Source organism: Rhinolophus ferrumequinum, chromosome 3 (genome assembly GCF_004115265.2).
Source record: "Rhinolophus ferrumequinum isolate MPI-CBG mRhiFer1 chromosome 3, mRhiFer1_v1.p, whole genome shotgun sequence".
NCBI lineage: Eukaryota > Metazoa > Chordata > Mammalia > Chiroptera > Rhinolophidae > Rhinolophus > Rhinolophus ferrumequinum.
Genome location: NC_046286.1, coordinates 72,141,303 through 72,285,481, shown reverse-complemented (window position 1 = coordinate 72,285,481; position 144,179 = coordinate 72,141,303). Strand labels below are relative to the sequence as shown.

The 144,179-nt window shown below is 35.2% G+C and overlaps 1 protein-coding gene across 2 annotated transcripts; it reads right to left on the bottom strand.

The window, feature by feature from the left end:
- Positions 1–66,611: 66,611 nt before the first annotated feature.
- CLVS2 (clavesin 2) lies at positions 66,612–141,769 on the bottom strand. Of its 2 annotated transcripts, XM_033102106.1 has the most exons (7): positions 141,197–141,769; positions 139,818–140,748; positions 129,165–129,339; positions 94,339–94,449; positions 89,862–90,082; positions 80,918–81,042; positions 66,612–73,125 (listed from the first exon to the last, which is right to left on the bottom strand). In XM_033102106.1, exons 2-6 carry the CDS (start codon positions 140,204–140,206, stop codon positions 80,955–80,957), a joined length of 984 nt encoding a protein of 327 aa, XP_032957997.1. In that variant the 5' UTR covers positions 140,207–140,748; positions 141,197–141,769; the 3' UTR covers positions 66,612–73,125; positions 80,918–80,954. The 2 variants fall into 2 exon arrangements, with proteins under 2 accessions (XP_032957997.1, XP_032958004.1); XM_033102113.1 differs by lacking the exon at positions 66,612–73,125 and having other exon boundaries at positions 74,900–81,042; positions 141,145–141,768.
- Positions 141,770–144,179: the final 2,410 nt, after the last annotated feature.

Genomic DNA, 144,179 nt, shown 5'->3' with positions numbered 1-144,179 from the left:
TGTTGTTTTTGCATCATGCATCAAGCTGTATGCAGATCCTTGGTACATATACTAGAAAATATAGTGAAAATGAATGAAATTGTGGGTAAAGTTTTCAAAATTCAGGACAGATATTTCATGTTGCCTCTTATTGGTTAATTATGGAATTCCATCCAGAATAGTTCTGAAAAAGTCATTCTGTTTATTCATCTTCTTTTTTGTTAGTTTTAGAGAAATTCTCTTTCTATTCACATTGACCTCTGCCCCTTTTGTCATCTGTATTGCAATCCCTCTAACTCCAAATCAAAGGGATTTGAGGCTTAATAAAGAAGACACAGGAAGCTTTGTATCTCTCAGGAAAAGAAATAAAAGTCATGGCCTCAGTTCAGTAGTAACGTACACACATCACAAAAAAATGTAATATGCCCAATGAAAAATATTTTCTCTAAGAAACTTAAAGAAATGAAAGGGTGAGTGAAATGCAGATATCTCATTTGTATTCTTACTTTCTCCAGATTTATAGTTTTAAGACTCTTTTATGTAAGAGAAAATTACCATGAGTTTTAAAGATGTTACAAATATCACTTCATAAACGGCACCTTTATAACATCATAACAGCAGGCCGAATGGATTCTCTACACATCCTCCAAAAAAAAAAAAAAAATCAAACACAGAAACAAAGAGAACAAATAAAATCAAGCTTAATCTTTACACTGGAATAACCAGAAGACAGAAAATGGCACAAAGTCAAATTATGTGGAAGTTTAGCAGTAAATATCAAAAAGTAGTAGAGACATTTCACAATCACATCAAAGTAAAGAGTCAGGATACTATTGTGGAGAAAACAAGAAGAAAGAGCCAGAAGTGATGAAACACACATCAATCACCCAGTAAAAGAACCCCTCCCCAATGTCTTATCTATTGAGAACATATTTGACACTTGGTATAAAAGAGTACCAGCTGCTGGAGAAATGAAAGGAAGTAAAGAAAAATATGTAGGACTAGACAAGGCACTGCTTCAGAGGGCATTGCGTCTAAGGGAAAGAGTGTGACAGAAAGTAAAGGAATCCCTCTGCATCTTGACGGCGAAAGGCTAGAAGAAAACAAGAAATAGAACTTAAGACACAACACCAGACTCACAATATCAGAAAGCACACCAAGCCTTCACCTGAAAACAAACAAACAAAACAGAACAAAACAAACAAATGAACCCTGTCAATTAAAGAAATTGCACTGTATATACAGACCAAATGTGTACTCATGAACTATGGTACCTGGTAAGCCAATCAAACATTTCGATGTACATCATCTATGATAGCTAGTACAGGAAAATATACGACATTTAAAATTGACCAGAAAATGGTATATAGCACGTGCTTGTAATTACTATAAGAAGAAAACAAACATACTAAAAATGCAAACATTTCTTTTACTGAAAATCGCCTTCTCCAAAACAATCATAAAGTAAATGAAAACTATAATACCACACTCCAATTTGAATTAAATACCGTTAAGCAGGCATTGGAAGATACATAAAAAACAAACAAACAAACAAACAAATAAAAAAAACAGTTCAAATCAAAAATTCAAATATAAGAATAAAATGTTTTAAAAAGTGAAACATGAAATAAGACTAAACTCATAAAAGAAATTAAAGGACAAAAAATATTATTTTAGATATGAAGCCTAAATTATAAGATGTCCAAGAAAAATCATAAAATAATAATTTAAAAAATGTATTAAAGGTATTTGATAAAAAGAAAGTAGGAAAAAATACCTGTGGGGTGGTGGGGTGGGGATTGGGAGGGTTGGGAACATAAGGGCAAAATTTTCAGGGAGAGGGTACTATAGAAGCAGGCAAAGAATAATGTACCTTTAATTAGAGTTTTGAAAATTTAAAACGGAATAATGTAATACATCTATCGTAGCATTATAAACTAAGAACATTTTTTGAAAAAAAACCAAAAAACAGAATCTACATATTGAAAGGCTTGACACCTACCTTAGTTAATTGATTCAGAAAAATCAACTCCAAAACTTAATCCTAATAAAACTGTTCAACTTTAAAATGAAAATAATTATCTGGGCCACTTAAGCAAAAAAAAATGATATATAATGATAATAATAATAATAATAATAATAATACCTCAATTATAATAAAGAAAATCACGTTAGTTGGCATCAGGCTTAACAATTTGGCAAAAAATAATAGAATAACATTTAAAAGAAACTCAAGGAAAACAGTATGAGGCAAAATTTTATATCTAGTTAAACTGTTGTTGAGGAATAAAGACTACAGAAAAATAGTTAATTCAGGGAATACGGTATTCATCAGTGCTTTCTAAATATGTACTAAAGAATAAGCTTTATTTGACCAAGAGTTGACTGGGAAAAATTAAGGAAAAGAATCGTCATAAGTCTTGAATATATTTAAAGGTAGAAATATAACTAAAAAATAAAAAAGAACTAGAGAAAAGGTGAAAGGATAGTATTTAAATGTTATATGTTCTGACAAATAAAAATAATGCAACTCAAATAACAGTATAAAAATGGAAAAAGAAGAAAAAATAGAATAGCTACTTTGATTATTACACAAATAATAGGAGGATGTCTAACAATGCAATATAAGTTAACAGACCAAATAGTAAGAAAAAGGAAAATAAGTATATTGTGACCCTATTTAAAATAATGGTAACTATTAGAATAAAAATTACAAATGTTCCTAATTTACCAAAAGAAATTAATAAAATAGCAAATAATAAAAGACTATATGGAGAAAAAAAATAATGCAATGAGGTAAATATAATGAAAGATAATATGGTAATTGAAATCGACCTTTATTATATCAATAAATGTATATAGATATAAATCACTGTTCAAAGAAATATTTTCATATTGGCTCACAAAGTAAACACAAACTCAATTCTGTATATATGAGACACTGAAAACAAAATTATTCAGAAAGTTTGAAAATAGAGATGGGCAAGGGTATACTACTTAAACAATAAGAAAGTCAGAGTAGCAATCGTTTAAACTATTCCTAATAGAACAAAGATAGACTTCAGGATTAAAATCATTAAAGAAAGCAAGAAAGACATTTTACAATTCACAATAAAGATATATAGGCTATGGATACCTATGTATAAAGTAACAAAGTAACCATCCTCATAAAGTAGAAATTTAGGAAGCACAAAAACTAGCTGGTATTCATGAAGAACAGGAGATGTAAACACACAAGTCTAGTTTAAGACAGTTTCTATTAGAAAAGATGTTAATAATGATTGCAAAATGGGGAAAAAAACATACTAATTAGGTAACTCTTATGAGTCTCTCTCTCTCTCTCTATATATATATATACACATATATATGTGTATATATGTGTATATATATGTGTATATATGTGTATATATATACACATATATATGTATATATATGTATGTATATATATGTGTATATATACACATATATGTATATATGTGTGTATATATATGTGTATATATACACATATATATGTATATATAGGTATGTATATATGTGTATATATACACATATATGTATATATATGTGTATATATATGTGTATATATATGTGTATATATATACATATATATACACACATATATACATATATACATATATACATATATATGTATATATATAAAACTGTTACACTAAAAACAGAGGTTCACATGGGACATTTACAAGATTGGCCATATATTAAATTGACAAAGAAAACCTTCATAAGTTTCATAAAACAAAAATCATAACATGCTATTTCTGAATAGAAAGCTATTCAGACACATTTTTGTAAAATATTTAGAAAGGCTCTTTGTAAGTCAATTAATAAGAACTTTTTAAAAGTTTAGTTAAAGAGAAAATACAATATAAGTGGGAACACCGCCCCCCCAAAAAAATGATAATAAAAACAGTACTTGTGGGATACAGTAAAGCAATAATCAAAGGAAAATTGTTGGCCAAAAACATTTCTATCAATTAAAAAGAAGAGATTTAAAAAGTAATCTTTTAAATTTTGAATTCAAAACTCTAGAAAAGGAACAATAAAATAAACTGAAGGAGAGCAGAATAAAAGAAACACTAATAGTAAAGCTAAAAGCAGGAATCATTGACGTAAAAAACAGAAAACAGTAGAACTAGTAAATAAATCATCAAAGAAGACAAACCAATAGTTATTTATCAAGGGGGCGTGGGGGGGGAGACAGCATAGGCATAAAAACAAGAAATTACAATAAAGGAATAATTATTGACACGAGGGAAATTTTAAAAACTCGTTGGAGACTCTTGAAAAATTATGTGTAAATAAATTTGAATTCCTGTATAGAATGGAAAATGTCCTAGGAAAATACAACTTACCTTAATTGAACACAATAATAACAATAATCATAATAATAACAAATCTTAACCAGAAAGATAAGAGAGAGAGAGAGAGAGAGAGAGAGAGAGAGAGAGAGAGAGAGAGAAACATATCAAAGATTACCACATGTGAAAACACAAATATCAGATGGTTTCACAGAATTCAGTATACCGTTAAAGATTAGGAAATCCCAATGTTGTATATATTGTTTATATTGTTTCAGATCAGAGGAAGAAATTGGCATCTCCAATTTTTTAAATTATTCAAGTATAACTTTGGAACAAAATCTATTAAACATAGCATTATTGACACCGAGGAATTAATGGATGATTAAATATTAGGATATAATTAATAAAGTTCACTATATTAATGGAGTCAATAAGAAAAATAATGTTAAAATAAATAATCTGATAAAAACGCTGTTTAAAATAGGACTCAATTAATATCGTATATATGTATATAATACTACAGCTAGCATTCTGCTAAGTGGGGAAACACTAGAGTCGTTCTCACTAACAAGGCAAGAGTGCTCATTACCGCCACTGCTGTCAATAGTTACAGGTTATATAACTAGAAAACTAAAGATAATCTATTTAAAAATCAATGCAAACAATAAAGGAAGGGAGGGAGGGAGAGGAGAGGAGAGGAGAGGAGAGGAAAAGAGAAAGGATGACTAATAAGCAAAAAGAGCTGGAACCAGGCAGGCTGTTTAAAATACTCGACAGTCTGCTTCTTCATTTCATTCTCCTGTAAGGCAACAAAATAGTGAACGCTGCTGTGTTCAAAAAATTCTATTGAGTCTCTAAATTTAACACACTAGGTTCTGGCACCACTCAAGAGGGCTAAATAAAAGGCATCGCACCAGCAATGAGTGTCATTGTTATGAAATTTTATTTTCGTAATAAAATCTAGAGTCTGTGCTGGCATTGCTGCAGTCATCACAGAGCAGTGGTGACATCGAACTCAGCTGTGAAATTTCAGGGGTTTAAAGTCATTCACATGTTTCACGTGTTATACTTGCGTTCACGATTGGTTGGTGCAAAAGTAATTGCGGTTTAAAAAGTTGAAAATAATTGCAGAAACCACAATTACTTTTGCACCAACCTAATAAATATTTTAAGTGCCTTCTAGTATACTAAGTATCTTTGAAGCAGGCCAAGAAAAGGCTTTACTTAATAAGATTTCTACATTCTTTGACTTGAAATGTGTAGAGATTTCCTAACATAAATGTCACTTATAAAGATGATATTAAGGTTTTTATGTTAGTTTATAAAATACCTTTTCTATGAAGATTCCTGTAAGAAATTTCTCTGGACATTGTGACAGCTTTTCTTCTCATAAACAAGAGGGCCGTTTTTATATTTGGTCACCAATACTGCATACTGGATAGTATTTCTCTCCTCAGTTATAGTTAGAAAATTAGTAATTAAATTTAGGGACCATCCTTAACAAGAATACAGACTTCATGGCTTGAGTGTTATATATAACCATATTCTTATTTGCATACACATCATTCAGTCCTACTTTTGCATTTTCTTTCTTACCACTTTTCAATTCATTGATTTTTGTCTGTTCAAAAACTCAGGAAAAAAAAAATCCTTTGCAATTGGGTCAGTAGAACATAAGGCATGAGTGTATGTTTTCTTTTTTTTTTTTTTTTTTTACAATCATTCTTGTTCTGCATATTCAATGGTGAGTTAGAATGTTGTTACTGCACATAAAAAAAGTGATTTGAGGGACTAAAGTACTCACACTCTATCCACATGAAGTCAAGCACATTTTACGGTTATTTTTCATACTTGATCTTCTGTTTCTGGGTTTTTCTGGTATCATATTCATAAACCCAAGATAAATGCATCAGAATTTTCAAGAGTTCCTGATGGGTGATTGATTTATTCTAGTTAATTCCATTGTGGAGCAGAAATGATTAATGAGTATACTTTTCCATAGCATTTTCTTCTAAGACATGTTTAGCAATCATCTTATATTTTAGATATAGATATAGATAGATAGATAGATAGATAGATAGATAGATAGATAGATAGATAGATGCTGATAGATTTTTAATACTTTAATCCCTCAAATTACTTTCTTTACATGCAAAACTTCTATTCTAATTCAACATTCAATTATTATATATGGTGAAAGACAGAAAGACAGAAAAAGAGCCAGAGAGATTTGTGTGTATGTGTGTGAATGCTTGTGTGTGCTTTCACATTATTTAAGAGATTTTGGTTTATTAGGATACTTATGGAAATACTTGGTAGGGAGGAAACAATTAGAATAGAGAATGAAATGGAAAAAGCAATGTCTTTAAATGAGTGAGAGGGTTAGGCTCTAGAGTCAAGTGGAGGGATGGGTGTAGAAAGGCACAGGGAGAGTTTATCTCCTGAAATAGGGGAAAGACAGATAATATAGCTTAGACATATTTGGACTAGATATTTGGGGATAAAAAGATGACACCTGTCTCTTATTGTTGCTTCTGTTTTCCTTTGGAAATAAGATGAGAGCTTCAATTACTTATGAAGAGGGAGAAGAAAAGGTGAAATAGTTTTCTCAGAAAGTAAAAAAATAAATTAAGAAAATGTAGAATTTCACTGCCAAGGATTACTTGAAATCTGTTGTTATACATTAAAATTTGCAGTGGTTAATTAGTTTTGTGGCTTTTGTTATCGTTGCTGTTCTTTCCCATCATGGTCAGCTATAAATGGTCTAGCAAATAATTGGATAAAAACAGAGTTGGGATTTTGCCAGAAGGGTGTAATGGAGAGAGAAAGGAATAATGGAGGAAAGTGAATGGAGGAAAGTGGAAACTGATGACTGTTCTCACTAAAACAAGGACTTGATGATGTCATGAATTTTTACCTAGGTTAAGCACTGACGGGCAGTTTCGGATGCATATCAGGCACTCCATATGTATTTGTTAAAATGACTGAGTGAATAGAATCTAAGCCAAAGTAGAAAGAAATAATGATAAAGTGTGGTGATGGAGAGTTAGAAATTGGTAACAGCAATTAATGGAAGATCATGATGGCAGTGAAAGGTTGTCAAAGTGGGCACTAGTGTAAATTACTGGAAGTCTGAGCATGGGATGCTAAAATCATAAGTTTAGATGTGGTGTGGCAGTTATTGGGAATAACTGTGAGAAGTAGAAACAGAATTCCAGGATATTGTGTACACACATACATACACACACACACACAAACACACATAAATATATAATATTATATATATGTAATATATAATATGTAATATCCTCCATGTTTCTCACTTCATCAAGTATGATGACAGGAGAATAGAGAGACCCAAGATATTGGAGTAGATAAAGGCTATGCTTGGCAAATCCCATGAAAACATCAAAATTACAACCAAATTATAAAACAATCAACCTGGAGAATCATTTGAATTCTAGCTGAACAGAAGTTTTATAAGTAAGAATATAAAGAAGAAGCCATATTGAGACGGGTAGGAGGGGCAGAGATGTGAATACAGCATAGATAATATAGTCAATGATATTGTAATAGCATCGTATGGTATCAAATAGTTGCTGGACTTATCATAGTGACCACTTCATTAGGTATATAAATGTTGAATAACTATGGTGTACACCTGAAACAGTTAGCCAAGTTTATTTACTACTTGAAAGTGATGAAAAGGCCACATGAAAAAGTCAGATGACCTGAACTTTTTGCCAACAATTCATGGCTCTTGCATCACAACAATGTACCAGCTCACACAGCACTGTCTGTGAGGGAGTTTTTAGCCAGTAAACAAATAACTGTATTGGAACACCTTCCCTACTCACCAGATCTGGCACCCAATGACTTCTTTCTTTACCCAAAGATAAAGAAAATATTGAAAGGAAGAGATTTTGATGACATTCAGGACATCAAGGGTAATATGATAACAGCTCTGATGGCCATTTCAGAGAGTTCCAAAATTGCCTTGAAGAGTGGACTAGACACTAGTGTCAGTGCATAGCTTCCCAAGGGGAGTACTTTGAAGGTGACCATAATGATATTCAGCAATGAGGGATGTAGCACTTTTTCTAGGATGAGATCGTGAACTTAATTGTCAGATCTTTGTAACTGCACTTTATTCATAATGTGCAGGAAGGGAGAAGCTCACTCTCTGGGTTAGCAGGCAGGTGCCCTTTGTAGATTGTCTTAAGAGCAGAGCATTTTAAGCAGCCTGCCACATGGATCATTCTTTATTCCTCTTAATATGTCTCTGAAAAGAGCCAGGATCTGAAGAGTAGAAACGGAACATGAAACAAAAGTACTAACTGGGCATCTATAATATATTGAAAAGTGAGTAAATTAACCTAAAAATTGGCATATAGCCTCATTCAATGATTCAAGGAGCTTGAGTGTACTTTCTAATTGGCACAGGAGATATTTTGAAAGTAAGATATTTTCATAACATAATATGTTTAACATGTCAGCCTTCCACATAGATCATATTCTCATTGATAATCATATTTCAAGTAAATTACCTGGGTAGTTATCTAAGTCTGTTCTTCCAATACTGGTTTTTATTAATTTACTTCTTCCTATTCCTGGGAACATTTGGCCCCTCACTTTGAGTTTTACCATCTTTAAGTTTACTCTTTGAAGAATGATACTGCTCACATCAAGCTTGTTAAAATCAAAGTGTGAACTCACTGCTTCCTTGTCTTATCTCTTTTTCATTGCTCAATCCACCCCCAGAAAAGATCACAATGAACTCCTCACTACTGAATCCAATAGACAATCTCCAGCTTTTATGATCTCATTGGAGAATTTAAAAATATTAAGCATCATCTCTTATTGACTCCTGACTTATTTCCCTCAAAGTATTTTCCACCTAGCTTGAGCACTTGCTCGTTATCAGTACGAGTCTGTGTGGGCTCCTCATATCCACCTAGTCCCATAATCATTTCCCTGGGTTTCATCCTCTTTTTTTATTTCAACACTCCTTCTAGCTGAGCTCACTCACAGAGTTTCAATTTGGGATAAAATGTTTTCGTCCAGAAACTTTCAGCGCTTTCATAATCCTGGACTGAGCTAAGCAACGAATGTTTCCAATTATGCACAGAAGAGCCAAAGACATACTATTGAACTCACCATTGTTCCCCTAATATTGCTTCTCTGTCTATATATCCACATTTATAAGTATTACTGCCTTTACCCTGGTAACCCAGAAAATATTACTCTATAGGTAATCAACACATCGATACTTTGCTTATTATTTAATCATTTGTAGAGTTATAAAATAGTTTTACTTCTGAAGTTTAACAAATATTTAATTTTATATTCTTCAGTTTTGTGTGTGTGTGTGTGCATGTGTGTGTGTTTGCTAATCAATGTTTAGTTAATACATATCTGAACATGTGGCACAATTTAGACTGAGGTGTGAGTTAATTATGTCTTAATAGTGAGGTGTTTGAAAGAGTAGTCAAACCTCACCCACCTCAAACATTTTCAATAGCTATATTATCTAAAATAAGCAAATAAAAGCAAACACATACCAAAACTTCAGTGTTCTCAAGACCTTATTGCTTCCGTTTAGTTCTAAGCATTAGTCCCCACTTGGGGCTCTGAAATGCAAGCCAGAGTCCCAAGCTGTAATAATTTCCCTGGATCACCCCAAAATTTTATTCTCACTTTTTAGAGTAGAGTCTAAGACAGCAATTCAAGTTTGCATCATTTATTGAGGAACTGTGTGCTACAGGCTGCACCTGTAAGGAGTGAGATGGAAGAGTCATATAAAAATGTGGTCATCAGTACAGGCGGGCCTTGACCTGATGGTGGGCAGCACAGTGGCAAGGGAAAGGCTCTGGACTGTAAATTGTTCTTTACATTTGTCCCAAATTAGGGAAAGTGTTGCTGAGCTTTTGCACCATGTTACCAGGCAATCACCAGCTAGATGGAAGGGTGGTTAACCTCCAGGTTTCTCCAGTTAAGGTCAGGCCCATCCATCAGTCAAGGACAGGTCTTGGAGTAGTTGTCAGATATTAGCAACCACCAAAGAGGGGCACTTGCTGCAGTGAGTAATGGGTTAGCAGTCACGGTACTCATGGCATCTACTGCACTGATCCTCTGCACTGAGTGAGTATGAAATCTATAAATGGCATTAGGTAATCTATTCATTCAACAAGTATTAAGGGCATGAAGCAAATGCTAGGAAAGTTGTGAGGGGAAAAATAAGATGTGATTCCTATTTTCAAAGAGCCTGGAAACACCATCTTGCCGACTAAGGCAATCAACTTTTGAAATGAATTGGAGAGGTCAGTAAATCCATATGGAATGAATAAATACAATTATTAAAATAACAAATGCTGTGGTAGCTTTGTGACTGGAGACACAGATACAAGTGGAAATGTATGGGAATAACTTCATGATTTTCATCCTGGAGGGCTTGGAAACGCGAATTTGAGAAAGAAATTCCAGGCATAAGGATTACCATGAGTAAAAAGTTTAAGACCAGTGTGTTTGGGTGGAAATTAGATGAGTCTTTTCTTGTCAGGTGAAATGTAAGTGGCTTATGTTTGGGAATAGTTAGAAATAAATGTGAAAAGACAGATTGGAGCAAAATTCATATTGTGAAGGGCTTCGAATCCAGGCTGAAATGATGGATCTTTATCCATATCCCATGGGTAATAAGAGACATTTTTCAGGAAAGCAGATATGAAGTATTGTTTTAAAAGGATTACTCTATCATAGGCAAGTAGGAGTGAGTCCTGGAATTATTTACAGTTTAATAGTATTAGATACAGTATATTGTATTTTTACACAGCACTGAGGAATACTCTAAGAAGTTTAGCTTTCTACAATTTTAAAATAAATACAGTCAGTGTAGATGAATGTCCAGCAACTAAATTAACTTAAGTATCTCCCTCCCACTAACTCTTTTTAAAGGGAAAACTCCATTTGCTTTTAATGAAAATTCACAGTTGGATAATTTGGGGTCTCTTTTTCTGTCTCTTACACCTTACATCCAATTCAATAGCAAGTCCTGAAGAAATAGCTATATTTCCTTGTACATTTAATGTTTACAAAAGCTATTTAAAATTAAGATTCTAAAATGCAAAACCGAATCTCCTTGTTTTCAAATCATGCTCTAATGCAAGCCCAATAGGCATTTTTTATCTTATTTTTTTTATTGTGGTAAAACACACATAACATAAACTTTACTATCAATAATTTGTAAGTGTACATTTCAATGGTGTTAAGTACATTTATATTTGTTGTGCAACCATTACCACCATCTCCAGAAACATTTTCATCTTGCCAAATTGAAATTCTATAACTATTAAATAATTCTCCATCCCCCCTTCCGCAGGCTCGGCAAACAGTGTTCTACTTTTTGCTGTCTTTATAATTTTGACTACTCTAAGTTTAAGTGGAATCACACAGTATTTGCCTTTTTGTGATTTATTTACTTTACTTAACATAAAGTCCTCCAGGTTGATCCACGTTGTACATATATTAGAATTGTCTTCCTTTTTAAGTCTGAATAATATTTCATTGTATGTATATACCACAGCTTGCTTACCCATTCCTCTAGTGATGGACACTTGGGTTGTTTCAACATTTTTGCTATCGTGAATAGCTAAAATCATGAGTTGCTGCTATGAACATGAGTGAACAAATATCTCTTCAAGACCCTGATTTCAATTATTTTGTGTATATAACCAAAAGTGGAATTGCTGGATCACATAATAAATCTGTTTAATCTTTTGAGGAAATATCATTCCGGTTTCCACAGTAGCTATATCATTTTACATTTCCACCAACATTATACAAGGATTCCAATTTCTCCACATCCTCACCAACACTTGATATTTTAAGTTTTTTTGATTGTAGTCATCCTAGGGGGTCTGAGGTAGTATCTCACTATAGTTTTGATTTGCCTTTCCCTATTTACTAGTGATGCTGAGCTTATTGGCCATTTGTACATCTTCTTTAGAGAAACATACACATTCAAGTATTTTGCCCATCTTTTTTTTTTTAATTGGATTGTTTTGTTATTGAGTTTTAGAAATTCTCTATATGTTCAAAATATTAAAATATGCAGATATTTTCTCACATTCTGTGGATTATTTTTTTAATTTGGTAGTATCTTTTGATGAACAATTTAAAAAAAATATTGAAGCCTAATTTGTCTATTATTTTCTTCTATTGCCTGTGCCTTTGGTGTCATAGCTAAGAAATTGTTGCCAAATCTAATGTCATGAAGCTTTTGCCTTATGTTTTCTTGTAAGAGTTTTATAGTTTTAGGCCTTACATTTAGGTCATGGATCCATTTTGAATTAATTTTTGTTTATGGCGTTAAATAAGGGTCTAACGTTATCCTTTCATATGTGACTATTCCATTTTCCCAGTACCATTTGTTGTAAAGACTGTCCTTTACCCCATTGAATGGTCTTGGCACCCTTGACAAAAATCTTTTGATTATATATGATGACTTATTCTGGATTCTATTCTATCTTTGGTCCGTATGTCTGCATTTATGTCACCACCACACTGTTTTGGCTATTGTAGCTTTGTGGTAACTTTTGAAATCAGGAAGTGTGAATCCTGCAGTTTTGTTCTTCTTTTCAGGATTGCTTGGCTATTTGGGGTTCCTTGAAACTCCATATGAATTTTAGGATAAGTTTTTCTATATGTGCAAACAAACAAACAAAAACCATAACTGGAATTTTGATAGAGATTGCATTAAATCTATAGAATGTTTTGGGTGGTATTAACACATTAACATGATTAAGTCTTCCAATCCATGAACATGGGATATCTTTCCATTATTTGTCTTATTTAATTTCTTTCAGAAAGGTTCGTAGTTTTCAGTGTATAATCTTTTACTACCTTGGTTAATTCCAAAATATTTTATTCTTTTTGATGCTTTTGCAAGTAAAATTGTTCTTTTTTCCTTTTCAGATTATTCATTGTTAGAATAGAAAAAATGCAACTGGTGTTGACTTTGTCTTCTGCTACTCTGCTGATTTCCAACACATATTTTAAATTCAGAATTTGAATACAATATTTTGTACCACTATTTGCTAATTTATTTGTGAAAAATTGAATCAGCATCACTGAACGTGGTTATAAATTGGGAAGGAATCTAAAACAGTAATTTGAGTGTTATTACAGGACTGTGCTATGTAATTTTATCATTATTTCTCCTATTAGCAGACAATTAACACTATGTAATTGCACTGTTCAATCCGGATAGCAGTAGAATGGAATGGAAATGTGAATGCAGACAACTGTAATTTCTGTTAAAGACTCACAAATTAGTTCTTTGATTACTACTATTTGATGATACTATAGTGTCATAATGAACCACTAAAAGTCAGAAGAGATTAGTTTCTGGTTAACAATTCAATTGAGTTTAACAAATAAGATATTGAGAATGCTTTATATGCTTGCACTAGATTAGGAACTGGGTACACTAAAAATAAGACAAATGTATTAGGTTGGTGCAAAAGTAATTGCTGTCTAAAAGGTTAAAAACAATTGAAAAAGCCACAATTACTTATACACCAACCTAACAAAAACTTAGCTCAGAGGTCACGCAACATAATACCATTTATCAGATTATAGAAATGTGATGTGTGTTACAGAGGGCTAAGTAGTAACAAGTGTGGTACTAAAGCTTATGGAAATGATGTTTGTTCTCTCTGGAAGGTCAGGAAAGCCTCTGCAAGGAAATGACATTTAAACCGAGGTCAAAAATAAGTAGGATTTAGGATGGAGAGTAGTGCCAAGAAAAAAAAAAAATTAAAGATCCAAAGACAAAACGGAGCATTTAATAAGAGGGCAGAAATGGTCAGGAGAAATGATGCACGTATCGACATGTATATAACTTTAGTCCTTAGTGCTTTGACTTTTCTTTCTATATAGTAATTCTCTAGGGGCTAATCTTTTTGGGTCCCTAACGTGGGTATAATGATGATATTAGGAATTGTATCTACAGGCCAAATCTTTAAACCTTTAACTCCAACCGCATAGTCAACTCCTTACTCTACAGCTCTATTATGATGTTGAATAGGCATCTCAGACATAACCAGAAAGTAACCAAACTCCTATTTTCTCTGCACTTCCTATCACAATAAATGCAACCTCCATTAACTCAATTGCTCAGGAGGCTGGAGGGAAATTAGAGACACCATTGACCCTTTACTTCCTTTCACACTGCGTATGCGGTCCATTGTGTGGGTCCTATCCTAAAAATATTTTTTAAAATCTGACAATAATTTGTTAGCCCACCACAGCTACCTTACCTAAGCCACTCTCAGATATCTTCTGAAAGACTGTTTAGCCTTCTATAGTCTTCTTGCTCCACAATCATTTATTCTCCACAGCATTCAGAAAATCATTTTCATATGTTGAAGTCATATCACAGTAGTCTTCTGTTAAAAACTCTACAATTCTCAATGTTTCTCTGAATAAAAGATAAGAAACCTCTTCTCCCAGATGTCCTCATAGTCTGCCTCTTTACTTCAGGCTCTACTCAAACAGTTATCTTCTCTGAGATAGCTCCTCTTAACTTACAATCCAAAATATCATATTCTGTTATTTCCTACACTATCATCCTGATTTTCTGTTTTCAATATCACTTCTTGGACCTCAGATGACAGAGGTTTTCATCCGTTTTTTGATCATGCTTTCTTTGCCAAACACCTAAAACAGTTCCTGATACATGATAGGTACTCATTAAATAGTCTTTATTGTCACTGTACAATAGAAGTTATACCTTGAGATGTAAATGAATAAAATCATCCAGTGATAGTTTAAACTGGGCCCTAATTATACTTGAGGAGAAAAGAATTACCAGATGTACCATCTCCAGTAGCTTATTAATTAGCTGATTAATCACTACTTTCATTCCTTTATTCAACAAATATTTATAGAGGGCTACCATGTGTTTTGCACAGATACGTACTTGGATTTCATATATTCTGATGAAAAAAATACATGTTCCTTACCCTTATGGAGCATAAATCTAATAGGAAGGGGGATGAGTAAACAAACTATTAAAATATTTTACCAAAAGTACTATAACAAGAATTTATCCAGGAAGCCTTCAAGAATAATCCCCTACAGGAAAGGAAGCGTGGTGATCATTCACTGCAGGGAAAACTTAAAAAAGAATAGGCTTATCTGCTGCTTGTTCTCCATAGAAAACTTGGCTAAAACAGTCTCATCAACCCTCTTTGATTAGGCAAGTTGACATTCTAAGGACATCTCTTAAATGTGAGTTGGGGATGGCTGACCCTTTCCATGATTAGGGAATAATTCCAACCAGAGAAAAATAAGAAAACTTGTCAATCGGAACAGAGATGCCAAAGATGGGAGGGAAAACTAAGACAGAGAACACAAAAGCAAAATAGGCATCTACAATGATCACTCTTTGTACATATCACATAACATTTATTAAGAATTCCGAAATTATGAAGAGTACTTATTTCAGTCATTATTTTTACAATGTGCATCATTTAATTGCGTACTTCTATTTTAAAAATCCATCATTGAAAGCCAACCTTTAGTTATAAAATATATGCAGGTGAATCTCTTAGCTGGAAGAAGGGTAAAGCCTCCTTTTCACAGCTGTTCAGCAGAATCGAATGCTTTTCTCTCTTTTTTGCTAGCCCACATATTCTAAGATCCTTAACAGTATCAGTCCCTTATGTGGCTGAATTAAAAAATCATGGGAACTTGATTGCTCTGGCTTCTTGCTTTCCCATTTCTGTGTAATCTTTTAAAAACTAACTTATTTTGACAGCTCCACTGGGAGGCATAGAAACCTACATAAATGAATGGGACCAGAAAACTTACATAGAAAGCTTTGACAGTTTTGCAAAGATGTTGAAAATTTCAGCTGCACTATTCTAATGTGCAGCAAAATAGGTTTATTCCAGTTGGTGCTGGAAAGAGAATGAAGAAAGACCTTCACTATGGATATACAGTGAGCCCATTATAAGACTAAATTATATCGGTCTGCACCTTTATTGCTCTATGCCTGTGAGCTTCGGACACTGGTAGAAGTTAAATTGTGAATACTGACCTATCGATTCAGATTTTGTAAGAAATGGTTATTGACCATGACGACCTCTGTGATAATGTAATATTGTTCCAGCACCTATTATATTGTTATTATAATTGTTATTATTAACTACATAACACTTAAATTTGCTTTCCTGTTGAGAAGAAAGGAAGAAGAGAGAGAGAGAGAGAGAGAAGAGAGAGAGAGAGAGAGAGAGAGAAAGGAAAAAGGAAGGAAGGAAGAGGGAGAGAGAGAGAGAGAGAGAGAGAGAGAGAGAGAGAGAGAGAGAGAGAGAGAGAGAGAGAGAGAGAAAGAAAGAAAGAAAGAAAGAAAGAAAGAAAGAAAGAAAGAAGAAAGAAGAAAGAAGAAAGAAAGAAAGAAAGGGAAAGAGAAAAAGGGATCACCTATCTATTATCTATTTTCTGGACTTTTTTTTTTCTGGATGTAAAATATATCTGTCTACTGTTTATTCTGTTACCACCTAATTTCACAGGGATCTAATTTGTAGAATATTTAAAACCTCTGCTTGTCTTCATTTTTCTTTTGACTTTTTGGTATATTGTTATTCATCACCCTACCTATGAGAGTGTAAATTTGATAATAGAGAAGAAAGATCCTAACAGGACAAAGTTGTTTCAGAAAGGTGTTATTTGAAAGATAATGTTAGTGAATGAACTAATCAGAAACAGTTTGGGAGACAATGAGGAAAAACTGAGGGTTGCTAGATGGGCGGGAGGGGTGGGGGGTGGGGGGGAGGGTGAGGGGATTGGAGGGCAGTCGGTGACCACAGGATGGCCACGGGGTTTGAAAATTAATCTGGAGAACGTAATTTGGTGGTTACCAGAGCGTAAGGGGGTTGGGGGGTGGGGGATGAGGGTGAGGGGGATCAAATGTATGGTGATGGAAGGGGAGCTGACTCTGGGTGGTGAACACACAGTGTGATTTATGGATGATGTGATACAGAATTGCACAACTGAAATCTATGTAATTCTACTAACAATTGTCACCCCAATAAATTAAAAATAAATTAAAAAAAAAAGATAATGTTAAAAGTTTTTTTAAGATAATTTAAGAAATCTAGACATCTAACAGAACAATTATTAGTACAAAGTCCCTTCAAAGTACTTCCACAAATATGCATTCACTTTTCCACGTACAAAAGAAAACTGAAACTTGTACATAATTGTAATTTCTTAGCTAATAATGCACTTGGTACTGAGACACATCTCAGAAAAATGGCTTTATCTACCTGACCATTAACTTATTAGAAGCAGCAATGTATTTAAGAAAGCCAACTCGATAATGATTGGTAGGCAAGCTATCTTGGTTTGGCAGCACCTCCTTTAAGAGTTTATATTCCTAAGGTATGTTTAGGCAAGTTTTACAGCTTTCAGCAGATATTAATATGTAACCAGTAAACTCTCATTTTAAAAGGAAATCCTTGTTCAGTTGACATTTGGGCTCATACACCTACATCCTAATGAGCCATCTAATTTTCAAGATTTCTTTTTATGCAGGGATGTTATCACTTAAGCTTTGATGGTTCGGGGTGTTCTATAATTAATGAATTTCCCATGGCTTGCTGCAGATGATTTGTCACATTGTCTTTCTTAAACTTTATCCATTCAATAGAGATTTGGCCTCTAAAGTGGTCTAACATAATAGATATAATCTGATCTCTCTTTATAAGGCCATAGTGATGCACCTTCTTTGGGACATGCCTCTGATTGGAAATTTAAAAACAACAAAAAAAGCCCTTTGTGTCATCAGTTACACAGTACAGATTTGCTTTAAACCTAGGATGACTGTATAATTTCTTATTTAATCTGTAACATTTCGAGACTAATAGGAGGCATTATTAATAATTATACTGGGACAACAAGTACAAGCCAAGAATTTTCTTAAAAATGGGGGAAAAAAGTAGATTTGACTTGGGTGGTAAACACATAATGTACTATACAGAGAACTGCATGTTTGAAACCTGTATAATTTTATTAACCAATGTTGCCCCCAACAAATTTAATTAAAAAAAAAAGAATATTTTGTCCAATATTGACAGTTATATATATGGTTCACAATGAAAATTAGAGAAAGTACTCAATACTAAAATTCTGTAAATATCCCATAGAAATATGTGCTATGTAATATGTTTTGTTTTGCTCAATTTATGCTATCATATCCTATTCCACTTATAAATATTTTGTTATGATCATTAATCAATGAAAAAAATGAGTGGACTAAGTGTTGCTTAGTTGTTAACTCAGGCTCAATCTCCAACTGTACAGACACTCAATGTAAAGTGTGTCACCTTGAGCATTGCTTCTACCAATAATGCATTACCACAGTGTATAATAGTTATCATTTCCTGAGGGATTAAATGTCTAGAGCATAGTGCTAAGTATGCTACATATGTTATCTCTTTGTATCCAAAACTCTGAGAGGAATATATTATCCTTCCCATTTTAAAGATGGGAAAACTGAGGGCCAGAGCGTGTATAAACTTCTTGAAAGTCCCACAGTTAATGTTTCGAACTGATTCATGTACGAGTCTTCTGATTTTAAAGTCTCTGTGAATCATTTTTTTCTAGGCCTCAGCCTACCATTTATCAGATAAATAAAAATGGAGAGGAGTAAACATTCTCTAAGAATTTCAACATGGAGAATTTGATAATTTCCTTTTTTTTAACACATGCCAACACATCTTTGATCCATATATTTACAAATATGAAAAATAAATCTCAACCACGTCTTTTTTTCCCCATTTAAAAAATCTTTAATTGAATTGAAAATCACATTGAAAGTATTACAATGTTGAAATATTTGTTGTGTCACAGGTCCCCAAGACAATCCTCAGGCTTGATGATTTGCTAGGACTAACAAAACTCAAAATAGCTCTTATACTCATGGTTATGGTTTATTTCAGTAAGAGGATGCAGATCAGAATCGGGAAAATGCACATGGTTGAAGTCTAGGAGAAAGCAGGCATAAGCTTCCAGGTGTTGCCTCCCAGTGCAGTTGTATGGGGATGCTCTTAATTCTCCAGCAATGATGTGTGACATGTGTGAAGTACTGAATCAGGGAAGTTCTCTTGAGCCTTGGTATCCAGGATATTTATTGGGGATCAATCACATAGATATGTGGTACCCATAGGACGGACCTTAGCTGCTCAGTCTCCAGCACCCTGCAGACCAAACTGATGCAGGATGGCCCAAGGCCATCCAAGGCCAGTCCTTTCTTTGGAATGTGCAGAGTTTGAGCAATCCACGCCTGCCATATTACCTTTACTGCACACTGATGTAGAAGTATTTCAAAAAGCAGGATTTAAAAATCACAATATCATAATGTTTATAAGGCTTGGGAGATTAACTAGTCCGATTTTTACTTTTTTTTTTTTTTTTAAAGTTTATTGGGGTGACAATTGTTAGAAAAGTTACATAGATTTCAGGTGTACAATTCTGTAATACATTATATCTCACATTGTGTGTTCACCATCCAGAGTCAGTTCTCTTTCCATCACCATATATTAGACCCCATTTACCCTCTTCTAGAGTCCCGATCCCCCGTCCCCCTTACCCTCTGGTAACCCCTCAACAATTGTCTATGTCTATGAGTTTTTGTTCTTTCAGCAGTTTGTCTTGTTCTTTTGTTGTTTGCAGTTTATATACCACATATCAGTGAAATCATATGGTTCTCGACTTTTTCTGACTTATTTTGCTTAGCATTATAATCTCAAGATCCATCCATGTTGTCACAAATGGTCCTATTTCATCTTTTCTTACTGCCTAATAGTATTTCATTATGTATATATACCACAACTTCTTTATCCATTCATCTATCGAAGGATATTTTGGTTGTTTCCATGTCTTGGCCACTGTAAATAAAGCTACAATGAACATTGGAGCACACTTGTCTTTATGGATAAATGTTTTCAGATTTTTTTGGGTAGATACCCAGGAAAGGGATTGCTGGGTCATATGGTAAGTCTATTTGTAATTTTTTAAGGAACCTCCTTGGTGCAGCCTTCCATGGTGGCTGCACCAATCTGCATTCCCACCAACAGTGTATGAGGGTTCCTTTTTCTCAACAGCCTCTCCAACACTTGTTACTATTTGTCTTGTTGGTGATAACCATTCTAACTGGGGTGAGGTGATATCTTATTGTGGTTTTTATTTCCATTTCTCTAATGATTAGTGATGTTGAGGATTTTTTCATATGTCTATTTGCCATTTGTATGTCTTCTTTGGAGTAATGTCTCTTCAGGTCCTCTGCCCATTTTTCAATTGGGTTGTTTGTTTTTTCGTTGTTGAGTTGTATGTGTTCCTTTTATATTTAGGATATTAGCCCCTTATCGGAGGCACTGTTTGCAAAAATCTTCTCCCATTCAGTTGGTTGCCTCTTTATTTTGTTGATGGTTTCTTTTGCTGTGCAGAAGATTTAAAGTTTGATATAGTCCCGTTCATTTATTTTTAGCTTTTACTTCCCTTGCATTCGGAGTCAAATTCATAAAATGTCATTGAACCCAACGTCCATAAGTTTAATACCTATGTTTTCTTCTATTCAGTTTATTGTTTCAGGTCTTATGCTTAGTCTTTGATCCATTTTGAATAAATTTTGGTACATGGTGACAGATGTCCAGTTTCATTCTTTTGCAGTTGGCTTTCCAATTCTGCCAACACCATTTATTGAAGAGGCTATCTCTTCTCCATCGTATGTTTTTGGCTTCTTTGTCAAATATTATCTGTCCATATTTATGTTGGTTTATTTCTGAGTTCTCAATTATATTCCATTGGTCTATGTGTCTGTTTTTCTGCCAATACCATGCTGTTTTGATTATTGTTGTGCCGTAGTACAAGCTAAAGTCAAGGAAAGTGATACCTCCAGCATTGTTCTTTTTTCTTAGGATTGCTTTGGCTATTCAGGGTGTTTTGTAGTTCCAATCAAATCTGATGATTTTTTTGTTCTATTTCTTTAAAAAATGCCATTGGGATTTTGATAGGGATTGCATTAAATCTGTTTATTGCTTTGGGTAAGATGGCAATTTTAACTATGTTGATTCTTCCAATCCATGAGCACAGAATATCTTTCCATTTCTTTGTGTCTTCAGTTTCTTTTGAAAATGTCTTATAGTTTTCAGCATATAGGTCTTTCACATCCTTGGTTAAGTTTATTCCTAGGCATTTTATTCTTTTTGTTGCCATTGCAGAAGGAATTTTTTTTAAATTTCTTTTTCTGAGATTTCATTGTTCATATATAGGAATGCAATGGACTTTTGTACGTTGATTTTGTAGCCGGCAACTTGACTGTATTCATTTTTGTTTATAATAGCTTTTCAGTGGAGTCTTTAGGGTTTTCTTTATGTACAGCACCCTGTCATATGCAAAGAGTGACAATTTAACTTCTTCATTCCCAATTTGGATGCCTTTTATTTCTTTCTCTTGCCTGATTGCTCTGGCAAGGACTTCCAAAACTATGTTGAAAAACAGAGGTGATAGGGGAAAGCCCTGTCATGTTCCGGATGTAGAGCAAAGAGCTTCAGTTTTTCACTGTTAATTATGATATTAGCTGAGAGTTTGTCATATATAGCCTTTATTGTGTTCAGGTATTTTCCTTCTATACCTATTTTATTAAGTGTTTTAATCATAAATGGATGTTGTCTCTTGTCAAATGTTTTTTCTGCATCAATTGATATAATCGTGTGATTTTTGTCCTTTATTTTGTTTATGTGATGAATCACATCGACAGTTTGCCTATGTTGAACCATTCTTGTGCCCCTGTGATGAACCCCATTTGATCGTGATGAATAATCTTTTTAATGTTTTGTTGCATTCAATTTACTAGAATTTTGTTTAGGATTTTTGCATCTCTATTCATCAGACATATTGGTCTGTAGTTTTCCTTCGTTCTGTTATCCTTACCAGGTTTTAGTTTGAGGGTAATGTTGGCCACATAGAATGAGTTAAGGAGTACTGTCTCTTCTTCAATTTTTTGGAAGAGTTTGAGTAGGACAGGTATTAGATCCTCTTTGAAGGTTTGGTAGAATTCACTAGTAAAGCCATTTGGTCCCGGACTTTTGCTTTTGAGAAGGTTTTGGATGACTTATTCAATTTCCTTACTGGTGATCGGTCTGTTTAGATTTTCCAATTCTTCATGATTCAGCCTAAGAAGGTTATATGTTTCTAAGAACTTGTCCATTTCTTGTAGGTTATTGAATTTGGTGGCATATAGTCCTTCATAGTATTCTTGGATGATCCTATGTATTTCTGTGGCATAATCTGTGATAATTTCCCCTCTTTTGTTTCTGATTTTATTAGTGTCTTTTCTCTTTTTATCTTAGTGAGTCTAGCCAGGGGTTTGTCAATTTTGTTAATCTTTTCAAAGAACAAACTCATTGTCACAATTTTCTATAGTGTCTTTTTGTTCTCTATTTCATTCAGTTCTGCTCTGATTTTTATTATTTCCTTTCTTCTGCTTACCTTGATTTTCATTTTTTCTTTTTTTTTCTAGTTCTCTAAGATGTAACATGAGGTTATTTATTTGGGATTTTTCTTGTTTCTTGAGATAGGCCTGTAATGATATAAATTTCCCTCTTAAAACTGCTTCTGCTGCATCCCCAAAATTTTGGTAGAATGTATTTTCATTCTCATTTGTTTCTATGTTTCTTCTTTGACCCAGTCGTTCTTCTTTCACCGGGTCGTTCTTTAAAAGTATGTTGTTTAATCTCCATGTATTTGTGGTTTTTCCTTCTTTCTTTTTGCAGTCGATATTCATTTTCAAAGCCTTGTGATCAGAGAATATGCTTGGTATGATTTCAATCTTAAATTTGCTGAGGCTAGTTTTATGTCCCAATATATGGTCTATCTTGAGAATGTTCCATGTACACTAGAAAAAAATATATAGTCTGATGTTTTAGGATGAAGTGCTCTATAAATATCAATTATGTCCATTTCATCTAATGTGTCATTTAGGGCTGCTATTTATTTTCTGTTTGGATGATCTATCCATGGCTGTCAATGGTGTATTTACGTCCCTTACTATAATTGTGTTTTGGTCAATTTCTCCCTTTAGTTCTGTTAGTAGTTGCGTGGTCTATTTTGGTGCTCCCTGATTGGGGGTATAAATATTGATGACTGTTATGTCGTCTTGTTGTAAAGTCCCCTTTACCATTATGAAATGTCCATTTTTGTCTCTTGTTACATTTTTTTCCCTGAAGTCTGTTTCATCTGATATCAGTATGGCTATACTTGATTTTGTCTGGATGCCATTTGCTTGGAGTGTCAATTTCCACCTTTTCCCTTTGAGTCTATGCTTGTCCTTGTAGCTGAGCTGTGTCTCTTGGAGACAGCATATGGTTGGGTTTAGTTTTTTGATCCAATCTGCTACTCTGTGCCTTTTTATCAGTGAGTCTGTCCATTTACATTTAGGGTGATTATTGATATGTGAGGATTTCCTGTCATTCTATCTTTAGTTTTCTGGTCTAGAAAGACTGTGTCTCCATTATTTCTTTGCCTTTTTGTCGCCTATTATTTCTGTGTGGTGGTATTTTATGATTTTCCCCTCTTTTTCTTCTTCTAGTACTATATATATATATATATATATATATATATATATATATATATATATCAGTTCTGGATTTTTTTTGAGTGGTTACCCTTAAGTTTATGTAAAAGCAAGTTTGATATTTAGAGTATTCCATTTTCTTCAGCATGCATACTTGCAACCATGTCTTTTAATAGAGCAAAAATGGACTTCAAGTTTCCAGCAAAGTTTGATTTTGGATATAGTCAGAATGATGAAGTATTTCATTCAGTAAACTGACAACTTAGATGCTATTTGTGAAAAGAGCAAACAATTAATTTAGTTTAGAATGTGGAGGGATAAACATTATTTTAATGCACATAATTAGTGCCTGTAAGTCTTCTTCAATAATTGCTTTGAGTTGACTCTGTTTTTAAAATGATAAAATTATCTGTCATTTTAAATTATTTTAGGGACATATTTCATGCAGAATAAAACAAAATGTTGTACTGCTATTATTCTGCTGATATTTTTATCTTTGTCTGCCTGAAATTTCATGGGATTAATGAGGCTATGATTTTTGTTGTCTTTTATTTTTTTCCCAATGTCTATGGCCATTTTATTCTGCTTTATGTCTAGAAACACCCTTATTTGAGAGTTTCATTATTTTACATGGTTTTGTGTTATTTAATGTCTCTAATAAACATATACCCATTGACCACGCTATGTTAGTCACTGTTTTAGATGTTTGGAAACAGCAATAAATAAAACAACCAAAAAGATCTGCCTTTTATAGAACTTATGTTCTAATTAATAAATGCTTACTTTATTAATAATTAGATATGAGATATACAATTTATTAACTAGAAGTTTTAACTTCTCCAGAAAAATCTTTCATGAAGAATCTGGATCATACTTATTTCTTTCCTTCTAAACATTTATACATAATTTGAATTAGAACTTTTAAATATGCTGGTTTTACATTTTACTTAGCTACAAGTCTTAACTTCCCAGCCAAATAAACTCCATGAAATTGAGACTAGTATTAGAACTTTATAGCCTCTCTAGCAGTGAACATCATTATACCTTCTTTTTTATGTTCTCATGTATTTCTTTGAGATCAATAGCTCAAAGTTAAATGCTGAGTTGAAAAATCGATTCATTTCAATTTTAATATACTACCAGTCGACCTTAATAAAACTACAAGCTCCTACCAACAATTTATGTTAGTACTCATTTTCTCTCACCATAATCATCAGTAGAATTAACAAGCTCTTATTTTTCCAGATATTATAAGGAAAAAAAATCTCATTTTAATTTGCATTTCCCTGATTAGCTTTCATATTGTATTAGGCATTTGTATTCCTTGCATGAATTTCTATTTTTATCATTCCGTTTTAATTTTGGGGTGTCTGTGGTTTACCTGGTGATTTAAGGAAATCTTTATTCATTTTGGACATTAACTCTTGGAATTTTATGTTGTAAATATTACTCATTGTGTGTGATTTGTATATTTAGTGATTTGCATAAATATATTTAGCATATGCTACGTGTTAGTTCATATTCAAAGCATTACAGGATAGTGCAGTTTATTTTATACATCTATTCAGACAACGAACTTCTATGATGTGCTTTTCAGGACTATTGATCCCATTTTGGAATCACCTGAAATCGATTCTTTAAGGTCACCACCTCACATCACAGATGAGATAAAGAAGGAATTTCCACTAGCCTTAAAAATATTTAATTATAGATACATATCCCTAACAATTGCCCTTCAAACTGGGTAGCATCTTGCCCCAACTCCACTCAGTCCCAGTTGTCAATATAACATTTTAGGAATTCCATTATGCAATAGATTACCAAGGAATTACTATATTTTAGAAAACTTCAAAACTACTGGGTTCTTTAACAATGTATTTTCCAAATCAAATTGCTATACCTTTTACCCCTTCCAAAATCATCCTGCCCAAGTGATAATGAAATTATCTACTTCATGGATAGTTTTCTGTCCTTATGAGTTTACCTCCCTATTAATCCAACTCCATACCCTATTACAGTTAAAATCCACTTTAGTTTGTGTCCACACAATCTGGGGCAGTACTTCTACATCAAAGCTTACATTGCTTCAGATTCCATCTAGAGAATAACAAAAGTGGGCTAAGCCAGGCTCTGCCTCTATTACTTTGTTAAATACAGTATGGTTTGTGTTCAGTTTTCAAAAATTGTTTCCAGCTCAGGTTTCCTTTTTTTCTTTTTCCTTTCCTTTCTTTCTTTTTCTTTCTTATTTCTTTGCCTCCCTCCCTCCCTGTCTCCCTTCCTTCCCTCCTTTCACTTTCTTTCTCCTTCCTTCCTTCCTTCCTCCCTTCTTCCCTCCCTCTCATACACACACAGAATTCAGTCTATGATTCAATGACTTCCCATATAGCATTGACCAACCACTCAGTATAAAACTTTTACATTTGTCCACAAATAAGAGCCAAGCGGGGCCACTAGAGCTCCAGTAGACAGAATACATTGAAACCAGATACACTATACAACATTCCCCCTACATGCCTATCAAGATTTCTTCTTTTGCTCTATTAAAAAACTCACTTTTATATCTTACATATCTAGAAAGTTAACCACAACTCCACTCCACTCTTAGATCATATAATTTGTATCAATAACTTTATACACTTTTGGAGACAATATTTATACTCGTGGGCAAAATAACTGTCAGCACATATTTTTTATGAAAATTTGCATTTTTGTTTCAACAATACAACTTATTTTATATACTGAGAATGTTTCAATTGACACTAATCGTTATATTCTCTTAATGTTCAAATTGTCAAAATTTGTCCAGTAAAAGCTCTCTTTTCAGACTGTCCAAATTATCCATTTTAACTCTAACCCAGATATTACTGAGATTCTCCCTGTTTCTGTAAACAAAGTGTTCTCAGATGATCTTTATTTTTTATGTATCAAGAGGGGACAAACTGGCTATTATGAGAGTATTGGAGATCTCAAGTCTAGGCACTAGGGAACCATAAATCCTAATGTAAGGCAAGTGACCTTAGAAGAGAGAGTACCTAAATTTTATCAATGAAGTGAGAAGTCCTTTTTTATTGTAAAGGTCATGAGTTCATGTTGATATATGCATTTGACCTTTACTTTATTTTTTTCATTAGTTTCAGGTGTACAAAACAATGTAATAATTAGACCCCAATGTAATAATTTATACCCCTCACAAAATGATAACACCCCTCCCCAAATCTACCACCCCTCTGACATCATATACAGCTGTACAGTTCCACTGACTCTATTCACTATGCTGTACTCCATATTCTGTAACTGTATGTGTGTGTATATATATATATATATGTGTGTGTGTGTGTGTATATATATATATAGCCTTTGACTATATATATATGCATATATATACACACATATATATGCGTATATATACATATACAGTTACATATATGTGTGTGTATATATATACATATACGTACATATATGTATACATATATATGGTCACAGGATATATATATATATATATATATATATATATATATATATATATTTGACATTCACTGTTATTCAGCTTCAGCTTCAGGTGTACAGTGCAGTGATCAGGCACCCACATCATCCATGAAATCATCTCCCTAATAAGACAAGTGTCCATCAGATACCCCACAAAATCTCTACAACATTATTGATTATATTTCCCAAACTGTCTTTCGTGTCCCCGTGGCAATCTTGAAAATTCTCTTTTTACTTGATCTAATATGAACTTTTAAAGTAATTTTTCCTGTTTAGAACTAACATTTATGACTAAGCATGCTATATATTGTTACACTAAATCATGCTATTAAATTTCACTATTGAACCCTAATTTTCTCAGTTCAATTTTTAATTTCTTTTTCACTCCCTTTTCCAAGATTTCTGGAATTGATTCAAGATTGTACAAGTCTTGATGAACTTTGTCATCTGTATCACCTGAGAACATCAACTGTCTGAGGTCACACACACACTCTCTACTTTCCCCCTATAGAAACAACTCTAAGAAATTATAAGGCATGGAATATATAACACTACAAAAAAAATATTCCCCCTACACTGAACGTTAATAAAAATACTAATGAAAGGCAACGAAATGTAGACCAATATTGGATCCTAAGATTTTGTTTGAAATCCCAATGTATCTTTGTCTAATTCATTCACATTATTTAAGTTTTTTTTAAATAGTTTTTCTTTGTTTATATGCCATTAGTACCATTGTTTGATTTTTCTGGCTGACAATTTGGTTCAGAACTCCATTTAATATATTCCTTTCTTTGTTATTGCTTAAGAGACTCTAGTTATTCAAGAATATCACAAAATATACTTTAATTAATATCAAAAATTATAAATATATCCACACACATGTATACAGATATACTACATATTATAATTTGAAAACCCCCACCAAGTAAGTTACAGCCTGCAAAATTAAACTAAATAATCTTTAACAGATTTTCAGTCTCCTCTGGAGGTATTCAATTCCATCTATTGAAATCTTTCCTTCAGATTCTTCCAATCATGAAACGGGCCCCGACTTCCATTGCATCCTATTGCGAAAGCTGGGAAGCTCTATCCTGAGTCCCTACTAGTATTGCAGTATTGTCTGTACTGACACTGTCCCAGCACAACTGCATTCTCAGCTGGGCTGGCCAAGCTCCCTTAAGATCTAGAGCATGACATTAACTCTCCACTGCTTGTTAAACTGGGTTACTAACTTCCTATTTAATTCCCAGTAACAGTTCCTGGCAGATGCTAAACTGAATCACAGGTGTGCTACTAAAGCAAAAGGACTTTAAGAAACTTGCCCAGTTCACTTAGCTAGGAAGTAGCAACCTGCCTCCACCTCCTTTTGGCTTTGGGAGGAAAATGGAATTTGGAGATCATTTTAAAGGTGATGCTGACCTTTCTAGGGTCTTCTGGCTCCCAGCTCAGTAATATTTGATGCCATGTGGTAGGAGTAGCATGAGAAGAAGAGATTGCCTAAAGCATAATAATCAAAACTTTGAGCAGTTTAAAAGGTGTTAAAAATCAAGTCACAAACAAATACAAGGTGCTTATTCATAGTAAATTGAATTATCACAAACTACACTTTGACATGTTAAGAGGAAGTTCAAAGTTATTAGTTTTCTGTGAAACAGTTACCATAATTCTTCCACCAACAATAAGGCACACGTTTTGATGATGTTTGCAGCAAAAGGACATCTGTGTGTCCATGAACCATTTTTTTTCCTAAAAATTAAAATTTTAAAGCTCGAAAGTGGCCCTTTAAGGACCAATATGTGAATAACATTACTTGCCCTTTAAATAGATGATACCATCAAGATTAGAGTGCTTTAAATAGATGATACCATCAAGATTAGAGTGCTTTACATGCTTATCACTAAACAAATGCTAGTTGAACTGAACTAAAAATCAAGTTCATTACATTAATATACAGTCTGTATGGTATGGTCTCCAAGCTAGACAAATTTCAATAAACACTGTTTATTGAACAGCCAAATATAATTAAGGATAATTCCATTTTTACTAAATCTCATCACATTCCTTAAAGGAATACAAATGCACAGCATTACAGTTCCTGTTATCTATTGTTGTAAAACACACCACCTCAAGATCAATGGCATAAAAAACAGTCATTTTATTGTGTTCAGATTTGTAGGTTAGGAATTCAGACAGGGTGAAATAAGGATGGCTGTGTCTACTTTATAAAACCTTGACCTTCAGCTGGCTTTGCACTACAAGCTTCTTCATTTTCATATTTGACATCTGGGCTGGAATGACACGAAGTTTGGGTCCAGCTGAGGTTGTTGACTGAGGCACCCAGTTGCTACATCTCCATGTATTTGGGTTTCTCATAAGAGGAAAGCCAGGTTCTGAAAGACAGCAGCTGGGTTCTGAGCAAATGTTCCAAAAGAAACAGGTGGAAGCTACCTAGTCTTTCATGACCTAGACTCAGAAGTCACAGAAAATCCTTCCACTGTACTCTGCTGGTCAAATAGCCATCATAGCCTGTCCAGATTCCAGAGGAGTGGAAATGAATCCCCAACTTGATGGTGACATGTCAAATTCACATTGCAGAAAAGCATGTGAGATGTGAGACTCCGTAGCCATCTTTGGAAAACGCAATTTGTTGCAATTATATATTCTCTTTCTTGTCCCAACTATTTCCCACAGATTCTTTAGTTGCTCCTCCACTATATTCCTCATGTCATAATCTCCTGGGCTCCCCCAGTTAGTCTGACTTTCACTTTTTCTCCTAATTGCTTTGCTCTTTCTCAGCACTGTATTGTGTAAACTGTTTTAACTGCTAAGCCTAACTCATTCTCAGTTTTCTCTAGAGTTATGAATCTTTTCCCCATTTCTGTTTTAATTTGCAGCATTGAAAAACCAAAGAATCTAGCTAAAGTAGCAAACATTATCATCTTCAGTGGTGGAAAGGGAGGGAAGAAGATGAAGCTAAATAATCAAACATCAAATCTTCTGTGGCAAAAAGGGAAATGGAGAATTTTCCTGGGAACAAATATATCACAGTTGGCACTCCCACCCTATTCAACACTGCTCCTTTTCTGCCACCCAAAGCAAGATTTCAGTGGTATCAGTCACGACACCTTTGTTTGTTATACCAATAAAACACTGGGTCATCTCCATTTCCTTACTCAACCTTTTACGTTCTGTGGTAAAGTTACTTTATGCCACTACTCTGCACATTGGGAACAAATCTTTGAGGGCAGTCTCCAGTCACACTTTCAACCTGGGTCTCTTCCAACTAGGACTTCACCTGTCACTTACCTGGGTCCATTATTCAACCGGCAAACACGAGTCAAATCACGCTTCCTAAATCCATCTGAGGACTTTACGATGGGATCCTATTACCCAATGGCTCATAATATCATCTCTTTTTCCTAAGCTCTGATTATCTTCATTAACAACGAGAGTGTAAGGACCTACTAGTGCTACTGATGTACTCAGTGCTCATAATTTGATGACCAAAAAGTGTCCTGACATAATTTTAACTTAAATGCTTATGAATCTTCAAGTCTCCGTTTTCTGACCCTCAGCAGATGACTTGTTAAAACAGAGCATGGTCCCGTGGGCACTGACTATGGTTAGGGATTTAACACCAAAGTCACACTCACTGGCTAACCTGCCATATATTAATTCTAAAGTAGGCAGTGATGGCTAACTTTTTGCCTTTAATTCCAGTAATAACTTTGAGAGCAGATACTTGCTTGCAAAGTCACATATGCATATGAATATTTTTCTGAATCTGAGCTTATCCATCCTTACTCAAATCAATAGTGTGGCACGCCTTAGGCCCAATTCAATACCTTTGTGTATATAATTTGGTACAGTATTTTCTGAAAATATACTAGGATATTGGTAGTAATCAGCCATTTGCAGTGGTTCTAAAGCCAAATTAATTGTGAATCTCACAGCAGAGAAAAAATCCCTAGAGTTGGATTTGGTCTTTATGTATGAGTAACAACCTAAAATCCATCCAAGCAAATCAGACATAAACATAATCCTGTGTGTGAAAAAAAGACTAAAGTATCTCAAGGAATGTTGATATTGGGAAGTTGACTGAATGTAGGAAAGACAAAATTAATTTTCAGCTCATCATGTCAGGAGGAAGTGTTTTGATTTATTCAATTTAGTAAACTTACAGAGTGCTGCAGAGATTTGACCCTCCTGATATTATATCTAGCCCTCAACAGTGCCTTTTCCTGGAACTAACAATTTTTTGGCCTTAAAGTCATTTTCACAGTGTCTGTATAAGTCATCATACACATTTCAGTGTCCATTATTGATCAAATTTGATTAACCTCTGCCCCATTGTTCCCATATTTGAGTGATCATATGAAAATATGGTCTTATTAGGTTGGTGCAAACGTAATTACAATTTAAAAGTTTGAAAATAATTGCAGAAACCACAATTACTTTAATTGCACCAACCTAATACCAGGAAAGATGATTTTAATCTGAGGTAAACTGATTATATCAGGTCCCAAATTCCAGAAAATTCCCTTCAAATTTATAAGGTCCTCAAAATATAGCTCTTTTACACTAGAGAACTCTGTAGCTTTGCATCCAAGAATACTATATTCAAGATACATATTTCAACAAGCAAATATAATTTAAGGGAATTGAACTTATTATTCACATGGCTGAAAAGAATATGGATATACATAGTGATATCAGTGATATACTGATAATTTCATAAATTATAGAAATCACTTAGGCCTTAACTCTTAAAATGATTCTATGTAAAGAATTTGAATTAACTTAAAATAAAATTAGAGACTTCTGGGCCAGAGAAGATGGCATAGACTTGTTTCTCCCTGCTACTTCCCACAAAGTATAACTAGGTATAACACAAGAAACAAAATGAGGACTCTGAAAGGTGGAAAGAGAAAGATTTTTAATTAGGAACTCCAGAACTGAAGGTAAAGTATTTACTAATTAGGAACTCTAGAACTGGATTCCAGTAATGCAGGGTCTTCTGACTCCCAAAATACCGAGAAGGCATTTCAGGTATGCATGTTTCTCCCCAATTCAAACAGAAATTCTACCACTACCAACAAGTGGCACCAGTAAGGGGGAATTAATCAGGAGCACCCCTGACAATAAGCAGCCGGTGGAAGTGGTTTCCTTCCCTACTGATTCTGAGACGTCTCTCACCTACCTACCGTGTTTCCCCAAAAATAAGACCTAACCGGAAAATAAGCCCTAACATAATTTTTCAGGATGACATCCCCTGAATATAAGCCCTAATGTGTCTTTTGGAGCAAAAATTAATATAAGATCTGGTCTTATTTTCAGGGAAACATAGTACCCATCACACCAAGAACCAGGACAATCACAACTTGAATGACAATCAACTGATGCCAACACCAAGACAAACCCAATGTTGGAATTATTTGACAAATCAACCATCATAAATATACTTCCACAAGCATTTTCTTGAAACAAATGAAAAAAAATGAATCGCAGCAAAGAAATAGAAGCTATAAAAATAAAAGGAAATTATAGAACCGAAAAATACAATAACTAAAATAAGAAACTCTCTAAAGGATTTATCAGTAGACTGGAGACGGTAGATGATAAGATCAGAGAACTTAAGAAGAGATAATTAGAATTTACCCAATTTAAACAACAGAGAGAAAAACAGACTGGAAAAAAAAAATGTGAATAGAGCCTCAGGAACCTGTAGCACAATAACGAACAATGAAGTCCCAAAAAAAGAGAAAGAGAGTGAAGCTAATGAATAGTCAAAGAAATGAAGGCTGAAAACTTCCTAGATTCCAGGAAAAATTTGTCAGAAGACATAACCTATAGGGTCAAGAAGCTAAGTGAATCCAGATAAGACAAATTCAAACAAAGCTACACTAATACATGACATAATTAAACTTCTGAAAATGGAAGGCGAAGAAAAAATTATTAAAGCAGAGAAAACTAACACATTACATAAAGGAGAACACTAATTTGAATGACAGCAAATTCCTCATCTGAAGGGTTAGAGGCAAGTAGGAAGTGTCACAACATTTTTCAAGTGCTAAAAAATAACTATTGTCAACTATTAATTCTACATCTGACGATACTATCCTTCAAAGAAGAAAAGGAAATGAATGAATTCTCAGACAAAAGAAAATTAAGGAATTTGTCACTGGCAGATTTACCATTAAAGAATGTCTAAAACGTTTTCTTTAAATAGAAAAGAAATTATAAAAGAAAAAAGAAAAAAATACTTGGAACATCAGGAAGGAAGAATGAAGAATGGAAAGAGCAGATATGAGTATATACAATAAATTATTCTCTTTAAATTTCTAAATCGTAAGTGACAATATAAAAATTATAATACTTTCTAATACTAAAGACAACAATATGTTAACAATGATTAAGGCAATGGGGGGAAATGGCAATAGGGTTTCCACATTTCACTTGAAGTTATAAAACATTGACAGCAGATTATAATGAATCACATGCATGCATTATAATATCGAGAGCAACCACTAAGAAAATTATACCAAATGATACAATCAAAAACATTATAAATAAATTATAATGAAATCTTGAAAAATATTCAAGTATCTCATAAGAAGGCACATGTCCTTTAACAGGTGAATGGTTAAACAAACTATAATGTATCAAAATCATGGAATACAACTCAGCAATAAAGAAGAATGAAATACTGATATGAGCATCAACCTGGAAGGATCTCCACAGAATTAGGCTGAGTGAAGAAAAGCCCATCACAAAAAGTGACTGCAGTATGATTCCATTTATAGAGCATTTTTTTAAAAAAATAATGAAATTAAAGGGATGGAGAACAGATTAGTGATTGCCAGAGTTTAGAGACAGGGTAAAGGCAGGGGTGGTTATAAAATGGTAACACAAAGGATCCTCACGATAACGGGAATATTCTCTCTTTTGACTGTGGTGGTGGATATATAAATTCATATGTGTGAATTAAATTACATAGAACTAAATACACATACAAATGAATACAAATAAGACCTAAGACATCTGAGTAAGATTGATAGATTGTATGAGTGTCAATATCTTGGTTGTGATATTGCACTATTGTTTTGCAGTGCGTTACCATTGAGGAAAACTGGGTAAAGGATACATAAGATTTCTATACTATTTCTTACAAAAGTATGTGGATTTAAAATGATTTCAAAATAAAATTTTAGTTGACAAAATCAAATTAGAAAAAAGTACTACATAAGTAAATGACAGAACAGGCAGTATTTGGCTGTGGGAAATATCTTAAAGGTGGCACGTCACTAACTAAAATCTAGGACACTGGGGTACACAATGCTCAGAGATGTGAGCTCTGGCATCTTCCAAACATGGAATTCTCCACATGTGGGCTTGTCTGCCAGACATCTGTTTTCTAAGCCTTGGTCTATGCTCACCTCTCAACTGGAAGAGGTGGGAATAGAAACAAGTCCATTCTACCCAAATAATGTCAGGTTAATTAATATGATATTAGCTTAAGAGGAGTTACTGATGCTGGGCTGGCAAAGCACCAGAGATCCTCTACATGTGGGGAAGCTCAGATTAGGTAATATCCCCAAAAGAATACTGGGTACCAATCTCGATTTTATTCCAACATTGCATAAGAGGGGATGTTCCTATAATTTATCATTACAGTCTTTAGTCATGTTTCTATATGGAAAGAAGAAACCATTTGAAAACTGAACACCATCACATTGAGAGGGACTTGGGATGGGAGAGAATTAACCATATTTTAGTTTAGAAGCAGGAAGATGAAACTGAGATTTCTATAACCTCTAGGATTCTGATTTGGTCACAATTAATTTCAGCCATACTAAATGGAAATGTTGATGAAAGGCAGTGTAGTAGCTCCATCTGGGAGGAAACATTACATCAGAAAATTAACCTTTGCTTTGTGTGTCAATATAGCACATATGTTTGTAGTTGTGGTATATGCTTTCCAAAGCTTGAATACGATGAAGAAATAATTTCAAAAAAATTGTCTAAAATAATTTTACTATGTAAGAATATATGAAAATAAGCCTCATTACATTAAACTCCACATTGAAAAATCTATTAATTTGCAAAGAGAATTCTTAGCAACAAAAAGTGACCCATGAGCTATAAGATTCTGTTTGGTGAGTAGAAAATACATATACTATGATTCTTGATGACTACTACATATTTGTAGGGAATATAATTGTGTTTAATAAATAAAAAACTATGGATCATTTAAATAGGTGTCTAGCGTTACCTTCTGCTAGGATTGTAATCAGATATTTTAACTAATTTAAGAGTGTACACTTCAGTTTATACAGCAAATCAAGCAGAATACTTGCTTATTAATGGAAAACTAGCACCTTGAGAAAAATGTTGGCCATTAATTGTAGAGTTCTAAATTCATAAAATTACTTTCTTCAGTAAAATTAAGCATCAATAATTAAGTGTGCTGAAGAGAAGGAATCCACTCTTGCTGGTGAAAATATCACTTTACAAAGTTACTCACTACTTCATCCACTTTTATTTTCCTAAGTGAATAAAATTGACTATTATCTCATTTCGCCAAACAACAACAAAAAATCTGGTTAAGAAAATATATATGAATAATATATTTTCATCTCTTTATAGTGTGTAAGAAAACTTTTTGTATTATTTTGAAATTATTCTGTGTGATGAAATACAGACCCCTTGCAAATACAAACAACAAAGAAATTATTTCATACTCATTTAAGTAATGTAGTGTAAAAGATAATATTAAAGGGATGAGATTTGATGTTAGACAAATCTTCATTAGAAATTTAGATCTGCTTTAGATTATCTGTGTGGCCTTACGTAACTTACTTCAATTCTTTGGAACTCATCTTTCTCATCTTTAAAATCAGTGATATATGATCTATACCATAGGATTATTGGACAGATTAAATATGTCAGTAAAGTACTTTAAGTGTTTGGCACAGTGTCTAGCTCATTGTGCTAAAAAAATATGGAGAAAATGGCGGTGGAGATAGACTGTTGTTAAATCCAGAAACTTGGATTGCTTGGATGCACAGCTTCAACCACTAATTTAATTTTAGCATATAACCCATAAATGTCAGTCAAATGCAACACATATTTTAAAGAAAATGTTAATCTTCTAAAAGTTTAAGGTATGAAAAATATTTTAAATATATTTACATTGTGGCATAATATATGCCGAAGGACAATATGACATACTCTGTGGTTTCACAGAAAAACATTTCTTAGTTTACACATCTTATGTATTTAATTGTCTCTAGTTATACATTACTATAGATGGCTTATTTTGAAATCTTCCCTGGAATTTATAACAAATTGAACAACTATGACTCCACAAAGGACTCCCTGCAGAGCAGACAGGCAAAATTAAGAGACACACTACTGAAATCATCTAAAGGTGGGCAAATTGTACGAGCCGGGGAGGAGGGAAGGGAGAAGTGCGGAGACAGGGTCTTGTGGGTGCAGGACACAGAACTAGCTCGGTGCTCCAACCTCGCGGCATCCTGGAACTACCAGAGCTGTGGGACAGGGAAGAACTCTGAATGCTAAGACTCTGCTTTAGGCTCACAGGCCTGAGAGGACAGCAGGTAACATGGCTGAACCCAACGCTCACGGCAGAGATCTCGGAGCAAAGACTGAGAAAAGAAGGCTGAAAACAGTGGTTTAAACCCACACTGTCTAGCAGAGAATGGAAGCCTTAGGCACTGAGGCTAGCCTCCTCCTCCCTCACAGAGCTTGCTCCGCTCCCCCACCTGCCCAGTGCTAGAAGGAGAACAGTAGCAGTGTCAGATCATATGTTTATATCAATTGATGCAGAAAAAAGCTTTTGACTAGATACAACATCGATTTATGATTAAAACACTTAATAAAATAGGTATAGAAGGAAAATACCTGAACACAGTAAAGGCCATATATGACAAACCCCAAGCTAATCACATAATGAATGATGAAAAACTGAAGCTCTTTGCTCTACATTCAGGAACAGAACAGGGCTGTCCCCTATCACCTCTGCTTTTCAACACAGTGTTGGAAGTCCTCGCCAGAGCAACCATGAAAGAAACAAAAGGCATCCAAATTGGGAATGAAGAAGTTAAATTGTCACTCTTTGCAGATGACATGATGCTATATATAGAAAACCCTAAAGACACCACCAAAAAGCTATGAGAAACAATCGACAAATACAGTAAAGTTGCCAGTTACAAAATCAACATACAAAAGTCCATTGCATTCCCATATACTAACAATGAAATCTCAGAAAAATAATTTAAAAAGACACAATTCCTTTTGCAATTGCAACAAAAAGAATAAACTATCTAGGAATAAACTTAACCAAGGATGTGAAAGACCTATATGCTGAAAACTATAAGACATTTTTAAAAGAAATTGAAGACACCAAGAAATGGAAAGACATTCCGTGATCATGGATGGGAAGAATCAACATAGTTAAAATGGTCGTATTACCCAAAGCAATATTTAATACAATCCCCATCAAAATCCCACTGGCATTTTTTAAGAAATAAAACAAAAATCATCAGATTTGTATAGAACCACGAAAGACCCCGACTAGCAAAACAATCCGGGAAAAAAGAACAATGCTGGAGGTATCACACTCCCTGACTTTAGCTTATGCTACAGGACACCAATAATCAAAACAGCATGGCATTGGCAGAAAAACAGACACATAGACCAATGGAATAGAATTGAGAACCCAGAAATAAACTCACATAAGTATAGACAGATAATTATTCACAAAGAAGCAAAAAACATACATTTAGAAAAGACCCCCATAAGTATGGACAGATAATTTTTGACAAGAAGCAAAAAGCATACAATGGAGAAAAGACAGCCTCTTCCATAAATGGTGCTGGCAGAAGTGGAAAGTCACATGCAAAGAATGAAACTGAACTATCTGTCACCATGTACAAAAATAATACAAAATGGATCAAAGACTTAAACATAAGATCTGAAACAATAAACTGCATAGAAGAAAACACAGTTACTAAACTTATGGACCTTGGTTTCAAAGAGTATTTTATGAATTTGACTCCAAAGGCAAGAGTGGTAAAAGCTAAAATAAATGAATGGGACTATATCAAACTTAAAAGCTTCTGCAGAGTAAAAGAAAACATCAACAAACTAAAGAGGCAACCAACTGAATGGGAGAAGATTTTTGCAAACAGTGCCTCTGATAAGGAGCTAATATGCAAAATATAAAAGGAACGTATACAACTCAACAACAAAAAAACAAACAACCCAATTGAAAAATGGGCAGAGGACCTGAAGAGACATTTCTCCAAAGAGGACATACAAATGGCAAATAGACATATGAAAAAATCCTCAACATCACTGATCATTAGAGAAATGGAAATAAAAACCACAATGAGATATCACCTCACCCCAGTCAGAATGGCTATCATCAACAAGACAAATAGTAACAAGTGTTGGAGAGGCTGTGGAAAAAAAGGAATCCTCATACACTGTTGGTGGGATTGCAGATTGGTGCAGCCACTATGGAAGGCAGTGTGGAGGTTCCTCTAAACATTATGAATAGACTTACCATGTTACTCAGCAATCCCTTTTCTGGGTAGCTACCCAAAAAATCTGAAAACATTTACCTATAAAGACAAGTGTGCTCCAATGTTCATTGCAGCTTTATTTATGGTAGTCAAGACATGGAAACAACCAAAATGTCCTTTGATAGATGAATGGATAAAGAAGTTGTGGTATATATACACAAGGGAATGCTATTCGGCAGTAACAAAAGATGACATAGGACCATTTGTGACAACATGGATGGATCTTGAGATTATAATGCTAAGCGAAATAAGTCAGACAGAAAAAGTAAAGAACCATATGATTTCCCTGGTATGTGGTATATAAACCGAAAACAACAAAAGAACAAGGCAAAAAACTGAAAGAACAAAAAGTCATAGACAATAGTTTAGGGGTTACCAGTGGGTAAGAGGAGACAGGGAAGCGGGGCTCTAGAAGAGGGTAAACGGGGTCTAATATATGGGGATGGAAAGAGAACTGACTCTGGGTGGTAACGCATAATGTGAGATATAGATAATGTATTACAGAATTTTATACCTGAAATCTATATAACTTTACTAACAATTGTCGCCCCAATAATCTTTAATTTAAAGGAAAAAAAAGGAGTCAATTTAAGATCAAATCAGAGAAAAAATATTAAGTAAATTACAAGTTGTATTTACTGAATTCAGGCAGAGTGTTCACTGTCTCAGGCAGTTTAGTATTTATCCCCCTTTCTTATACAAAATATATAGAAATTATGGCAAGGTTCTTGGCAACCTAATCCTTTACCAGGTATCAATCGTTATTGTGAGAAGTGTGGGGAATATGAAAGTCAATGGTTTGGAGAAAATGGGCTCTAACCCATTGCAGAAGAAAGGACAGGACTTGCCTTGTATCTCTGCTGTGTAAACACAGGAGTGGTGCCTTCTTAGATGTATAATGGGTTTTCTCTTTAAAACTGTAGTTTAATATTGAAGAATTACATTGTGTCAATGACAGATCATTCTTCAGAGCCAGCTCTAAGCAAAATTGTGAAATAAATCAAGTTATCTTTGCCACTTTTTCCCTCCTTAAAAATTCCATGCTCTACTTGAGACATATTTCTTTCTAGTCCCCGTAGAGCAGGCTATTAACTGTCACTAATTAAGAAAACACAATAATTCCCCTTAAAATGTCAACTGTCCAATAATAACGTCTCCCAGGAGTATTATATGGATCCTTGCTGACCAAAATAATCTTCAATTCCTAAAGAAAAACATTTCTAGAAGTACAGGTTAGCATTATCATCAGTTCTTACATTTACATTTTGGGTCGAGAAACTTTCTTAGTATGACTGAAATTCTGCAACATAGATATTATACACTGATAAAGCCAAGTCTAATACTACCATTTTTCATACATTTAGCTTACTTTCCACCCTGAGCAGATCACCCCCTCCCCCGCTTCTCCCCCCCACACACACAATTTTGTGAAGAAAAACAGAGTAACAGCACATGTCTAGAGAAGAAATACCCTAAAAACAAATTGCCACTTGCTCGACAAGGCTCAGAGAGGTATGTCTGTACTGCTTCTGAAATCATTTAATGTAGGAGATTTGTTTTTCTGGGACTGTTCTGGTAATCAAAGGAAGAAAAGAACTCAGGTTTTCTTTTCTTGATATCCCAGAAAGATACAGTGATAGTCCAATTTTAGATATAAACATTATCATCTTCATCTGTAACTTGCACTTAAATTTTTCATCAAAGCTTCTCCTCTGAGTCTTTCCCCTTCTGTTAACGACACCCCATAATCTTACTTACCCACAGGAGAAAATAAAAATCTTTTGATTTAGTGTCTTTTCCTGATTCTTTAGCTAACACTACTCTTTGCACGCACTGTTGTCTTCTTCAAAGAAAGCATTCATAGTCATTACAACCCATCTCAACTTACTCTGAAAACCATCTTCTACTACCACTCTTCTAAGCTGTTAAAAAAAATTAATGAGTTTTTTCTAAGGGAAAAAATATAAAATTTGAACTATCAGTAGGGTCAGCTAAAAGGATGCACTAAAGAGCAAGAGAAAACTGAAAATAGATCAATCTACACAAAAACAAAAAACCTAAAATTTAATAATTTCAATCCAATTATTAATGGGATCTATCCTCAATTCTGCCAGTTTCTAGTCATCTGTACACCATCCAGAGATTTTAATTTTTCACAATCACAAGCAATCAATAAAATTGACAAAGAAACCCAAGTTAAGGTAAATAGAGGGACACAAGTACCACGAGAGCCACAAGTGATAAATATTTAGTTATTAGGCACAAACTTTGAAATAAATGCGATTGATATATTCAAGTAACTAGAGGATAAAATGGAAAATTTCATCAAAACCAGAAATCTATAAACAAGACGCAATAAAATTCTAAAACAAACAAATGTATACATATATACAAATTAAGGATTTAGTAGATGGGTTTAATAAGCTTATTAGTCATGGAATACTAAATTGGAAAATAAATAAATAGAAAATATTCAAATTAAAGCATGGAAAAGAACGAAAATATATACAAAAGAGCTTACGAGACACAGGGGAATTCATGAAAATGTCAAAGATACAGTTGATGGGTTATAGGAAGAGAAAGAGAATGGAGATTAATAAGTTAAAGAGGCATTGACCTAACATTTCCCAAAACAAACAGTGTTTTTTTGAAGTTCCTATACTTAAAGGAATCAGAGTGAAACTGTTTAAAATCAAAGGGAAAAAAGAAAATATCTTCAGAGTAGCCTAAGAATTACTGAATATTTTTAAAAGAAATAGTATGAATCAGTTGCCCTCTAAACAGAAGTAAGGGAAGCCAGAAAATAATGGAATGGTATCCTTTCCTTACAGTGAGAAAATAACTACAAATCTAGAATTCTAATAATACACACACCAACTAATAAAACTGAGTGAATTTAGTATGTTTGGAGATGGAAGTTAATGTAGAGTTGTAGATGTCTAACAGGTTTCCAAACTCAATTTTGGAGTGGATGATGAAAGCATTTCTTAAAGTAGAAAACACAAAAAGTAGAAGGAAATGAAGAGCTTAATTTTTGATACCAAAGCATATAAATAGATATATGTCTTTGAGGAAAGAGATCTAAGATGGATCTTAGAACTGTCTATATGTACGTGGCAACTGACGTCATGAACTTGATAACAAACATGTAAAGTCAAAGGATAACAGGGTCTAGAAAGAAATAAAGGGTAGAAGAAATTTAAATCATCTGAAAGGAATAGGTAGAGAGAATGTCACTGATGGCCATAGTGGAGCAATTTGAAGAGCAAGATAAGGACTGTACTAATCAGGGTTCTCCAGGGAAACAGACTCAATAGCAAGGCGTGTGTGTGCGTGTCTGTGTGTGTGTGTGTGTGTGTGTGTGTGTGTGTGTGTGTGTGTGTGATTTTAAGGAATTGGCTAATGTATTTGTGAAGGAAGGCAAAAGGGTAGGTTGCCAGGCTGGAGACCCAAGGGAGAGTTCCAGGTGAGTCTGAAGGCAGTCTGCTAGCAGAATTCCTTTTTTTTCCCTAGAGGTCAGTATTTTTATATTAAGGCCTTCAACTGATTAGATGAGGCCCACGCACATAATGAAGGGTAATTTGCTTTACTCAGAGTTTACTGATTTAAATGTTACTCTCATCTAAAAAAATACCTTCACAGCAAACATCTAGAATAATATTTGATCAAATATCTAGATACCATGGCCTAGCCAAATTGACAAATAAAATTAACCATTACAGGGACCAACGACATATGCTTTGGTTTGAGGAGTATCGGGGGAGTGGAACAGAAAGTTTTAACTATTCTTTCAGAAAGCTTGGCTATGAAAGGACGGGGAGAACAAGCTGGAATTAGATGAGTATAAGGCAATTGTATATAGGAGTGTGTGCTCTTTAGACTAAGGAAGAGTAAGCATATTTATATTCTTAAGGGAATATTTAGAAAGAAGAAAGATTGATGACATAGAAATAAGAATATGTGTATAGGAACCAGACCCCTCAGGTAAGGATGAGAAACTAAGCCTAGTGTGAGGATTAGTCCATTTTTGAACAGGAAATCCACACACATTTTCATAGCTTGTAGTTTTAATTTTTTTAAAACAAACACAATATATTTAAGCAGTGACTTGATGCAGGTTTTATAAATGTTAACTTTGTTAGCTAAAAATGAAAAAATTAGTAAAAAAAAATTAGTAAAATTGACAAACCCTTGACTAGACTCACTAAGATAAAAAGAGAAAAGACAGTAATACACAAAATCAGAAATGAAAGAGGGGAAGTTATCACAGATGCCACAGAAATACAACGGATCATGCAAGAATACTGTGAAGGACTATATGCCACCAAATTCAATAACCTAGACGAATGGACCAGTTCTTAGAAACATATAGCCTTCCTAGGCTGAATCATGAAGAATTGGAAAATCTCAATAGACTGATCACCAGTAAGGAAATTGAATCAGTCATCCAAAACCTCCCCAAAATCAAAGGTCCGGGACCAGATGGCTTCACTAGTGAATTCTACCAAACCTTCAAAGAGGATCTAATACCAATCCTACTCAAACTCTTCCAAAAATTTGAAGAAGAGACAGTACTCCCTAACTCATTTTATGAGGCCATCATTACCCTGATACCAATACTTGGTAAGGACAACACAAAAAAAGAAAACTACAGACCAATATCTCTGATGAATACCGATGCAAAAATCCTAAACAAAATTCTAACATATCGAATGCAACAATATAGTAAAAATTTATCATGACCAAGTGGGGTTCATACCAGAGGCACAAGGATGGTTCAACACACACAAATCCATCAATGTGATAAATAACATGAACAAAATAAAGGACAAAAATCATACGATTGTATCAATTGATGCAGAAAAAAGCATTTGACAAGATACAATATCCAATTATGATTAAAACACTTAATAAAATAGGTATAGAAGGAAAATACCTTAAATAATAAAGGCCATATATAACAAAACCTCAGCTAAAATAATTAACGATGAAAAACTGAAGGCCTTTGTTCTACGTTCAGGAACACAAGAGAGCTATCCCCTATGACCTCTGCTTTTCAACACGGTGTTGGAAGTCCTCGCCAGAGCAATCAGGCAAGAGAAAGAAATAAAAGGCATCTGAACTGGGAATGAAGAAGTTAAATTGTCATTCTTTGCAGGTGACCTGATGCTATATAGAAAACCCTAAAGACTCCACCAAAAAGCTATTAGAAACAATCAACGAATACAGTAAAGTTGCCGGCTACAAAATCAATGTACAAAAGTCCGTTGCATTATACTAACAACGAAATCTCAAAAAAGAAATAAAAACAAACAAACAAAAAAACAATTCCATTTTCAATTGCAACAAAAAGAATAAAATATCTAGGAATAAACTTAACCAAGGATGTGAAAGACCTATATGCTGAAAACTATAAGACATTTTTAAAAGAAATTGAATAAGACACAAAGAAATGGAAAGACATTCCTTGCTCATGGATTGGATGAATCAACAAAGTTAATATGGCTGGATTGCCCAAAGCAATATACAGATTTAATGCAATCCCCATCAAAATCCCACTGGTGTTTTTTAAAGAAATAGAAAAAAATCATCAGATTTGTATGGAACCACAAAAGACCCCAATTAGCGAAAGCAATCCTAAGAAAAAAGAACAATGCTGGGGGTATCACACTCCCAGACTTTGGCTTGTACTAAAGGGCAACAGTAATCAAAACAGCATGGTATTGGCAGAAAAACAGACACATAGACCAATGGAATAGAATTGAGAACCCAGAAATCAAACCACATAAATATGGACAGATAATTTTTGACAAAGAAGCAAAAAACATGCAATGGAGAAAAGACAACCTCTTCAATAAATGGTGCTGGCAGAATTGGAAAGCCACATACAAAAGAAAGAAACTGGACTGCTATCTGTCGCCATGTACCAAAATTAATTCAAAATGTATCAAAGACTTAAGCATATGACCTGAAACAATAAACTACATAGAAGAAAACATAGGTATTAAACTTACGGACCTCGGGTTCAAAAAGCATTTTATGAATTTGACTCCAAAGGCAAGGGGAGTAAAAGCTAAAATAAATGAATGAGACTATATCAAACTTAAAAGCTTCTGCAGAGCAAAAGAAACCATCGACAAACTAAAGAGGCAACCAACTGAATGGGAGAAGATTTTTGCAAACGGTGCTTCTGATAAGGGTCTAATATGCAAAATATAAAAGGAACTCATGCAACTCAATAACAACAAAACAAACAACCCAGTTGAAAAATGGGCAGAGGACCTGAAGAGACATTTCTCCAAAGAGGACATACAAATGGCAAATAGACATATGAAAAAATGCTCAACATCACTAATCATCAGAGAAATGCAAATAAAAACCACAATGAGATATCACCTCACCCCAGTCAGAATGGCTATCATCAAAGAGACAAATAGTAGCAAGTGTTGGAGAGGCTAAGGAGAAAAAGGAACCCTCAGACGTTTTGGTGGGAATGCAGACTGGTGCAGCTGTTATGGAAGTCAGTGTGGATATTCCTGAAAAAATTACGAATAGAATTACCATATGACCCAGCAATCCTTCTCCTGGGTATCTACCCAAAAAATCTGAAAACATTTATCTATAAAGACAAGTGTGCTCCAATGTTCCTTGCAGCTTTATTTACGGTGGCCAAGACATGGAAACAATCAAAATGGCCTTCGATAGATGAATGGATAAAGACGTTGTGGTACATATACATCATGGAATACTATTCAGCAGTAAGAAAAGATGAAATAGGACCATTTGTGACAACATGGATGGATCTTGAGATTATAATGCTAAGAGAAAGAAGTCAGACAGAAAAAGCAGAGGACCATATGATTTCAGTGATATGTGGTATATAAACCAAAAACAACAAAAGAACAAGACAAACAATTAAGAAAAAAACAAAACTCATAGACACAGACAATGGTTTAGTGGTTACCAGAGGATAAAAAGGGAGGAAGGGGGTAGATGAGGGTAAAGGGGATCAAACATATGGTAATGGAAGGAGAACTGACTCTGGGTGGTGAACACACAATGTCATTTATGGATAATATAATACAGAATTGTACACCTGAAATCTATGTAACTTTACTAACAATTGTCACCCCAATGAACTTTAATTAAAAAAAATAGTGACTTCAAAATGAAAAAGGACAAAAGTAAAATAGAATATCACGAATAGAATTATGATGAAGCTGCCTTTGAGATATTTCCAACTTGAAGGAATAGTTGAGACGGATGCGCAATGGTAGGGCTGATCAGAGTGACAGCCTGTCCCCCATACAGTCCCCAGTGATTCTTGCCTTGCGGTATTTACGTCCTTGTGTAGTCCCTTCCGACCATGAATGGGCCTGGCTTGTGAAACCAATAAAATATTGCAAAAATAAAAAAATATATATGAATAGAATTACCATATGACTCAGCAAGTCCTCTCCTCTCCTGGGTATCTACCCCAAAAAATCTGAAAACATTTATCCATAAAAACAAGTGTGCTCCAATGTTCATTGCAGCTTTATTTATCATAGCCAAGACATGGAAACAACCAAAGTGTCTTTTGATAGGTGATTGGATAAGGAAGATGTGGTATATATACACAAGGAAATACTATTCGGTGGTAAGACAAAATGAAATAAGACCATTTGTGACAACGTGGATGGATCTTGAGATTATAAAGCTAAGCAAAATAAGTCAGACAGAAAAAGCAGAGAACCATATGATTTCACTGATATGTGGCATATAAACCAAAAACAACAAAAGGACAAGACAAGCAAGTGAGAGACAAAAACTCAAAGACACAGACAATAGTTTAGTGGTTACCAGAGGGTAAGGGGGCTGGGGGATGGGAGATGAGGGTAAGGGGGATCAAATATATGGTGACGGAAGGAGAACTGACTCTGGGTGGTGAACACACAACATGATTTATAGATGATGTAATACAGAATAGTATAACTTAAATCTACGTAACTTTATTTAAAATTGTCACCCCAATAAACTTTTAAAAAAAAGAAAAATGAAAAACAATGAGTTAACCTTCAAATATACACACACACATACACACACACACGTGTGTGTGTATGTGTGTGTGTGTGTGTGTGTATTTTATTTTTATTTTTATTTTTTTAAATACAGGGAAGGGTAACTTTGAGTAAGAAAAGATAGATGCTTAAAACGGGTCAAGAGGATCTTATATTAGTTCAGACAGGAAAAAATGTGGTCCTAACTTAGAGTTGTAGAAAGGGAACTAGGAATGACAAGACTGCTGTGACAAGACATAGTCCACACTCGTGTCTCCAGAATTTGATTTCATAAGCCATTCATAACTCTTTTAAAATAGAGGGCTAACATAGGGCTACCAACATTCTATTTGGCTGAGAAAAAGCATTTAAAACCTTATGAGCTGATTTGCAGTTTATATTGTTCACATGTGGTACTTAAAAGATCCTTACTGGTTGGTTCGGTCATCAAGCAAGATTAACCTTGTGGTCATTTATTCAATCCATAAACATATATGTGTATCTATTATGTACACTACAGTCTTCTAGTCTCTGGAATGCTACAGTAAACAAAACAGAGTCAATGCTGTTTTAGAGTTTATGTTTTAGCTTATGTTTTATGTTTCAGCTTATGTTTAGTTTATGTTTTAGTTTATGTCTTTAGAGTGAGACAGGTAAATAAGAAACAAACATAAAATAGGTTAGGTTTTCAAGCCACTGAAATAGAAGTGAGTGTAAGACAGGCCACCCCACAGAAATAGTTTCAGAGACTTACCATCTGAATTTGATTCCAAAGTAATGCATAGTTTAGAGCAGACAACTCTATTTTCTAAGCCCCAGTGTGAATGAAGCAGAGCCACTGTAGATACACCTCTTACATTGACTAAGGGATAAATTTGGACATCTTAGTTGGAGCTAGGACAGATACAAATATTCCCTGGGCAATATCATTCACTTAGAAAAGTTCAGCTACCACTTATATTGTATGCATAAATCTCTCCCTACTCAGTTCATGTGAGTATATAGTTTTGGAAACCCATTTACCATGGAAAATAAGGTTTACCTGTGTTAAACTCTGCATCTCATGATTCCAAATCTGCTGCATTTTTATGTATTAAATATTATTCTTCTTCGCTTAGTTCTAGGGCAGTACTCCCAAGGGGTAAAACTTGCATTGTCATGATCCTGAGAAAAATAAAAAGCAGAAATTTATTTGGCTCTGTTTTGCTGCTGGAGTCTTTTATTGTTTGTTTGTTTTGTTTTTTGTTTTGCTTACTTCTACACTTAAAATTTCATTTTCAAAAAGTAACACCAGGGCAGACGGGTGGCTCAGTTGGTTAGAGGGCGAGCTCTGGGCAACAGGGCTGCTGGTTCGATTCCCACATGGGCCAACGAGCTGTGCCCTCTGCAACTAGAATGAAGACAACGAGCTACATCTGAGCTGCCACTGAGCCCCAGGGCAGCCAGATGGCTCCGTTGGTTGGAGCGCATTCTCTCAACCACAAGGTTGCTGGTTTGACTGCCGCAAGGGATGATGGGCTGGCTGTGCCCCCTGCAACTAACAATGGGACTGGACTTGGAGCTGAGCTGCACCCTCCACAACTAAGATTGAAAGGACAACAACTTGACTTGGATGGAGCTGATGGGTCCTGGGAAAAACACACTGTTCCCCAATAAAGTCCTATTCCCATTCCCCAATAAAATCTTAAAAAAAAAAGTAACACCAGATAGCAACGTAACAATTTTAATGACTATAAAGATAATGTCTTATGAAGTGATTTGTAAACTAATTTCACAAGGTTTGTTTAACACAAATTGACAACTGTGGAAATAATTTATTCTTCTAGATTTTACTGCTTCTGCAGGTAGTAGAGATCAATCTTGATAATATTAATACATTTAGAAGGAAGTAATTTACCAAATGCATATTGTTAATTTTGTTACATGATTCAGTTTCATTTGACTGTATTTCTCCTCTAAGAATAGTTTATTGAAATGATGTCCTACAGCTAGGAACAATTCAGATTATAAAATCTTAAAATGCACTTGCTTGTAATCCCAAGGTAAATTATTTTACACTTTTGAACCATTAGAATATAAGCAATGCATAACCCATCTATTTCAATCTTGCTCTTGAATCATTTGGTGTCTTTACTAAAGGTCAGCAATGTAACACTAATTGGATCAAATTCCCTTAAGTACATTCTCATCTCCTTCTGATGTACAACAGAATAAAATAGCTTTCATTATAGATGCAACAGAGGCTTAAAAATGAAATAAGGACAACACTGGATATTTATGAAACGCTGGAATGATCTTTCTGCAGGACTTCTTCTTGTGGCTTTTTCTTTTTTGCTAATGTGGATTTATCTAACTGTTTTAACTAGAGAGCATTTATTATTTCAAAAGGGGACATACATTTTCTATTTTACACCTCCATCTTGTCATCTCTTAATAATTAATTATAAGATATCTATAATTGTCTGCTTATAATTATTTTTGGAAAAAAACAATACTAAAATTCAGAATTTAATTCATCCACCATGCCTAATAGGAATTTCCCTTCCTGTTAGCATTTGTGGAATAAAGCACTTAGGAACAAATTGGGTTTCATTTCCTTTTAAAATATTATTGCTAACAGGGAATATCTCCTTTTGCATCCCTTTTGTGTGGGAAGCAGAGAAGGTGGTTTGTATATATCTTTCTGCCCTCATTTTCCTTGTGACAAAATAAATACCTTTCCTGCTCTCTGTTCTCACTGCCAAGGACCCATGAAACATACTTGTCCATTTCTCTTCCCTTAGTCAAAACACATCAGCCTTTTTCAAACACAAGGAAATGCTGTCGTGTGTTATTGGTTTATTGTAATTTACTCCGTTATTTGCCTGTTCCACTATTCAACTATTTAACTTCGAATTCCATGATGATGAAAGGAAACTGTCATTACCACAGCATTAAAAGATAGAGAGTAGCCCAGAATCTTGTGGTGTCTATGGAGAAGTAACCTTTCTCCTCAGAAGTTAACATTGCTGGTTCATAAAATAAAGCAATGAGATCGTCTGGATTGAGATTTGATTAGAGTTTGGAATCAAACATTCAGAAAGAGTCAAAAGATGAACTCAATGATGATACTAAGGAGATATTCATATAATAAGATATATGTGTAACAGAAAAACAAACTCCAGGGAGTGAAATTGCTAGTCCCTGGGAATTGTAGGCATGGCATGAGCAGGACCTTAGGTGGAAAGGCTGGTGGTACACAGCATAACCTGAGTGCTTGGTGCCTCAGAAACTTCCATGTCTTCAGATTTGGTAGGTAAGGCACCTAAAGTTTGTTTCCTTCAAAGAGTCACATAACTTGGTAAGTAAAATTGCCAATTTGAAGGAACCAATCAGAGAAGACAAACGTAGCCTTCCTCAAATGCTCGGAACAACAACTAAACACACCAAAACTTTTCAAGAACTTTGACTCTGACATATTCCTCCCACATCCTTTCTACTTCAGCTAAGATACCAATGTACAAACTTACTATTTTACCTCAGCCCAAAATGGAATTTTTGCACAGTAACTCCTGTCTTAACTCTCCTCTTTTCCATCTACATTCCCTCTGTAGGAGATTTCATCTAAGTTCCATGGCTTTAAAATAGTATATATCCCACCATTTCCAATTTTTTTATCTTCATGCCCTGGTTTCTCCAATGATCTTACTTCTACCTGCCTACCTATTTCTGCTTAGATGTCTAATAGCCACCATAAACTCAAGATGTCAAAAGAGAACTATTGATTCTGTATCATTTCCAAAGTGAGTTTCTTCCATTCTTTCCCATCTTTATTTATGGCACTGCCATCTGGTGAGGTCCCAACCTAGGACCAACTATGATGATTTTCACCCCATTCCCAATTGAACAGTAAGAATCCCATTGACTATACATCCAAAATATATCCCAAATCCTACCAACCATTTGTCATCATCTCTACTGCTACTTGTTAATGTAAACTATGGTTATCTCTCACCAAACCTCTTTAGTAGCCTCTAAGAGGTCTCTTTAATTCTACTCTAATGGCCCACAGACCAAACTCCTTACATTTTTTTAATGTAATTTCAAAACCCTTCAATGACATCCAATTGCATCCAGCCTAAAATCCAAATCTTGACATTCTCTGATTTTATCATGTACTATTCACAATTCCTCTCACTAACTCCTACTCTTCCCACTCCTCTCTTTCCACAGATTTTCACATGTTTGGCCCTTCTTTAATTAGTTCAGTTGTCACCTCTTCAAATAGTTCTTCCCAAATCATTCTAATTGAAGTGGGCCTTTCCTTCAGAGTCACTCTCTGCCATTGCCTCCACTGTTTTGTTTTCTCTACAGTACTTAGCCCTCGAAGTTATACCATTTACTTGTTTACATGATTACAGACAGTCTTCTCATATTAAAAATGTATCACGGGAGCAGGGACTTTGTCTTTATTCCCTGTACCCAGAGCTTTGCCTATGCCCACATAAATATTTGTTGAATGACAGACAGAGCTTGGCCTCAAACTATAAGTGATTAAAACTTCAAGTGATTTGACATACATATGCTGAAAAAAACTTGGAGGAACTTTGTTGCTTATGGATTATGATGAGACGTTACTTAGTTCCCTGGATTTTTTAATCAAAATAATACCTACCTCAAATTTAATAGACCATCAAAGCAATAGTAAAGCTAATACAAATTAATAAGGAAAAGCAATTCAATGAATAATTCCCTGAAGAAGCTATTATCTCTTAGAATTTCAAGAAAAAAAATCTTACTGTACTTCAAAAACAACAAAACTTAAAATCAATAGCTTATATTTACTTACAAATTAGTTTACAAGTAAGTACTAACTTATAATTTCATCCTAGGATCTGGGATGAAGAGTAATAATATTTTTAATATGAGAACATTTGGTGAAGAAATAAATGTATATTCAAGTGTTTTTCCTGAAGGGACATTAAGTTATACAGTTCCTAAAATGACTAAGCTTACATTTATTTCATAAAATGTCACTAATTATTTTTGGACTGAGATTTAAGTTACCAATGACTCCAAACTGATTAAGAGAAAGAAAATCAACTTTTTGGACGCACATTATCTAGATAAACTCCAACTAATATGCATATATTAGAAAGAACGGTCTATGTTGATGTGACTTGTCATGAAGCTGAGGACCAGAAAGCAGTATTTGAACTATCCTTACACTCTCCTTTCTGGGCAGTTATTTGGTATATGTTATAACCTAGACATGGTACTAGATAATGGGAAGAACATATAAAGCTTGGTTTCTAGCTTTTAGAAGCTTTCAGTGTGGTAGATTTATGGCCTAAAGGTCCTGGGTTCTGTAGTTCATTATACCCAGACTAATATTAGTTGATTCATTTAAATCAGTATCTTAGGAAAAGCTATCCATCCTTCCTGTTTCTGAATTTTGAGGGAAAAATCGATTCTATTCCGAATGGGACACCTTAATTTTTAAATGATTGGAATATATATATATATATGTATATATATATATATATATATATACATATATATACATATATATACATATACACACACACACACACACACACACACACATATACACATACTTACATTTTATGTATGTGCACTTCAGTATATTTAAATCTGAAACTGCCTAGGAAATCTGCTTTCGTTATGCTCCACCAGTATTCCTAGCTTAGAACTGATACAGGCCAAATTGAACATCTTCTCATTACAGAAACTCTAAGTTTTCTTTCTTTAGAGTTTTAACTCTATTAGTTTCTTAATCATAAATAATACATTGTTTTTAACCTGAATCATAGAAATTTTCTATCCCCTGCTTTAGATAATTGCCCTGAAACTTGTAATTTATGTTAGTTGATTGTAATCATTGAAGCCTAATGTTCTCTCCTACCCATTCTGGGCCTAACTCCTGGACAATTAACGACACCTGAATAGCCGGTTAAGTGGCCAACGGCTCCACATAGCAGGCAGATTTTACATCACGTAGCCACCTCACATTAACAGTTTTGAGCTCTGCTCTTTAAACCAACACTTCTAAATTTATTAACCAAAATCTATTTTTCCTCATTTAGGGGCCTTGGGGATATGGATGATGCCCTAGCAAGATTGCCAGTCCGAACCAAAGAAGCCAACACGGTCTTCCAGGTGAATCTCAAGACCCCTTCCTCTCATCTGAAATCAGATAGGGTGAGAGTTCTGTGAATCCCCCAATAGGTAGGGAGAGCTCTACATGCCTGCCCAGCAGGAAGCAGATACAGAAGAAAAGAACTCCTGTCCCTCAACTTCCCATAGAGATTTTATGGGTTTCATGTCTCTCAAGGGGAAAATAAGGCAGGCAGTTAGAGATAGACTTTGGGTCTCTACATTCTTGCACATCCAACACAACCCATAAAATGTGACCAAAAGACCTTCCTTCTCTGCCCAAAACTTCCCCTTTTCACTATAATTATCTACCCCTATGAGGAAACAAATGGGTACAAAATACCCAACTAGATTAAACTCGCCACTCACACCTATGCAGTAAAGGCCACAACAACCTTCATTTCACCTGGGCCTCATTATATCAGCATTATAATAGAATACATATGGCCGGAAGTTCATTAATATCATTATGGCAGACTGAATTCTGGGAAAAAACATGTGCAGTCTGAAAAGATGAGGTAATTGCGTCTTGTCAGTCACAGGTGTCAATCAAGAGATTCCATGCCCAGAAAGGAACAGCCTATTCTAGAGGAAAAAAGGGATAAAAACTCCAAGTCCTCGCCAGTCAGCATCTTTTGAGCCTCTTCTTTTGCTCATGTCTGCTCCAAACTCTTTGGAGTGTACTCTCTCTTCTAATAAACTACTTTTTCACCACTTTATTCTGTGTCTTGTTCAATTCTTTGCTCGAGACACCAAGAACCTGGACACTGTGCCGAGAAGAGCCCACTCTCTGGTAACAGAACCATCCAGGCCTTGGCTATAGAGGGGTTCTTTATCTGACTTTTCAATAAATCTACTCATTTTTTTCCATTCTGTTCTATTTCATTAGATTTGGTAAATGTTTGGGGATCTTATAAGTATATGGCATCAAGAATATGGAGGTAGGACACAGTGTCCACATACACAAAGCCTGCAGTTTCATGTGGGAAAATGTTAAGCAAGTGACCTGCAATCGGAACAATGATAATATCAAGATATGTACAGGATGGCACTGGGACACGAAAGTGGAGGCCTAACCCAGATTCAAAATATACAGGCTTCCTGGAGTAGATCATATCTGAGCTGATTCTTGAACAATAAATTGGAACTACCCAGGAAACAAAAACATTAGAGGAAAAATTAAGTAGCAATCAAAATATGAAAAGACATAGCAATAAAAAAGCATAGTGAACTCCAAGTCTTATAATTCATTATGAAAGACTGAAGGAAAGGATCCACATACAGGAGGGCCAAAGAATGACACGTATCTGATAAGCAGGACCCACATGATGAGGGGCATTGCATGCACTGAAAGACTCTAGATATTATCGTTAAGGCTAAAGTAAGTATCAATTCTGACTCTGTGCCTAGATTTGCAGTTCTAAAAGGTCAGACAGCAGAACACTGACTTTTCAATGTTCATTTTAATTCCTGGGAATATAAGTTACTCTCCTGATTTTCCATTCTTCCATATTTATTCTTTTACTTTGAGACTGCTGCTAGCTAAATGCTCTTCTGATTGAAAAGAGGAAAATGCAAAATAATTTAATGAAAGGAAGAATAAACCATCTGAACGCAGATCCTATCAGCATCTGGTTTAAAAGTCTGTTTGCTTCCCACCTTCCACACCATGAAAGTCAGCACCATTACTTCCCATCTCCCGACCCCCACCCACTACCTGCCGCAATTAACCCTCTCCCACAACCTTGTCACAGTTTGCTTTCCAGTCTTGCCTCCACACTTTCCCCACCAAACTTCACTCTATCGCCATTCCTCGTGGGTCACTAGTGCTAAAATATATCACACACTGGCCGTCTGTTCATGACGTAGCCCATGCTTTTCGCTAGGCCTAGAATATCTTTCTCTACTAGTCTTCCTGGAAAATTATATTCTCGGCCTTCAAGAACTAGCACCAACATTACTTCGTATCTGCAACTGTCTATTTTTACTCTCAACTTTCTAATCTTATTCAGAAAAAAATTGCTTCCTCATCAGTGTCCCCACTTTACTTTATAACTCTACCACTTTTCATGCTGCATGACACTCAGTTGTATTTTTGCATCTTAATCTCTTACTGGGTTGTAAGGGCCTCAAGGGTAAGACCTGCTTTTTATTCATAGTCCTATCCAGGCAACTAGATGGGCCACACCAAATATTGGATGCCCAATACATATTTGCTGAATTGAAATGAAACTTTGTGATAGAGGAAACATGAGTTGTGTTCCCATGCCCGCCTATTTTACATATTTTGATAACCTACAGAGAAACAATCATGCAACAATTTGTAAGAATCACAAAGAAGACCAAAGGAATCTATCGCTGCAGTAATCTTGTTATTTTACAGAAGCAGAAGCAAGAGTGAAGTGCAAGGTACCTAGATTGGTTTGGTTTCTTTGTAGTTAGTATTGTAATTTCCCCAAGATTTGGATAAGATAACTTAAAAAAAAAGTTACAAATATTTACAATTAAAGGAAAAACATAATGATTCAATTATTGCTAAAAACTATTTTTCCATTTAATAAATGTTCATTGAGTTCAGACCTTTGAATAGCTGAGGCACTGCCTTTGTCTTTTTCATTTCTCATGGACCAAAAATCATTTAAATTGTGACAAATTATTTTCAGAAATTTGATATGTATCAGCAAGGAATCAATTTTATTATAATGCCATATGCAGTGTGCCATTCTTCCAGTCAATTGCCAAGCACCTCTCCCTATCTCCTGAATCAGTTATTCGTATAACTCACAGAGATCACCAATCAGTTAACCCTACTGACACGGGAGAGCCCCCTCACTATAGAAATTTTAAGTCTCCTTTTCCCTAGTTTCTTAGCTCCTTAGTCCCTGGTCTTAATCACTCTTCTAATCAGTTTCTTAACCCTAAACTAAAGATTGGTCCTAGCCTAAATCACAGTTTGTCTCTCACCCCTGCTTAATAACTAGTACTTAAAAGCCTGGGAGCTATAATCATCGTAGTCCAACATTTCCCCAAGCTATACAGACCTAACTCTTGGATAAATAACCGCTATCCCAGAGACCAAATGGGTTTTAACACTCCTCCAGGCCAGTCCATAACTAACCCCTGGGTGAAATCAAGATAATTGGGCTTCAAGTCCTATTACTGGAGCCAGCGCTTTTAACTTATTAACTAACACCTGTTTCTCCTCGTCTAGTGGGCGTCAGGGTACGAGTTATGTCCCAGCGAGGCTCCCAGTGCACCCTGATCAAGGAAGAAGAGACCCCCTTTTTATTTAAGATCAGACAGGGTGAGAGGTTGGTGAATCCTCAGGATGTAAGGACAGCTCTACCCCCCTTTTCAGCTTAAGCAGATACAGAAGAAAGAGACCACCTGTCCCTCAACTACCTACAGAGATTTATGGGGACCACGTCTCTCAGGGAAAACAGTTAGAAATAGGCCATTGGTTCTCTGCATTCCAGCCTGTTCAACACAGTCTGTGGGGAGCATCACCTGGAGACCTCTCCAATGCTTCCCTTATCCGCCCTAACCATCAGCCACTGTGAGGAGACTAAAAGACAACAAATTGGACCTATCCTGTGCAGTAGAGGGCCACCACGACCTCCATCTCACCCTAGCCTCCTTATACCATCATTGTAATGTCATACATATGCCCAGTCGTTCATTAATATCATTATTACAGACTGAACTCTGGGAAGGGACATGCGCAGTCTAAGAGTGTGATGTAATAGCCCCTTAACAATCACAGGTGTCAATCAAGCGGTCCTGCTCCCAGAGGTTTACAGCCCATCCCAGAGAAAAAAAGATAAAACCTCCAGGCTCCCTGTGAGCTGAATCCTCTTGAGCATTGAGGTTTGAGCCTTGCCTTTGCTCGGGGCTGGCTCCCAACCCTCTGTAGTGGACTTTTTCTCCTAATAATGCCACCCTGAGCCCCTAGACTTGAGCCGCTTTTCTTTGTGCTCCGTCCGCTCCTAGTTCTTTGGAGTGTACTATCTCTTCAAATAAACTTTTTTTTACCACTTTACCTCTGTGTCTCATTCAATTCTTTGCTCGAGATGCCAAGAACCTGGACACCGCGCCAAGGAGGTCTGTCATGCAGGGTCTCTGGTCCCGCTCCACGCACAAGAACGCAGGACATGGTGAGGCCAAAAAGGAACACCCATCGAGCCATAGATGGGGGAGTCATACCACTATATTCTCACTGGCGGCTGGGTGGGAGACACAGGAAGCAGGAGCGACAACCTGCCCTCCCCTTCTCTGCCAACAAACCAACCCCTTACTAACTGCAATCTGCGCTTGTTCTCTTAGCCACGGCAGTTATATTAGTGGCTAATGGCTAACTGGTTACAGCTGATGGCCAACTAGTCAAAGCTGATGGCCATCTACTACCTGAGCCAGCTCCTTTCTACGTAAGGCTCAGAGCCTGGAAACTGCTCTCTGGGACCCTATCCCCACAAGGGCCCAACTTCTGGGAACGTAGCAGCTAAGTTTCCCGGTTCTCCTCCCTGAGGGGCGGGTTCTACCCCTGATGTGAGAGCCCAGCCCGGACATCTCCCCGAGAAAAGTCCCCCTCTCTGGTAACACTACCATTTATGCTATATCTTGTGTCTTAACATCTTTCCCTACACAGGTTCAGTTCCATATTCCTCTCTGTTATCCTGTTACAGGTGCAATTAATTCCCCAGCCCTGTCCTTTATTAACACACCCAAATGAGAAAAATCACAGCTCTAGATAAAACTAACTATAAACTGTCTCTTAAAAGATCTTTCTACAGTTTTGTTTTGTTTTGTTTTTCTTTAGTTTTGCACTTTCACCTCACTCTCCAGTTTAATCTGGCTTCCAGCTCTGCCACGCTAACAAAAACCCAATATCACCAAATGGTTAAATCATAGGAAAACTTGTTTGATTTTTCAGCCAAATTCAACAAGCTGACCACCAACTTTCTGTTCTTGAAACACCCCTTTTTTTTTGTCTTTAAAAACATTATTCTCCTAGTTTTCCCCTTATTTCTCAGGCAATCCCTTATAGCGACATTTGCCAACTACTTCTCCATTTCCAGACCTTTAAATATTGGAATTTTGTAGGGCTCAGATCCAAGTCATCTATATATTTTAATTTCCCTTTATTCTTTAAGTGTTGTTTAAAAAATTCAACCAAGTACATTTGAAGATCTAATTGGCTTTATTAAGAGATTCACGAATCAGGCACCATTGCATCTAGCAACTAGAAGGGAACTTGGAGGGGTTGTACAAAATGGAAGGTTTTTATGGGAAGAAGGGTGGAGCAAGGGAGCTATTAACAAAAGAAAAGAAAGGATGTAAAATACAGCACAGGGAATATCGTCAATGATATTGAAATAACTGCATGTAGTGCCCGGTGGGTACTAGACTTATCAGGGGTATCACTACATAAATTATATAAATGTCTAACCACTACACTGTACACCTGAAACTAATATAAAATAATATTAAATGTCAACTGTAATTGCAAAATAAAATAAAAATAAACAAACTGCTAGAGTCCCCCTTGTCTGTGTTTCATCAAAAGGAAAAACTATGCCCCCAGTACCAGTTCATTTCCTGCACTGTGGAGGCATGAGCTGAGTGGCTTTTGTCTATAAACCTTTCAGTAATGAAGCCCTTCTAGCTGGAAACTTCATCCTGTCTGTCTGCCTTTCACTTTGAAAAACATGTTTATCAACTCAGAGATGAATCATTGCAGCATTTATGCTAAATCGACAATCCAGGGCTACATAGTTATTTTCCACTGCCACAGCAGACTTTCTTTCTCTGTTATTTACATCTGTATCTCTGCCCACTCCTGTTGAATAAAAAGTCTGGCCTCCTCCCAGACGTCCCAAATCTGATTATGGAGTCCTCTGAGGATAATTTTTCTACATCTGGTCTTTGAGCTACCTCTAAGCTTCCAATCTCATGTCTTCCAAGGTTATAACAGCTGTATTAATTTGCTAGGGCTACCATAACAAAATACTACAGGTTGAGTGACTTAAACACCAGAAATTTATTTTCTCACAGTTCTGGAGGCTGGATGTCCAAGTGTTGGTAGGTTTGGCTTCTCGTAAGGCCTCTCTCCTTGGCTTGCAAACACCCTCCTTTTCACTGTGTCCTCAATGGCATCCTTTCCTCTTCTTGTAAGGTCAACAGTCCTACTAGGTCAGTGCTGCATGCTTATGCCTTCATTTATTAACCTTAACCACTGCTTTAAAAGCCCTATCTCCAAATACAGCTACATTGAAGTTTAGGTCTTCAACATAGGAAATTTGGGGTACACAATTCGGTCCACAACAGCCTTGCAGACTAAACAGTTGATGAGGCTCAACGTCCTTGGCCCTGTTTATTGGAACACTGGGATAGCTGAACGTTATTCTACGAGCACTGTCCAAGGAGTATGATGTCCACCCCAAGGGCGAGGGTCTGTGCCTAATGTAATCATATTATACCGGGCCTGGAAAACACTGAGACATGTTGGCCCTTTGGGCAGGTTAATAAAATGCCACTTTTTCACCAAAATTATTTAATGATCAGGCCAATACATATTTAGTCAGTGGGATTAAAAACACTTTTTTGTTGTTTTTCATAGTGAGATACTTCAAACATACAATTTTAAGAATAATAGAATGAATATTTACATATTTTTCCAACTTAAGCTTAAAATTCTTTTCAGAACATCATTTAAAAACATATGGCTTTTTAAAAAGAATCATAATATTACGCATATATTTGAAACTCTTGTGAATCGCTGTTTGATCACACTTCCTTCCTTCCCCACAGGCAATCATTATTTTGAATTTGGTGTTTTTCACCTCCAGCTATGATGTTTTTATACTTTTATTTACTATGAATAGACTATTTTTTTAATTATTAAATTTTATATAAGTGGCATCATAATATAGGTATCAAACCCAAATTTCCTTTGATACATAATGCTCCAGTTATTTTAATTGTTGTATAGCATCCCAAGGTAGACATTCATTCTTCTCGTGATGACCTTTACATTGTTTTCAGTTTGTTAGCTATTACAAACAACACTGCGGGGAGGATGATTGTGTGCATGACCAAAAGTTTCTTTAGAGACTGTAGGGGAGGAAAACATTTTTATTTACCCTCTTAGGGTCCCTGGCTGGGTCTGAAAATTAAACTGATGGAGACAGATTAACAAGAGAAAAAACACAAAAATTTGTTTAATACAAATTTTATGTGACACAGGAGCCTTCATAAGGATGTGAAGACCTGAAGAGATGGTTAAATTTGAGCATTTTAATACTAGGTTTAATAAAGAGTGGATAGTTGAGGGAAAATATGATAGGTCAAGGAATGTGAGATAACTGCAGTAAACTGGGGAAAACCTAGCAAGGCCTGTTTGTTCGGATTTTTCTCTGCATTTTTTTTTTTTTTGGTCTTAGGAGTATAGAAGGAGCACCTCTAGCATGAGGGTTCAGAGTGACTTTCCTGCTGCTGCTGTTTTCTCAAACTCCTTCCATTGAAAATAATCAAGATACCAAGGTACCATATTTTGGAGTAGTGTGTCCTAACCCTATCAAGAATATGCACCTATGGGCGGCCAGATGGCTCAGTTGGTTAGAGCATGAGCTCTGCACAATAGGGTTGCGGGTTCGATTCCCACATGGGCCAGTGAGCCGCGCCCTCCACAACTAGATTGAAGCTGAGCTGCCGCTGAGTTTCCAGAGGGGCGGCTGAATGGCTCAGTTGGTTAGAGCTCTCAACAACAAGGTTGCCGGTTCAATTCCTGCGTGGGATGGTGGGCTGCACCTCCTGCAACTAAGATTGAAAACGGTGACTGGACTTGGAGCTGGGCTGCGCCCTCCAAAACTGAATTGAAGAACACCGACTTGGAGCTGATAGGCCCTGGAGAAACACACTGTTCCCAATATTCCCCAATAAAATTAAAGAAAAGGTAAAAAAAAAAAAAGAACATGCACCTAAAAGTGAAGAGATTTCTTATCTCCAACTTAATTGAGATATTGTCAAATTGCCCTCAATTGATGGCACTTATTATATTCCCCCAACAACTTCACCAAAACTTGGTATTATAAAATATTTTCAGTTTTCTCAATTCATGGGTGTGTGATTTTAGCATCATGTTATTTTAACTCAATTTTCCTCATCTCTGGAGAGCATCTTTTATGTGTTTGTTAGCAATTCAGGTTTCTTCTCTTTCTCTCAAACCGTTTGCTCATTTTTCTATGGCATTATCTGCCTTTTCTTATTGATTGTCAGGACTGATTTATATACCCTATATTCAAATTCTTTGATGACTATATTTCTTGCAACTAGGTTTTGCTAGTCTCTAGTTCATCAAAAATAAATTGGTTTATGGTTAAATAAGTTTATCTTTTGTTATACAGAGAATTTTACTATACTCAAATGTATCTCTCTTTTCTTTTACAATTTTTGGGGGACGGACTTAAGAAATTCTTCCCTATCCTGGCATCTATGTTTTCTTCTGAAATTGTAAAGTATTTTCAAATTCAGGTTCTTAATTCATTGAATGCAAAAAAGGTGAGTAAATTTACTAATTTTTAGACATGTTTACTTATTTTATAATCTTCATATGATAGTTCTAATATCCAAACTTTTAAGAGAAAAACTACACTTTCTACTGTTTCTTGTATCTGATGATTCTTCCTCATGGTAAATTTGTTCCTCATGGATTATACATTTTTATTATCAACTTAGACTCAGGATTTCTTTGTATGTGGAAGGCCTGGGAAACATGGGTTTGGCATGTCCGCCAGAAGGGTTGTGCTTCTGGTTCTGTCAGACCCTGCAGGGGAACCATTCTCTAAGGTTTCTTTTAAAATGTTATTTCTGATTACGGTTTTTTAGATCACTTAACATAGTGTAAAATGGAACCCCAAGTCCACCTGGTTATGAATTGTCAGGGGACAGTTATTGTTTCCCACCAGGATCCAGATTAATACCTGTAATATTTCTTATAAGGGTAGGCTTCCCTGATGGAGTAGTTGTTCTACTCTTTTAATAAGAGAATAGCATTTGGAGGAGCCTTGCTTAGTGCAGGATCTTATTTTCAATTTAGATTCCTTTCCTGGACCAAATCCTCATTAAACTTTTAATACCCAAGGAGAGTAGAATAGCAACTTCCTCCACCCACTTCCCACTCCCCCTTCCACAAACCCACCACCCAGGATAATGCAAGTACTTCAAAACTTTTACACTCTTATCTTAAATATTTCCCCTTATTTTCTTGCTCGCTCAGTTATGCATTTAAAATGATTAAAAATATTGTTACCATTTTAGTCATTTTGTTGTTTATAAATATTGCTATAAATGAATGTCTTGATTTTCTGTTTACATTATAAACATTATATCTCAAACAGAACCACCACTTACTGATTCACTTTAATTGGGCAAAGCAGGATTTATATTTTAAAATATATTAATAAATAACTTTGTTCCATAGTTTCTATTTTCAGCACTTTTTTGTTCTATTCAGAAGTCACTTGGGAGGTATAGCAAATGGTTTAAAATTCAGATTAATTTCCCATAAACAGCACTGCATCATGAATTATTTATTTTCAGAATTTCAACTGACTGTGACTGGCTGCCAAATTTCTACTGTATTGTAAATTGCAAAAATAATAATAATAAAAAAACTGAGATAGTGTATTAACTAGAAATGTTTCCGATCTCTACCACTTGGGAGTGGGAGCAGAAACAATTTAAATCTTTCCAATGTATGTCAATAATGTTTTGGTGTCTCATACAGATATGTCTGTAGGCACTTTCCCAGCTCATCTACACCTAATATCACTTGTCTAGCTATAGACAGAATTAAATGATTCAGTCTATGTAATATCTATGTAATTTTATCTCATTCCAGATAGAACATCCAGGAAAAGTTTTATTTCACATATTTCATCTCTCTACTTCTGCTTCTTTTTCTTTTTAAAAACCCTGCTTTCATTTGATCTTGAAAAACTGGTAGATGCCATATGGTTAATATAATAAACCAAGGAAAAGTAGGCTTCAGTGGTTAGTGTTCCCAGAAATCTGTTTAACTTTTTTTTTTTGCTATGTCGTCTCAAAGAATAAGTAATATGGCAGAATCAAATAGAGTAAGTGTAAGAGATTTTCTAAAATAAAAGAAGACAAAGATGAGAGTAAGCATGTAAGTGCTTCTCATGTTATGCCATTCTTTTCACTCAACAGACCTGTCCTGTGAAAGAAAGAGACACTTCCAGTGTCCCCATTCTCCATTCAATGGAGATAATATGTATCTTAAACACTCATTTATTTACCAGACACATCAGTCACTATACTGAATTAAAAATATGTTAACATATGCAGATAGCATTGTTTTATGAGATGGATCTGTGTGTCTTAGATCTTCCTTTTATTGAAACATTTTGCAAATGTGTCAATGGTGAAAATCACATTGCACTAAATAAACATAACAGAGAGGGGTTTTTATTACTATAAAATAACAAATCAATTTCAATAGCAGTTAACCAATTAATCTGATTGTTTAGATTGTACAGTGCATGTTAGATGTGACATGCCTAATATGCTGCATATTATAACACACATTATGTTACAAAATTTCTATTATTAGGATTCTTTAAAAAGCAGAATGTCCTCATTAAATAATTTCTAGTAATGTCAAGATATCTTTAAAGAGCAGAAAGTTGTAGTAAAAATAACTTTAGTATAAGATAACCATATTTTAAAATCCTGCTTCTTCCACGTATTGCTCTGAAATCATCTTCACAAAATCTTTACTTTCATCAAAGTGACATATGAGTTAAAAATACCTATTGTAAGATAAAAAGTACTTGGCACATAATAGATTCTCTCTTCTTCCATGTTTATTAAGAACATTTAAAAAGTAGGATAAGGTATATATTAAATAAGTAAAGTAATATAATTCAGGGTCTTTAGTGACAATATTGATAGTGAACATTTCAACATTCATCAATATTTTGAGACTTTTCTTGGTCATTATTTTCAATCTTGCTTAATAACACTCATCTCAAACTGAAAAGCCTTGGTCTTCTCTGACTTCTAGTTCAATTTCATGACACTGCTATTTTCCAGCTCCCCATTTGCCCGTGGTCCACTGCATCCTCCACTGACGGAGCATGAGTTGCTTAGCGGTAAGAGCATATAGGAATGGATGGTCTATAAGACATTGGTCAAAAGCATTGTAGTAGTTTTCTCTTTCTTCAAATGGGGTTCCAAAACCTGGGAAAGGGCTACTACTCTTATGAAAATAAAAGATGAAGGCATTTGGAGCAAACGTGGCACCAAATTTATGACTTCCTGTTATCGATGTTCTCCTTTACACTAATATGTTTATAATGATAAAAATCCATCAATAAGACATACTGAATATAAACCTTTATATATATATATATATATATATATATATATATATATATATATATATATATGAGTAGAGTTCCAAAAAGCATGAGGTAAAAACTGACAATGGAGGAAGAAATAGGTAATTCAACAATAATAGTTGGAGACATCAATCTTCCATTTTCAATAATGAATGGAACAACCAGACAGAAGATCAACAAGAAAAGAGAACACATGAACACTATAAACCACTATGGGAGCACAGAGAAAGGATCCTGTGAAAGCAGAGCAAGAAGGCAACCATCTGCAAGTCAAGGAGACAGGCCTCAAGGGAAACCAAACATGTCAACGGTTTGATCTTGGACTTCTAGCTTCCAGAATGGTAAGAAAATAAATTTCTGTTCTTTAAGCCACCCAATCTGTGGTATTTTGTTAAGGTAGCATTAGCAAACTAATACAAAGGACTTAAACTCAAGAGTCTGACCTGAGAGGCTATGGTGCTAACCACCAGTCTATAGTATTGTGTTTTAAATGGTGATTTCCATTTGTCCCTGATTTTTAAATGCATATGAGTTGTTTTAATCTACCAATATTATTACTACTCATTTGGAACCTTTGTATCCAGATAATAGTAGAGAGCTATTTAAGAATCTAAAAATCACCTTAGGGTCTGAGTAACTTGTGATAGCTTTCATGTTGGTACACAAATGATAAATCTTGTAAGACACTGTCCCTGATTCTAGACTACCCATTCTAAAAGGTATAAAATAACTGTGTTAAGAAACTGTTTTAGAGATAACCTGGAGGTTCTAAACACACACACACACACACACACACACACACACACACACACACACACACACACTAGAAAGAATCCCACTTGAGTAATTTGGTTACCATAACATTGCCTCCTTTAATCCTACAAGGATTTCATTTCTGCTGCATGATTATTTAAAGTGAAGGAACCCAGGAAAAAATGACAGCCTCCTTGTTGAACACTGTGTATCCATGACCTCAGGAAAATCTGCCTAGTATTATAGAGGAGTGCATAGGCAGCAAGTGAAATCTGAGAGCTTTTTGCCTAGACCAATATATAAATTAACTGCAAGAGAAAAATAAATGACCAAGCAATTGTGATTCCAAGAAAACTCACTGTCAATTTCAACCAATATAAAATCCCTTAATGTGCATCAATTATGTCTAGAACATTTATTCTTAAATCAGTAGGTATTTAGTTTCCTACACCCAAAATATTTTCTTTTTTTTCTTTTAATTTACTATATTGAAACACATTGCATTGAGGCATATGTCAAAGTGTTGGTGATAAAAAACACATCACAAAGGGAATAGCAAAGTTCCTACAATATACATTCCTTAAAAACTAAATTAGACTTATGATTCCAATGTTTTTTTTCTGTTTGAGTTGAAAGTTCCTATATTGGCAATAAATTTAAAAGACTTCTTGTACTATTGATATATAAATACTCTGACAATACTTCCCTCTACAAAACATGTAGAAATGCTATATTAACAAAAACAACAACAACAACAAAACTAATGCTAAACTGGCAAGAAAATAAAAGAAATCCTCAGATAATAAACACAAGTGTGAGAATCCAAGGAAGGCTATCAAATATTGATGACAGCCGCCATGGAAGTGGGATCTTTTGCTGATCCTGTTTCACTATAGCAATACTAATAAAAAGATATGTATTAATAATGAGGAGTAGAAAGGAAAGATGAATATAAATGTAGCATATGTATTTTTTAAAGTGGAGATTATAATAAAATGTAGGGAAATAAATTTGAAAACTTCATTGAAAATGGTTAAATTCCTAGAAAAAGAAATATAAAACTGATTCAGCTAGAAACTGAAAATTGTGATAGTCTTCAGATCATTGAGGTTATGAGTTAGTGTTTAAATATTTACATAAGGAAAATACCAGTCCAGATAATTTTAACTGAGTTCTACTAAACATTCAAAAAAGAAATGAACAATCTTACATGAACTTTTGCAAAGCTGTATTTTTAAGAAATATACACATAAGTTGTAAAGCTATAGAGAAAACAAAATTAATAATCAACATAGTTTTGGATAGTTACCTTTAAGCAGAAATCAGAGGGCATAAGTAGAGACATGAAGGAGGATTTAAAACTATTGGTAATGACTTTAAATCCTTTGTATCTTAGGCTTAGTGGTGGATACATGCGTACTCCTGTTATTTTGTATATATACTACAAACTTTTTCACTATTAGCAATGTCAAAACGGTTTAAGACAATAAAAAGTTCTTAAGATTTTTTATTTGATTTTTCAATAAATAATACATTCACAAAGATCAAAGATTTAAAAAACGTGGAAAGGTGGACAGTGAAAATTTCCTTCCCACCCTTGTCTCAATCCACCCAATTTCCGATTCCCCCAACAAACAATCAATGTCATTAATCCCTGTATATTTTTCTGTATTTCTTTAATATACAAGTTCATATGAATATTTTTTATTCCCCTCCTCACTTTTTTACATGAGATATTCTGTACACTATTTTATAGTTTGCTGTTCTTTCTGAATATGTCTTAGAAATCTTTTTATTTTAGTAGATAAAGTGTTCCCTTATTTTTTTAGATTTGTATGGTATCATGGTTTATTTTAGCAGATTATATCAAATCTGTATAGTATCTTTTCCATGAATATGTCATATTTTTTAACATTTGTTTCCAATTTTTTGTTTTTGTAATTATCCTATGAATATCCTTAGAAATACATTTGAATATATCCTGTGAAATATTTCTCATGTGAGAGACTATGTTTGAAGGATAAATTCCCCAAAGTGGAGTGGCTAGGTCAAAGTCCACTTCCTTTTTTTAGTTTTGATAGACATTGCCAAATTTTCATATATACTAAGAGCAATATAAAGGAGAGCTTATTTTCCCACAGCCTTGGAGAAAGAGTGCATTACCAACATACTCCACAATTCAAATGAATTTCTACTTCTCTCATTTGGAGTATAGGATAGCATCTTTTCATATTTTTAGAGACACTATATTTTCTTTTGTGAAAACCATCTGTTTATATCATCTGCCCATTTTTCTATTAGGTTTTTCCTTTTCCTCTCACTTCCTAGAAACCTTTTAATATATTAGAGAACTTGGTTCTAAGTCTATGACATGAGTTAAAATTTTTTTCTAGTTTGTCATTTGCTTTTGACTCTGCTTATAATTATTTTCCATGCAGAAATTTTTTGAATTTCATTTAGTCTAAAGTATCCTTTTTTTTCGTTTTGGAATTTGAATTATAGGGATAAAAGGCCTCTATTTCAAGATTATCAAGGCATTCTTTCATGCTTTCTACTGATACATCTACGGCTTCCTGATTTTTATTTGAAAATTTGTAATGCATTTGAAATTTATCATAGTATGTGGTATGATATATAGAGCTATGCTGTTTTTAACCATAATTTATTTTACCAAAGATAAATAATATTTAAAATAGATTACTCTCAATTTAGAATACAACAGTGTCATAAATACTATGTTTTTTAATGTGCTAAAATAAGAGAGTATGATTCTCTGTAACATTTATATTCTCAGTATGGTTCTAATGCAGTGTTTTCACACATTAATTTAAAAGTCATGAAAAAGCAGTCATGTAAAATGAGAGTAGCCAAATAACTGCAAAGCCACCTTTCCCAAACTCAACAACACAAATGCTGAGATAACCTCAGGTAAAATCTGATGCAGTCTTTTTATTCTCTTCTTGTGAACTGAATTAAACACTTTTGTATGCTTAGATTAACCAGTTAAGATCCACGCTTCTCTCCAATTTTTTTTTTTAAGATTTGAGAAAATCCAGTCTTTTAAAGATTCCAGTCCATTAAATTCCTATAGTAAATTCTATGAGAAAAGCGCATCATAGATAATGTAGCAGGGAAAACGCTGGGAAGCTCTCTCCCAAACGGTACCACAGCCCTCCTATATACCACATAACTGCTTGGCAGCCACACGATAGCAAAAGTCTCCAACATCCTGGCCTTCTACTTGCCTTAAATCATTGACAAATGTAGAGAAGATAGTCAAGAGCTAAGTTGAGTAGCCGTATTGAGCTGCACCCCGTCATATTTTCTTGAAATCAAGGAACACATGTTTCTCAACACAAGCAAGCCAACTTCAATGAGTGACGACCATTTTCCTTAGACGTAGGCTTGAAAAAGTTTCATCTTTCTACATGACTGGGGTCACCCACATCTATTGATTGCTAAGATCCTAAAAGGCTGGGAATAGCAGATATGTACAATCTGTTTCTAATTTGAATATCCCTGAGTATTGCCTCTTTGTGTTGGCAGATGCTTACCTAATATGATACTGGTGGAGAATTCCAAACACAGTAAACGGCATGGAGAGAAATGGAGAAAATGAAATGGGATCATAGGCAGGCAGAACAGAGGTTAAAAGGGTTGGAGAGCAAGGGAGAAGTTATTCAAAGCAACAACAATATCTCCAGACTGGTTGATACTTGGTTCTACTACAAGCATTTTCCTTAATTAGTTGTGTGACTTCTAGCAAGACAAACTTTATAGGTCTCCATTTATACACTAATAAAATAAGCAATTTAGAAAACTTAATCTCTAAAGAATTTTCTAGAAGTAGCATCTATTATTCTCAAGGAAAGCAAAATGAGAAGTAGTTTTTGGTTACGGTGAGGGGGCCATGCCTGAGGGATAAAAAACTTCTTTAGGATTTTTACTTAGGTGTTAATAATTATCTTTTTGTCAATTTCCTTTAAACTAATATGTTGAATAATTAACAAATATCCTCATAATTATTCCAAGTTAAAAATATGCTTACACATTTCTAGTTTTTGAAACTCTTAAATTATATCTATAGTTTGTTTTACTATCCTTGAACAAATTTTGTTAAAACATCTTTATAATGCCCATTAAATGACAAAAGAGCAACTGTGGCAAAATAGGGTTGAAAGTCCTTTGCTCTAGAAAAATGCTTTCAAATACCTTTTAGTAAATATATTGTGTAAAAACCACAACTTTTTTCTAGATACTGGCTAAAATTTTCAGTATATAATAAACAAGGAAAATAAATTTATAAAAACTTCACAAACAAATAATTCAAAACTGGGCAATCTGAAGGGTGTCTATATTTTCCTACAACCAGAAACAAGATGCTTTATTATGATCATAATAGATTATCTGGTATTGTTCTTCATAAATGTAATGAATCAATTGTTGATGATCTGCAATATTCTTTTGTTAAAGTCAGTATATGAAATTAGACTCGATCTTCTGTTCATTAATTAGCATGGCATACAGTCTGCCCTAACATAGATATTCTCTTTTAGTGATTGTCTGTATGACTAGAAATAAGGAAGCTGGGGCGGCCGGTTGGCTCAGTTGGTTAGAGTGCAGTGTTCATAACACCAAAGTCAGCAGTTCGATTCCAACATGGGCCAGTGAGCTGTGCCCTCCATAACTAGATTGAAATACAAAACAAAAAGCAACTATTTGACTTGGAGCTTATGGGTCCTGGAAAAACACTGTTCCCCAATAAAATAGAAAAAGAAAAAAAAAAAAAAGAACTAAGGAAGCTGCCTGTTTCCTTTAGATGGAGTTGCTTGCTGTTTTTTTCTTTATTTCATAAAAACAAATATTTATTTACTCATGGCTCCTCCTAGAGGAGTTATAATCAATATTCATGGTGTCCTCTACTCTGCCCATATTTTGAGACTTTCCCAAGATGAGCTTCTCAAAGTTCTTTATAATATGACCACTTTCTAAAAAAACAAAGCTTATTAAATTCACATACTAGCAGGAAGTAATCCTTTTAATACTACCTAAATTGGCACCTCTGGAACCACAATGGTCAGAACTCCCTTAACTGTGGTACATAAAATATACCCAAACCTATCCAGGAAAACCTGGTTTGTTGTTTTGCCTATGAATAAGGGAAAATAACAGATTAAATGAAAAGTTTAAATTGTGCACTTTATCAGAATTTGCTTATCTTTGGTCCTTTTTTGCCTTTTCCAATGAAAATCGATGTTTATTTTTCAGTTGCAATGAATTAAAGCAGTACAGAATTTACCTTAAAAGGGACAAAATTGGGCAGAAACTGGCACCTCCGGATGACCCTGAAAGGCAGATTATGAGATGCATTTCCCCTGAGCAGTTAAAACCCTAGCAACCACCTCCAGGGCTCAGCAGAAAGGAAAGAACCAAAGAACCCTAACAGCCATCTCCAAAACAGTATTTTATGAGATTATATTGCATTTTCCCATGAAAATAAAGGGGCCCGATTATCAATATCTAGCTCATATTATAGATACAATTATTGCTCCATTTCACAGATGAGGAAACAGTACCAGAGGTCACACAAATTAAACTAGTAAAGACTTCATTCTCACTTAAAACAATATATAACTTTGTTTGCATGCTTTTTGTATGCCTTCTCCTCTAAAATGTGACTTTCAGAAGGGCAGGAGCTTTGTTTTGTTTACTACAATAACCCTGGAACCTAGAAAAGTGCGTGGGGCAGAGTAAGTGCTCAATAAATATTTGTCAATGTTAAAAATGAGATAAACTGAAAACATCATCCAAACCACTCCACTACTTCAAGGGAAGGCTTTATAACTCCCATCTCCATTCTATCATTCTAGAAGTCAAGAAGTGACTTTCTAATGATTTGGGGTGTATACCAATTTTATCAAATATATTTGATTTAATCAACAATAAATTCAAAATAACAGTGCAATATGACCATACATTTAAAAGCATTTTGTACTTCCAAATACTAACATCAATTTCGTATGCCCCATATTTTAATGATAAATTTATTAATAGCTCTTTGACATGTTTTCTAAATTTGGCTTATGTTAAAAAGATTGAAAGGGCATATGTGCAAATTCACATTTCTGAATCTGAAATTTCATTTAGTGCCATTTTATTTAACAGAACTCCATTCATTCTCAGAAATCAAAAAAAAGACATGAAATGATCTAGACATTAACTGAAACATTCATACTATGGTTTTAAGAACATAACAGTGACCTGTAAAATTACTATAGCCATTAAAAATGAGTAGATAATTAAGAAAATTTACCAAGAATGGTATTACTAGGAATCAATCATAAAAATAAATTCTGAAAAGAAACAAAATTTAGTAGAAGACAACATAAACTACAGTATCGTCCTTGTATTGTGTATACTTGAGCTTGAACACTTTATTTTGGAAGGGATGCTAAACACATTCTTGAAGATTGGCAAAAAAGGACGGCACAGCGGCAAATGGCTTCCACTGTACAAACTGTCAAAGATTAAATGGTAAGAAACATAAGAAAATTATGACTTTTTTCCTGAGCAAGAGCAATTTAGTTTCTTCTCTATAGATTTTCCAAATTATTCATTAATCCTCATGCCATATATTGATGTGATTGACAAGAAACATGGTCTATACTGATTACCAATATGTTACATAGTACCCATTACAAAGCCACTGAAAGACTGGTTGTCTTCTGGAAACATTTTAAAACATCTATCCTTACTCTTTAGGTTATAGTTCCTTCTTCAATACCATCTGCCAATCCTTTCTTTTTAGTGTCTTCATAATAGAAGGCCTGATAGGAGATTATAAAACTGAAGGCTTGAATTATTACAATGTAGAGAAAGGCACCACAGTGTAGTGGATAAAAGGGAATAACATAGGTTTGGTAAAAATTAAAAGATAAACTGCAAAGGATAAAAATCAGAAACACGTCACATCAAGAACCAATATCTAAGATATTCGGTTACTAAAGTTATGGAGAAGTCAGTCCAAATAGTAGGAAATAAAAGCATAGGGATATTTGAGGATAACAAATATGATTATAAGGTTCAGAAAATGGTAGCTGCAATTAAAATATGAAGAAGAAAGAGAAAGTTGGAAAGCCAGTTAAAATACATGAGCATGAGCAATGCTGTCATGTGGTGACACAACTATAAATTTTCAAAATAAAAAACATGTAACGATATCAAATATAAAACCTAATTGATATAAGACTTCTGTTAAGTGAGTTCATAGACTAAATGGTCATAATATATAGATTTGTACATCATGGGAAGATCTTAGAAACACCAAAAAACTTCCTTATTTATCTTATAATTGTTTTAGAGAAAGTGTGATCATAAGTTCTTTCCCTCCTCTTTTCCTTCTCCGTTCTAGTAAAAGTAACCAAATAGGCATTTTCTCTTAATCTGGCTTCCGATGTTGGAGGAATAATGGTCTTTTAACTTCCTTCAATATTTTAAATTGGAATTGACTAGGAATTTTTTTTCATTGAAAAACAATTTATTATAGTTTCAAGCTCAAAATGACTTTTCATCTGAGGTATCTTGCTGTTTCTTCAAGAATAAGTGAAAGTCATTTGTGTGATATAGGGTCCAATGATGTTAGAATAATTTCTGAAGATAAAGCTCAAATATTGACAGAAAACTTCGGAGAGGGGGATATAATTCTTGGTTCACGATTCCATCATCCTAAGAGAGAAAAATTCTCCTATTGAAGATGAATAACAAAAAGATGTTTCTTATTAAGAAATAAATACTCTCATTGAAAAATTAAGATCTCCATGCAATCTTTTTGGACTTGCTACTAAATTTAGGCACTGCGCAAGGCACCAATAACACAGTAGTAAACAAGACAGTCACAATTCCTGCCTGTGTGGAGTTCATATTCTATTAGGGGAAAATTTAAATAAATAAAATAAATAAGCTATATAGTATATTGGAAGGTGATAAAAGGAAAGCTATGGAGAAGAAATAGAGCAGAAAAGGAAAATATGAAAAAACAGAGCCACGTAATTTTAAATTGGGAAACCTCGAGAGTTTTAGGAGGTAACATTTGAGCAAACATCTGAAGGAAATGAAGAAATAAATCATGTTGATATCTGGTGGAAAGAGGCAGAAAGAACAGAAGAGGTGAGGAATGCTTGGCAAGTTCTGGGAACAAGGATGACAGTTTGACAAGAAATTAAAGAGTATAGAAAACATTCTTAAGAGATGATCTAAGAAGAATCAAGATCAGGATGAAAGGGCATAATGTGTAGGACTTGAAACACATTCAATTAAAGTATTGAATGATTACTTCTGTAGTGTGCAAGCAAAAATGCCAACCCATTCAGAAAATATGTTATTCTACTGTACTGGTGTTTGCTAACTTCATACCAGCCCTTCTCATACTCCATTAGGAGAACTTTGGTTGGTACTCTTGCAGCAAGTTTTGACAAGAATAAAATGATCTGAAGTCACTCTTGCTAATGTGTTGTAACTTGATTCTAGGGACCAAGGACCAGAAGAAGGAGAACAGTTTTCAGATTATTATGGTCAGAGTGTGGTCAGATTATTATGGTCTAGATAGATAGATAGATAGATAGATAGATAGATAGATAGATAGATAGATAGATAGATAGATAGATATAAAGATATATACCAGGGTGCCTTACACATTTTCAGAGATGGTCAACGTTGCTCAAGCATAATCAGAAGTGTCTGGACGCTGATAGTAACTACTTTGAGTATCTCTCGTAATTGCAGAAGTCAAACGTGACTTGTATTTATCTTTTGTTATCAGTATATATAGAGTATTACCATTTTAAGTTTTTTCCTTTCTTAAAATATGTGTACTTTTTTGGCACTGTGTGTGTGTGTGAGTGTGTTTGTGTGCGCACGCGCGTTTGTGTAGAGAGAGAGAGTGAAACAGAGAGAGAGAGAGAGAGAGAGAGAGAGAGAGAGAGAGAGAGAGAGAGAGAGAGAGAACCAACAGTATGAGCTAGTTGATTGGATATGATTTGGAGAGAAAGATCAGAGAGAAAGAGATGATGCCACAATTGAAGACCTAGACATTGGAAGGTTGGAGTTGACAGTGAGATGGGAAGGCTAAAGGGGAGGCAGGCTCAGGGTGGAGGAAGAGAAGTTTGGCTTTGTAAATGTTAAATGTGTGATGTCCATTAGATATCCAAGTAAAAATGTTTAGATATGTAAAATGTTTAGATTAGTAAAAATGTTTCATTTAGAGTTCAAATGAAAGGATATGACCATTTTCACCATGAATCCCAGATACAAAGAACATAACTTTCTAGCATTAAAATCTTATCACATATTTTTAAATTTTTAGGTAAGAATTTATAAATCAGCATGCAAATATTTCAGTACTATTCAACTGAGTGAAATTGTGTATATATATATATATATATATATATATATATATATATATATATATATAAAGATATATATATATAAAATCAGCGTTTTTTTCTTAAAAGGCAACAAAATGTTTATAGTCTCTGTCTAACTGATACTTTTATGATTTCAGTTAGAAAAAAAGGGCGTGCTTATTTTTATTCTTAGAGAGAAGTGATACTCAGAGAGAAAGATTTTTGATGATGTTGCTTGTGAAAACAGGCTACACATCAGAACCTTGACCATCATGTCCCCACTGCCTCTTTTCATTGGACAAGTATTTAACCTTTGATATCAGAAACCCTTGCCATTTTGAAACGGTTTTCTGTATTTATAATTAATAACATATTTTGACACACTTTTTAGTGTCAAGAAGTGGAGACCCTACTTATGGCTTTTCATGCATTCTCTGGTTGCCCTGGGTTTATTCACACTCAAGATGCGTCTGTAGTCACTGCTAGAAACTTGGGCTAATCCTGACATCGCTTTAGGAAAGGTGGCAATAATGACTTGATAACCTCAAAAGCTGGGTACAGGAAAATCATCCGTGTTTGAGCCAAAGAAAGTAAAGTCTATCATAGAGAGTTTTAGGTAAATGTCTCTTTTCCCTCATTAGATGATCTTTCATCCACAGGTAACATAAATGGTAGAAACTCACAGATGACAAAAATGAATATTTATTGAGCAAGCATTATTTTCAAATCAGGCTGAATATTTTTATTTTACTATTTTGGACTGGAATTATTTTTAATAGGATTTATTTAAATCAATGTTTTTTGCGATTCAAATTTCTGAATTTAGTCACTTGTCTAATCCAATAACTTTATATAAAATGTGAAAATTCTATTGTATTTACTAATCATTTCCATTGCTATATGCAACTTAAAAGTTAATTTACTTCTTTATTCAAACTATCTTTGAAAGCTTGTCAAGAAGTTTAGAATACTGAAAATATAATTTTGATGAAATGAATTATGTGTTTTCCCCTTTAAGCCCCAAACATTCAAATATCAGAAAATTTCACGTATCCTCATCTAAATAGCTAACTACAATTTCTCTCATAACAAAGCTATTGTTGTCCACTTTTAGATGACATTTTAGAAATCTCCATTTCACAGATGCAACATATCTAGTACTCCCAAATTCAATATTTACCACATGCAAAATAAATGCTTTCTTGTAACAGTAATGAGTATTCAAAAATTATACCGTTTATGACATTGTGTTGGAATAAGTATGTTCCTCAAAAAGTCAGAGATATTTGAACCAAATAGTGTGTTTAGTATTCTTATCAAGGACTTGTAGAATTAATTCTTAGACATCTTATTTTTTCTGTAATATTTGAAAACAAAAGCTGTTTTTGGAGTTTTATTTATCTTTGGAACAAATATCAAAACTGAAAAACTGGATTCGAAACAGGACAATGCTTTTAACGTCTCTTATTTGCAAACCCATTATCTATACAGGTCATTGCAATTTTTCAAAGTAGTTGAGGATTGGTTCAGTCTTAAAAGTTTTATTAAAATGTACTTTGCTATTCATCTAGGTCCCTCTCATTCACTACAAGAAATGATTTTGACAGAATATCTGCATTGTTATCATTAAGGACAAATATATTTGCATTGAAACTACGTCAAATACTGACCAAACACCTTCTAAATTGTAACAATGTCCACTATGAACTATAAAAGTGCAATTATTTTATTTAAGTCCTATACGTATTTGGTTACTAATTTTTTTTTTTCAACAGTATCATTTATACTCTTCCTTCTTTGAAAAATTATCACAGCTTGGGTCTTTCAATCCACAGAATTGCTATTTTATATTTTTTTCCTACAGTTCAGGAGAATAAATTCCTACACTCAGCTCAGAATAGTCTTCATAGGATTAACCTATGGATGTCTACAAAATAAAAACGTAAATTAATGAAAAATAATTATATTACTTAAGCCATTAAGATGATGATATAATGTTTCAAGGCTAAGCCTCCTTTTGTATTTTTACCTATTTTCCTTTTTTAAAATAGTAAGCAGCGCTAAATAGTTCCAACAGCATACTGCAAAGCAGCAATTAAAACAAAAAACAAATCCTTTTCACTACTGAAGATAGATACACATTCTGAATATTTAGCCAATAGTCTAGTTTTGTTCCAATATATTTTATATTGCCTGTTGATTCTTTTGTGATCTAATGGCCTCATACATTTAAAATGCATCACTGTTTTTTAAGCTATATACCTAGTTGGCACATATAAAATGGAATATATGCCTATTAGCTTATTGATGTAAAAGTGTAAATACCATATCTGAAATTTCAAATGCCATGCCAGAGCTCAACTCATTTTATTTTGTGTGTTGAAAATCATTCTGAAATGTCCTCATGGCTGTTGGCAATTTTTTAAGTAATCATATTAGTACACACAAAATAAGAAGCAAAAGAGATAAATTATTAACTAACCAGACCCATTAGATATTTAGATAAAATAACAGAGTACAGCCTCTCAGCAGGTTTTTCTTGATATAACAACTTCTCTAAAGGACTATAGACATGTTGTTTTTAGGAAAGAAAGTCTGTTCATGATGTCACACTGCCTTGGGTCTAAGGACTTCTTTTTGTGAAGAGCAATAAATATGTTCCCCAATGTCTAAAACAACTTTCCATTTTCTTCATGCATTAGAGGGAACTCTGGTCCCCTCAGGAGTATTACAGGCACTTCAAATGTTTAATTTAACAATGTGACCTAGTTAGCAATATGAAAAAGAACCTAGCTGTTTGGCTTTCCTGCTTATGAATGTATGAATGTTCAGTACTGTAAGCAAGCATTTTATATGAAAAGACTTCAGGAATGTCTCTGCCTACACTTATGCAAACTATTATTGAAATAAAAGAAATCATGCATGCCCACTTCAAAAACTTGCTTGCAAAACTCTATTTAATAATTGTATGTTGTTTTAGCATAGTGCCAAGTTTGTCAACAACGTGTTCGAATTACTCTATTGAATATACACAATAAAAACTGTATGGGAATGTTCACAGCAAGCTCTCAAATATACTTATTCAAATGATATCTATATTCCACCGTTACAGTATAGGTGTATGTATTTACTTTTCGGAAGAGAGTACAAATAGAATCCATAGTCTAGTATCATTGCTTTATTCCATTTTTAAGAAGGCACTCTTCATAGTTGTCAAAGAATATTTTGTGATAATCTCTTCCTTTTAAAATATCAGTCAAAAATGTGTGCAAATATCACTGACAACATAAGAGAAGTTATTTATTTTTAAAGCAGCTTTGGCAGCAGCATCCCTAAAACAATGGAAAGAAGAAAAGATACAAGGATAGAAGGTAGATCACATGGGGTGAGAGACGTAAATGAACTACTGGACTATTCCACATCAAATGTGATAATTTTTTGATGTCTACATATTTTTAGTAAGACGACACCTAAAAAAACCAACGTATAGCTCTCAAAACTGAGAGGCAAATTCATTAGGGCAAACAGTTTAGTGTTTGTGTGTGTGTGTGAGTGGGAGTCCAAATTAAATTAAAATATGCTCATTTGCGAAGTTATGTAACAACAGACAGCTACATGACACAGAAAATCACATGAGGGTGAAAAAAACTCCTAAAAAGTGCTAGTTAGCTGATTCCGAGTGGAAAATTTATAGTGTTAACCAAATATCCCTTGACTAAGCAGCTTCAAAAACACTCCTGGAAAATGAGTTTACTCAGACTGAACTAGATAGAGCAACTTTAAAAGGCAACGTTGTAATTTGTTCATTCACTTCAAAGTAGTTTATACAATCCAGCCAATTTTCTACTGCTCATTTGAAGAAAAGCAGACGAGCAACCATGCTGACGCAGTTTCCAAATGTGGGGCAGGGAAATAGTGTGAATGATACTTATAATTAGATAGGTATACACATAAAAATATGCCTTCATGGTTATTTTTATACATGACACCGGTCTTATGACAGCAGAAAGAAGCTGGCTATGCTGGTTGACATCTGAAGCTGGTAGAATTCTGAAAACTGGCAATAAATGGTGCATTCCAAGAGAAATTAATGAGAACGAAAAATCCACTGCCCATCTGTATTTAGTTTCTTTGTGTTTTATTCCGATGCATCATATTGCCTAACACTTGCTTATATAATCTATAAAGTCCAAGGCTGTGGAATGTATGTCAGGTAGGCAAAAAGGTAAGAACAAAAATGGTCAGGGTTCTTACAAAGATAAGAGTTACTGTGGCTTTTTATCCCCAATTCATTCCCATCTCTACCGTATAATATTTATAAGTAGAACAGAATACCTGACAGTTATTATTTTTTCTCACTTGACTGGAGGTTGGCATTCTTAAGGTATTTTTTCATTTATATTATTTATGTATTTTTACAAATATTCGATGGTCCATTGGTGATATTGCAGATTGGTGTACTGATCTTGATTTTAAGATTTTTGGCTCTAGAATTATTACCAAAAAAATTTAAGCTTTTAGCCAGAAGTATGTAAAAGCTGCTATACGCCTTTACTTGTGTTGGTTTCTAAGAATTCCTTGAGATATTTCTCTTTCAAAAGAATATTTTCACGGTAAATTCTCAATCTCAAAAATTACCACTCTGAAAAAGGGGTAAAATTTTTGCCTTTTCACACTGGAATTTGAAATTTAAAGTAAGATTTTAAAAATGTGCTATAACTGCAGAATTTTTATGAAATAAAAACTTTCAATAACATAAGCATTCTAAATCTGTATTTAAACTATTATATGCTGTCTTAGATGCCCTCAGATGCTTTCATTATATCACCTGGATGCAATATGTTCTTTCAATCTTCTCTGCAAAGACAATGTAGTTATTGGATCATTAGGATAATTAACCTGAATTTTAAAAAAACTGTATTACGACTCTTGGTCACCTGACACTGTCTACACTATATTGAGACCTGTGGTTTTTTTGAGGGAAAAATATATTTCACTAAAATGGCATATATTCAGATGGCATTACAAATTAAGTTAGAATTACCTTGAATAGGTTCACTAAAAGTCTGTTTCACTGTACCTCACTTTCATTCACTTTAGTGTAAGTAGTTTTCCAGAGTTAGAATCTCATGTAATAATCTGTAACATCTCTAAGAGCATTGAATATGTATGATTTATTATATAAGCCTGTCACATCAAAGATTTATTATCGCTCAGTAAAAATATGTATGTGTGTGAATATATGTTTCTTCAACCAGTGCACAATAATCAGAAATTAGCCCCTTATCGGTATGCAGCAACTTTTATATTCAAAATTAGCTGTCAGAACTCTATTCAGTCTGAGTTCTCTTTCTCTTGGTCAAAGTTTTGAGGGGGAAATGTTCTTAAATTGCATAAGACAGGGATTCAATGGCATCTTGAATAAAAGACACATTGCAAAGACAGCAGTTTAAAAAAAATCTACTCTCTTCCAGAATTCTACACCTTAATTTGGGAAACATCTTTCACAAGTCTCCAGGAATTAAACAACATAGAAGAGTTCAAGTGTTCAGTTTACCAGATCATTTGCCATTCTTTGTCTCCAAAATGCAAGGCCAGTGATAGTCACTAGAACACATTTTCGGTGAAATGAAAATCACAGGAAACACATTTATCATAATAATTTCCTAGAATTCCCTAGTTCCCTGTGCCCATTAAAAGTATATTTGAATATGACAGAGTTTCAGAGAAAAACAATGAAACAATCACTACGAGAGCTGAAATATGGCTTCATAGGAAACAGGGCGACATTTAATTATCTTTGATTGTTTATGTGTCTTTTCTGGGTTTTGTTATAGTTCATATCACTGGCATGAACTCATGAGCCAAACTTTCCCAATTTTAGTTATTAACAAAATTTACAAACTTGACATAAAGATTACATTGTATTTACAAAGAACTTGGCACTTACAGAATAAATTATTGACTTTTTTTTTTTTAACTGAACCAGGGAACCCATGGTTCAGGCAAATGGGAAAGCCCGATGCCTTATTATATGTTATGTGACATTAACAAGAATAAATGTTTCCAGCTGGAAATTCCTCCATAGTGCAGTCCCTGTTGCTGAAAACAAGTACCTTCCATTTCTAATCCATGGGGAGTGCAGAGAAGTTATCAGTCCAGAGACAGCAAAGGTTGCATGTTTTCTTCCTCATTTTTATCCACGCGTTTTAGTACTGTAGGATCCACTACTGATTGGGATCTGAAAATGATAAAAGCAATGCCAGTGAGTTATTAACAAACGATCACGTTCTTTTCTGTCTTTTCTCCATTATTACTTTGTGCATTGAAGTGAATTATCTCCCCCTACATCAAGGAATTTATGAACTGAGAATGCTGCACGTTCAGAGAGAGACTTACTTACTGTAGGTATTTTTCATCAGAGGAAACAATCCCCTCTGGCCTCTAAATGGAATAATGAACAGCAAAGGATGCTGAATACAAAATAGTAGGCTTAAAATCTCCTCTTCCCAATCAAGCAAGAATCTTTTCTTTGAAATTGAGAAATTCTAGTATAGGACAGAAGAATTCCAATAGAACATCTTCAAATGGGGAATTATTGCAGTGAAACTATTGTTGAGACATGAAACAGAAATGATAGGAGCTTTGATTCTTATCTTAAAGGGCTCTATGAAACAAATTTAACGTAAATATACATTTTTAATGATCTTTTTTTATTTTTAATAATCACACTAGGAAAAAACGTCAAAATTTGAATGTGAGTTTTGTTCAATTTCCCATTAGAACATTAGCATAAAATCAATCTTAACTCTTGAAAATTTCGTAAAATGTTTTAAGACTTCAGAAAAGTTAAAAACCTGAGGTGAAAAAATTAAAGGGATTAAGAATTACAAATTGGCAGTTACAAAATAGTCACAGGGATATAAAGAACAGCCTAGAGAGTATAGTTAATAGTATTGTAATAAATATTTACACTTGGTGTCAGGTGGGTGCCAGACTTCTGGGGGTTCACTTTGTAAGTTATATAAATGTCTAACCGCTATGCTGTACACCTGAAACTAATATAATATTAAATGTCAACTAATTGGAAAAAAATTTTTTTTAATTAAAAACTTAAAACCCCTCTTCCTTAGCAGCAGCACTTTATGATTAGGAAAGCAAATAATTTGAAAAACCTTTGCACATGCCTTCGATAGCTGGTGGGAATTATATATTCGGAAACAACATAAAACGGGGGAGGAGGAAAGTTAATGAAACATGCTGCTGTTGTGGCAGGAAGCTGCCATCTTAATGGCTATGGCATTAAGGAAGCAGCTGCCCTTTTAAAATTCTCCTTGGTAATGAATTTTTCCCCTGCTGCTGCATTCCAGCCAATTGGCTATTGCTGTGCCTCTTAGCAGACCTCATTAACTTTCAAACAGAAAGACTATAAGCTAAACTACAACTGCATATGCTAATGAAAAAGAACAGCAACGGAACTAATTATCAAAGCAAAAATAATTACAGGATTAATTGATAAATTGAGTCCATTTAAATGAACTTAAATTCCTTTCTAAAGAGGGAATGAAAGGAAGGTGAGAATACTAAAACAGGGAGATTTTATTTCCTAAGTCATTTTCACTATTTTATCTCAGTAACAGGTATCAGATGCCTATATCAAAAAGGAGATTGACAGGGGGTGGCTCAGGCGGTTGGAACTCCATGCTCCTAACTCCGAAGGCTGCCGGTTCGATTCCCACATGGGCCAGTGGGCTCTCAACCACAAGGTTGCTGGTTCTATTCCCGCAAGGAATGGTGGGCTGCGCCCCCTGCAACTAACAACGGCAACTGGACTTGGAGCTGAGCTGCGCCCTCCACAACTAAGATTGAAAGGACAACATCTTGACTTGGAAAAAATCCTGGAAGTACACACTGTTCCCCAATAAAGTCCTGTTCCCCTTCCCCAATAAAATCTTTAAAAAAAAAAAAAAAAAGGAGATTGACAAAAGTTGAATGTGTGTGAGGGTGTGTGTACACACACAAAAGAGGGAGTGAGAGAGGGAAGCTATAATAATTTATTTAGAAAAAGTACATGAATAAAATACATTTTAACACAGTGAACAACTGCACAAAACACTTAGTAATTAGACTTTTGACATCATTTTTCTTAGACTCAACTAAAAAAGTGGTTTCCCAAGATAAATCCATGCTAAAACATACAGAGGTCCATTTACTGTCCTGCACTAAAGCGTTAACTTGATAACTGTACCCATTAGGCTGTAAACTCCATGAGAAGGACCTTATCAGTTTTTCTCCTTACTGCAAACACAACGTGTATCAGAGTCTGTTACACAGTAGGATCTTAATGTCCTAACTTCTATCCAGTGATAATTCAGCATTAAGTGTTCAAAATGAAGACTAATGAAGATAAAGCAATTATCCTATGGAGAAAGAAATTCTTAACAGAAAACGTAGTTTTAAATTCTCATAAAGTTAAATCGATTGTATAAATGTTGAGGTCTATCCTAATAATATTCAATGAGTATACCCAAAAGCTCTTCAGACCATGCAAACTACACAATGTAAGCATTTGCCATAGTGTGCTATTAAAACACACATCACACATCTAATATGGTGAGTTCAATGAAATATTTTAAATGACAGTGGGCTATTCAACTTGGGATTGGGTTTCTAGTTTGCTGTTGGCATGTACTACAGATACAAGAATTGTTGGATTGCTGGATGATGAACGTTGGCTCCATAGGTAGAACAACTCCTTGATAAAACAAGACAGGCAGAAACAATTTCTGATTAAGATGACTAAGAAATTTTTGGTGCTTAATTGTTATTTTAGTCATTTAAATTTTTTTATTGTTCTCTTACACAAAACAACAGGATTATTCGTGCAGGATCATAACTGTTAATAAATTGGTCTGTTTCAGCTGCAACAGAAGGAAGGGTCCATCATTAAGTCATAGTACATGTGCGCCATCTCCACATGGCCTCTACTGTCTTGCACAAATAACTTACTTTTTTCATGAAAACCAATCATGTAAATTTAATTATCCAGGTATCATTTATTCACTTATTATGCATCTACAATATTGTGCTATACCTTAGTGTTTAAGAGGATAGATTTTGGACAGAAATGGATTCCACTTCCAGTTCTGCTATTTACTAGCTCTGTGAAGGCTATTTAAACTCCCTAAGATTTTGTTCCCCTATCTGTAAAATGGGGGCCATAACACCTACATCATACAGATGTACTGAGGATCAAATAATGCATGCATAAATCCCTGCACAAGTTCTGGCAGATAGAAAACGGTAGGCAGTTAAAATAATTCTATTGCCTGTGTTCCAAGATTAGCATTGCTACTTTGTAGTTATGTGACGTGTGGAAGCTACCTTCTCTGTATTGGGTCTCCTCATTAATAAGATAGGGATACCAATGCCTTATTAGTTGTTTAGAGAAGCAAATGAGTCAATATATACAAAGCATTTGATAGGGTCTGGCATGGAGTAGCAATAGACGTTGAATAGTCAATAAAAATGGAGGTCATATTACCAAAATGGTGTCAGTATTGTCACTCACCATGACTGTTATGTGCCAGGCACTGTCCTAGGAACCAGACACGTCAGATGGAAGACACTCCCCCAGTTTAGGGCAGAACTTTGTGTATTTTCATTCACTATACTATCCCTCCACAAATTTACACAAAGTTTTCTCCCTACACATCTAGTTAAATTCACCTAAAGGAAGAATCACCTACAACTCCTTGGTGAAGAAATGATTTGTTTTTCTCCCTCAATCTAAGGATGACATAAAACTGGAAAAGCACGTAAAGGAGAGGAGGGCAGAATGGAACCCAGAAACAATTTTCTCCCTTCCTTGATGGAGAACTGCCACTGCCCGACAGAGAAAAGATAAGAACCAAGTGAAACAACTTGCTTAATCTCATTTCTTCAGAAGTTGTCAAATAGAACAATAAGCGCTGCATATGGTATAAAGCCTACATCAAACAGAGGGGGATGTCTGAAATTCTAATCAGCCCACGTCAGCAGCAAGAAACTCAGGGTTGGGGAGGTCAATATGTTGTGAGCCAAGTCTGCAGGAGACAAAGTGGCCTAAAGAATTGAAACAGAAAATCAGGACCCAGAAAGACTTCAAAAGGTAGATAGGCTGAGAAAATCTAACAAGATGGAGTTAATCAATTAAAATAATGTTCTGGAGGAGAAAACTAACCATAGAAATAGAGCATTCTGAGGACATGGATCTAAAAATAAAGAGACTTGCTAGTTTTAGGGAGCTCACAACATGAGGCAGCAATGTGCTTTGGCTGCCTGAATGACAGTGACAACAATAACAACAGTGAAAGACAGCCAATGAAGTCTGCACAGAAAAGCCAGGATTCTGGAACCTCAATGTGAGTAGCAATAACATTAGCTATCACCTATCCAGTTCTAAAAATGGCATTTAAAAGGGGCCACCGAGAGCAGAGGATGCCTTTATTTATTCAGCTTGTACCGACTATGCACCTTCTTTTTGCCAGGCCGTATTCCAGATACTGGGGAGTCAGAAGAGAATAAGACAAACAAAGGCACTAAAGTCTCCCTGAAGCTTACATTGGGGGTTTGGGAGTGGGGGAAGGCGGTGTAAAATTAAACAAAATCAGTCACTTCACAGACTGATACATGCTAGAAGAGAATAAAGGAAATGATTGCTAGGGAGTGACTAGAATGAGGGGGACGCAGACCTGATTAAGACCTGGTGACTTAGAAAGACCCTAAGATCCTCTTGAGGAGATGGCCTTTGACTAGGGCAAGCGATTGGACAATGTAGGAAAAGAGAATTCCAGCCTGTGGTGACAAGTAAAAAGACCCTTAGATAGGAGCAAGCTGGAGAGGCTGCAGGAGAATAAAGGAGGATGTTGTGTCTGAAATGTAGGGGACGAGAGAAAAGGTAAATAGACTTAGAGAAGAGGGGAAGGCAGAATCAGATCGTGTAGCGTACTAAGCCATGAGATGTAGTTGATTTTATATTGCATAATCAGCAGTCATTTAAAATTTTAAAGCCGAGAAGTGAACTGATCTGATTTACATTTTAAAAAAATACATTTTCGATTGCTATGTGGATAATAAATGGAGGGTAGGGGAGCAGGATAGGAGGCAAAGACAGCAGGTAGGAAGTTTGGGAGGTAGCGCAGGTGAGCAGAATGCAGGTGAAGGGGTGCTGCCAAGGTCGGAGAGTAAATGGAGAGAAGTGTACTCAGAAGAGGGGACCATGTTAGTTAACAAGGCACAGAAGGAGCGGCTGAGGGAAATGAGCACTGTTAGTTGGCCAAGAAAACGACTAGGGAACACCTATGACAGCTGTCTCCAAATCCGTATACAGCTCAGCTCTAGAGTGAGGACACTCTGTCATGCTGTCATGGGAGGGTAGACAATGTTTATGTCAACTACACGGAAGACTCTATACCTTATGCCTGATCAGAACCCTGTTTTCACTACACTCAGACGATATGACTTTGGAAATATCTGTTGAACAGGGTTGCTGTGATGATTAAATAAATTAATGTTACCAAAAAAGACATTTTGTAGTAAGGGCCTAACTCATAGGAAGTATAAGTAAATATTTGGTTGGTGCAAAAGTGATTGCGGTTTAAAATGTTAAAAACAATTGCAAAAATCTCCAATTCAGTTGGTTGCCTCTTTATTTTGTCGATGGTTTCTTTTGCTGTGCACAAGCTGTTAAGTTTGATATGGTCCCATTCATTTATTTCAGCTTTCACTTCCCTTGCCTTTGGAGTCAAATTCATCAAATATTCTTTGAACCCAAGGTCCATAAGTTTAGTACGTACGTTTTCTTCTATGCAGTTTATTGTGTCAGGTCTTATGCTTAAGTCTTTGATCTATTTTGAATTAACTTTGGTACATGGTGACAGATAGCAGTCTAGTTTCATTCTTTTGCAAGTGGCTTTCCAATTCTCCCAGCACCATTTATTGAAGAGGCTGTCTTTTCTCTATTGTATGTTTATGGCTTGTTTGTCAAAAATTATCTGTCCATATTTAAAATATATAAGGAACTCATACAATATAACAACAACAGCAACAACAAAACAATCCCATTAAAAAATGGGTGGAGGACCTGAAGAGGCATTTCTCCAAAGAGGACATACAAATGGCAAATAGACATGAAAAAATGCTCATCGCTAATCATCAGAGAAAGGCAAATTAAAACCACAATGAGATATCACCTCACCTAGAATGGCTATCATCAACAAGACAAATAGTAACAAGTGTTGGAGAGGCTGTGGAGAAAAAGGAACCCTCATACACTGTTCATAGGAATGCAGACTGGTGCAGCCTCTATGGAAGGCAGTGTGGAGGTTCCTCAAAAAATTAAGAGTACCACGTTTCCCCGAAAATAAGACCTAGCCAGACGATCAGCTCTAATGTGTCTTTTGGAGAAAAAAATTAATATAAGACCCAGTCTTATATTAAGTATATTATATTGTATTATATTTGATTATATTATATTAAAGACCCGGTCTTATAGTAAAAGAAGACCAGGTCTTATATTAATTTTTGCTCCAAAAGACACATTAGAGCTGACCATCCGGATATGTCTTATTTTCTGGGAAACATGGTAGAATTACCATATGATCCAGCAATCCGTCTCCTGGATATCTACCAAAAAAATATGAAAACACTTATCCATAAAGAAATAAGTGCTCTAATGTTCATTGCAGCTTTCTTTACAGTGGCCAAGACATGGAAACAACCAAAGTGTCCTTCGATAGATGAATGGATAAAGAAGTTGTGGTATATATACTCAATGGAATAGTATTCAGCCATAAGAAAAGATGAAATAGTACCATTTGCAACAACATGGATGAATCTTGAGAGTATAATGCTAAGCAAAATAAGTCAGACAGAAAAAGTAGAGAAAAATATGATTTCACTGATATGTGACATATAAAACAAAACAACAAAAGATCAAGACAAACAAATGAAGAAACAAAAACTCATAGACATAGACAATAGTTTAGTGGTTACCAGAGGGTAAGAGGGTAGGGGGCGTTCTAGGAGAGGGTAAACGGGGTGAACTATATGGTGATGGAAGGAGAACAGACTCTGGGTGTTGAACACATGATGTGAAATATAGATGATGTACTACAGAATTTTACACCTGAAATCTATGTAACTTGATCAATAATTGTCATCCCAATAAACTTTAATTTAAAAAAAAATTGCAAAAACTGCAATTACTTTTGCACTAACCTAATAGTAGATTATAAGAACTATCATCATTAGAATTATTATTTTTATTAGAAGGAACTTGTTTTGAGGCAATGGTTTTTAACCAATTTTGTTTTAGAAAACTTTTTTGAGAATTTGATGAAATATATGCCTTCTCTCCAGAAAATGCACTATACACACACACACACACACACACACACACACACACATATTCAGAAGGTGCCAAAAAAATGTATACACATTTTAAGAAAGGAATAAAATTGTATTAAAATTGTAATACTCAATATATACTGATAACAAAAGAATACAAGTCAAGTTTGACTTCTGCAATTACAAAGGTGCTCACAGTGGTTACCATCAGTGTAATTTTAATACATCTTTTTCCTTTATTAAAATGTGTATACATTTTTTGGCACCTTCTCTATAGATACATATACACACACACAGATACACAGACACAGACACACACACACAATTTTGAATACAACTTTAAGCACTTAAAAAGAGTCCATCCATAAACCTCTTTCATTAGAGAGCACAGAACTCAAATTAAGAAGCCTTGTTTTAAGAGAAGGAAGTTGAGAAGACTGAACTTGGTTTGCATATAAGCTTGATGATTAGTGAAGAAATTAAAGCTGGAGATGTCCCTGGCCTTTTTATTCTCTCCAAGGAATAGTAGAGCAGTCTGGGAAGAGGAAAACATCACATAAACACTAACAGTAGTAGCAGCAGCAGCAGCAACAAAAAGGAGGCTAATTTTAAGGACTGGAGTGCCACTGCCTGAGACAGAGCAATGACAAAAGGACCGTAAGGCTTTCATCAGAGAGGGATGCAAGACAGTGTTTAGGATGGCATGTGTGATGCTCCTGGGTCCTTCCTGAGCTAGGTGAGGACAGAGTTGCAGGAACTGTGTTTTTTACATTTCTGTGATGGAAAATGAACCAATAAATAATATTTGTTACATTATCCAAATGAACCCTGGGCTGGTGTGTCCTGGGGAAACCTTGAAATAAGACATCTTCCAATTTGCTACAGAATGCAAAATCTGAGGCAATTACGCATCTGGGCATGTCTGGCCACTACCCTGCCCTCCATCATCACTAGATGATGGTTGGATGTACATTTTATCCACATTAGATCCAAAACACCTAGGAAAGTGTCCATTACAGGGCAATGATTAAATATACGTTGATTGAAAGAAACCAGGTATAAAAATACCATGAGAATCAAAGCAGGGAGTCAGACTCTGACTCAACAGTGAACTTTATAAAGATTAAAGGTGTAGGGAAATAGAATGTTTTGCCCCAGGAATGGCTAAATCATTAAACAGAAACTTGGCAGAGATACCATAAAGAGAACATAAGCTTTGAATGTTAGTGTTTGAAGTGTGTGTGTGTGTGTGTGTGTGTGTGTGTACATGTGCACACACACACTGTATGGATTCCTTTCTTTAAAGGAAATGTTACACAGAAGTCTAATAAATTGCTCAGATAGGAGGAGAGTCATTTTTATTGCAGTAGAGATGGGCACCGTCTCCACGTCACCTGCTTTGCCTGAGGCACTACACCAGAACCCTGAAGTACAACTTGAGAAACCACTGGATTTGGTGACTTCTAACGGCCCTGCTAGATTGTCTGTGAATTTGGAACACCAAGTTGAGGTTACCTTTAATGACTTTTATTCAAAATACCTAGATATCCAATTGGGGATGCAGGAAAGGCTTTAAAATCCCCTCCAAGTATCTACTTCAGAAAAATATAAAACCTGGAGTTAAACTTGGGATGCCTGGCCCCGCCCACTTCCCACTACCCACCGACATACCTCTTCATGGACTTGGGGGAGAGTTCCTTTTCTACTTCTTTCACTGGCATGCTGTAGGAGTCCACGTTATATTCACTGTCATCATCATACTCATGGTCTAGCAGTGTTCTTGCCCAAGTTCCCATGTCATAAGGCGGCAGCATTCCTCCAAACTCAGAGGGTAGGATCTCGGGGTGAATTAGTTGGTGTAGACTGTTCAAGTTGTTACCATGCAAAAATATCTACAAATGCAAGAAGAGGGGTAAGGGAAAACACACAGTAGAGAATAAATACAATCCAAAGGCTGAGGGGAGGGAGTGAAGATAGGATAACCGAAAATAAGAGTGTTCCATGTTCGTTAAAATATTTAAGCCTCTCATTCATTCTGAGAAACGGACAGGCTGTTACTGTCATCCTAATATTTCATATAAAAATCCTGAAGCTCAGGGATTTTAAGTAGCTTCTAGAAGTCCCGATAGCTATTGCATTAAAACGCTGAAACCAGATATTTTCTTTTCTGCTTCATAGTCAGAGACATAAGCAGAATCTGATGGGCACGTTGATCTGTGTACCATCCCGATGTTAGCTGCGCAAAGCTAATGAATGCTGTTGAAACAGATTCTTCTCATAAGGGACTCATCAACTACAGGGCTCATCCAAGTTATTAAGCCCAAAAGCTGTCACCAGTATGGCTTTCTCTTTATCATCCATCAAAATGATACTGTAACCACTAAATTACCACTTTGTAATGCAAAGTATGGGATGTAAAGAAAAGCAGATTAGCATCCATCTTAATGAAAGGCTGAGTGAAAGTTCATGTCCCAAAAGACTTATGTTCTGTAGTGTTCCCAGCATCTTGTCTACTAGAGATTTCCAGGCTTAGTGTTCAAATAGAAAATGGAATAATGGATTGAAAAATGTAAAGCTGTATGTATATATTAATTATTGATGTTACTGTCTACATAGTTTTTTGTTAAACTGGAAAATTACTCAAGTTACATACTCAAGATTTGTTTCTCCATAAATTGCTACCTCTTTCCTCTTGTTTCATTTCAATCTCAAAACCGCAGATCGGTCTTCTCTGATAAAGCATTGTTGTTATCTCGTTAAATTTGTATAATATTTATTTAAAGATTATAGTTTATAAGTGATTTAGCAATACTTTCATACTTCAGGTTCAAGATGAACAGGCTAACACATTCATCTTTGTTTTCCATACTTCTAGAATCTACTGAAGTAAATATATCGAAAAACAAAGAAAGACTAGTCTACAACATCAAATAAAATGAGAGGGATGGGAGTCACCAATCAACAAATAATTTCAGCAAATTATGGAATAGTAAAAGCAGATGAGAGCAAATCACTGGCCAAAATAGGCAGAGAAAACAGCTGCCTGGAATACATGATGTGATACATACAGAAGTGGGAGATGTCTTCTGTCCCAAAGTTAAGTGCAAACTTTACACTTTCCCACTCCTATCTGCAGACGCAACAGCCCAGGGAAAAAATTCTCTCTCCTCTCTCTTTCTCTGTCTTTCCCTCTCTCCCTCCCTGCTAGGTTCCTTTCATAAGAAATGAAAAGTATTTTCCTGGGAAAGCTAAGCTCTAGCACCTGAAAACCTTATTTTATTAGGTATATAACCTTTATTTTATCAGTTGTGTTACTTCATGTAAGAAAACTTCTCTGTGAAGTCATGCAAGAGTTATGGAAATAAATCCTTAGAAAAGTAAATGTAATCCAACACACTACTTCCTCTCTCTTCGCTAACACTCTGTTACCTCCTCCCTCAACATCACTTTTGGTTTTGGCCTTGTTTCCTCTTGCACTGAAAAAAAGAAATAGGGCAACCAGATGAGACCCACCCACCAGCATCTGTGTCCATATGCTTTGCTTGTTCCTAGTACAATTCTGAAAATTAGCTTGAATAATACTTTCATTTTCCTAAATTATATCATAAAAGAGAATAAGCTAGGTTACTGGAGTGTAAAGGAGGAGGATGGGATACTTTTAAAAATTATCAAGGAATAGCAGAGTCCACTATATCGAGGAAGAGATAGAAATTTGTATAAACTAGAAGAGAAACCTGTTCCCTGCCAGCTCCTGGGAAGTAGCAAGACCACAGCCAGGTATTAGCTGAAGAGAGCATTGGAGTATTGGACTGAAGCCGAGCCACTGGGTTCTAGATCCAGACTCGGCATGAACGATTCCAGGTATTGGTGTGATTTTGAGAAGGGAACCCCATAACACCCAAGGTTTGTATTCCTTTCCATCAGTCTGGTGTGTTGGAGACTCAAACCTAGATTTAATTTAAGAAAACAAAGAACCGAGTACTCTTTGTGAAAGAAGATGCAAAATTACTCCTTAGGTTTTTTTTTTTTTAAACCAGTTTCCCAGAACATAGATTTATAGCATCTGAAGAATTAAGGTGTTTAAGTAATACTGTGGTGTTAAATTACTTGGAGTGCCAGTAAGAAAATATAATACCTTTGTCTTGTACATTGATTAAATAAGTAGAAATGAAAGGTGTTTTAACCGTAATTATTTCCTCATATGCAAATTTGCAAGTCATATAGTTTTAATTAAAATGCTGAAGTTCCATCTAGAATCATGCTAGCAGTGCATTCTTCTAGCATTGTCAAAATTGTCAAAGTCAATCAAATAACCCCCAAACCTGGAACTTTCCTGGTTTCTAGACTTGATCTTCTTCAGTCTTTTTCAACAGAACAGAATCATCTTAAAATCACATCAGAACAAGTTGCCCCTATACTCAGAGTCTCGCAAGTGCTTCTCATTTTACTCTTACTGAAAGCCCAGAACCTTGCAATGGTAACAAGGCCCTCCGTGACCTGGCACACCCTGTTCCCTCCTATCCAGTCCTCTTCTGCCCTCCCCAATACCTCATCCGGATCCAGCTTTTCTGGCCTCCTGGCTATTTGTCAGATACACCTCGAGCATTTCTATCTAAGGAACTCTTTTTTTGCTATTCCCTCTATCTGAAACAGTCTTCCCAGTAAATCCACTGTTCAACTCTACTACCTCCTAGCGATGTTTAGAGCAAATTGTTTAACCGACCATGCCTAGTTTTCCCATCTATAAAAAGAGGGGGTAAACCTTGTTTTAAGGATTAAATGAGATAATAAATGTAAAGTACTTAGAATAGCATGTGGCAAAGAATGAATACTACAAAAGCATTCACTAGTATAATATGTACTAAAAATCCCTGCAGGTGTTTTGGATCACATGATCATCCCTTCATAAAACAAAATTTCAAAGTGCTACTTGTGAGTCATGTCGATACATTTTTCTGAATTCTAAAAAGTAAATTAATGTATTTGATTCTCAGTGGTAGAAAGAATTTGTAATATAATTTTTAACTGTTAACTTCTTCCTCCTAAACTACCGGAACATTTTCCATAAATTCATAAACAAAAAACTCTCTGTCACTAACGTTTGATAGAAACACATACTTAACAATTATTTCACGTTCCCATTCACAATGAGGCTTCTATGGCACTGAAATACCTGAAGTGCCTTCTCATTCACTGGCAAACATGGTACATTATCTCCCATATAGATTTAGAAGTATATTTTCCTGTGGAACGAATCACTTGAAAGTTGGTCACAGCACGATGGTAAAAGTAGCTCCAAATATGGAGCTATTTTAATTCAGATATTGCTGCTCCACTTACAGCTGTATCCATGAGTAAGCAAGTTACTTATCAATTCTAAGATTCACTTTCCTCTGCTCTGAACCAGGACATAATGCTTACTAAGCTGACATTCAGAGCTGTATGGATGACAAAACAAGGAGCATTAAAACATATTTCTAAAAATCAATATTACTAACATCGTGATCAGCATTTGCCATGTGCCATGCACGGTGCTAAATGCTTAATATAAATTATCTAATTCTCAGGAAAATGATTATTTAGTTGTAAGTATTGTGATGATCCACATTGTTAGATGAAACTGAATCTTAGAATTCAAGTAATGTGTAATGTATAATTTAAAGAAATATTAATATTTCTACACATTAACATTCTTTCTCAAATGTGATTGATCGTGACAATCACTACAAAGTTATATTAGATATCACAAAATTCACTATATTCAAGGCAATAAATATTGGGAAATAACACCACGTTATCAACTAATAAAATTACCGCTTTTGTCCAGACCTACTTGAAATTTAGTGTACCAATCACAATACAGTAACATGGTTTTTTTTTTTAATTTTAAACTGAGGCTCTAGTATATAATGAATGTGCTAAAATGTCCTCCCCATTTGTGGAGAAGTAGGAGAGCTAGTTTTTAAATGTTTCTTTCACAGATACACTGTTCAGAATTAACACCAAGTCTAAGAATTTTAAAATATTGAATATTTATATACAATATAGGAGCACATTCACTATAGCCAATATCATGCATGCAGTATGCACCATAATTCATTGGATGGAGGAGGAGAAAGAATATAAAAACAAAGAAACAAACAAATACCCTTTTCCGAGTCTTCTCCTTTAGGAAAGGCCGGATCACAGTATACAGGGCATGGATATACCATGGTTGGTTGACAAAATGAATTCCTCCGAATCGTGCTGGGAAACTGTCCTAAAGTAACATGGAGGGGGAAAAAAAAAGTCAAAACATGCTTCCATGTATTGAGAAGTTCAGGGAAGGCCATAGTATACAAATTTGTTATTCTATACTCTTAAATGAGATTATTTGTATAGTTAAGAGAAGAAGAAAGAAGAAATTTATTGCATTAAACATCGCAAATTCCACACAGAAATTGAAGCAAAATGTAACAAAGCAAATCCTTCTCAAGAATAGATTGTTGATAAGAATTTCACCATGTTTAGGAATGCCATATTTTAAGCTTGCAAACTGCCAACAGTCATTATAGGCCAAGAAACATATAAAAAACAGAAATTTGTCAAATAATGAACATAATATAAATAAGTTTTAATTAAATTATTTATATTTACATTAAAGTGTATTTTAATTAAAATGCTTTTTTAAGTTCCACTGCGGTCACCTATAATGTGAGCATTGTCAGGTATCAAAACTTACTTTATTCTCTTTCCCTTATTATCAGCTTTACTATAAACATTCTCCTTTCCTTATTTCAGCCTAATGGAAACAAAAGGTAATGTGCTTAAGCAAAATAAAAATCTAGAGTTGTAAGAGTGTCTTACACTCCAAATTTCTAGAATGTAAGAAATTTGGAGATGCATTTCGGCAGATTATATGAAAGTCAAAACTGTCTGAGCTTACCTCACAGGAGAAAAATGGGGTTATCATAACTCCAGCCTTTGGCAAGAACTTACCTGTGTAACATTTGCATCTGAAAAGATGTAGACAGGTGTTTTCTCTCTCTCCATGACTAAATATGCACATCCCAAGCCCACTTCACAATATAAAAGAAATCCTTACGTCAAACGAATTGCAACATTTGACAGTGTTATGGATTCCACATAAATGACCTGATTACCATTGCTAGTTCAGAGTTCCACACTGAATTGACTACAAAAGTCTTCTTTAAGAAAAACTATATGACTAGAAGTGTCTCTCAAGTGGCATCATAATAATTTGCATTCTTCTGGATTCTCAGAGCATGAACAGAAACAAAAGAAAAGGAAAATGAAATAATTGTACACGTATTGTTTTATTTAAGAGTTCTCTTGAACAAGATTCAAAAGATTAAAAAATATACCTGATATAACCCCATTAAAATATTTTGTTTTGGGGGACACTAATGAGAATTAGTCATTAAAGCTGTCTTATATACAGATTTTCAGAGCCAATGAGCATTTTTGCAAAGTAATTTCTATCTCTGAGAACAAACACTATAAAAAAAAAAACACACCTCACAGTACTTCAGAAAATTAATAAATGATAATAGCTGTAGGTAAAATGTGTCTCCTTTTATGTCAATGTCTTTACTTCTTTCATACATATGTATTATAGTTTCATTCATCAAGAGGTTAGTACAATAATAGAAACAAATCAGGTAGAAATGCAAACAAGTATGTTTTGAAGTTATGACATTTTTATATCTAAAAAGAAGGTAATGGAAAACAAAGAGAATGCTAAGATAACACCCATTTACCCTCTACTCAGCCTGAGAAATAGAAAACGGTTGGTAACCTTGAAGTACACTGTATTCATATTCTTTTCACCCTCCCCCACATTTTAAAATTTCATGTTATATTTCAAATATAAAAATTTCCATTGCTTATATTTTATGTTTTCTTTTACAAATACAATAAATACCTCTAGTGTTTATTTTATTTCTGTTTATGTTTTATATTTTTTGCTTTATATGTATATACCCCTAAAACATATTCTATGTTAAGTACTTAAACTATAAAAAATGTCATACAGGGAACATAATCTTCTGTTGTCACATAACATTGTTTTTGACGTCCACTGTATTTGAGGTTTATACGAGTACATGTTATGTATAGCTATACATAACTACATGTTATGTAGTTACATGTTATGTATAGCTATCCTTGTCACGGTTATGCAGTATAACATTGTATGGTACACCACAATTAATTTACTTTCTTCTGTCCATGCACATTATTTTCAAAATTTTTGGTTTGTTTTGCCATTACCAGCATTGATGCTCTGCAGATTTAATTCTTAAATATATCTCTTAAGCATGTTCAAGTGCACATGTAGAGTATTTACATAAACGTGTCGCTGATGAGTCCTAGAGTGTATATGTGAGTACCTCAACTTGATGAACTCGGTAAGAGCAATTTTACCAATTTATATGCCTCCTTTCCCCAGTAATGAAGGGAAGTTCCAATTGTTGCACATACGACACTTGGCATTGTCAACGTTCTAATTTTTGCCAGTCTAGTGTATAAAATAGATTCTCATGAGACTAGTTTGCGAGTTGCTTGGTGTTGCTCATTTTGTTCAATTCTATCATTAACAACACTGTTTGAAAACATAACGACTTTACACATAGGTATTTTGTTTCTGAGTCCTTGAGGGACTGAATTTGTTTGCTGTCTCTGCTGATCTTATTCATGGTATATTGTTTATGGTGAACTTATTGTTGGCTAATATTAATCATTGAGAATCCTGAAGGAGCAAGTTTGAGGATCCTTGTCTGCCTTTCTCCAGACAAGATCTGGATCAGCTCCTACTAGGTGCTGTCAACCTGGTTTGGCTTTAATTTAATTTTCCTTCTGCACTACCTGAAGCACAACTACTTAGTAGGCTTTGAAAATATAATTCTGAATGAGCATATGCTTTCTAGAACAAAACTGAATGAACAGCAGCTATCAAGTTATAAAGCCAAAAGTCTTAGCTCTGTGATTTTTATGCTTTGAGAATCTCGTGGAAGCCATGCTACTTCTATCCTGAACAATAGATATGCATGCATAGACACATAACCCACACAAGATGTCATGGGATTTCTTGCACTTATCTTCAGATATAGAATCGTGTGATCAGTATCAAATCACAGTTCAGACAGGGCGAAGAAGAAGGGAAAGCACTGACTTGGCAGTCCAGTAGATCCACATTAAAATTCTTCATGCCATCTCTGTCTTGCAGGCATCCAAGTCCAAAACAAGGACATTATCCTTGATTCTTTCCTTTTCCTCACTGTGATACCCCTCATTTCTTTTCTCTCTTTCTTCTTGTGGTATTACCATACACGTATATTACACCTTTTGTAGTTATCCCACGGTCCTTGGATACTCTCTTCTGCGTGTGTTTTATTTTGTTTTGTTTTGTTTTAGTCTTCGCTCTCTTTGCTTTTCAGTATGGGTGATTTCTGTTGATGTATGCTCAAGTTCAGAGATTCTTTCCTCACCTATGTCCAGTCTATTCATAAGGTCATCAAAGGCAATTTTCATTTCTGTTACGGTGTTTTCAGTCCATAGGATTTCCATCTTTGCTTACAGTGTCCATTTGTTCTTGCATGCTGTCTATCCATTGGAATCCTTAGCATAGCATATTAATCAAAGTTGTTTTAAATTCCTTCTCCAATAATTCCAATATCCTTGCCATGTCTGGTTCTGATGAAAGAAAGAGGTCTTTCAAATTGTGTTATTTTGCTTGGTTTTTAGTATGCTTTGCAATTGTTTTTTTTGTTTTTTTCATGATAGCCTGACATGATGTACCAGGTAAATATGAACTGTCATAAATAGACCTTTAGTGATGTGTTGATAAGTTGTGAGAGGAGGGGAAAGAATGTTTTAATATAGTCCTAAGATTAGGTCTCAGTCTTTTAGTGAGCCTGCACCTCTGGACACTGAACTCACAAGTGTTCCTCAGTTTTTTTCTTTCCCCTTAGATGGGACAGGTAGCCTGGAGTTGAGTATTTCCCTTCTCTGATGTGGAAGGCTGGACTTTGTTATTTCCCTACCTCCATATCAGTTAGGCTCTAATAACACCTCAGCAGGTTAACCGGTTTCTCCTGAGAGCAAGCCTTGCTAAGAAAACAGTGCTTTAAGCATATTTCAAAATAATTCCTTTGGCTCTTCCCTTGACAGAAACACAAGGGGATTTTTTCCCCCAATATTAACTGTCAGAATGCGATTGAGCTCCCGGAGATAAATCTCACAAGTGTGGAGGGCTCCACTCTGACTGGCACCCCTGGAGTTTTTAACTCTCAGTCCTGTTCACAATGAGCCTTTACCAATGTGTCAATTGCAGTTCAGAGTATCCTGCGCCAGCACGGGTTCCTGCACTGGTTTCCTCTCTCCGGTAAGTGGTGACTCCCTGTATTCATCTGTATTCAGCTGCCTATCTCTCCAGTCTTGCTGGTAGTGGTTTGCCCCAGGTCCTCACCTCTCTTATGGATCTAGGAAGAGTTGTTGATTTTTCAGTTTGTTCCTTTTTTTTTTTTTTTACTTGTTAGGACAGAGAGGCAACTTCCAAGTTTCTTATAAGTGGAACCAAAAACTGGGAGTCTAATCCCCTTATTTCTGATCATGTCCCAAGTCCTGCAATATTTATGCCCCCACATCCTCTCCCATCACCTGCCATCATCAGCACAGTACCTAAGTCCATCACTGCACTGGCCATATTACCCCCAAATTGTCTCTTCGTCCGCCTCCACTTTTAAACTATGGAACTCTCTGAGTGTAGAGGTTGTGTGTTCTACGTGGTTTACTAGTGCTAAGCCTGGCATCTATGTCTACCTATTTCATATCCCACTCAATAGGGCAGGAGATGAAAGACAAAACATATGAATCTTCCAGCTGGGATTCTGAATAAGAGAAGTCTTTCAACAAGATGCACTTGAGCAAGATACAAAGGACCAAAGGGAGGTAGTAGTCACCTTCCTGCTGCAATAACAGCTGCTAAGCACACCGTAGAGGGGCAGTTGTTTGCATGAGTGTCTGGACCACACCTCCCATTTTCTAGGTGTCACTTTGGAGTGTGGGAGGCTTCAGGGATAGCAGCAGTACAGAGTGAAAACAGCAGTTTCTTGACCTCTGGATCACATATGCAGGGTTGTGACCTCAAAACCAAGAGAGCACTCACAGTCCTCTCCTAACTTTCATTTCTCCAGCTCTCCCAATGAGGCTTTAAGCACAAACTCTCTGTACTAAATCCATTTTTACTTGAGCCATCTAGAGAGATTTCTTTTTTGTGCACTGAACTCTGAGCCAAACTGCACCTGATTCATATCTATATTCCCAGCATTTCTAAAAGTATGTGTGTATGTGTGTATCTGTGTACGTGTCCTACAATGGAACTAGAGGAATGTTTATTGAATGGAATAGATTCTGATATTTCCTATTTCAGTAAACTATTCATCATCTCTGAGCCACAATTTCCTTATCTGTAAAATGGGAACATTTAAGGGACTGCTAATAGCTAATCAGAGCTGTTAATCATTGACCACACCTCCAAGGTGTGTATATATGTAAGTGAATTATTCATATATTTCTAGCAAAACTATGTTTACCTCAAATGTCTAGTTATTCAAGAAGAAAAGTTGGAGAATATAAATTATTAAAACATTATTCAAATTCTTTAATTGATTTTGATGAAATATAAAAATTGTGTGCTAAGATAATACTATTAAAATTGTCAGATTTGAGAATAAATTGATATAATTTCTGGTGCAATCAGGGTACAGTTTACATTCATAAATTCGAGCAAAATGAAGTGTTCTGTGGAAAGTAAATACATAATTTTGTTCTTGTTTCACAAGACTGCCTATGGTTCCTAAACCTATCAACCGTGTTAAGAAGTGTCCTCAGTGTGGACGTTGGCAAACATTGTACGTGTCACTCACCCATTCAGAATTAAATCTATTTAGCTTTTTTAAATACTTGTTATTCTTTTCTCCCTTTCTTGCACTTTTTTTGAAGCACTTAGTTTCAGTTACTGTATGCACTACAGAAGAGTGCACATAATGATAAACTGTAATTGTGGAAATCACAACCTTTAATTCCATAACTCTATCACTAAATACTAGGATCAAACATATGGTGCCATTCTTTTATGATACTTTTAGTATAAATATAAAACATGCTTATTGTAGAAATTTTGAAACAAATAAGGTATAATTTTTAAAAAGTCACTCATAACTTTATCAAACAGAGACAAAAGCAATATTCTAAGCTCTCGGGGTAGGCTTCCAAATTCTTTCAGTTAAGTTTATATACATGACATGAAACACTAACAGTCTGGAATTATGATAATAGTTTTTTATAATGACTCACAGGTGTACAACTGATATAATATCATTCTAAACTTGTGCCTAGGTATATAAAGTAGAAGGCGATTATTCCAATAGTTGGTACTACTGATTCCTTAAGTAAGATATTACCGTGTTTTCCTGAAAATAAGACCGGGTCTTATATTAATTTTTGCTCCAAAAGACACATTACGGCACATGCTCAGGGGATGTCATCCTAAAAAATCATGCTAGGGCTTATTTTCCAGTTAGGTCTTATTTTCGTGGAAACACGGTAGTTTCCTTCAGATATGTTTAAACTTAAGATTGATCTGCTTTGATACACGTTTTGATATATGTTTTCCTAAACATATCTTTCGGGGGTATATGTTCTAGATGATGTATTAGTTGTATACCTCATATCCATCTTTTAGAATGTTGTATTACCTATTTGTATACACATCCTACCCATTTTCTAGAAGGCTGAGATTCTTAAAGAAAGTCGTGTTTATCCTGGTTCCAAAGCCCTGTTCCTATTCCCTACCACTAGCACCCTGTGCAGTGTCTGGAACTGAAAAGAATGGAACTATTATTGTGATCCTATATATTGAGTCTTATCAATAGTGAACAGACAGATCCAGGAAAGGTATTTAATTGCTTTCACGAGGGAAACAAAGACTTTTATTGAAACATTTTCTAACTAGTGTCTTCTGCCAAATTGAGAGGAGACAGCCAGAAAACTATTTAATTACCAGCTAATTGGAATGCTTTTTCTGTTCCTGTCTCATAATTGGTAATAAGCCATATGTAAATAAATGCAAATACTAAATTGAAAACAAAGGATTTGTCCCTGTTACAGAGATAAGAGTTCAAATTGGGATTGTACACACTCGGGAAAATGCTTCACTTTCATCCTCTTTTAACTTCTAACTGCCCATTAAAATGTCACGCTACCCAGGTAGGCACACAATCAATTAACTTGGTTAGATGCAAAGAATTGTATAGCAGCACTATTTCACCAAAAAAAGTAATTCCTCTGATATACACGGGAACAATAATGCTTAATATTTTCTACAACCAGTTTGTTTAACACTCAGGAGTTTGTTATTAGAAAAAAGAGAAAAAAAATAATTGAATGGTTAAAAAAATAAAGTCAGTTTCTGTTACAGGAAACAAGTCAAACTTCAAAGACATATCACATTGTATTTCAAAATATGAACTTAGCAAAGCTTTCTATTTGATGAGCAATCTCTGAAACAAAATGCATGTAAATTACAGATTAAATTTTCATGATTTCTCAGAAACCAGTGTCTTAATTTTAATGTGTTTTAAGAAACATGGATTGACCATGATGGCCCATTTAAAAGAGTGATTGACAGGATACATTAATTTCCTACTAACATGTAGCATTGTAGGTAAAATTCTTTTTAGAAATTCAATGTTTCAGATATAAGTATATTTCAAAATAATTTTGCCTTTCCAAAAGTTAAAATCTTAAATCTAAATATGAACTAAAATACAATTTTTATGTTGAATTTTTAAATTTGAAAATTGATGTTCTTAAATTTGCATTTGCATATTTTACAGTATCTGTTTAAACCTTTAGCAAAATGTCAGCTATTGTTTAAATTGTCTATGGTGAATACAAGTGTGTGAACATGTATTTCTTTTAAAGGTGGTCAATAGAATATGCTCTACCCATAGGCAAATAAACATCATTTCTGTTATTTCTATTTCTAAAATAGCCAGTTTTCCCCATTCTATATGCATCAGTATTTAGCTAAAGAAGACTTTAAAACACAGTGACTGCGATTAGATCTCTCTTTTACCCTGTCACTCTCCTTTTTATGTAATTCAGTTTCCATTATAGAGATGTGCTTATTTTGCTCTTTTTCACTTTCATCTGAGGGTGTCCTCTAGTTTTATTTTTTTAAGTTAATTAGAAATGGTGCCCAAGTACAACGGTATTGCCTGATATTCTCCTTTATAGGGTACAACAAAGAAATCTTACAGGGGCTTACTAGAAGGCGAGTAAATTACTTGGAAATCTTATCCATGCAAATTACTTGGAAACTAAGGTGTTAAATGATCATGTCCTTTAAATTGTGAGAGCAAGACCCACACTGACACTTTGAAGGCCAAGTGTTTTGCCTGCATTGCTTTGGTGATTCTACAATCAGCATTTATTGTTTGGACTGAGAGTCTTCCAACATCTACTCAAAAGGACTAGGAGGGATCTTCTTCCACCATTCACAACACAGTGGTAGCCAAGGGCTGCTCCAGTGTATGAAGCTATAGGCCCCGAGAAAGGCAAAAAGTTACCCCACCCTCATCCAAGATGGCACATGATCATCAACTGCTCACCTGAAAATTAGAGTTTTGTGATGTTCTCATCATTGTTGTAATCTTAATGTAGACCATCTTTTCCAAATTTTTAATTGTTTTTAAAATCTTAAATAACAGTGTAGTTGGCTTGCTTGAATCTACAAAAAATAATCTCATTTCCTCTTTTACTAGTAACTTATCACTTCTAAATAATGGTTATATTATGATTCCATTAAACACACACACACGTTATTCTTTTTTTTTCTTTTCCTGTTATGTATTGGACACAGTTATTAAGGTAATCCATAACACTCTTGGCTTCTAGGTTCCAGTGATAAATCCACTTACCTATTAGATAAATGTGTCTCTGTCAGGAAAAGTGTCTCTTTCCTTCCCTCCCAGTCACATACACAGAATTACTAAATAGACCAGAGGGATTATTATAGACAGCACGCTTACTAGAGTACACTATAACTATATGATCAGGGTCTGGGAAATTTGTGGTGAGAACTGACCTATCTTAAAATCTCAGGTATACTCTACTGCCAGACAAATCATTATTTTATCATTGTTTTTTGTGCCTACAAATGATCACTTGGTACTGGCTAACTTTGCTTCAAATAACACACTCCCATCCTGTGAAGGACCCAGAAACATGATGTTGGTGTATGAGTATGGGCAAATCCTTATACCTGAATAAATCTCTCAATTTCATCAGTGACTGGGTGGCATCAACTTTGCACATGGAGGAGAATGTTTCGGTCATGAATACAGTAAACTGCAGACAACTAAAAGATGGATATTATATTAAATATTCCTCCTCAAAAGAGCTCTACTTAGCTAAAAATATTTCTTGAAGTAAAACAAATACTGAAAACTAATGTGTGACATGTTTAGTCATCATGTAACTGAATGAGCAAAAAGATACCTCTTTCGTGAGCAAAACAAGTGCGGTATTCTCCCCAGCTACTTTTTTTGCTAAAGAAGATTGAAAACAGATTGAAGCAAATCATAGCCACAGAGCTTTAACCAGAAGACATGAGGTTAAATTTAAGTTAGTCCCTGCTGGTGTGTGCCTGGTACATGTGGGGGATGAGAACATGTACCAGGCACATGGAGAACAGGACACAAAGCCATTCTCACACCTTGTCACAATCCATGAAGCACCAATTTCAATCAAATATGTCAGCAGGAGAAAATCCAAAGTAACAAATTAGGTTAACAAATCAGACAAATTTTTAAATTTATTATTTAAAAAGAGAATATAAAAGAAAAGACTTTGAAAAATACATCAAAATATTAGCCTGGTTAACTCTATGTAGTAGAATAATAGATGACTTTTACTTTATTCAGTGTTTATTTTCTATTTTTCAAGTGATCTGAAGTGCCAAGGACCACACACACACACACACCCTTATAAATATAATTTTTAAAAGACAACACAAAGATAATAATATAGTATTCTAAGCATTGATAAAGTTTAAGAATTGTTTACTGAAAGCTACTCAAGCCTGTTAAATGGAAGCAGAAAGTGAATAAAGCAGTATGAATAAATTCCTTACCTTGAAGGAATTTATAATCCAATAAAGAGAGTAAGTAACATAAAACAAGGAAAGATAATTTCCAAAGATGTTATGAGGTTTAAAGGAGAGAAAGAATAAAAGATTGAAGAGAAAGGTTGGTAATGATGAGGAAAGAACTCCCAAAAGAGGTAGTATTTGGAAAATATCTTGGGGGTGTCAACGAGAATCTGGTCATTGTGGATGAGGGAATGGAGTGAGTAGAAGAGAGTGTCCCCAGGAGAAAGAGCAGTAGGACCAGAGATGGGAAGATCGGGCCCCCTTTGGGATACAATTTCCAGAACTCTCTGCCTGGAGTTGAAGGTAAGTGTGAGGCATTATTGGTAGTATGACTGAGAAGATGGTTTTAGAGTCTACCCGAACCGTCCAAGTTGTCTCACAGAAGAGTTTGTGTTTATCTTAGCATTGGACCTTCTTGGGAAGCATTGGCATATTGTCATTAATCTAGCAGGTGTATGTAGTTTGTTATGGAAACTTGACATTTTAATATTGATGTTTTAGTGGAATCACTTTAATGTGGAAACATCTATCTTACATTAAAAAATAAAAAGTACTAGAGTTTTACTTTAGTTTTCTCTCTCTCTCTCTCTCTCTGTCTCTCTCTCTCTCTCTCTCTCTCCCTCTCTCTCTCTCTCTCTCTCTCTTTCTTTCTTTTTTTAAATGACCAATGTATGACAGAGACCTCCATCCACCAGGTTCCCCCATCATGGTCACCCTACTGGCCAGCAGTGACGAGGCTGTGCGGGTTAAGAATGGGACAGGACTGGAGTAATACTTGAAAATTAATGGAGATAAATTTGGAATTAAGGTCATAGGTGTCTCTGGTGCACATTTCTTGAATAAAAAACTGATTTTTATGTTTTGACCAACCCATTTGTTTGATGAAGCCTTGCAAAATGTCCTACTTTACTTGATTTCAAGTAGGGAGAAAGTGAAATGGAGAAATGGGGTCAAAGCTGTTAGCACAATGCAGGTATTGGAGCCTGAATTTGAATCATAGCAAGGAGTTGACTATAAAAGGAAAACAAACACACATGTTAGAAACATGAGGAAGATAGAGGCTATACAACTTAACAAAGATTGGATGCAGAGGAAACACATGAGAAAATGGTGGAAAGTACGTTAGTGGAGAGACAATAATTGTACTAGAAATTGAAATAGGAAGGTGAGGGGAAGTGTGATATGTCGAATTTCAAGTGTCAGTAGGCCATGGGGAGATGTTCCCAAGTTCAAATAATGCAGACTGGGGTAGAGATGTATAAAAGCAGAAACAGAGCAAAAAAATTAAGATTTACAAATATGTCGAAAGGTACTTTAGAATGCTATAGTAATCTGTATATTTCACCATAATAATATACATTTTTCTCCCTAATTTTAGTTGACCAATATCTTGACCAATCGTATAGCTGGCTTCAGTAAGGAGTTGGAGAGATAAGATCACTGAAGCTAGAGTGATGTTTTCCAATCATTTGCCAGAACACTTTTAGCTCTACCAACTCCTTCCAAGACTGTGTGGTGTCCATATGGATTGTGAGGCAGTGGGCTGTAAAGATAGCTTGAGAAGATCTAAAGATGTTCAAGCACATGTTTTGCAAAGAAACACACATGAACAACAGCACGACTGAGGCTCACGGCTTAGACTGCCCCCTCCCCCTGACATTGCTAATGAGTGACTCTTATTCAGTCTGAATGTTTCCTGCAAGGCTGGGGTTAAGGAGGATGATTCCTCAGCTTAGCTAATCTGGGAATATTTACTTTCTCTTGTCTGTTAGTTTTACAACTGGAAGGAAGCAAGCGTTCAGTTGGCATCATTACTTCCTCTCCAAAATTTAAAAATATGTCATAAATGTACCACTAAATAAAAAAAAAAGAACTTCTAATTCAATACATCATAGATTTTACTATGCTTTTCTTGTGTTTAGTACAAAATCTTACAGATACTTATTAATTTTGGTTAATTTGAGAAAATTCTAATAAAACCACCAGGAAATTCATGTTGCCTGTGTAGGATTCTTCTTCCTCTTGTTTTATCCCCTGTGACTTTATTAGCAAGAAATAATCATCCAAAGCTATTCCCTAGCAGTTTTCCTTCACATTGCTGCAAAGTCCTCCTACAAATAAAACTCCTTAGGAAGGAATAGTCAACAAGTTTTTGGACTATGGTGCACCTCATTAGAGTGCAGATGTCAGTAGTTAGCGCTTATTATGTCCTCATAGCATTGCTATGAACTCAAGACCTCCATTCACTCTTGAGTATCGCAATGGAATTGGAGAGTTCATATTAGTCTTTGGTCTGTGGATTTGAGTGAACAAGATATGCATTTCTATTTGTCTAAGCATTCACATCAGGGTAACCACACATATCTGCAGTCTTTCCATAATCTCAGTCATGGCATATAAATAAAATAAATAGATAAAAGTTTCCAACCCAGCCACATGAATTTGCATAAAATCAAGGAAGCACAGACTTTTCTGAATAAAGAAATATTGTTTCCAACTATTAATATGTGTATGGATGTGCGTTTGTGTGATTCTGAGAGCAATCTAGCTTCAATCTCTTCCTTGCAATTCATGAGTAGAAGAGGAGATTCCATTCTTTGTCCTTCTCCCATCCTTGAAACTTAAGTGAAGTGAACAGTTCTGAACTAGTGATAAAACTGGTAGATATCTGTTTTACATAACTTGTGAATTTGACTGGGGCAATGCATACCATTTTAAATGTTGAAGTATGTGAAATATTTAGGCTGTTTTGATTTATATAATTTTTAAAAACTCACTCTCTACTCTTTAGACTGTGGCTCAACTGTGATTTAGAATTTAGGTGGATTCTACAGGTTTTGGAGATAAAACACAGACAGCTATAGCTTTTATCCAACATCTTTATCTTCGCTCTCCCCTCCCGATCCATGTAGTTTATCACTGGATCAGGCTTTGTTGATATTCCTTTTTTTCTATCATCCACTTCCCTTTCCTTCATCATGGGTTTTTATCATCTATCTATCTACCTATTATCTATCTATCTATCTATCTATCTATCTATCTATCTATCTATCTATCTATACACATATATATTCCTGATGGATATACCATGTTTCCCCAAAAATAAGACTGGGTTTTATATTAATTTTTGCTCCATTAGGGGTTATTTTTAGGGGATATCTTATTTTTCTCATGCACAACAAACTGCATTTATTCAAATACAGTCATGTCATTTTCTTCTGGAACATCGTCATAATATACTAAATGCGTCTGTCTGGCTGAGATCTTAACTGGGTCTTATTTTCAGGGTAGGTCTTATTTTTGGGGAAACACAGTATTTGTGTGTAGATGGATATTCCATTTGAAGGTTCATATATTAACTCTCAAAAACTAATCTGCACATTTAGATAAAGTCATAAAGGAATTGTCTTACATGAGAATGTTAACAAAGAGGTGGATTTTACTTTGAAGAGTTTTACTTTTATCTCTCTAATATTCTGTCATATAGATATGGTCAAAACCAAAACAAAACAGCAAAAAATATCCTACTTTTTTTAAAGATACAAAATAAAAATGTTTTTCTGAATATTTTCTTTTGGTGTTCTCCAAGAGATTAACAAAATTATATTTTTCTCATTCAACAAGTATTTATTGTGTCTACTATATATGGGCATGATGCTGGTGGTGGGATCTAGACTCTGACATTTTCAATTTGTTCACCATTCAGAAGGTACCTGTACCTTCTATTGACCCAATGATTTGTAAATTTTGAAATAATTATAGACTCACAGGATGCAACCAAACTGAACAGGGAAATCCCATGCTCTCTTCCCCTACCCTCCCACAATGAGATGTTATACTAGAATGAACCATCAAAACCAAGAAATTGTTTTTTCTACAATCCACAAAGCCTATTCATATGACACTAGTTTTACAAGTACTAATTTGTGAGTGTGTTAGTATGTACTTCAATGCGATTTTATCATCTGTGTGGCTTTTTGTAACCTTCACCACCAAGATACACAAATGTTCTATTACCACAAGACTCCCTCACATTACCCCTTTCATCTGACCCCAATCCCTAACCTCTGGTAACCATAAATCTGTTCTCCATCTCTATAATTTTGTTGTTTTGAGAATTTTATATAAGTATAATCATATATTATACAACCTCTTGAGACTGGCTTTTCTCATTTAGCATAATACCCTTGATACTCGTCTACCTCAAAATTGTTTCCTGTATCAACATTTGCATTTCCCTAACAGGAGTGATGTTGAACATCTTTCATGTGTGTGTTTGTCATCTGTAGATCCTCCTCAGTGAAATATCTATGCGTGTATTTTACTTATTTCATTATTGGACTTTTTTTAGTGTTGTGTTTCTAAGACTTTGTTTATATTTCCTAAATAAAAGTTATTTCCCAGATATGTGGTTAGCAAATATTTTCTCCCGGTTTGTAGCGTGTCTTTTCATCCTTTTAAGGGGGTGGTGTCACAACTTTGAGAAAGTTCAATTTATTTATTATTGTTTTTTCTTTTATAGATTGAGCATTCAGCATCAGTTCTAAGAAATTTTTGCTTAGCCTTAGATCCTAAAGATTTTCTTCTATTTTTTTCCTAAAAGTTTTATAGTTTTGTGTTTTACCTTTAATTCCATAATCTATATAAGGTTTGGGGTTTAAGTCAAGGTTAATTTTTTTGTCTGTGTTGAAAAACTGTACTTCCTCCATTAAATTGCTTTTGCACTTTTGTTAAAAAAAGTTGGAAATATTTGTGTAAATCAATTTCTGGGTTCTATATTCTTTTCTATTGATCTGTGTGTCTATCTGTCATTTGGTCAACATTCTAATATTTATCTCTCTAATATTATTGTTTCTATATAGATTTGACACACAAAAAAAACAAAATCTATTTCTTTTAAGAATGTAAATTATTGTAAAATATTTTCCAAATATAACCCTATGTTGTTCTTTCAAAAATAAATAAAAGCTGATTTTTTTTAAGGCAGTAATTCCTTCCCCAGAAAAAAAAAAAATGAAAAACGTATTTTAAATCATTCAGTTTCATGAGCCACATAGCGTTAGTTTAAACGTTTCTTTTAAAACAAAAGATTAACAAGCAAACATGAAAATGATAAAAAAAATTCCTGAGTCAAAAATACATACCTAAATATTGATAAAAATTTGGAAACAATACAATTAAGAATTAACTAAAAACAAACAAACAAACACCAAAAAACCTGTCAAAAATATGTAACAATATACAACAAATAGACTTTTGGTGTTTATAATTTACAGAATGCCTATAATCTCTTGGACAAGTCTGCCATTGCATGATTTTAATTTTATAACTCAGAAAACTGAAACAGAAAATTTAATGATTTAAAAGATTAAAGCTGGCTTAAAAAATTCAAGCTGTTATCAATCAAATAACTTAGTTTCAAATCTACTCTAGTTTCAATTCTACTTCTTAGTCCACTTTGGTGTAATTTTTTAATTCATTAGAAAGTGAAAAAAGATAAAATTTTGAATATTACACTAGAGCTAAGTATCATACTAAGAAAATACTGCATATACTCCTGTAGCAGTGACACTGCTACAATCACTATAAAACTAACATCCACCTTTATTATTTTCTTAGTTTAGACAAGAAGAAAATCACATTTATTGATGATACATTTATTTAAGAAACGTGTTAAGCCCCGTTGTTTTTTTGCCACTCCCTTATGATGGTAACTGAAACACCAGCTCTGCCACACCTGGATTTTGCCAGTTGGTTGAAAAATTTTTATACTCTGTGTTTTACCAGAGAGCATTTCGGTGGCTTGCATAATACATAAAATTATTTTAAAGTAGATGAGTATTTTCTGATTTAAAATGGCAGATTGAGCATATGTATTTGTTTCCCTTACCCCTGAGGCTTCATTAAAAATGATGGGAAATTAATATATTTAAAGGAAATGAGATATTAATAGTGTGAGAAGTGGAAAAAGAAAGAGAGAAAGAAAGAAAGACCCCATCACATGAATTTTTTCCAAATATTTTTACAATAGGAGATAAGTCTAGTTGATAAGACAGAGGCAATGTAGTGTGGAAACCAGGGAAAAAGAAGTAAGGATATTATATAAGAAACCATAGATTTAAACCAAAAGTTCGGTGAAAAACAATCCAGGATGATAACCATGCTGCAAGACTAGAAAGCAGTTAGGCAAATTACAAGAAGTGACTGGGCTGAAAAAGAATAACTTTTTTTGTTTTAAATAGAAAGAATTTCTTAAGTAAATACTATAAAAAGATAATTATAAGATATTGGCAGTAAGTAGTGGGAAAAAGTTTTTTAGTTTTAATTATAAGCTCTTTTATTTTAATGAGAAGTAAATATCTTCTTTGATATATTTCTATTTTTTTCTTTTCTTTTTTTTTAATTTATTTTTAATTTATTGGGGTGACAATTGTTAGTAAAATTACATAGATTTCAGGTGTGCAATTCTGTATCACATCATCCATAAATCACACTGTGTGATATATTTCTAAATGGAGTTAAGTATAAAATAAAGAAAAATAAGACCAAGAGACTCAATAATGATATTAATGCAATAAAAAATGTACTGCCAGTAGACTGCAAATATATCCCTGGGCATTTTAGCAGCAGAATTTGAAGTTGTAACTTCAGACACTCTTCTTCAGCCACTTAAAAGTTCATCAGATTCTTTAGCAGATACATGAGCTGGAGTTGGAATTGTCATTTGCTTATGAAAACAGAGGTGGCCTACCTGAGACTCCTAACACAATAGAAATTCATCTTTCCTCTGCTTTGTGATGAACTAAATAATAGCCTTTCTGGAAAGATTAAGATTCTTCTTACAAAATTATTCTGATGCCATCCTAAAGCATAGCAAGTAAAGTAGCATTTTAAGGCCCTAGAAATTATTCCAGGTAGTTTAGTGAAGCAAGTTTTTGTCTCAGATGTTCACGTGAAGAAGAAAGCATGCACTGTCATTTGGACCTGCACAGCTTGTTTCCACCTGGACAGCCGAGTCCAGTTTGGAGCTATGAAAAGAGACAAAGGGAAGCAGATCTAGATAAAATGTTACAGAAGACGGGGCTGACCTTTATGCTTCACCAGCAGCAAGTGAGCAATTCTCCAAGCATTCATAAACGAGTCTGATCAACACATACTTTTAATTTGCAGAAAGCTTGACTTCAAAATGACTCATTCCTGCTTCTTACTGCTAGAGCACAGAGAACATTATATAAAACAGAATGCGAGATAAGGTTCTTGGATAACTGCGACTCCACTAACGATTAAACATTACACAATGAATTCAAGAATCCCGTCTCTTATTTGTCTCTTATAATATAGCTCCATAGGATCAGAAATAAGATCAAAGATCAGGCATAGATAGAATTGAACAAGAAATGAACTAAATGCACACACTTTTATTAATGACCTATTTAAAAGCTCAATTCAAAGAAGAAAGAAATGATATAAAAGGAGACTGGGATAAGACGACACTGTGATGGTAATAAACTATAACTTCCTGCTTTTTATGACAGTTGGCATTTGCAGAGCTTTGACTGAGTTTTGAGTCTGCTCTCTGTACGGCTTGCTAAATGTCCAATGTGCAGAGGTTATGAGCATTTCACTAACGGAGAGTAATGCATCTTCAAGTCTAACAGCATTCTCCATGTAAGATGTTTCACGAGAAGTATTTTCAGAGTGCTTTTGACAAAAACTGCCCCATCAATCTGTGTTCTAATACACAGCTTCCTTGCTACCTATGAATTCCATCATCAGGGAGTATTTGTTAGAAATATGGTTGAGGCATGCTTAATGTGAATCAAAAGCATGTTAGGACTGTTATCATGTTTCTCTCTGTTTAATCCATCCTTTATCACAGGACCACTAGATGTAGCTATTAAAATATCCTTCTCCTGTCAAGTCGAAAAACAGATTGCTTTAGAGCGACATTCATGACCTTTTACTATTAGGTATCAACTAACTTTTGCAACTTTATTTCCTATTTTACTTCTTCACGAATGCTAAGACACAAATAAATTAACCTACTTGCCAATACCCAAACGCATCGTGTACATATTCATCTCTGTTTCTCCCCAACTGTTCTTCATCCAATAATGCTTTTAACAATGCATTTTCCTTCTTTTAAAATCCTCCTAGGGACTTCTGTGGATATATTTTTTCTTAATCCTTTCCCTAACTAAGATATAATTGCCATTTTCTTTCTTTTCCTTTGGTATGTTATTTGCACTTTTACAGAGCATTTGTGATTTTAAATTAACATCACCTTTGGCTGTTTAATAATATCATTTTGTAATAATGGGAAATATTAGCTACACTGATCAAAACATATGGACTAATTATTGTTGTTATTGTTATTATTATTACATATTATTATTATTATTATTATCTGGGGATAAACCTACAAAATGTTTTGAATGTAGAAGAAAGCAACTAGAATGATATACTATTTAGAAACTATGTCATGAGAGAAAGGGATGGAGGGACAGTCCATAGGTCTTTGGAGAAAAAAATTATAAAATGAAAAATATCAGACAGCTTCAAATGTTCAAAGGAACAGATATTCAGTGTTTTTGAAATGTTGTTATTTAAAAGATAGTGTATTTGGTGGAGTGGCGTTAATCCTGTGTTCAAGAGTTGCTATAAGAATCAATGGCTGCAGCACTCAAAGCTGAATTTAGAAAAGAATTTTGTGGCCAAACTCTAAAAGGTGAAAAGGGCTGCCTCGTGAGGCACTGCACTAGCAGACTGATTATATACAAACATAAGCTGCATAATCATCTCCAAAGACTACCATTGAAGTAATTCTTACATAAAATGACTTGTGTGACTTCTAAGTTTCCTTCAAAGGCTATGATTCTGAGATTCTAGAGATGTCTATGTTAAGCTTTTCATTAGAGCATCTGACATAGCATGTTTGTGCACCTGCTAAAACTGATTTAGATCTATATAGAATGGCCTACAGCCCAATACAGAATCACATAGAATGCCAAAACATAGCCTCCCTATTAGATGAGAAAGATTACATTAGGATGCTCTCCAGTGTTTTAATACACAGTTTTCTATTCATTTACATTTAGTTATTAGTCTAGAAAGTCTACAGGAAAAAGAACCCAATGATGAATCTGTAATCCTTAAATATTTACAGTATACAAATAGTTGTTTATCATTACCAACATTTGATCAGGTTCTAGAAGAAAACTGATTTCATTAAAATTTTATATAAAACAGAATGTACTTCTCTGTAAATGCACAGTACATAAATATCATAAATACAGTTTATCATTAGATCTTGAGAAAGACAAATGTAAACCTTTTCAAGAATACCTTTTCCAGGAGACTTTACCATGCATAACAATTTATTTAGTTTTTTTTCAAGACTATCATTAAAAGGCAAAAAAAAAAAAATAGGCAAGTTAACTTATGTCCCAAATTGTTGCCTTGACAAAACTTCTGGTTTGTTTTATTTAAAGTAAGCCTAATGAGCTCTAGTCTATATGGCATGACAGAGCCTTTACTTCTTATCTGTGCAGAGGGAACAACGTAAGCAAAGACATGGGATGGAACAGGGTGTCTGGTGACAAGATCATGTTTTAGACAGACAACTATGATTACCATGTTGAAAAGGGATTGGACAGGTGCCAGCTGGAGGCAAGGCCACTGATTTGTCTTTTGGGATTACCAAGGTGAGAGTTAACAAAAATTTAAACGAGGATAGACAAAAATGTGGCTAAGAAAAGACATAGACAAAACGTACCCTCCTCTTCTTTTTCTTTACCACTTAGCCTGCCACTAATGTGGACTTCCAGCATCTATTGGCTGGATTACTACAAATTCCCACTTTTCTAACTTCTTTCTTTAAAATTATCACGCTCGACATACATTTATAGGTTGAAATCATGAACAAATGAATAATGTCAAATAAATTTTTCTATCAGCCATTTTTCATGATTTGTTCTCCTCATCAAAATACTCATTGATTCTCCATTCCTTATAAGATATAGTTCAAATTAAAAGTCCATTCCATTTTGACACCAATCTAATAGATTTCTTCAGCTTCCTTGTTACCCATTTTGTCTCAACCGTTCATGTCAGACTGCCTAGACTTTTTACATATCCAAAATGCAATATATGAATTTTTACCTCTATACCTTAGCTCTACCATTCCCCTCCCTATGTCTCTCTACATACTCATATTATGCCATCCTGCAAGATCTAGCTCAATTTACAATTCTTCCATAAAACCCTTATATCATTTTAGTCCTTACGCCATAATCCCTTCCTCTGAACTGTTAAACAATTTCTGTCTCCAAAAGTTATTTTGTCATTTATTGAATTGATTTTAATAATATGAAAATATAACAAGCAGACAGAAATAACATGTATTGTTTAAAAGCTTGATTGTCTTTATAAGGTGTAATTTATGTCCACTTTTTGTCTTTTACTGAATTCACCTATTGCCATCTTATTCATTTTGCATTAAAATATTTTTAATAGGGCTTATTGGTGGCTGTTTGACTGAATTCAACTTCCTTCCTTCTACCAAAAACTGGTTAGTACATGCTGTGTATATTAGCATAATATTTTGGATTATATATCAGCCTGGTAGCTTCATAAAAGATGCTTTTTAAGCATAGCTAATTTTTTTTTCTCCAAAGCATATTTACATTTCCACTCACTCTGCTTTCCCTGGGTCTTGTTATAAATTTCTTTTGTGTCCCCAAATGTGACCTATCACAGCTATGTGTTAGCACTGTATAATTTTCTTAAGATGAGAAGCTGCAGCTGCCTGATTCTATTAATTTACTCATCAAACCATGTTAATATTACTTAAAATAGAAGTTAGCCTTTTTATAACATGGCACATTTTTTTAACATGTATATTTACATGCTAAAAAATTTGCTTTATTTTCTACTGTATATTATGAATGTTTGAAATAAAGTGCTTTATGATAAAATACCATGTTACCAATGGTAAAATGTGTAAAATGCAGAAAGTACAAAACAGAAAATTTCACCATAGTCCTACTGCTCTCATATAAGCATTGCTTAAATTCCAATGCATTTTCTTCTCCTCTTTTTTTAGCATATTATCAACATAAATGTGATCATATATTACATTATTTATATCACATACATTTTACTTAACATTATACATAACCATTGCCCACATTATTGCAAATTCTTTGCAAACATTACTTCTCAACAGTTGAAAGATCATCCCTGATAGAAACAACTTAGTGTTGCAGGTCCTTCTTCATGGGAATCTGTGTTCTCCTTCAGCTCATGGGTTCTGAGTCTTAGGAGTGCCTCAGGACAGAAAACTAAGCACAGTAGTCTAACTTCATATAGGATATCTGACTTTATTCCTTTTCATTTTGGGCTGAATATTTTAAACAGTACTTATTGTCTCCCCATCCATCTCTCATATAGGAACACCATGTTTAGTAACCATATCCATAGCTCCCTGAATGCCATGCCGTTATGGGTACCAATCCAATCTTGCCACTCACTATAATGATTGCATCAAACATATTTCTTATGCTTAAATGCCATCACCTGGCCAATATTATTTCTGAATCGTATCATGCCCATTGCTCAGGAAATCCTTTCACTGACTTTCTCTTCCTCAAAGTCCATTTGATTACTACATCTCCTGAATTTCTCAAAAGCCGGACATATTGCACCCTCCAGTGTATGCTTTCCCAAGAGTATCTCATCTTGTTTTACCACAGGTGAAAGTTTTAAGAATCCTAGTTCTACAATAGTTCTATAGTACACCCAGAACCAGAGATAGGATCCTCTTTGCCAGCCAGTTTATGTGTTATTTAGCTGAACTGAATGTTGTTCTTGCCATTAAGGAGCTCATTATCTAGTTGAGAACAGTGAGGAGATACATGTAAATTAACCATGTCTATACAAGGACAGAAAAACCATTTTCTGTGGTTTCAACAGAAAATATTTGCGATTTTCCCAAGAGTGAAAATCCAAGAGTCTTAAATCCTAGGAATAAACTAATGAATTCCACATGTTATAAAGCACTAGTACTTGTTATATTAGTATTTAACCATTATCTTACAACCTGGAAGAACAAAAGCAGGGACTATAAACTTTGAAAATTGCCTGTAGTCTCTTAAAAGGTTAATAATTTATAGAAAATGTGGGGGAAAGTTTTCATCCCACCTAACTTTAGTTGGTCAGTTTTATATGATCTGCCAAGATAGGCTGATTGATTACATTATATAATAATTGTATTTTGTTCTAAAGGAATAATCTTCTTGTTGTATAGGTTTACTTAGTTTCTCTTCTTAAGCACAGGGCAGGGGATAAGTGCCTGGGCAGGACTGACTTTAGTCAAGTGCCTTCTCTGACTAGGTATCATGCCAATCTCTTTCATATATGTTATCTTGTTTAATCCTCATAATACCACCAGGTGGAAGGTATTAACCTCAGTTTTCAGATGTGATAACAAAGACTAGGACCAGCTAAGCAGTCTATCTGAAATTGAATCTGGATGTGACAGAGGGAAGATTTAAGCCCCGGCGTTCTTGATTCTAAAGTTTGACCTATTCTAGCAATTGTCAAGAGGAAAGGCAATATTGCTTTCAACTATATCCTATATAGTTGTTCTCCAAACAACTCTTTATGAGGAAAGCAGGCAATCAAAACATGACTTTCTCAGTGGTTAGCTTTGGTGAAAGAAGATTACTCCTTTCTTCCTTATGTGGCCTCAAGATGAAATACAAATCAGTGTCACTTCTCTCACCCTAGATCCAATTTAAGAATGTTTTGTGTTTTTAAAATTAGGTTATTAGTAACATTATGGGAAGCCTCCAAGAGAAAATGAAAGAGAGGGGATAGTTTTCATTCCAATGCTAACATATGAGCTTCCAGTAAATAACTCCAAAAACAGGACCTAACAATAAACAAAAAGAAGCCTTAAAAGGAGAACCTTGAGCCACATGGGAAATGTAGCCTTCACTCAAACACATAAATTATGAGACTAAGGGATAATGAAGAAACTCTCTACTTCTGCATGGACTGTGACCTATTCTCAGAAGTAGAGGGGCTTACTTTGGAAGCAGCAATGTCTAAAGAAACCAGAACGGCAAAGGAGAAAAGGCAAACCAAAGCAAAGGAATTTCTGGGAGCTCTCCATGGTACTGCTCAATGCAGCCTGTCTCCTTCTATGCAGCACTGGAGTCATATTAGCTATTCTTTGAGTTAAGGTCTTTTCCAGTTCTAAATACTTATGAAACTGAAAACAAACAAACAAACGAAAAAACATCTCTTATGGTTTGCAGCAGAGTGCTTCCACTCTCCTTTCCCTTACCAAATTACATCTCTAAGTTCAGCATATAGTAATAACCCACGATGACGCTGATCATCTATCCCATGTTGAAACAGCAGGCTTCAGTGACCACTAAATGTAGTTTGTCTCCCAGATGTAGCAACCGATTATTGTCCTGCATGGAATAAAATATAATCTTCTTAGCCATTTTAGGAGAGATAATGGGCTGACCAGAGGTATCTCTTTGAAGTCTTCTTTTGAAACCAGATGATAAAGCTGACTGAATGACTACCCATTTGCAAATAAACCTGGTTTACTAAGCTTTACAGTCTTAGGTTAGGTCTGCTTATACTGATTTGCAAATAATTATGAGTTTATTCCTTAGAATTTTTATTTCTGGAAACAAAAATTTTCCATATTTCACTCCAGAAAAATATCTCTAAGGATTTAAAGAGCATAATAATAACAACAACAAAATCTACCACATAGGAGCAAAATAATTTCTCTCCCAGAGCCTCATGTAAAGTAAATGATGGCTTATGACTTCATTTCTATCATCCTGTGATCCTATACTAGATAATGACTGGCTTTAAGGTGGTAAGGAGTTTCCAAATCAATATGGCAAACTGAATAAGTACAATTTCCTCACCTCCATCCACAAAGTTAAGTGATAGTAAACAGTACAAACTATAATAAATTTACAACAGCATTGAAAACTAAATGAGGCAGAGTTACCTTATTAAATCAGACATTTGATAAAATTTTGGAAGATAAAAATACATGCAGTTCTGACTTCCACTTCCAGCAAGATGAGATAGTCATACTTTTCCTATTCTTCCTATTCATTATAACTAAAAAACATGGGCATTATATGTAAAACAAACATGAGAAGACTATCAAGGATGAATGGAGGAAGGCAGACCAACTAGGGATATTGGGACCCAAAGAATGACATGATGGTAAATTGCTTGAGTTTGATTTTGCCACATATATCCCAGATTTAAAACTCAGGAAACTGATAACTAGAAACTCCAATCAGCAGAAAGAAAACGAAACAAAACAAACAAAAAACCTTATAATAGCTGCTTTCGGTGGGCAAAGGACCAGGAAATGAGTATACTAACGTACAAACTTTTAGGCCATAACTACTCTACTAAAACCAAATACCACAGGAAAAAAAAAAAATGTGACCTCACTCCCATCCACACCAGCAAAGAGGAAGAAGTGAGCCTAGAGTTGCACCTTCACCAAGTTGTAATGAGGGGCCCCACCCTCCAGCAGTGTAGTGTCACCCACCAGTGAGTGAGCAGCCAGGACTTTCATTCCTGTTTCATCAATGTTAATATCCTGGTTGTGAGATTGTGTAATATTTTTGCAAGATGTTACCATTAAGGAGAACATATGAGATCTCTGTGTTCTTTTTCTTACAACTGCACATGAATCTATAATGATCTGAAAATGAGAAAGAAAAGCTTAATAAAAAATACATGTGGTCATGAAACTTTATGATACACAGAGAATTAAGATCACAGATACAAAGACCATGTTATAGGAGTACCATAAAAGGTATCAGAGAAAAATTGAGAGGAAAGAATAATAAAAATGTTTCTTTTACTAACTGAAGGACACATTAAGGTCTGGTGGACACATAAAAAGATCTGCTCTGAGATGCATGCTTGTAAATGCCAAAGACAAAGAAAGATCCTAACATCTTTTACATAGAAAGTACAGGTACCTACAAAGTAACAGAAATTTGAAATGAAGCTTCTTACCAGAAATAATGGATGCCTAACATCTATGAATTAATGATTTTAAAGTACTAAGGGAAATTTATTTTGAATCCATATTTCTATATCTAGAAAAACTATCAATCAATGTGAAAGCAGAATAAACATATTTTAAAGAATGCAAATACTCTCTACAATTTTACCTCTCCGGTACTTTTTCAAGGTGAATAAAAAAAATATGAAAAGAGAAAAGGATTCAAGGATTTAAGGAAATAACACCCAAGAAGTAGCTAATATAATACAAGAGTGAAATTTAAAAATGTTCCAGGATGACAGGTCTAATATAGACCTAAATGTAAACATAATATAGAACCAATATAGACCTAAAAAGCAAGAGATAAAAATCATAACATGAAATAAAGAGCTCCTAGAATACCTTCAAAAGGAAAGTAGATTCTTTACATTATATAATATGATTGAAAAACTAGGTCCTAACAATGTAACTTTTAATTTATTTATTTATTAATTTCTGTACTAAAATTATATTGACTTTTCATGTTTTAATGATATGACTAAACAATAAGTGTAACTACAACTGGTCTTTAAACCACTTGATAAATATTGACAAAAGAGTGAATGCTGGTGGACTCTACATCCTAAAGTTTGACAGTGGTTCTATTCTCTAAGTTCATGCAACAAGATTTATGAGTGACATCCTTTCTGTGTGTTAGTATCTAATATTCTTTTCTGGGAGTTTCTCCAGACAGGTCATCTCATACAAAAAAAACAAACAAACCGAAAAAAGTACATACTGTCATTTTATGAATATTAAATTTCAAATTCAGAGGATGTCTACCTTCAAGGAAAAGCTACAAAAGCATCACTATAGTTTTCTTGGACAGAGTTATAAGACTGTAGAGCTATGATTTACCTTTTTCTCCTTTTAAATTCAGGATGGTTGGAAATACTCATCTTAGGAGAGTTGAATTGATTGAATCACAGCTGTGTTGCCTTAGTTATAGGAATATAGTTACAGTGACCTAGCTACATAGAACTGTCAGCCCCCTATCTAGGCAAAACTCATCAGTTATAGAGATCGCAGTCAGTACATACAATGAATTGCAGGAAAGATAGATTTATTGCTTTGTGATTGTATATAGGAATTAAACTTCCTTGAAACACTAATTATCACCACTTCCTTTCAGAGAACATATACAAACATGGCATGTAGAGATGACTGAAGAGTCATCACTGTTATTAGGTTGGTGCAAAAGTAATTGCAGTTCTTGCAATTATTTCTAAACTTTTAAACCGCAATTACTTTTGCACCAACCTAATATTTAAGGAATCAGCATTGTAAAAGACAGTACAAGATATACGCCATTCCCCTCCTTCCTAAGATCACAGTTAGACTACATTTCTTCATATCCTTTGTAGTTATGAGTATTCACTCAAATGATTTTTCTAGCCAATATAATTAAAAAGGAAGCTGTATACTCTGTTTTCAGATCTGGCCCATAGAAATATATGTGATCTTCCAAGCTTTATCACCTTAAAGGGAAACGGAACGGAATTGAGCAAAAGGACCTTGGAAAGCCACACAAAGAAAACGGCAAGGCCATGAGGCGGAAGGAAGGCGGGTCACTGACTCACTACGAGAATCACCATACATTGATCAAAAGCACCTGACTGGACTTTGCAGCCAGATGGTTGAGCCAATGTACACAATTTGGTTTGTTGCAGCAGTTATCATACTTTATAGAACTACCCCACACTCACCCACATCTTAAAATTCTAACTGATTGCAGCCTTTCAAAATTCAGTTGACTTTAAACCATAGAAACAGTTATTAACTGCATCAAATAATATCCCAGGATAAATTCAAGGAGGCCTTCCTCTTATTAGTTTATCGTGGCTTCTCTAACTGCAAATATGAAGGAAATTAAATCCATTAAAAACAGACCTTCAGAATAATTATAATAAAGGAGTATTCTAGTTTTCAGATAAAATTTAAGAGAATATAGCAAGAGATGAGACAGAAGAATCACTCACCTCCAAGGTTCTGGGAACATAGTACCAGAACTTTAAATTTTAAGAAACCAAAAATGACACCTCAATTTGAGATTTCAAAAGATTTTGGTTTAAATGCCCACGAGATTAAATTTATGAAGGTGAAATGACTAAACATTTGAAAGATAGACATGTCAACTTTATCAACATCTATAGAAAAAACTGATGGCAGTAGGATCCTAAAGTAATTTTTTTCTGGCTTTTCTGAGGACTGATTTACAAATAGAAATTTTATATACTTAAGGTGTATAGCAGGACATTTTGTTATGCATGTACATTGCAATATAATTGCCACAATCAAGCTAATTAACATATTTATCACCTCATATAATTACCTTTATGTGATGTGGTACAAATACTTAAGATCTACTCTCTTAGCAAATTTCAGGTATACCATACATTATTATTAACTATATTCACCATGGTGTACACTAGGTCTCCAGAACTTATTCATCTTCTAACTGAAAGTTTGTACCCTTTGACAAGCATCTCCCCATTTTCCCCACCATTCTACACCTGTTACCATGAGTTCAATTTTTTTAGATTCCACGTATAAGTGAGATCATACAGTATTTGTCTTCTGTGCCTGACTTACTTCACTTAGCATAATGTCTTCCAGGTTCATCCATATTGTTGCAAAAGGCAGGATTTCCATTGAATAGTATTCCATTATATACTATTCCCATGAATAGTATTTCATTACATCTAAACTAATTTTTTGAAAGTATACGTAAATGTTCACATTTACCAGTTTTGATTTGAAGAGAGTGAAAAATGATGTTCCTCTGGGATAGAACAGTATGTCAAGATGGATTTAAGTTGCTACTAAAAAGAGTAAAAGAGAACTTGCAGTTACTCATCTTTTTTTTTTTCCTCTAGTTAAGGACATGTCTCAACAAAGCCAATACAATTAAATGCAGATTAGCTCATATTATTCATTCAGTTTTTTATTATAGATAATTACTTTCTATCCATTTATCATTATCTCAATGACTCAGACCAAAAGATTGTTATTCGCTTCTTTCCCTTTTGTTGCTTCAATTATTGGGCAATTGGAAGCTAAATGATAACTAGTCTTTTTTTCAGTAGTTGAAAGTATAGAGTTATTAAATTTCATTGCTAATTACTGATACTGTCTTGTAAGTATGTGTTACTAACTCTAGAACACTCTTCTCTTCAATTTTCTCATGGTTGACACCAACTTTCTATAACTAGACATTTTAAACAGATTTAGCTGCTATTCAAAAGAAATAAATAGCAATTTAATACAAGAAAAATACTGATATGTATACATATACTGGGGTGCCAAAAAATGTATACAAGTGGACACTTTGGTCAATGTTGCTCAAGCAGTAGTTTGCCATAATCAAAAGTATCTGGATGCTGAAGGTAACCACTTTGAGCATCTCTTATAATTGCTGAAGTCAAACATGACTTACATTCACCTTTTTTTTATTGGTATATATTGAGTAGTACAATTTTAACAGTTTTTTCCTTTCTTAAAATGTATATACATTTTTTTGGCTCCCTCTGTATATGTATATATGGACATGTATGTGTGTTGTCTGCGTGTGTGCATATATACGTGTGTGTGTGTGTAAAGGTTATATATCTTTAGCCTGCTTGTTGAACTAAATATTATATATAGCTTTTGCATGCCTATTGTCAGCTTTTAAAAAGACTTCAAATGCCCTACTTCTGGGTACTAAACCTCTCAGCCAAACCACCACATTTTCACACTATGAAAAAAGCAACTTTAAAGTTTTCACTCATTTTGTTTTAGGTTAAGTAACAACTGAAAGGTAGCACACTTAGCTCAGACAGCTATGCATGTGATGAACAAAATGTCACGGTTTTTACATGCTGCCCTTGTCACTGTTTCTCAGTATGGTTCTGCCTGCATATACAAACTACGGAAATAAATGCTCCCAACTCCAGGCTGTATGAATGAATAAGGTGCATGAGCCTCTGTGTTCATTTTCAAAAAGATAGGCATTGTTTCAGTCCCCTCCCTTCAATGTACCATAATGCTGCATTAGTTTACAGGGTAGCTTATATGCAAAAGGTTTCTAGCATGTAGTTTACAGGATAGCTTATATGCAAAAGGTTTCTAGCATGTATCATCCTGAGCATTAGAAGCCTGGAAAGTATTGGCAGGTTAAGGACCATTGTAAGGATCACTGTTGCACAGCAACAATAGAGTCCTATTGTTTTATTATGAATCCCTAATTTACTCAATCTCTCACAGAATTCCTTTTTAATATTCTCCCTAAACCATCCTACACACACACACATACACACACACACACACACACACACACACACACACGCACACGTGCAATTTCAGAGCTGCCAGAAATTGTGGGTAAGATTTGGAGGACTCAATAAGCTAAAGCTAGACAAGGTAATGGAGCTTCTCACCCGCCAGCCTTGGACAGTGATGTTCCAAGTCATTAGCATGTTCTCTGTGTTTGGCAAAAACCCCTAGGTAAGACTGAGCTTCCAAACAGTCAGAGCCAGGATTTATAGCAGCAGCACTTTCTGCCTTCCACATGAGTGACCAGAGCTTCAGCAGACTGGGTGCTGTTCAGAACACTGGACCCTTGAGTCAAAAGAAAGGGCCGGCATTAAGTAGTGAATTAATTACACATTCTTTATTCTTTCACAAGTCTTGGTTATTAAGGGCTCTTACAATATCTGGCACTGATTTAGGCACTTTGGGATGGCCCTACATCTGAGTCTTAATGTAGCAATTCAAAGAGCTATTCAATTCTTTGTTACAGCCAAACCCCTTGCCAACAGAGCCACATCTTGACTACATTATGTACTTTTCAGCAGATGGAGTTTGGGGATTCCTGTGAAATTGTGAAAGCAAAAGCACACACATGGCAGGACAGAGCTAGGGGGATAACAGATAAATATATCCAAAGGGCAAAGAACAACACAGGCAGAGTGAGGATAATCTTTTCTTTCTTAATTCACAAGAGATTCTGGGTTCCTAGAGAGTTTGAGCTTTTCATTATTAAAGAGGTTTTAAGAACAGTAATATTTTACAAGATAAAAATAAAAATAAAGCAACTGCGATCAAAAACTATTAAAAGCACATCACTTCACTGTAAATTCAAACAGTCTAAGCTGTTCCAGGTATTTCCAAACATTTCATGTTTTAGTTGACTTCCCAAGCAGATATCTTAGAGTCTATAAGTCACACCCACTTAATCCTATATTGATTTTCTAAGATGCTTTCTGTTACTATAACTACCCTAATCAATTAACTTCTTGTAGGTAAAAGAACAATTTTCTCTTTTTTTCCTTTCCAATGAAACCTGAATACTTAATTTCCACAAAAATATCTGATGTCGCCTCTTATCTATCTAAATACTACATTGTGTTGGCAAAAATGTTTGATGCTTTTCATTAAAACAAAACAAACAACAACAAAAAAAGTTTGAATATTCCACAAACAGAGAAAGCACACAGGATTGCTCAAACCAATGAGTGACTTACAAATTTGGGGTTGTATTGATATAAGTTCTCTCCAGCTATCGTAAAAGCACTTTTCCCTTGACCTCAGTCACAGGGAACTGGGAGTCTGGCAGTGACTCAAGGAAGAAGAAAATGATTGTGCCAATTGGTGTCAAAAAAAAGGACAAGGCCACAAGCCCGCCATTTGTGAATTCGTTAGCTAGCTTTGTTTTGTTTATCCCAATAAACAAATTTCACCTGTATTAAAATGTGAGGATTTGGCATAAGGGAGGGAAGTCACCCTAAAAGGAGCCTACTCACTTTTTCTTAGTCACAGCTGTGGAAACAATAGAAACAAGATTCAGTAGAGACATTGGTGTTTGGTGTCAGCCAATCTGGACTCAACACTGGACAGAGGTGGAGAAAACTGGGGTTTCAAACTCCCTAAAGTTTCACTTCCTGTCCTACGAAATGGGATCAATACAATCATCTCCAAGGTAGCTTTGGGGTTCTCTAGATCTAACCCCTCCCTCCTTTGATCCAAGTCCATTCTTTTCCCTGAGAGATCTTCCCAAAGCAGAGGAGTGACCAGGTCACTTTCCTGCCAGAAAGCCCCCCATGTCTGGAGAACACAGGCCACACCACATAAGTAGTAGCACGCTGTCATTCATCCCATCAAGCAAGGGCTCAGCCTACTTTTCCCGTCTCATCTCTGGTCATTCACCTCAATTCATGTCTCACTCTAACCTATCAAAATAGATTTATCACATACTTTCAACCTCTTATAGCTGTATGTTTGTTCAAAGCACCTCCCCAAAGTTCCCCTGCCCAAAATGCTCTTCCTGTTCTTGTCCACTTGGCAAACTCTTGCTCAACCCTCAAGGTCAAGGATAGCTCCACAATTACCACTTTTCCAACTGTACCTGGAGCTTCTCCCAAAAGAAACAAAGAGTAATTTTCACCAGGTGAAATGATCTCAATTTTTGCTTGACTTTCAACATGAAAAAACATTTTACTGGCATCTAGCATGAAAATATCTAGATGCTATTTAACCACACAGTGAAGTGATTTTTAAAGAACGCAATCTGTGTATCTATAATCTGAGCACTAAAAGCAAAATATGATTATTCAGATTCCCAAAGTCAATCAACTAGGTAGGTAGTCACTAAATTATGAGCTCTTCACAGTCCAGGTAGTCACTAAATTATGAGAAAACCAGCACACATGCAGAGAAATAAACCACCTGAAAAATGAGCTCATACACATCAATTACTCTCAGCATTGATGTCACCTGCTAGGTGTAAGATGTATCATTTCTAATATAATACTTTAAAATAGGTATGAATGAACAGACAGATTTAAACAAGTACAGGAATTTGCCCAAGTATTTGATATATGACAGGGTTGTCATCCAAACCCAGCTCTGTCTGCCTTTAAAGCCCATTGTATTTCTACCCTTCCACACTGTCTCTCTATTGGCCTTGCACTATGATCATGGGTGGATCTTCTAGCAATGGTCTATGTGTCTTTATTCAAGGTATCAGGTGCTATCTCTAGTCGAGTCACTCAAAATACTCTTTTGTTTGAGGAAAAAGGGTTCTGGTGTGTAAAGATAGAGAGGTTATGCAGTCACTTCAAGAGGAAGAGATGAGGCTTCTTCAAAACACAGTTACATCCCATTAATAATACACACCGTTAGGGTTCCTCTCTGGCACTAGGCCCATTGGTAAATAAAAGTAACATATTATAGCAGAATTATGACATGATGTAAATCATCACTGAGTTATTAAAAATATCCTCATCTCTTAATTTCCCTAACTGGGTCAATTGAAGGCGTTTATTATTGTGGTGTGTTGGTTGTCTTGCTGATGGTAATAGTTGTGTTTAGTGAACTAAAATTGTGAATATATCTTTAATTCAAACATTTTATGGTCTTATGTCAATCTCAAATATAAGTTTATTCATTCTCTGAATGAAATATATCAATACACAATAATATTACTCACATAACAAATGCAAACAAAAGACTTGATTAGATAAGTCAGAAAATGTAACTTCAATCTAAAACTAAATATGAAATCATGCATGTTACAATGGAATGTTTTTAGCACATTTTGTAATCCTATTCAAAATAACCATTGTTTTTAGATATACAGACATAGACAGAGATACAGATATAGACATAGATATAGAGCATTTTAAAAAATCAATTTGAACTGGAGAAAACACTGAGTTTAAAGGTGAAGAACATGTCAAATTTATTGGCAGGAAAATCTCCTTTAAGTGACTTCCTAACTGGCAGACAGGAAGAATCAACCCTGCTTATTCAGTCTGGGTCCTGGGAGAAAGTAAAGGAGATTGAGACATTTATGGGGAATTGAGATAAGACAGTTCCTTGTGTGCAGCCAGTACAGGTCCCTGCAGATCGGGGGACCGTTTTTTTCTCTAACACAAGTACAGTAGTTAAATCTGACTATAGCACTTAAAGAAGTTCTGATAGTGGCTATGGCTAATGGAGAAGCTCCCAAACATGTCGGAATTGTCAGTTTTTTCTCCTGCAATAACTTCTCACATTACTACTAAACGTCTCCATATGGTATGTAAGTTGGCAAATAGCAAGGTACTAAGTCTATCCTTAAGGTGGTTTTTTTTAAATTTCTTAGAAATAACATGAGATCTCCAGTCCTTCAGGCAGCTATAGGCCTTGTCTACCGTTAGTGCAAAGAGAAGACAGGTTACATAGAGATAACAATTCCTAAAATCTAGGTTATTATTCTTTGTTAAGTAACATGGTGGTAACCAAGTTTCTTTACAAAATTAATAACACTTTATATACTGTTGAAACAGGGCAGAATTAGGACTGATTCTACGTGATATACACATTTCCAAACATGTGTTATCTTGTGCACTCTTCCAATCCTTATTAACTGTCTCTATGGAGTTTTTTTTTAAAAAAAAGGTGTCGTTCAAGAAAGGAGCAAGGGTGACTTACCAAGTGTAAGTCAGGAAACCTGCACTGGAAAAAGCCTATGCAGAGATGAAAGATCAGTGTGTTTTATTCACTCCAGAGGCAAAACTCAAGCTGTGAATTCAATTTAGTTCAGATGTCCTGACACCTGGAGAGGTGGCTCATTTTTAGGAAGTAATCAGCCATCAACTCAGGTGCCTATAGATAGCCAGAAATTACTGTGGAGCAGAGATCTGGAAATTCCAGCTTATTTAACATTTAAAAAAAGAAAGAAAAAAAAAGTTTAACATCCTGGCCTAATGAATGACAAAGTTATTTTAAAACAAGTAATATTTTCAGTGGTAAAAGTTATAAAAAATAACTGTTGACTTACAAACTTCTGAAATGCATGTTGAACATACAGAGAATAAAAACTGAATAACATCACTCGAAAGTTAATTTGAAAATCTTTTTAATTTTTTTAAATTTAATCCATAGATATTGTATATAATGGAGCATGAAACAAGTTAAAAGACAGCAGAAGAAGGACATCCTAAAACTTCAAAAGAAACTGTCACTAGTAGGTTTATGACATGCCACTAAATAATGACTGATTTTCCACTTTATAATTCCCAACCAGTTAAATGTCATTCACTGGAAGATGCACTGTTCCTGTAGAAATTCTGTGTGACAGCTGTTTCACCAAAAAGAAAAAATTAAGTCTAGAAAAGTAATTCAAAACAGTAATTCCGTATCTTAGAGACCAAAAAACATATTGAGCAACATTCCAACAGTTTTTTAGGTAACATAAAGATGCCAGTCATATCCCAAATTCACCACTTTAAATGAAATAATGGAGCAAACCTTTAACTAATTAACTAATATACAAAGAAATGGAAAAAGAAACAAGCCTAACTAGCTAACAATTAAAATCCAAAAGATGTTGCTTGTTCTGATTATCAAGATAAACCATCTCAGGTTATCATCCATATTTATGTTTAGGCTCAGTGAGATCTTATGCCAACTATCACAAATCCTCCTCTATGGAAAGGGGCACATTCTTCAGCGTTTCATCCAAAATCTTTTGCCCCGTTAGTGTTTGAACGTTTGTGCTTGAAAACTATACAAAAAGATTTTTTTTTATTCTTCAAGTAAGACATTTTACTATGCTAACACATTAGGTGTTCTAACACACACACACATAGGAGACCAAGAAAGTGAGTAATTTGTAAACCTTTACCTGAAGGCCTTCAATAGCCAATCGCAGCATGCTGGGTGTAAGTTTAGAGGCCTGCTTGAAGGTGAAGTTACTCCAGTCTATGATCAAAACAAACCCATTCACTTGAAGCTCAGGATCTTCAATCATGGCTTCTAACGACAGTAAGATTGCACGCAAAATATCCACCAGTGTGTACCTAACAGCAACAGAAAAGCACAGCGTTAAATCTGACAACCACTTTTGTAGAAACTATAGAAAGGTTTAATGCACTAAAAACTCCTAAAAATTAAGCATGGTACTTTTAAGTAACCCAAGAATGTTCTCAGCAATACCGAAAGTTCGTATCCACATTTTTGAAAATTTGAGAATGAGATTTGAGGAGCCTCTTCGATAAACAATAACAGTACATATGTGAAGAGCTATGGTTAAAAGTGCCAACAGAGTTTAATTACTTGTATTGAGTTTGTATCAAAAAGATGAAAGAAAAGAAAGAAAGTGTACAGAGAAAAAGAAAGGAAGATCAATGAGAGCAAAAGGGAAAACCACCTGTCTATTTAACACAGGCCATCGGAATTTATGGGTCAAGTGTTTATCCTTTTCTGCCTTGCACCTTAACACAGCACCTGGCACATTGTACAAATCCAATAAATGCTCCTTATATTCCTGTAAAATGGACTAGAGTGCAGCAACATTAACTGTAGGTTAAGACACTGCTCGACAAAGGCAGTGGAGGTAAGAATGGCGACAAGAAGCCAAATTTTAGAAATATTTCAGAAGTGAACTTGTTAAAATTTGACAATTAGAATTAGGGACTAAGACTGAGGGAAAAACAAAGGATGACACAGATTCTAGCTTCAGAGCCTGAATAAATGGTAACATCTGTAATCAAAATCAATAATGCACAAAAGAGGATTCAGTTGGGGGTGGCTGGAAACGCAGCTTGGGATCGGACCTGTTGGACTTGGGAAACATATAGTGCAAACAATTGGTATCAACTAAACATCTGAAAAAAAGTAGATCCTAAACTAAGGGAGAGCTCCAGGTTGAAAATTCTGGAATCAAAAGCAAACACACCCTAAATTCAGGGAAGTGAAGGAAGTAACGCAGTCAGAGTTGAGAGAAAAATGAGATAATTATTCTAAGAAGGGAATTTCAGCATTTTAAAAGGAATCAGCAAATGTATGGAATAGGTCAACCATTTCAATTTTTGAGCACACCACATTTCAAGTTGTTTTCTCCTCAGACATTCAGGTAGAGATGTCCAGGAAAAGCTTGAGAAAGAAATCTTGAACTCAGGAAGAGTTGGGGTGCGAGGGTGGTGGAGTGGGAATAGAAATTACTGGCATTTCGTGGAAGTGATGGCCTCACCAGGAAGACAGTATGAGACAGTGAATACATGAGAGAATAGTAATGTTTTTACTTCCAGAAGCAGTTGGAGGCTAATGGAGAAAACATTGTAGTTCAGAATGGAAGGAATAAATTATCAGTGATACTTCAGGTGACTTCTCACATTCTCTGAGTCTCATTTCCTTCTCTGCTGGAATAGGATCTCTCTGGGATTCCAGCATTAACCAAGCATAGGGTATGGTGTCTTCTCTACCCCTCATTTGCTGTGTGGCCCTGGGCATGTCATTGATTTATAATTCTGAGGCTCAATTCCATTAGCTGAGAAAGTGGAAGCACCTGTGCTCACGTCACTGGCACTGGTAGGGGGTGGGCGATGGAGGCAGGAAGGGAAGTCAAAGGCATGATCCAGGTGAAAGCTTTCGCACAATGCTAGGTGTACAACAGATGTAATACATGTTGGATGATTGGAATACACACAGCGTATTTTTGTGTGTGTGTAATGTTAACCACAGATATAGTGTACAGGACAGGGTATCATCAGAACTGAAGAATATTTGTTTTTATCTTTTACTTGAAACCTGAATGATGATCTTTAGATAGCATATTACTATTGTAAAAGGCAAGATCAAGGGATTATTTTTAAATCTCTGGATAGTATACAGGCTGTTTACAATGCTAAGGACATGACAACCCAAAATACTTCCTGAATACACAAGAAAATAAAACTTTTGTAGAACTCTATTACTTGTTTGTCTTCAAATCAGTGAAATATGTATCGCTGGCCTATCTCCTTTTTTAAATATAATAACTTAACACAGTGTTATGATCAAAAGCCTATAAACCTATACAAACTGGAAAGTTCAAGCAAGCTATATTTCTGGTTAAAATGTAGACCTTCCTCTTAAAAAATACTCATTTTTAATTTCCGAAGTTTATAATAATATGATGGTAAAGAAAATTAAAAATTAGAAAAGTCCAACTCAGAATTTTTCCCTCATGATCCTTCTTGTTACCTATAAGAATACTGAATAGTATTACTACTAAGATAGGATTAAGTAAAACTTGAATCTGAAATCAGCTTTGGAAGGATGGTGCATTGTGTGTAGCAAGAAAAAAATCATGGCACCGGAAGGGCTGAAAACACGAGGCAAATTGTTTTCAGTAACACACTTTAACTAAGGTTTTACAAAACTGTGTCCAAATCAAGAGACAAATTTATGTACATATTATCATTCCAAAGAAACTGAAATAAGGCAAATCCCAGGATGAGCAATGAAGAAAAGCAGGTTTGCAAAGTTTTCAAGAGTAAATCTAACCTAGTTCTAAATTCTAATATCTTGCTCCAAAAAGAGAATCAAACGATCTTTACATAAATAAATCCTATCGATGTATAAGTTTAAGAAAAGAAACATAAAAACGCCCTCGCTAATTGCATTCATAGGGCAGGTCAACACCACTCTTGATACTGCAGCCCTGTTGTCAAACATGTCACATTACTACCATTAGCAGCTCAGCAGGTTAATCCGAAGCAGAACATTACTAAACGAGATCTTGCCAAAGTCTGTAAAATATCTTCCAAAGAAATGGAGTACTTTATGAATTTTCTCTCTTCAGGAATCCCACCATCATTCTTCTCTTTGAAATTATTTTTAACTGTTACAATTTATCAATTGTCAGCACAATAAGTATTCCACATGTTCATGTTTGGGGTTTTCACCCCAATCATAGGCACTCCACCATCTATTCTCCCCTTGTGTGTTGGAAGAAAGCCATAAATAACAAACTAATGCTGCTCTTGACTCCTGGTTGTGCGTCCCAAAATAGCATTAACTAAAGCCTGAATCTGAAATCTACTTGGAAAGGGTGATGCCAGCACATAGTAAGAGGAAGTAAGGATACAAGTAAAATATTTTACAACTGAGACACCAGCCTATGTAAACCATTGCTCTTGGAAGAGATCAAAACTGCTATGTCAAAACTAGATGGAGAAGACTTTGACATTCAATTCTCCTACTTACTAGTGTCTGTGCAATGAAGAGCAGGGAAGCTTCTACTGCTACTTCTGGCCATGCAAGGTTTTTGGGGGCCATGTGGCCTATGTTTCTCTCTGGGTTTCACAGAGTTGTATCATCAGCTTACAATCAGTGCAAAGAGCAACCTAAATCACAAGCAGGTTATTTCCTTCCTACTCTCCAATCCTTTCAGTCTGACAGGGAAAAACTGGCATCTTGGCATCACATTGAGTAGCACAACACCAAGCAATTTCCCTTTGTCACTAAATCAATCAGCCATTATTAAATTCTTCATTAAGGCTGCGCCTGCACCTCAGTTTTCATTAAACCAGTTCTGAAGCACTTCCTGGTAGAAACGTTCTATGGGAGAGACACCGAATAAGAATTACCCTTATTAATGCCTCGAGGTATCATTAGTGCTAGAGTTGATGAACTCATCTATGTGTTTTATATTACTGAGGGGTAATAATAATAATACTCCTACTTGTGCTATTATTTAACATTTCCAAAGGAATTTCCAATGCATTATCTTAGTCTGAAAACAAACCCCAAGTTTCAGTGCTGGCTTTGTTCCTATTATCTTGAAGATGAGGTCTGAAGATGAGGACAGATGAGGTCTCAGAGAATTTTAGAGATGAAGATACGAGGTCTCACAGAATTTAAACCATTTGCCAGAATCACCATGGGAGTAAAACAGGAGCCTAGATGAAAAACCAGGTCTTTCTGACACCATAGTTCTCTCCACTCCCTATGGTGTCTCATACCTAGAACAGAGTTCTGCTTTCTCATGTCTCAGTGGCATAATGTGTGTCAGAAGATAGATCAGTAAGTCAATACTAGCATGGTTCCATGCCAGGTACCAGTGCACATTCTAGCCTGGCCTTAGCACGGGGCTTTCGTGGAGAAAGAGCAACAGACATCCGTAAGAGTTGGGTTGGGAAGAGGATAAGTCTACAAACCCTGGCGAAAATACAAATTCTGAAATATTCGTGTGTCTGGTTTATATCACTAAGCACAGATTATTTGTCTGAGCCTTGCTTTTAACTTTACTGCTGTGGGAATATAGGTGAGTGAAAACAAGAGAATCATTAGAAATAAAATATCTAGAGGAAAAATGTCTTTCTTTGAAAAAAGTTTAAAAACTGTGCACCTACCACCACCAAATTAAAATAAAACAAAACAAAATTGTGCTGGAAAAACAAATACAATAGAAAGTCAACTCTTCTTTTCAGAGAAAAATATTCTAAGCAAGTGCCACTTAGTACAGTCTTTGCTTCAGAAGATTTATTCTATCAACTTAACTTTCTGTGCATAATTGTCTATATTCTGATGTTTAATGAAGATTTTCTAAACCATATGTTATGTTTTAATGATCAGAGCTTACTTTTTTGATACAATTATATTTAATTGTAATTTTTTTCCAGATTTATGTTGCCATCTATACACACAAAAATAGTTTGACCAATTCACTAGTAATGGGTGAAATACTTAACTGCTCTGTGCCTCAGTTTTCTCATCTGCAAAATGTGGATATTAACAGGACCTACCTCATATGATTGTAACAAGGATTTCATGAATTAATGTTTGTTAAGTGCTTAAAAGAGTGCCTGACACATGCTATGAGGGTGTTCTAAAATGAATAAATGAGTTAATTAATTAGTTAAAATGAAATAATAAAAGAACAGTAGGCTGTTCTCTCTGCACGGCACTGAGTAGCCCCAGCTGCCCCTGCACCCAACAATGGCAAAGGGTGCACTAAGCATTTACTACCTTTCTGGTACTTTTAGCTTTTCAAGTTTTTTTCTTCCCAGAGAGGTTATACATCCCCTGATGGTACAAAGAATGTGTTATTTGTGTCTTTATTTGCTCCTAGCACTTTCTAAATTTCTATGTATGTAGCAAATGCTTGACTAAAGTGTGCTTTTTTTTCAAAAATTGATTTGATATGAAAACTACTCACTCAGTTTATTTGCTGTTATAAGGACCCCACATGCAGGGTCATTCTTTCCCTCATGTCAATAGTGCTCTTACTATGTTAACAAAATGCATGTACCTGCCCTCAGTGACATAAAAGAGCTCAATAATTCCACCAGAGTGGTAGACATATATTAATTTACTAAGGATGATTTATTAATTTACTAACTTGACTCATGTTTTAAAACATATTTAAACATTTATTTTGAGGTATTCTTTCAGTATGTTGTATTAACCTCAAATTCTTTTCTCCTCTTCAAGTTTGTTGAAAGTTGCATATTTGAAACATGAAAATAGACTGGTTTGGACCCAATCAGTCCTACTGAAAGTTAGCACTCTTGGTCTTTGTTGTTGTTTCAGAATTACTTCACTAATTACTTCAGAATTGCCCCAGTTTTTAGAGACTGTCCTATTTTTCTCAGAGATTTCTTCCAATTTGAAGAAACTAATGTTTCTCAGGACATTTTTTTTTCTCTCCCTTTTTGCATGGCATGAACCAAGGGCATAGTTTGCAATAAGCTATAGTTTCCAGAATATTTGTTAAAAGCGCATCTGTATAAAAAAAAACAATAAGGAAGCTCTGCTGGGACACAAACCCCATGGAGTCCACAACTGCAATTTCTAGTTTTGAACTAATCTCAAAATCTGCCCATAATACAGCACAACAATGTCTCCAGGATTTTTAAGGTAAAAATTCCTGACCCTTCACGATATATAACACCATGAAATAATAAGTTGAGAAATATTTAAATGTTTTGATAAACTGAGCCAAGAAGTCTTGTAAAAACAGGCGAAAAAAATGTATATCTTTTTTTGTTTGGTTGGTTTTTGTTTTTAAGATTACCAAGTAAGAGTGTTTCTCCCTAATTATTCAGTTAATTGCGCTTGACTGTTTTAATCTATTCCTAGTCATTTTTATTTTATATTTTATTTTATTTTACTTTATTTTATTTTATTTTAGTATATCTCCCCAGCTTTGTGGCTGAGATTACAGCAAATCTGTATAGTCTATGGTTATTTTGAAAATTTTAATCTATCATTATCATAAACTCTTTCAGTTTGGAGATTGGTCGCATTATTTTAATAAATGGGAGCATAGTCAAGCTGCAAATGGTTGACCATTGTATGATATTTTCATTTTTATGAAAAAGCTACACAAAATAAACAAATTGACAATAATGCTTGTTTTAGCAAATTCTGGATTAAGCTTGAGGATCATAGCAATGCCTGACCAGTCAGCCTCTATCCCTTCCAGAGCTTCAATATTCTAAGTGATAATCAATGTCCATTATGACAAGCCAAAGAGTGTTGCAAGACAGTCAGTGCTTCTGAATTGCATCTGTATTAAGAATCATTTCAGTTTAGCTGCATTTAATTGTTTTTTAACAGTTCTTAACCAGAATCCTGATAAATGGTTCTTTACGATACTGAAATCTAGAGAACTACTTTATAAGTTTAATGAGATAAAATACTACTTGCAGTTTAACTGAAAAATTACAAGCAATTGTCAGAATAGATGTCATCATTATAGTTCAGGTGATGCAATTTACTCATGAATATTCCCAGTAAGTATATACCAGTAAATTTCGATTTCTCAGATACCTGCTTTCATGCCCTAGGGTGTAGTCCATGATCTACTTTTATTCCAAACTTCCTTTACTTAAGGTAGTATAATCTCTTCTAGCTTCATGGGACATTATCCTCACATTCTGTTGTTGAAATCAGGTGGAAATTTGAAGGAATCTGCTGAGTCCTAAGCAGGGCACTATCACTGATGAAAGAAATACAGCATGTAATGAATGCACAGAGGGCTACTACATCCAAGGGATGTGCTGAAACATTCCAATTTTTTATTTTTTATTTTGTGGAATTTATTTTTGCTTTTTGCAGAAATTATGTTAGACTGAAAGAGGATAAAATAATTCTATGATTTTTTTTCCAAGGATAGCCTGCTCAATAAATGTAATAAGTCATCTGAGTCTGTTCTATTCTTTTTTAAAAAGAACCACAGACCACACTGAAATTCATTTTGACATTTCAGTATTTCAATTTTTTCAGATTTATTAGAAGGTAGATACACTGTAAATATTATTTTACCTTGTCTTCCTGAAGATTCCATGTCTCTTGTAAAAGCTTTGGAAATGGTCCAATTCAATAACCTGAAACTGACCGGCATTACATTGCAGTAGAGACACTGTTTTATTTATAGTCAGCATCTCACACACATTTACTATTTCCGGTCTCCTGAGGAGCACAGAAAACTTTCCTATAAGTTTAATATAGGAGAAAGAATATATCAAATGACTTCCTGCTTAGAATTATTTTTTAAATGCATAACTCAATTCAACTCAACAAATATTTATTGAGGATTAACTCTAATTCAGGTGCTGTTATAAAGATAGTAACATTAGGCTTAGTCTTTTTTTGTTATACAGATGAATTGTTTCAGAATTCTTTACGAAGTTCTGCAGAATTTATTTTAAAAATCTTCCTTTTTCCCTTTGGGAAGTTGGAAATAATTTATTTTCCAATAAAGGGGGGCATTATCTTCTACCTCATATCTGGAGCTTGCCTGATAGTGGACATTCCCACCTATTGTTTCCTTAAAACAATGCTATTTTGCTTCTTTAAAACAATGCTAGGTTTTTTAAAGTTGTTGAAAGCCAGGTAATTCACTGACAACTCAAAAATAAGGTGTTCAGATGGGCAGTCTTCTCAAGAGACCCAAGTTATATGGGTGGCAGGATCAGAGAAGGGAGCTGAGAACATCTGACTCACAGAAGAGGGGAGGAGTGACAGGATTTGGCATGGGGCATACCAATTAACGAAGTAATAGTAAGGTAAACATCTAGGAAAAATGCTAGAAATTTCTGTAGGCATCAAGACAGATAAGACGTGAGGCTGCAGAGTAGAAGAACAAAGGGGATTTAGGCCAAAGGTAGGAGAAAAGCTGGTGACATCTGGGTACTGCCAGAAAGGCAGCTGTCCTGCCGGTTTCAGGGCAGTTCTTATGCACATATCCCAATGATAAAGGTTCACAGAGGATGGCAAGAGGGCAACCCTATTTATCCACTAGTTCTTGTTGTTGGGTATATGTAGATCCGGAATGAGAGACAGACAGGGACAAAGAGGGAGTGACTTTTTTATTTTTTTTAAGAATATAGTCAGAGGAAACAACTGAATTTTAGACAAGCTCTAAATAACTTTTATATCTTTTGACCTTGATGTACTATATCTTCTTGGTTATGTTTGTTCATTTCCCACCATAGAAATCAGATTTACAATTATTAGCCTATACATCCTGATAGGGTATTTTTACAGAACACAGCTTCTCATTTTTAATTTCACATATGCAAAATTTTAATATTTAAGATTTTCTGTAGATTTAATAAAAATAGTTCTACATACCAATTGATAAATTCCCTCCCACTTTAGATATCCAGGGAGCTAGATTTTGATTACTAGTAACCTATCCTTTGTAAGAAAGCATGAGATCAACATGACAACAAAAACATATTTGCTTTAGTAATCTGCAATAATCAACTTCCCATAGACATGAGAACGATAAGTGATTTTCATCTTAATTAGGTTTGCAAATCAGTATGAATATTAGTTCACTTATAAAAATAAATACAAATCGGTCTAATGTAAATTCATGTCTCCTTAAATGCAATCTGCCTCCCTAACGATATCTTTAGCAGACTTTGAGATATTTAAATATAAAATTTCTACCACTCCCATTTCACTGTGGCTTAATAATGAAGTTCCAGTCTGACAAATGGATATTAGGTTTTTTCTTGAATAAAAGTTTTCAATTCTGAAACACACAATCATCGGTTTGTGTGACCCTACAATGTACTTCTCAGATGAAAAAAAAACACAACTTTTTAAAGAAAATGTGGTCAAAGCATGACATTTCATGGTCCTGTAAAGTTTACTACCTGATAAAAAGTAGAGCGATCTCTACATAACTAACCCGAGTAAGTAATGGAGCTCCATTCCCCCTCAGTAGCTAACTCTCTCTCTGTGTTTCTTAGCTTAATAATTTCATGATTCTTTGGGTAGTAGTTTGTCTTTATGTATTTACCTAAAAAAAAAAATAATCAGGGTAGTTCTCAAACTAGAAATACAGAGAAAATGTGAAAAATTCAAGGGTAAAAATCTGGTAAAAATATTAATTTACATTTTAAGATCCCAAGACTCTGAGAAGCCTATCTACAGAGTTACAACATTTCTCAGTCACTGAAACGTCTTTTACAATTTCCAGAGATGGTTTAAACTAACCAGATGCATCAAAAGTCACCATTCACAGAGCTAAAAATACGCCAATGTTTCAACAACCAGCTTCTTATGATTCATAGTTCTGATAACATTTTCAAGCTCCATGAAATATATTAACTTTGAACTTAATTGAAACTACCTTATACTAGAGCCTTTTATAATTTCTTATATTTTTCAGTCTGAGTAAATAATTCTGATTGAGGAAGTAAGTAGAAGAGTCACTCTGCCTTTTTCTATCATAATGTAGATTAAATAAGACTATTCTGTCTCCTCCATTAAAAAGCAAGAGGGCTCTAAAAGTCTACCAAGTGACATATCTGAACACTTTCTGCTCCTTCCAAAAGATGAAAATCACATCAGACAGGAAACATATTCTTTAGATTAGTGGCAGGTGTAGAACAAGCACACCAGTCAGCCTTTATTTCAGCATCAGTTGGCACGCTCAGCGACAGAGGATACAACTCTTCCCTCTCACTGAAGTGACACATATCATGTTATTCCTTCATCTATACATCACCAAGCAGAAAAGGTCCCAAGCAATAAAACTACTTGATCTTGGTTGAACGTCAGACTATTCTTAAAAAATAAAATCTCAGTAACTAAAGAGAGAGATGGTGATGATGGTGATGATGACGAAGATGAATCTAGTTTAAGAATTTCTTTAGAAGGAAGGGGAAAAAGTTCTCTCCATTCTCATATAATTTCTCCACAGAACAGTACACTTATTCAGGAAGTGAAAAATGGAGCAGCTTTATTTAGAAGTTAAATGACTTAGATTGCAGCACAATAATGTGGTTCAGGAAGCACTTCAAACTGCAGTAGAAACTGGGTGCTGGTGAAGTAAGAGTTTCAAAGGAAAAAAATAAAACAAAAGCTCTCCTCTCACACACACCCACACAAGGCAACCACCAAAAACTCATTTTTCAGTTTCAGTTTCTCTTTTTTTCCCAGTCAAATAAACATAGACATCAAAGCAGTAAAGCTATGACACTACTGAGGATAAATTCTGAAAAATGGGAGAGTAAAGGAATCTCAATACCAGTTGGGATTTAGTATTTACCTGCTCTGATCCCAGTTGGCAGCGAAAAGGACTAGAATCTTCCTGCCGTAGTGGTCCAGATTGGCCAGGCCCCCAGGGAAACCATCCTTCAGTGCCTGCTTGATGCCAGGGTCAGTGGCCTTGAAGCTTTTAAACATATCCAGGTTCTGCTGCCTGTACTCAAAGTACTGGGCCAGGAGGCGGAAGGCCTCAAAGTGATGAAACTTCCTGGCCCGCAAGAAGCGTAAGATGAAGGCATCATCTGTGCGCAGAAAGCCAATGTCCGGTCTGGTGATGACCATATCCCTCACCTCCTGGATGTCCTGGTGCAGTGTGTCTGGGTTCTCGTTGAGCTCCAGGCGCGCTTTCTCCAGGGTCTCAGGAGAGAGCCCAGCTTGTAAATGAGTCATTGCTCTACTTTTTCCCAAGCCTTCCTTTCTTCTTAATGACTGTCCCGCAACAAACCTGGTTCTTGTCACCACTACACTCTGACCTCCAGAACTCGATGCTGCCTGCTTCCTCTTCTTTACAGGAAATGATTTGTCGTGGTGTCCAATCAAGTACCCTGTTGCTCCTGCTTTCCAACAGCTTTTCTATGTAGAATATAAACTTATTTCCCCACCCCCTAAAAACAACGCCCCCACTTTGTTTCCCTCTTCCCTTTCCTTTAAAAAGATGTGGACCTCTGGCGGTCCCAGCGCTCCTCTTCTCGTCCTTTCACTCTCCTAACAAAATACCCCTAATCGCACCCAGCACGGGTGGTGCTGATCTGGGTACTGTCCTCTTCTCTCCCAAGATGTAACAAAAACAAACACCACGCACATCTCAGCCCCAGCACTGTGATGCTTCTGCGGTCCCTACGGAAGGATGCTCCTGCTAGGGATAACGATGGGAATTCTGATTAATAATAAGGTGGCTCTTCAGCGCTGAGCTGCAGGCGGGGAGAGAGCATCTTTGCCGGAAAGAAAAAGAGAGAAAGAGAAAGAGGGGGCAAAGGAGCTTATTTCTCCTTCTGCTTATTAAAGATTCTATTTTTAAAAGACGTTTGTGGGATTTCACTTAAAATTATTCTAATCCAATTAGGTGGAGACTCTGCAGATAGAACACCTTCCCCGCTCCCCTCTTAGGTACACCGTGATCTCATAAGACACCAGAAGGGTTTCTGGTGGCATTGGCACCAGTGGGGGCTCCCCCAACCCCACCCCCAACTTCTGCCTTCCTCTAGCCCTTTATTTCAACGGAATTGCTGCGGGAGGCCTAAGGGATCTTTCTGGGAACGTACATTACACATGCGGGGTGGGGTGAGGGTGGAGAATAAGAGTGGTGAATACAATCAAAATGTCTCTACCTTTTATATAAAACCCCAGAGCAAACGAGAAGAAAAAGCAGACGGCTCCTACCAGCAAACCCGGAGGCGCGGACGCTAAGCAATGCGGCACTCCCTGGCATCCATCAGCCGCGGCTTCAGCAACGGCGGCGGCGACAGCCACATCAACTCCTCTCGGTGGGATGGATCCAGCAGAGAAGAGGGGCGGTAGCGGGGACACCGGCCGTAGACGCACTGGGGAGCAGCCGTGGCCACATCTTCCGCGAGCAGCCGGCTGCCACTCCCAGCAGGAGGGGTGGGGGGTGCAGAGCTAGGGCCACCGCTGTCCCGGGTCCTCATCCAGCCCTGCCATTCTCGCCTTCAGGAGAGAAGGGATCGAGAATCGAACGTCTGGATGGAGAAGGCCACACGGGGGGCCGCCGCCTTTGTGAACCCGGAGCCGCCGGGGCGGTGGGCGCGGGCCTCTTGCTGTGCGCGCCCGGGCGGCGGGAGTCAGGCGCGCCCCTCCGGCTGCGGCCGCTATTGCCGCCGCAGCTGCCGGTACTAAAAGAGGACTCGGCTCTGCCCAACTCCTCTCTAATTATCCCAGCGCGGATCTCGCTGCTGCGTAAGCACTCACTCAGCTCGCGCAGGCACTCCTCGCCCCTCTCCCTGACTCGTTTGGGTAGGACAGCAATTTCGGTGGCATTCAAACATCCCGAGCCCCAAGTTTAGCCTGCGCCTTGCCCCCACTCCCCAGCAGCCTACTCCTGCAGAGAGCGCCTTGGGCGGGCGGGGCCTCACCCTTTGTGGGCAAGACCCCAGAGCGGCCGGGCGAGTAACCTTATAGACGGTAATTCACATTGACACACATTTTCTAGTTCCCGTGGGAGGTAATTTTGATGTGGAAGGAGTACGGAAACATCTTGTACTTTCCGCATTTCTTGTTAACAGAAATGTTTAATATAGAAAAGAAGACCCGAGTGTTTCCCAAGCATTGTTTGGATGATTAAGCCTCCGGAGGAACTTATGTGAATCGTATGTCAACCATAAACTCTGGCTGCCCAATTCCTATTGAAGAGGATTAAAATGGGGGGTGGGGGGGGGCCGAGGGACAGTTCGTGAAGGAAGGAAAAATAGGTACTCCTTGACTTATTTCTTATCTCATACTAAAGCAAATATTCCTGGAGACACACATATCATTGCTCACTCAGTTCTATACATCTGTACGCTAGAATCACCATAAATGAACAAGAGTCTTTAAACTTAAGGTGACTCTCTACAGGTGTAAGGAAAAGGAATGTTTTCTATTTTCAAAGCACAGCATGTGTCAATGAACACATCACTAAGAACAACGACTGGCTTACCAACTGTGGAAGGGGGTCCTGAGTTCAAGCCGACTAAAATGCAAGAATGTTCACTGACTTTCCACTACGTGTGGGGGCATTGCCAGAGTCTGTGGATAGATGATCTTGAAAATAAGAAAATATTGTCATCTTTGATGACTGTTAGAACCCTCAGATTACAGAAACATTTTTTGTTGTTCTTATGGCAATGGAGTTGACAACAAAAGAAAGAGAAAGAAGGAAAGAAAGAAAGAAAGAAAGAAAGAAAGAAAGAAAGAAAGAAAGAAAGAAAGAAAGAAAGAAAGAAAGAAAGAAAGAAAGAAAGAAAGAAAGAAAGAAAGGAAGGAAGGAAGAGAGAGAGAGAGAAAAAGAATTTTAACCATGTTATTAGTTAAATTAATGCAAAGTAATGTAAGAATCACAAGAAGAGACTAAATCACACATATGCACAAACATACATAGTCATTATTCTCAAGTAATTTACATGTTAATTGAGGCGGCAGAAAATTAGCCATATGGATACGTGTGTGTATTATATATATATATATATATATATATATGCACTATATATGGTATATTTAAGGTCCTACAATGTGATTATGACTATCCCAAACATTCTGAATGTAATATGAACTGTCAAATAATTTGGTTCCCATTTCAAGTTTTTAAATTCATTTCAGGCCAGTATTCTAGAAATGAAGAAAATTTGCCTCACATCAACTGTATAAAGGGTTTTAGCTATCAACCAACATTGAGAGGCAGTTCTTCATGGATCTCTTACATTTCTGTATGTCTTATGAGCAAGGCACTAGCTGCCCTTTATTTCAGACTACCTTTTCAAGCTGTGTTTATAGTGAACAGCCTTTGAACAGCCTTGGAAGCTAGAGATAGTATTTCCATCTGAACAAAGGGTAGACTTGTTTAGGGCTTTGGAAGACAGAGATAGTGTCTCTCTCCTGAGCAAGGGGTAGGCAGGCTTATTTGATTTCTCTCAACTCAGAGATACTCTCCTATAACACCACCCACAGTGTGCAAATATTAGGTTGGTACAAAAGTAATTGTGGTTTAAAAGGTTAAAAATAATTGCAAAAACCGCAATTACTTTTGCACCAACCTAATATTACCTGGCATTCTTCTCTTAGGCTTGTGGGAATTGGAGCTCAGGAAACCAGAACAAAATATGCTGATGCACCTACTACTTTCTACACCTGAACCATAGCCTTTTATTTCTAACCCAAGAGTTTTGCATCTTCTACCAGCATCCATGTACTGTGGCCAGCTAACTTGTTAGCTTGCAAGTAGGCTTAAATCTCACATTTTTGAAGATGCTAAAAACCCAATTGCTTATTTTTGTTCTCTCAGATGGAAATAGTAGACTATATTTTTAGAAAGAAACTTACAAAATTAAATTAAATTTGCTGGTCCATTATATGGTGGTACCTATATTTAGTAATGATGTTCTTATTTTTATCAATAATAGAATTGCTTCAAAAAAGGTTCATTTTAATATATCAATATGATATGTAGTAGGGTTGTTAGAGTAGGTCAGTTAAATACATGTAAAAATATTTTTCAATTATTGTGGGGACAGAGCTAGGAGTGCAGTTTCCAGGCTCTCACCCTCACGTGGAAAGGTGCTCACTCGGGTAATAAATGACCATCAACTGTGATCGAATGGCCAGCTGTGGCTAGTTGGCTGTTAGCTGTAACCAGTGAGCCATTGGCCACTAA

Coding starts and splice junctions, on each gene's coding strand:
- CLVS2 (XM_033102106.1), bottom strand. CDS start 140,206: ATGACTCATTTACAAGCTGGGCTCTCTCCTGAGACCCTGGAGAAAGCG. Junction 94,450..129,164: donor TGGCTATTGAAGGCCTTCAG/GTAAAGGTTTAC, acceptor ATGTTACTTTAG/GACAGTTTCCCAGCACGATT. Junction 90,083..94,338: donor AGGAGAAGACTCGGAAAAGG/GTATTTGTTTGT, acceptor TTGCATTTGTAG/ATATTTTTGCATGGTAACAA.